The sequence below is a fragment of the Sorex araneus genome, chromosome X (assembly GCF_027595985.1).
Source record: "Sorex araneus isolate mSorAra2 chromosome X, mSorAra2.pri, whole genome shotgun sequence".
NCBI lineage: Eukaryota > Metazoa > Chordata > Mammalia > Eulipotyphla > Soricidae > Sorex > Sorex araneus.
The window spans coordinates 51,054,595-51,187,807 of record NC_073313.1 but is presented as its reverse complement, the minus strand read 5'-3'; the positions used below and the strand labels follow the sequence as shown (position 1 = coordinate 51,187,807).

The following is a 133,213-nucleotide window of genomic DNA, read 5'->3' as shown; positions in this document are numbered from 1 at the left end:
ATATATATCTACATAGACAGGGCTTTTCATCCCCCAAAAGCCAAATACACATTCTTCTCCATGGGACATTCTCCAAGATGCTGGGCCACAAAGCATACCTCCAAGAAGAAATTATATCAACTATCTTTTCAGACCATGATGCATTGAAAATATAAGTTAATCACACACAGAAATGGAGAATAAAGCAAATAAAACACTTAGAAATTAAACAACTCACTACTGGGTTAGAAAGGAAATCAAGGAAAAAAATCAAAAGATTCCTAGAAACATATGAGAATGAGGACAGGATCTACCAGAACTTGTGGGAAACCACTAAAGCAGCGTTAAGAAGAAAGTCTATAGTGCCAAAAGCGTTTATCAGAAGGCAGAAAGGGTCCACATAAACAACTTGACTTCAAAGATCTTGTTAAAAAAGACACCAGGGAAAGGAGCCCAAACCAAATAGGAAGAAAGAAATAATAAAACTTAGAATAGAAATTAATGAACTGGAATCCAAAAAAAAAAAGATCTAAAAGAACAATGAAATCAGGAGCTAGCTCTTTGAAAAACTAAACAAGATTGATAAACAAAGAAAGAGAATGAGAAAACCCAAATAAACCAAATCAAAAAGGGAAGAGAGAACAACACAACAGAAACTACAGAAATTCAAAGATTATGTTGAGAATCTGTTTGCTATGAAACAAGGTTTGTTCCAAACTTAGAGAAATGGATAAATTCCTGGATACTTATAACCCCCATAGCTGAACCAGGGAGATTTGGAATATCTGAACAGACCTAACAATATGAAGGAAATGGAAATGGTAATGAAAAATCTTCCCCCAAACAAAACCCCAGGCCAAGATAGATTCAATAGTGAATTAAAGAGGACCTACTGTCAATACGTTTCTGTCTTTTCCAGGAAATTGAAGAAAAAGAAACACTCCCTAATAGTTTCTATGAAGCAAATATTACCTTGATACAAAGGCAGAGACATCACAAAAAAGAAAATTACAGGCCGATATCCCCAATGAACACAGATGCAAAGATCCTCAACAAAACACTAGAAAACAGTATCCAATGACTCATCATAAATATCACATGCCATGACCAAGTAGGATTCATCCCGGGGATGCAAGGATGGTTTAACACTTTCAAGACAATCAATATAATACACCATATCAATAAAACATAAAATCCATATAATCCAAAGATAAAAACCATATAATCATACCAATAGCTACAGAAAAAGAATTTGACAAGATCCAGCACCTGTTCATGATGAAAACTCTCAACAGAATGGTAGTTGAAGGAACTTTCCTCAATATAGCCAAAGCCATCTACCACAATCCTATGGCAAGCATTATTCTAAATGGGGATAAACTAAAAGCCTTCCCTCTGAGATCAGGAACAAGACAAGGATGCCCACTCTTGCCAATTTTGTTCAATATAGTACTGGAAATACTTTCCATAGCAGTAAGGGATGAAAAAGATAATGGTATCCAGATGGTAAAGGATGACATGATACTATACTTAAAAAATCCTAAGGACTGTACAAATAAGCTTCTAGAAACAATAGGCTTATACAGTACAGTGGCAGGTTACAAAATCAATACCTGAAAGTCCATGACTTTCCTATATACAAAAAAATGAAAGAGAAAAAAGAGATATTAAAAAGACAATCCTGTTCACAGTCATGCATCAGAAAATCAAGTAACTTGGAATCAGCTTAACTAAAGAGGTGAAGGACATGTAGAAAGAAAACTACAAACCACTACTTCAAGAATTACAAGAGGGAGCAGGGGGAGGGGCATGGGCTCCAGGGTGATGTGCCAAGCAAGCAGCCACAGTGAACTGGAAAACCCCTCTCAGGTAAGGTGCCCACATGAACCCCTAGGAGAGAGGGACCCCAGCTGTTTTAGAAGTGCACAGGAAACAGAACTCTAACTCAGGACTGGCACAAACACAAGGCCCCTCCCCTACAGGTACAGTGGCAGTAGGGGATATAGCCTCCTGTGTGGCTTACCGAGCAGGCAACCACAATCAACTTAAAGACCTCTCCTCGGATAAGGTGCACAGGTAGAACTCTAAGCCAGCTCCAGCACCAGTGTACGGCCCCTCATTCACAGGTGTAGCCATCAGTAGGGGCTAGGCCTCTAGCATGGTGTGCCAAGCAAGCAGCCACAGAAAACTGGAAGACCCCTCCTAGGCTAAGATGCCCACATAAGTACCTAGGCTAGAGGGTATTCCTACACTTTTAAAAGTGCACTGGATGGGCTGGAGCAATAGTACAGTGGGTAGGGTGTTTGCCTTGCACGCGGCTGACCGGGGTTCGATTCCCAGCATCCAATATAGTCCCCCAAGCACCGCCAGGAGTGATTCCTGAGTGAAGAGCCAGGAGTCAGCCCTGAGCATCACCGCGTGTGACCCAAAAAGCCAAAAAAAGTGCACTGAAAATAGAACTCTAGGGCTGGAGCGATAGCACAGCAGGTAGGATGTTTGCCTTGCACGCAGCCGACCCGGGTTCGATTTCCAGCATCCCATATGGTCCCCTGAGCACCGCCAGGAGTAATTCCTGAGTGCAAAGCCAGGAGTAACCCTTGTGCATAGCCAGGTGTGACCCCCCCAAAAAAAAAACCCAAAAAATAAAAGAAAGAAAGGAAGTAGAACTCTAAATAAGGACCAGCAACAACATGAGCCCACAGATATATCAGTTGCAGGAGGTGTCACCTCTGGTTCACCATACCCAGCATGTAGCCCAGTGAAATGGAAGACCCCTTTTCAACTAAGGTGCCCGTATGAGCACCTAGGTGAGAGGGGACTCCTGTAGTTTTAGAAGTGTGCTGAAAGTAGAACTCTAATAGAGGACCAGCACCAACTCGGGGTCTTCCCCAACATGTACAGCAGTGCAAGGGGCCAGTCCTCTAGTGAGGCTTGTGGAGCAAGCAGCCACAGTAAACTGAAGACCCCTCCTTGTTTAAGGTGTTTACATGAGCATCTAGTCGAGAAGGGACTCATGTGGTTTTAGATCACTGGAAGTAGAACTCTAAACCAGGACCAGCACCGAAGAACAGCCCTTCCACAGGTACAGCGATCTGGGGCAGTATGCCAAGCAAGCAGACACAGTGAACTAGAAGATCCCTCCTCGGCTAAGGTGCCCACAAGAGCACCTAGGCAACAGGTGACTCTTGAGGTTTTAGAAGTATTCAGGAAGTAGAAATCTAACCCAGGAGCAGCACCAACGAGGGTATTCTCTCTCACAGGTACAACTGTGGAAGGAGGTGAGGACTCTGGATCTACGTGCAGAGCAAGGAGCCACAGTGAACTGGAAGACCCTCCCTCGGACAAGGTGCCCACATGAGCACCTAGACTAGAGGAGACTCCTGTATATTTAGAAGTGTGCTGGTAGTAGAACTCTAACCGAGGATAAGCACCAACGTGACACCCCCCTCCCACAGTTACAGCAGGTGTGCAGGGGCATCACCTTTGGGTGAGAGTGACCAGCAAGCAGCCATAGTGCACTGGAAGACCCTCTTTGGCTAAGGTGTCCATATGAATACTTAGGCAAGAGGGGAGTCCTGAGGTTTTAGAAGTTTAAAAGTTCTCCTGAAGTAGAACTCTAACCCAGTACCAGCATCAATGTGGGGCCCTATCCACAGGTACAAAAGTAGCAGAGGAGTGGCCTTCCCTTACCTGCCAAACAAAGCAGCCGCAGTGAACTGGAAGACACCTCCTCAGCTAAGGTGCTTACATGATCACCTAGGCGAAAGGAGACTCCTGTTGTTTTAGAATGAGTCAGAAGTAGAATTCTAACCCAGGGCAGGACGAACTGGGACCACTGCCCCACAGGCACAGCAGTTAATGTGGGATGGGACTCCAGGATGGTGTGGCAAGCAAGAACCCACAGAAAACTGGAAGACCCCTCCTCCACTAAGGTGCCCACATGAGCACCCAAGCAAGATGGGACTCCTGCGCTTTTAGAAGTTTATCGGAAGTATGTCTTTAATCCAGGACCACAACCAATACAAGGACCCGCACCCCAGGTACAGCTGTGGCGGGGAGCATCGCCTCCTGGGCAGTAGGCCCAGCAAGTAGCTACAGTGGACTAGAAGACCCCTCCTCATCTAAAGTGCCCACATGAGCACCTAGGCAAGAGGGAACTCTGGTCGTTTTAGAATTGCACCAGAATAGAACTCTAACTCAGGACCAGCACCAACAGGGGCCTCCTCTCCCACAGGTACAGCAATAGAGAGGGTGAGGCCTCCAGGGCAGAGTGCAGAACAAGCAGCCATGGTGAATTGGAAGAACCTTCCTAAGCTCAGGTGCCCAAATGAGCACCGCACCGAGGTGAGAGGCAACTCCTGAGCTTTTAGAAGTGTCCCAGAAGTAGAACTCTAACCAGAACCAACACCAACGCGAGACCCCCCCCACATACACACAGATACAGTGTGGGTGGGGGCATCACCTCTCGGTCAGCATGCCCTGCAAGCAGCCACAGTGAACTGGAACTCTTCGGCTAAGGTGCCCATATGAGCACCTAGGCAAGAGGGAACACTGGCGGTTTTAGAAGTGCACTGGAAGTAGAACTCTAAGCTGAACCAGCATCAACCTGGGTCCCTCCCCCACAGGTACTGATGCAGCAGGGGGTGTGGTCTTCAGGGCAGCATACCAACAAAGCAGCTACAGTGAACTGAAAACCTCACCTCAGCTAAAGTGTCCACATGAGCACCTAGGCTAAAGGGGTCTCCTGGGGTTTTAGGAGTGCATCAGAAGTAGAACTCTAACCCAATACCACAACCAATGTGAACCCCCAGCCCCAAAGGTACAGCACTTGCAGGTGGCATCACCTCTGGGGCAATGGGCCGAGGAAGCAGCCACAGTGAACTGGAAGACTCCTCCTCAGCTAAGGTGCCTATATGAGCATCTAGGCGAGAGGGGACTCCTGCAGTTTAAGAAGTGCTCCAGACATAGAACTCTTACTCAATACAAGCACCGATTCAGGGCCCTCCCCAACAGGTACAGCTGGTGGCATGACTTTCAGGGCAGCATGCAAAGTAAGCCATCACAATGAACTAGAAGACCCCATCCCATCTAACTTGCCCATATGAGCACTTAGACCAAAAGGGACTCCTGCATTTTTAGAAGTGCATCAGATTTAGAACTCTAACCCAGGATTGCAAACAATGTGAGGCCCCCACCCCACAAGTACAGCAGCGGTGGGGAGCAATGCATCAAGGCCAATGGGCCGAGCAAGCAGCCACAGTGAACTATAAAACACCTCCTCAGCTAAGGTGCCCACTTGAGCACCTAGGTGAGAGGGGACTCCTGCAGCTTTAGAAGTGCACTGTAACTAGAACTCTAACCAAGGACCAGCACCAACTGGGATGCCTCCCCCACAGTTAGAGCAGTGAAGGACAGTGAGGCTCCTGGGTGGCATGCAGAGCATGCAGCCACAGTGAACTGGAAGACCCCTTATCGGATACGGTGCCCAATGAGCACCTAGGCGAGATGGAACTCCTGCTGTTTTAAAAGGTGCAGGAAGTAGAACTCTAACCCAGGACCAGCACCAACACAGGAACTCTCCCCCACAGGTACATCAGCAGCGGGGACCACGGATTCCATGGTGGCATTCCAAGCAAGCAGCCACAGTGACTAGAAGACCCTCCTCAGCTAAGGTGCCTGATGAGGGCCTGGGCAAGAAGGAACTCCTGTGATTTTAGAAGGGCGGCAGAAGTAGAACTACCCAGGACTAGCACCAATGTGAAGCCCCTGTCCCACAGGTATTGCGGCTTCTGGGGGCATTGCCTCTGTGGCAATGAACCAAGTAAGCAGTCACAGTGAACTGGAAGACCCTTCTTCCATTAAGTTGCCCATATGAGCACCTATCAAGAGGCGACTCCTGCATTTTTAGAAGTGCGAGGAAGTAGAACTCTAACCATGGAACAGCACCAACGCAAGCCCCACCCCCTCCACAGGTACAGTGGAGGCAGGGGGACGTAGCCACTTTGTCAGTGTGCCCAGCAAGCAGCTACAGTGAACTGGAAGACCCCACCTCAGCTAAGGTGCCTACACAAGCACATAAGTGAGAGGGCACTCCTGCGGTTTTAGAAGTGAGCTGGAATTAGACCTCTAACCCAGGATTGGCATCAATGCGGGGGCCCTCCCTCCCCACCAACAGGTACCGCGCCGGCAGGGCCATGGCCTACGGGACATTGACTTGTATGGTACAGAGGCTGCAGGGCACATGTCTTTCAGGTCAGTAAGGCGAACAGAGACCTACAGTGAACTGAAAGATCCCTACTTTCTTAAGGTGCCCACATGAGCACCTAGGCGAGAGGGGACTCCTGTGGGTTTAGAAGTGCAATGGAAGTAGAATGCTAAGCCAGCACGGGCGTCAACACAAGGCCCCTCCATAAAGGTAGAGCAGTGGCAGGAGATGTAGACTCTAGGGCAGCATGCTGAATAAGTAGCCAGAGTGAACTGAAGACCCCTCCTTGGCAAAGGTGCCGAAATGAACACCTAGGTGGGGAGAACTCCTGAGGTTTTAGAAGTGTACAACTCTAATCCAGTACTTACACCAAGCTGGGTCCTTCCCCTACAGGTACAATGGTGGCAGTGGATGTGGCCTTTGCTGTGGGTGCCAAGCAAGAAGCCAAAGTAAACTGAAAGACCCCTCCTCTGCTAAGGTGCCCACATGGGCACCTAGGTGAGAGAGAACTCATGTGATTTTAGAATAGCCCCAGAAGTAGAACTCTATCCAACACTGACAACAATTCAGGGCCCCTCCCCCACAGGTACACCAATGACAGGGGTCATGGCCTTCAAGGCAGTGTGCCAAGTCAGCAACCTCAGTGAACTAGAAGACCTCTCCTGTGCTATGGTGCCCACATGAGCACCTAGATGAGAGTGGACTCCTGCGGTTTTAGAAGTTCAGCGTTAGTAGAACTCTAACCCAGTCCCACACAATGCGGGACCCCTCCACTACAGGCACAACAACCGGTAAGGTGCATGGCCTCCAGGGCATTGTGTGGAGCAAGCCTCCACAGTGAACTGGGAGAGGACACCCAACTAAAGTGTCTACATGAGCACATAGACCAAAGGTGACTCCTGTGGTTTCCGAAATTGAGCAAGCAGCTACAGTGAACTAGAAGACCTCTCCTCAACTAAGGTTCCCACATAAGTAAACTTCTACAGAAAGGCTGAGGTTTGCTTCTACCAACTTCTTACCAACAAAAGGAGCCCAAACCAAGTAAGGGGAAAGAAATAGTAAAAATTAGAGCAGAAGTCAAGGACCTGAATTCCCCCCAAAAGAGGTCCAAAAGATCAATGAAACCAAGAGCTGGTTCTTTTAAAAAATAAACAAAATAGATAAATCACTGGCAAGACTCACAATGAAAGAGGAAGAGAGAACCCTAATGAACCAATTCAGAAATGAAAAGAGGGAAAACACAATAGAAACCAAAGAAATTTTAAAGATCATCAGAGATATGGTCCCTCGAGCACTGCCAGGAGTAATTCTTGAGTGCATAAGCCAGGCATAATTCCTGTGCAACGCCGGTGTGACCCCAAAAAATAAAATTAAAAAAATGGGCAGCTGCATGTCAAAAATTTAACTCATACCTTATATAATCACATGCACAAAAGCCAGATAAAAATGGATTAAAGACCTCAACATCAGACTTGAATCCATAAGCTACTTGGAAGAAAATGTAGGCAACCCCTCCATGACATTGATGCTAAAGACATCTGCAAAGATGAAACACTACTGATCAAGCAAGTGGAAGCAAAGATAAACAAATGCAACTACATTAAACTAAGAAACTACTGCACCTGATAAGAAATAGTGACAAAGATACAAAGACAGTCCACGGAATGGGAAAAATTATTTTTGCAATACCCAGCTGATAAGGGATTAATACCCAAGATATATAAGACACTGGCAAAACTTTACAAGTAAATACATCCAACCGCATTAAAGTGTGGAGAAGAAATGAACAGAAACTTCCTCAAAGAATCAACTCAAATGGCCAAAATGATCCACATCACTAAAGAGGGAGTAAGGAAGAAAAGACCAAAGTAACAGATGAAGGAAGTAGAAAGGGAAGAAGGTAAGGAGGGAAAGAGAATGAAGGAAGGAGAGTAGGAAACCAGGATGGCAAAGGAGAAGAGAGTGGAGTAGAGAGAGTGAAGGGGGAAAGAGGGGCTAAAAGGAAGGATAGTTGAAAATAAGGAAGGAATATGCTTGGGCCAAGCCTCACCCATGAGTGAGTCTGCAGAAAAACCAGGTATGCAGTATGCAGGACTTTGTGACTGAAAAATATGGGTTCAACAGAACTGGGGATGGGGATCCTCTGTCTGTGTCCCCCTGCTTCCAGCAACTCAGCAGTCATGCCCAAAATCGACCTCTGGCTGGCGCCAGATAACCTCATCATTGGCCACGATCCAGAGTTGCATGTTCTCTCTTGGAAGGGAGCATAAGGTGACACCATAACCATAGCGCTGGACCCCGTGCTAGGCTCTTTCATTGAGGGTGCCTCAGAGAAAGCGCAGGTGAGACCCCTCCCAGCCATAAGGGACTCAGCCCCAGAATCTGAAAACCTCCAGAACTCAACTGCCACCATGTTCACGGCCACTCTCCATATGCTCAAGCTGAGCCCCACACACAAATGAATCTATTCTTGGACCACACAGTCACATTTCCGGCCATGTGACACTTCTTACCACACACCACCATACTCTAAGAGTACGGCACCACATTTGATGAGGTTCAAAGTAGGAGACAACCAATTTTAGAGGGAAATATTTCTTTTTTACATATATATATAAGGACTCTCAGGGTACAATTAATTATATGCCACCAGAAGCAATCAGAGATATGCCTTCTTCAAGAGAGAATGGGAAATCCAAATCAAAGGTACTTTAAGGTTATTTATATACCATCTATAGTAGGAATTAAACTTTTTTAAAAATTGCTCTATTTCCAGGGGGTAGAGTGAGGGTTGAGCAGTACATGTTGTTCCAGGGATGTAGCCCTTACACAAGTGCTCTGTCTTTTGTGCTAAGATCTTGCCTTCCTAAGTAGATTATAATGGAGTTACCCCTTATTGATGTAAAAATGTTATTAATATTATATTCTTATTAATATTATACTCTCGGGCTGGAGCGATAGCACAGCAGGTAGGGTGTTTGCCTTGCATGCAGCTTACCCAGGTTCAATTCCTCCGTCCCTCTCGGAGAACCTGGCAAGACAGCATCACGCTCGCACAGCAAAGCCTGGTAAGCCACCCATGGAGTATTCGATATGCCAAAAACAGTAACAAGTCTCACAATGGAAACATTATTGGTGTCTGCTCAAGCAAATTGATGAGCAACGGGATGACAGTGATACAGTGATACAGTGATACATACATACATATAAATATGTGTGTACATATATATATATATGTTAGCACACAAGGCTTAACCTCTAACAAGTTAGTGATAACTTATAGAAGGGTTTAATGGCACCTGGGTGAAATACAACAATCTTCACACTCTTTTCTCTAAGGAAACTTTTTTGTAGCATTTTCAGTGTTTTTTTCACAACAAACCATACAAATCATATCATTTTGTTTCTGCATTGGTGTTCAGGATGGAAACATCTGAAATATGCTGGTGAGAAGATGTAATGGTGGTGGGAGTGGTGTTTGAATATTAGCACTGTAGCACTGTCATCCCGTTGTTCATCGATTTGGTCAAGCGGGCACCAGTAATTTGTCCATTGTGAGACTTGCTGCTACTGTTTTTGGCATATCAAATATGCCACGGGTAGCTTGCCAGGCTCTGCCATGCGGGTGAGATACTCTTGGTAGCTTGCCGGGCTCTCCGAGAGGGACAGAGAAATTGAACCCGGATCGGCCACCTGTAAGGCAAATGCCCAATCTGCTGTGCTATCGTTCCAGTCCATACATTATTCTTTTTTCTTTTTTAAAAAAAGTATTTATTCCCTTTGGACCCTGCTGCGGAGCGAGCATGATGGAAGAGCCCAAGGAAGCGCCCTTGGACTCCAAGCAGCCCACTGACCTAATTCCGGCACGGGATCGGAGACCCCACGACGGGCTGAAACAGTGGGAACCGGGCATCCCCCAATTCTTTTAACCTCTCTCTCTCAACCCCTTCCTCCCGAGCACAGCGCAGGGTTCGCGGCTTTCTGAGGGCAAAATGGAGACGCCGAGCCTCTCTCTAGGTTTCTCCATCTTATGAGCACCATAAAAGGGTAAAAGTTTGTAGTGATGTTATTACTGGTTGTACTTTCCCTGGACTTTATACAGAAACCCAAAACCGCGCGGCCGCGGCAGCAGCCGAGCAACCTAATGTCATCTTAGCATCAGCAATATGTAATGGTTCCTTTTTAATGGGTCAGACTTTTGTGGGAGATCCTAACAAGAATAGTAAGTCTGTTGCTGAAATATTGAAGGCAATCAAAGTGGTAGCCATCTCTCTAGACTGAACTAAGCTATATCCCCACACTGGCTGAGAAAAAATTTTCTTCTTTCTCGGGAAGAAACGCGGCGTGTCGTCAACCATAGTGTGATGTCCATTAAGCAAACAGACCTGGTGGCGTGGGAATGGGATATAAGGGGAAAAATTATGTACATGGAACAGTGGGACGCTGGTGGAATCTCGAGCCGGAGCCGATACCAGCGCAAGACCTTCGGTTCCAGAAACTGCTTTGCAGACACTCTACTAGTCTATCAACTAAGCCAGAGCCCCACGCCTGCTGATGACGGGAAACAACCATCCTTTTCGGTTTTTTTCCCTTTGTCAGGCAGCGTGGCGATTACTAAACAGGCGTGAACTCGGTGGCGATTACTAAACAGGCGTGAACTCGGTGGCACGGGGCAAGGGGGAAAAAGAAAAGTTATGTAACAAACAGCGGAACTTAATATCTCTATATTCTTAGCAATGGAGAACTATCAAATGCCTCCTTGGCAATAGGACTGTCTTTTTCTTTTTTGGGGGAAACCCCAACAACGGTAGTGAGTTGTGTGTTGAAACATGGAATGTAATCGAGATAAAGCGTAAACGAAGTGAAACTTATCACTTACAAGGGTGGGGACTGGGGAGGTGGGAGGGAGCGGCAGGTATACTGGGGGGGTTGGTGATGGAAGATGGGCACTGGTGAAGGGAAGGGTGTTTGAGTATTGTATAACTGACATAATCCTGAGAACTATGTAACCCTCCACATGGTGATTCAATAAAATTAAAAAAAAAAAGTATTTATTGTTTAATTAGTGAATCACCGTGAGGGTACAGTTACAGATGTACACATTTTTGTGCTTGTGTTTCCCTCATACAATGTTCGAGAACCCATCCCTCCACTAGTGTCCATTTTCCACCACTAATGAACCCAGTATCCCTCCCACCCCCCAATCCCATGCCCTCACACCGCACCCCGTCTCTGTGGCAGGGTATTCCCTTTTGTTCTCTCTCTCCAATTGGGTGTTGTGGTTTGCAATAGGGGTATTGAGTGGCCATCCTGTTCAGTCTCTAGTCTACTTTCAGGATGCATCACCCTTCCTGCGCGTGGTCTCCAACCACATTTTACTTGGTGTTCTCGTCCCTTCTCTATCTGAGCTGCCTTTTCCCCAGAATGTGAGGCCAGCTTCCAAGCCATGGAGCCAACCTCCTGGTACTTATTTCTACTATCCTTGGGTGCTAATCGACTATACTTTTTTGCTTCTCCGGGATATATTCCCAGCAGTGGTATTGCTGGGTCAAATGGGAGCTCGATTTCTAATTTTTTGAGAAGCATCCATATTGTTTTCCAAAAGGCTGAACCAGTCGGCATTCCCACCAGCAATGTAGAAGGGTCCTTTTTTCCCCCCAAATCCTCTCCAACAGCGGTTGTTTTTGTTCTTTTGGATATGTGCCAGTCTCTGTGGTGTGAGGTGGTATCTCATGGTTGTTTTGATCTACATCTCCCTGACGATTAGTGATGTAGAGCACTTTTTCATATGCCTTTTGGCCATTCGTATCTCTTCCTTGGGAAAGTTTCTGTTCATTTCTTCGCCCCATTTTCTGATGGGGTTGGATGTTTTCTTCTTGTAGAGTTCAACCAGTGCCTTATATACCCTTGATATCAACCCCTTATCTGATGGGTATTAGATGAATATCCTTTCCCATTCTGTAGATTGTCTTTGTATTCTGGTCACTGTATCTTTTGCGGTGCAGAATATTGAATATTAAATGTAATCAAATATTGTAAACTACTTTATAAAATAAAAAAATTTAAAAAGAGCACATGGAAGAGATGAAGGGAGGGACATTTGGAAAGAAGAGGAAGAAAAGAAAATAAAGAAGCGATAGGAATAATTAAGGGTAGAACAAAGGAAGGGATAAAAAGGGAAAGAAAGAAAGAAAGAAAGAAAGAAAGAAAGAAAGAAAGAAAGAAAGAAAGAAAGAGAGAGAGAGAGAGAGAGAAAGAAAGAAAGAAAGAAAGAAAGAAAGAAAGAAAGAAAGAAAGAAAGAAAGAAAGAAAGAAAGAAAGAAAGAAAGAAAGAAAGAAAGAAAGAAAGGAAGGAAGGAAGGAAGGAAGGAAGGAAGGAAGAAAGAAAGAAAGAAAGAAAGAAAGAAAGAAAGAAAGAAAGAAAGAAAGAAAGAAAGAAAGAAAGAAAGAAAGAAAGAAAGAAAGAAAGAAAGAAAGAAGGAAGGAAGGAAGGAAGGAAGGAAGGAAGGAAGGAAGGAAGGAAGGAAGGAAGGAAGGAAGGAAGGAAGGAAGGAAGGAAGGTAAGATTTGGGAGTGAGGGAAGGAAGAAAAAAAATAAAGAGTAATAGTGGTAGAGATGGAGGAAGGGAGGGTTGGAAATGGAGAAGAAGGAAAGAGAATGAATCAGGGCGGCATAGAATTAAAGGAAGCACAGAGGAAGGAAGGGATGATGAAAGGAAGGAGAGAAGGAAAAAAGGAAAGAAGGAAGGAAGGAGAGAAGGAAAAAAGGAAAGAAGGAAGGAAGGAGAGAAGAAATGAAGGAAGGAAGGAGAAATGGAGTGAAGAACGGAAACAAAGTGGGAGAGAAAAAAGATGGAATAAAGAAGGAATGATTGAAGGAAGGTAGAAAAGAGAGAGGGAGTGAGGAAGAAACAACAGTGGGTGTTAGAGAGGGAAGGAAGGAAAGAGGGAAGGAAGGAAAGAGGGGACAAAGAAAAGAAGGGGAGGTGAGGGAAGGGAAGGAGAGGGGAGAGGGGCCAGGGGAGGGGAGAGGAACTGCATGTTCCCCATCACAAGTCACTGTGTGTCAGTGGGTTTGGGGCTAGTGGTGTTGTCAATTAATAGCTTCTGGAGTCAGTGGTCTGGACTGGGATTAAGGCTCTGCCTCTTTCTCTTTTACCCTGTACCTCTCAGCTTTTCCACGTCCCCTTTTCCTCCACCTGAGGGAGCAAATGCTTTACAAACTTTACTTATTATGACACCAAGAAATTCTACTGGGGACTTTGGAGAGATAAGAAGCCCAAGGAATCTTCTATCAGAACAACTGTGCAGGCTCCAAGGCAAACTCCTCTTTGGGAAATTTATCTTTGTCTTATCATCATCATCATCATCATCATCATCCTGTTGATCATCGAATTTCTTGAGCGGTCTCAGTAACGTCTCCATTTGTCCTAGCCCTGAGATTTCAGAAGCCTCTCCTTACTCACCCTTCCCAACGTTGGGGCATTGGAGGATCCCTCAGGGTCAGGGGAATGAGACCCAGCATTGTTACTGGTTTTGGCATATGAATATACCATGGGGAGGGGCTGGAGCGATAGTACAGCGGGTAGGGCGTTTGCCTTGCACGCGGCCGACCCGGGTTCGATTCCCAGCATCCCATATGGTCCCCTGAGCACCGCCAGGGGTAATCCCTGAGTGTAGAGCCAGGAGTGATCCCTGTGCATCGCTGGATGTGACCCAAAAAGAAAAAAAAACACCATGGGGAGTTTGCAAGACTCTTCCACGTGGGCAGGAAGCTCTTGATAGCTTGCCAGGTTCTCCCAGAGGGAGAAGTAGGATATAAGATGTCTTCCGGAAGCTTGGTTTTAAGTCTCTGGATGTTGGCCGTTGGTGGGATTACACGGCACACGAGGGCAGTCCCTGGGTGTGACCGCCTAGCTACTGGAAAATAGGAAATCTGGGCGGAAGAGGCCCAGTTCTGATCCAAGCCGGCTTGGAGGTCTCAGCCCGGGTCCCACACACCTGGGTTCCTCTGCCAGTACCTTCATGCGGAGGCTCGTCCAAACATGTGGATTGGGGCCTTGAGCATGGCTGTGGCTAGGTTCCGGTGCTCTTCAGCTGAGGGAGCTCTGCACAGGGCAGGGAGGGAAGCTGGAGCCCACCCCCTCCGAAGAGCCCCGGGGAAGACAGCCAGGCGCTTGGGCAAGAGACTCTCCGACTCTCATTTGATAATCTTTTCATGATCTCCTCTGTTTTAGAGAACAGGGAACCATTTGTTTGTTTGGTTGGTTTGGTTTGTTTGTTTTTGGGCCACATCCAGTGATACTCGGAGCTTACTCCTTACTCTGCACTCAGGGCTCATTCTGAGGGGATTCAGGGTAACAATAATGGGATATCAGGGATTGAAACTGGGTCAGCTGTGTACAAGGCAAACACCTTAACCCACTGTACTATTACTCTGACCCAAAAGAAATTGGAGCCATTTTAAAATAGAGGAAGCTGGGGGACAGACAGAATTGAGGGGCAGCAACTTGGACACCTGCATCTATGGCAGGTTCCATCTGCCACCGTGGCCTTGGAGTTCTAGGGTCCAAGGCACAGGAGAACCGGGCTGCTGGGGATGGGGTTGGCTGGAGGAATAATCCAGCAAGTAGGCTGCATTCTTTACATGCAGTCAACCTCAGTTTGATCCCTGACACCACAAAGGGTCCCCTGAACCCTGCCAGGAGTGTTTCCTGAGTATTGAGCCTTGAGTATGCCCTGAGTACTGCTGGATGTGGCCTACTCCCCCACTCCTAAAAAATAAAAAGTTACAGGTGTTAGGGTTGGTTCTAAAAAATAAAAAGTTACAGGTGTTAGGGTTGGTTCATCGGGTGCTGTTAATAACAGGACATTGTCCTGGATTGCCCAGTGATGGATGCACAAGGCTCCATCAAAAGTAGGAGAGAGAGGCCGGAAAGATAACACAGAAGGTAAGGCACTTGCCTTGCATGCAGCTGACCAGGTTTGATTCCCAGCATCCCATATGGTTCCCCAAATCCCACCAGGAGTGACCCCTGAGTACAGAACCAGGAGTGATCCCCAAGCAATGTTGAGTGTGTCCCCAAAGCAAACAAAAATAAGTGGGGGAGGGAGGTGGAAGGGATGCCAGTCAAGAGCTCAAAAGAAGTAGCTTTCTTTGCATGAAGAAGGGCCCATTCCAGGTGCTGTGGGGACCATGTGGTGTCAGAGAAGGAACCTAGGAGGCCCTACTAGATACATGCGCACCCTAGACCTTTGAGCTATCTCCTTGGATCCCAAGCAGCTTCCTTTAAATTTGGAGGATGAAGCGTCCCCCAGTACAGCAGGTAAGGCATATGGTTTGCATGTGGTTGACCTGGGTTTGATCCTAGGCACCCCGTATGATCTGAGCATCACCAGTATCCCTGAATACAGAGCCAGGACTAAGCCAGGAGTAAGCCCTGAATAAGCCCTGTGTGTGGTTCACGCAACAAAAAAAAAGAAAGAAAAGAAAAGAAAATGGATATAAGGCCAGGGATATAGTGCAAGGAGTAAGATTTGCTTTACTTGCAGCTGACCCCCAGTTCAATCCCCAGGACTGAATAGTTTCCTGCCCCATCCTCCAGCACCGTGGAATGTCATCTCAAGTCCTCTCAAAATGTGCAGCTCTGATATCTATAAGAAACCCATGTCTGGGGACCCAAGAGACAGTACAATGGGTAGTGTTCTTGCCTTGCACACGGCCAACTCAGGTTTGATCCGTGGCATCAAATCTGGTCCCCCAGAATTGCAAGGAGTGCAGAGCCAGGAGTAAACCCTGAGCATCATCAGGTGTGGCCCCAAAAGAAAAAAATATCTAGGAGCTAGTAGGCAGAACCATGTGTACTGAGATCTTCCACTTGTACTCCTTTTAAGAGTTTTCCATTGGGCAGTGGGGCAGAGTGGCGGTGGGCATAGAGTTCAATGGACTAGAGTGCATGCTCTGCATGCAGGAGTCCCTAGTTCAATCCCCTGACCACTGAGCCAGGAGTAGCCCCTGAGCACTGCCTTGTGGGATCCCCAAACAAAAATGGGAAAAAATGCATAAAATCTGTCAGTTACCCACAGAGTTTGTGGATCTTGATCTCTTTTCTGTAATTAACATCTGCTACTACACATCAGATGCTTTCAGATTCATATTGCAGAGAAGGATCTGTCCACAGAAATTTTGTGGAAAAGGTGAAAATGGTATTGTTGCTGCTTTTTTCCCCCTACACAGCTGGTCCTCAGAGCTGTAAAGGGGTAGAAAACCACATCTGTCAATGACTGCTTTGTTCTTCTATTTTGGTATACAACATTAGTGATCACTATTAAGCCTCATTAAAATGGCTGATGAGGACTGGAGAGAGAACACAGGGTTTGAGGCACTTGCTTGGCATGTAGTGCTCCCTTGTTCAATCTCCAGCACCGCAGTTGATCCCCTGAGCCCTCTCAGAGCAAGACACCACTACCAGGTAGGAGCCAAAAATCCTTAAAAAATTAAATAATTCCTAAAATAAGGGACCAGAGACCTAGCATAAGGATTAAGGCACTTGCCATTCATACACCTGACACCACTTTGATCACTGGCACTGTGAAGGGTCCCTATGTCCTTCCAGGAGTTATCCGGTGCTCAGACTTGTCTCTGTTCTCAAGAATCACTCCTGTGGGGCTTTGGGGAACCAGATGTAATGCCAAGAATAAAATCAGAATCAGCCACATGCAACGCAAGCACTTTATTACTGTACAATTTCTCAGGTCCCCAATCTTGATGTCTATGCTGGAAAGAATGCAGTAATCATGAAAAGCACATATGCGCAAGACATTATAATGAAGCTTATGGATAGGTTGTTATTTGAGAAGTGAATAGTATTTAAGACAGCTGTTAAATGAGTGTTACTTTAAAGAGTTTCTGCAAAAATATTTGTGGTACAGGAAAAATCAATTTAAAAAATGTACCACGAGGCCCAGAGATGAACCGAGAGCCGCGGCACGAGAAGCAGAGCCTCCGCGCCTATTGACTGTGATCCTGAGGTCTCCTAACCCATTTTGGCACCAGAGCGGATGCTTGAGCCATGCATTTTGACTGTGAACTGAGCTACAACCTTGTGCAGCCCGGGGAGGGATTTTTTTTCCCTCTCCACCCCATTTTTCTGAGCGAAAATGGCGGCAGCGGCAGCAGCCACGCAGTGAGAGCCACCCTCTAAGTCCAGGAGGTAGGACTTTCTTTAGTGACGTAGCCTGTAGGTGGTCCTGGGAGGGGGGGTGTTCCCGGCGCGCCTTCCGCCCAGAGATGAACCGAGAGCCGCGGCACGAGAAGCAGAGCCTCCGCACCTATTGACTGTGATCCTGAGGTCTCCTAACCCATTTTGGCACCAGAGCGGATGCTTGAGCCATGCATTTTGACTGTGAACTGAGCTACAACCTTGTGCAGCCCGGGGAGGGATTTTTTTCCCTCTCCACTCCATTTTTCTGAGCAAAAATGGCGGCAGCGGCAGCAGCCACGCGGTGAGAGCCACCCTCTAAGACCCCTCCACCAGGAGGTAGGACTTTCTTTAGTGACGTAGCCTGTAGGTGGTCCTGGGAGGGGGGGTGTTCCCAGCGCGCCTTCCGCCCAGAGATGAACCGAGAGCCGCGGCACGAGAAGCAGAGCCTCCCGCCCACTGACTGTGATCCTGAGGTCTCCTAACCCATTTTGGCACCAGAGCGGATTCTTGCAGCCATCCATTTTGACTGTGAACTGAGCTAAAATATTAGAAACCCAAAACCTCGCGGCTATCGCGGCCGCACGGACTCAAAGTCTTCACTCTTACCAATGAAGAAAAATTATTAGATGATGCCTATTCGGCAGGCCTGATTGTTGGGGAAAATTTCCAATCAATAATAGTGAGTTCTGTATGAAAATATGAAATGTACTCAATATATATAGAGAATAATGGGAATATCATTAGCTACTTAGATGGGGGGTGGGGTGGGAGGGGGGTGTATTGGGGTTCTTGGTGGTGGAACGGGTGCACTGGTGAAGGGATGGTGGTTTAATCAGTATTTGACTGTGACTTAAACCTGAAAGCTTTGTATTTTTTTCTTGTTTTCACGGTGGTTCAATAAAATATTTCTTTAAAAAAAATAAAAAAACAAAAAATGTACCACGAGAATCAAAATGAAAGCAACAAAAAGGTAATATTATATGTTTTTGAAAGATCTAATTTTTTTGTATGTATCCCTATACCTACTTTTATTTATTTATTTATTTATTTATTTATTTATTTATTTTTTTATTTTGCTTTTTGGGTCACACCCAGTGATGCTTGTGGTACAGGATATTTGTGGTACAGGAAATATTTGTGGTACAGGAAATATTTGTGGTACAGGAAAAATCAATTTAAAAAATGTACCACGAGGCCCAGAGATGAACCGAGAGCCGCGGCACGAGAAGCAGAGCCTCCGCGCCTATTGACTGTGATCCTGAGGTCTCCTAACCCATTTTGGCACCAGAGCGGATGCTTGAGCCATGCATTTTGACTGTGAACTGAGCTACAACCTTGTGCAGCCCGGGGAGGGATTTTTTTTCCCTCTCCACCCCATTTTTCTGAGCGAAAATGGCGGCAGCGGCAGCAGCCACGCAGTGAGAGCCACCCTGGGTTACTCCTGGCTTTGCACTCAGGAATCACACCTGGCAGTGCTCGGGGGACCATATGCGATGCTGGGGATCGAACTCGGGTTGGCCGCATGCAAGGCAAACACCCTACCCGCTAAATATCTAATTTTTAAATGAATGGATAAAAGACCAGCTAGTAGGCTAAATATTGAAAATTCATATTCATTCTTGGAAAAGTCATATTCATTCTAGGAAAAATCAGAAACTAGAGTTTGATTCTGGATTTTGTTCTAATATTGACCAAAAAAGGGCTGTGACATATCAGATTAAATGGCATTCCACTAAAATTGTTTATGAAAACCTGTTAAGTGCTAAAAAAAATTGCGATACACTTAGTGTGTGGGAACTTGCTCTTAAATATATGGTATATATAGTAAAGGTGGGGAAATAAATTTTAAAAATTTAACTGAGAGGGGCTGGAAAAATAGGACAGTGGATAAGGTGCTTGGCTTTCAGGCTACAATCTCAGGTTTAATCCCAGCACCATATAGGGTCCCTGGAACACCACCAGGAGTGATCCCTGAGCATAGAGCCAGAAGTAAGCTCTGAACACTAGCGGGTCTCAGATGCTGTGGTCCAAAAAACAATAACAAAAATACTGTACATGTAGCGTCCAGACAAACAGAGTTTATATAATTTTATTCTCATCTGAAGAGAATGAGAGTACCGTTGGTCTTAAATTGTTCCAGTCTGCAATACACGGATTAAGCAGATGAATCATCTATTTCTGCATTGTTATTATCTATGTTCTAAAAGGACAAAAATTAATGGGGCTAGAATGATGGTACAGCGGGCAGGGCTCTACCTTGCACTCAGATGACCTGGGTTTCATCCACAGCCAGATGTGACTCAAAAACAAAACCAGAAAATAATTGCTAATGGTTGTTATTTATATATTCATTTGTTATTCAATATGACAATATTAATATTATCACATTACAATATATTGTAATGTATGTTTATATCATATTATAAATATTGTAAAAGGTTATGATAACATAATCATAATAATTATATAATAAAGCAACTCCAGCAGTCAATAATTGGCAGCAATGGTAGCATCAGAAATTGGGTTATTGTTATTGTTGTCAAAATTTTATATGACACTTTAGTTCAGCATGTCCAACAATGCTGAGCTCTATTAATGAGTCACCAGATGGTGAGAAGCACAAATAGCAGGGCCAGTTTCAACATGTTCAAAAGTAACAAGGAATATTGTCTGCCATGGAGGCAGTGGGAGAGTGGGAAAGGTGGGGGTATATTGGCGATATTGGTGGTGAGGAATGTGCACTGGTGGAAGGATGGGTGTTTGATCATTGTGCGATTGTAACATAGACATGAAAGCTTGTAACTATATCTCACGGTGAATCAATAAATTTTTTATAAAAAGTAATAAGGAGCCTGGAGCGATAGCACAGCAGGAAGGGCACTTGTTTTGCATGTGGCCAACCCAGGTTCAATCCCTGGCACCTCATATAGTCCCCGGGGGCCCTACCAGGAGTGATCCTTAGGCACAGAGCCAGGAGTAAGCCATGAGCACCACCAGTGTGTCTCAAAAATTAAACCAAAAAAGTAACAAGCCCAAAAACAAGACAGCCATCCCCTCTCTCTAGTGCTCCTTGAATTTCCACCATAGACAGAAAGGTACATGCACACTAGGATACGGAGCACTTTCTAGCAGAAAGGATCCTCCTGTACACACATCCTAGTTTCAAACAAAGGTATCTACAAAAGATAGCGGCAAATGTAAAGATTGAAAAATAGATGGACTGGGGGCAGGGGCTAGAGAAACATCTCTCTGGATTGAGCTCTTGCCTTGCATGCAAGAGGCCTGGGTTTGATCCCTGATACCATATGGTCCCCTAAGCATGGAAGGGAGTTAGTACAGAGCTGGGAGTAGCCCTTGAGTACTGCCAGGTGTAGCCCCCAAAGCAGATTAGATAAGTCATTCATATACAGATCAGAGGCCTGGGGATGGTTTCAAGGACTACTTCTCATGCCTTGAATATAGCAGCATAGGTTGTATCCCCATGAATCACATGCCACCCTGAGCATGTCTATGGGTGCTCCCCCAAGGTAGATCAGAGAGAGGTTGGAAGAGGCATAAAAAGTGGAGCCAACGGATGAAGATGGAAGACTTTCAATACTTTGATGGTGGGTGTGATGTGACAACCGACCTTTGAAGAGGTGTGAAAAAGTGCAAATAAAGTATAGGCAATTGTGTGAGTTAATATAGGACAAAATCCAATGAATGCCAGCAGAAAAAGACTTCCAGCTTGACCGTTTGGCCTAACCACTGTCAACTGCGACACAACCAGCCTAGAAGTCAAAGTCCTTCCCTAGAGGGATTCTTGGACTAGTCGTCCACCCAGGAGATGTTGTACACGAGTTGATTACCTACATCACCTTTGCTCACATTCAAAATCCTTCAAAAGGAGGAGCTGGGGAGATAGTGCAAGGGGTAAGCCCCTTGCCTTGCATGCACACAGCTGACCTCAGTTTAATCCCCAGGACTGCATATGATCTCCTGAGCACCACGGGGAGTGATCTCTGAGTGCAGAGCCAGGAGTAAGGTTGTGGCCCAACCACCCACCCACGCTCCAACTACCATCAAAAAAAACTTTCAAAAAGAAAATTTGAGGGGATTATGCAAAGTGAAATAAGTCAGAAGGCAAAAGATAAGCATTCCGTAGTTTCAACACTCTGTAGGCAATGCAAGGATATCAGATCAATGAAGCAATAAAAGAAAAAAAATGAAACTGTGGACTTTGGCCACAGAACTTGGATTTCCTGCAAAGAAGAGGTTGTGAGCAAAGAAACGAATTGGGAGGGAGTGTAAACATTTGCTGGTAGAAAAATGAATAACTAAAGTAAACAAACAATAACCTTCAGAGGAGTCAGGTAGGGGCCAGAGTTCCTGCCTGCTTAAGGTCCTGCATGCTCAAGGTCCCCAAGTACCAAAATACGTGGCCCAAACAGCCCTGCTTTCAACCATCCAGCCTAGTTGACCAAATGTTGCCAGACATGGCCTCTGAGGATCCTGAACACTGCTTGGGAAGCCCCCTAGAATCAAAAAGCAGGGGCCATGATCCTAGAGGCATACAAACCAATTTCAGAACCCAGCAGTTTCTGGCAGAAATCACTCTGAACTTAATTACTAAAATACCAGAAATCCAAAATCATATATTCTTCATTATCAGCAATAGAAAACAAATTATCAAATGATGCCTTTTCGGCAGGTCTGATGGTTGGCGGGAAATTCCAAATAATAATAGTGGGTTTTCTGCCCAAACATTGAATGTAATCAAAGTAAAGAGAGAGTAAAGTGAAAATCATCTGCCATATAGGCAGGGTGGGGGATGGGATGGGGGTTATACTGGGGTTCTTGGTGGTGGATCACGTGCACTGGTGAAGGGATGGGTGTTTGATCATTGTATGACTGAGACTTAAACCTGAAAGCCTTATAACTGTTTCACGGTAATTCAATAAAAAATTTTTAATCACCCTGTTAGTTTAAACTACAGTAAAAATGGGCCTTAAAACAGGAAAGAAACATAATGCTGTCATATGTGGAAATAGAGCCTTTGTTTTATTCAATTTGTTGAATGAATTAATTATTTACATTTATTTTGTGTGTTTCAGCAACACCCAGCAGTGCTCTGGATCTAAATTCTGGTTCTGGCTCAGGAGTGACCCCTGACATTTATCCACAGATAGAACTATGATAGTGTTTTTAAAGTGATACGTACATGATAACGAATTAGGATGGGCCCTAACACAACCTGTATCTTTATTAGAAGAGAGGGGTAGGTCAGGAGAATGACCTTGTCAGGGCGGTGAGAAGGCAGCGGCCAACTTCCGGGGGCGGGGGTTGGGGAGTTAGAGGACTGTTGGGCCACACCCAGCGTTGCTCAGTGCTTATTCCTGGCACTGTGGCCGTATATTATGACAGGGATTTAATCCAGGTGGACTGGTGGACTGTAAGCAAGGCAAGTGACTTACCCTTGCACTATCTTTTCGGCCCCCATTTTTTAATGAAGACATCTTTTTTTCTTTTTCAGGCACTATAGTTCACAAGCCTATAAATGCAGGCTTTCATGCATACAACATTCTGACACCACATGTGCCACCAGAGTGTTCTCTTTCCCCCCACTATTGTCCCAGTCTCGCCCCCAACATCCCCAAGTATACACACTAAATCCCCCTCTCCCCTGATAAACTTCTTACTGAAGACCAGATCTCAGCTTTTATTGCCTCTGGGCATTAGTTATTCCTTTATTCTATTTATCCCACATATGAGAAAGATTATTCTGAGTCAGTTCCTCTTTTCCTGACTAACTTCACTCACCATGATACTCTCCAGATCCATCCACGCAGTGGCTAATTGTGTGACTTCATTTTTTTCTTAAAATCAAATAGTTTATATTGTTAAAGTAGTTTATATTGTTGGTCCCCGACATCCCATATGGCCGCCCCCACACCACTAGGAGTAATTCCTGAATACAGAGCCAGGAGTAACCCTGTGCATCACTGGGTGTGACCCAAAAAGAAAAATAATCACAATAATAATTTTTAAAATATATAACAGAAATTATAGGACTGTGGAGATAGCTTCAAAGGCTGGTGCAGAGACTTTGCATATGGGAGCCCATGTTCAATCCCTCACACCAGATGGTACCTCAAGCAAAAACGGGGAAAAAACTCAAAAAATGAAACAAAAATATAGCCCTGCTCACAGCTTGATCTTGACTTTCCAGTCTCTAGACCTGTGAGAAAATAACTCAAATTTTAAATCACCCAATCTGTCGTGGTCTGTTATAGCAGCCTGAGCTGACTAATAAACTGGCATTATCTGCTACTTTGATTCAAAGAAGCAACTTCTGTTTAATAATAATAATTTAAAATGTTTTATGTTCTGGGAGTACATATTTGTTGCTTTTATTTTAGTTTTGGTGCCAGAGCCTCACATGTGCAAGGCAAATGCTCTACAGTCCCAACCTAAAAGAGCAGATTTCATTCCTCAAAGATTCTTCATCGGGGTTGGAGCAATAGCACAGCCGGTAGGGCATTTGCCTTGCACACGGCTGACTGGGATTCGATTCCCAGCTCCCATAATGTCCCCTGAGCACCGCCAGGAGTTAATTCCTGAAGGCATGAGCAAGGAGTAACCTCTGTGCATCGCTTGGTGTGACCCAGAAAGCCAAACATAAAGATACTTCATCTTCTTCTTTGTCTGGGGGCCACACTTACAGGTGCTCGGGGTTTACTCATAGTTCTGAGTGCAGGGATCACTCCAGCCCCAAAGATACTTCACTTTTACTGTCTCATTGACCACTCTCTCAACAAACCTATGAACTCATGACAGATCGGATGGTGCTTATAACTATTTAGTTTGTTTGGGGTACACCTGATAGTGCTCAGGAGTTTCTCCTGGCTCTCTGCTCAAGAATCACTCCTAGCGAGCAAGGGAACCATATGGGATGTTAGGAATTCAACCCTGGTCAGCCACGTACAAGGAAAGTGCCTTACCTCCTGTACTACCTCTCCATCCCCTGTGAATATTTGAAGGAAAACCTGGGGTACATGGAGAACACACAGCTTGACAAAAGTGCTGTAGTTAAAATATTGATCTCTCAGCTCTAGTCCCGAACATCACAGAAGATCAGGAAGATGTGGCTATTTCTGACTAACACATCGTCCATCAAATTCCACTTTTCTCCTAGAAGGTTCTCAATGAATTTTGTGAGATTGTTTTTGTGATATATCGTTTTGCTCTGATCTATCAGCCATCCCCTAACTTCAGAAGATGTTTGATAAGTAACAATAAGCACTGAAGACTTAGGTTGAAAGTTGCTAAGGTTCATTTTCTGGCTATAAAACCAAACTGAATCCTTCGTAGGTCTTCCCATTTACTCAAGATTATATAATTTTGTGACTTTTGGAAATATTCCAGGGCTGGGACATTTTCCAGGCTAGGGCATGTTAGAAGCATCCTCCCTTCCATTTGCTTTTTCCTCTATTAACAGTATGCCATTTATTTATTTATTCTTTTTGGCTTGGGGACCACATCTAGCCAGGCTCAAAGGTGGCTCCCAGTGGAACTCAGAAAGGCAAAAATTGCCAGGGATCAAACCTGGGGTTCCTGCATGCAAAGGCTATGCTTAGCCCTTTGAGCATCTCCTCAGCCAAACATGGCATTCCTTTAGGCAATATTTCCACCTGGTCTGGGTGTGTTGCTCTCACTCTGTGTGTGTCTAGACCTTTGAATTTTTCTGTGACCCAGAATAGAACGGTGAGTTCTTGGTCCAGATTTGCAATGACTGTCCCAGAGGGTGGGGGCCTCTGAACCATTTGGAAGCCTGTGTTTTCCTGTGTAGGAGGTATGGGAGTATTTTTGGCCTTATTTCCCAGCATGGGAGGTCCCCTGAGGTGTTTTGGTGTCACAGAAAAGTTCAGAGTCATCTGTGGTGGGGGACTGTGAGCTTAATAAGTGTGGGTGCGTGACACACGTGTTTGGTGGTCAAGAACTGCCACCCCAGCATCCCCAGCAGAGAGACAAAGAGACAGAGAGCCACAGATTGACAGTAAAATGGCCTGTTTAATGCAGAGATGTTAACACTTTTATGGAACTTCTGAAAGGGTTTGAGGTATAGGACTGCACGTAGGTGTGATTGATCATTTACAGAGGTAAAACATTTCAGCGAAGGCAATTATCTTGGGGAGATTAACTCAAGGAGACGCTCTGCCTCCCAGGGACATCTATATTGCTTTTATCTTTCCCTTTAATTGTACATATTAAACAATTAAGTTTACTTCTTATTAATACTTGTAGTTATTTGAATAAGCAGAGCAAGAGATACAGATTGCAAAACTTAGTTCTCTGAGATCTGAGAGCAAGCAAAGCTTTTACCGTAAATCCCAGACTGCGTAGCTTGTCTTTTAAGTCATAAAAACTTGTGTCAATACCATGAACTTCTGCTTTCTAGACTGTTCCATTTCAATGCCAGGGTAGCTTCACCACTTGCCCTGGGTCCATCCCAGTCCCATGACAAGACCTCCCTTTTGGGATGTTAGGAACTACAGCATCCGAAGCCTGATTCAAGTAATTAAGGATACCCAAGAGTAGATATATTTCAGACCCAATTGTGAATTTCAAAAGAAAAAGGCATGGGCATGCAGGTCGCGAGCGTTCAGTGGCCAAGAGCCGCCTTCCCAGGCCGGATGATGGTGATGGATGGAAGAAGGACCAGGGAAACAGAGAAACACGGAAACTTGGCCCCAAACTGGTCTGTGGTCAGTTAATTCCTCTCTCCTCCCCAGCATAGTCCAATCTTTCCCTTTACTGCACAATCATAGTTATAGTTTTGGCCCTAGTCCCAGTCATCATAGTTCCATCATTCTAGTCTCCTCATAGACTTCAAAGTCCTCTCCTTCGTTATAACCTTCCTAGTCTTGTCATATTCTAGTTGTAGTCTCATAGTCCTCTACTTCTAGTCATCGTCGTCATCTAGTCATCCTTCTATTCTTCAAAGTCCCAAAGTCTCCAAAGTCTCAGTTCTCATCTTCTTTCTAGTCATCGACTTTCTAGCCCCTCTTACCCCTTACAGCATAGTTATACAGAAATCATGAAGGGTGGGGATACACAAAGGTGGGATTGAACATTATCATAACAACAAGCAGATGTAAAGCCACTCCTTCCGGAGATTAACTCAAGTTGAAAATCTCATCTGAGGGTTCAGCACCCCAGATTACTAGGAGATCCACTCGAGGGCAGGATTCCATCTAGAGTGTATTGCTTTCTCCTTTCCTCAGCTAGTGATCTATTTATTTATTCATTTATTGGGGGGGTTGGGTCACACCTGACAATGCTCAGGGCTGACTCCTGGCTCTACACTCAGGAATCACTCCTGGCGGTGCTCAGGGGACCATATGGGATGCTGGGAATCGAACCCGTGTCGGCTGCGTGCAAAGCAAATGCCCTACCCGCTGTACTATCACTCCAGCCCCACTAGTGATCTATTTAAACAATCATAGTAAATTTACTTCTAATAATATTTCTAGTCATTTTATATGAACACTGTAAGAGATATATTAAGCTTAAAGGTTGGCTTTTCCTGGAGACATCTCACTATATATTCCAGACCACACACAGTCCTCAGACCAGGTTAGTCTTTCCTAACCCCAGAAGGGTCCTTATTCAGTTATTTCTTTTTGAGTCATGACAGAGTTTGTTCCATTATTGTGCTCTTAATTTATTATACTTATAGCGCTTAGCTTGTCTCCTTTCAATGCCAGGGTAGCTTACAGCTTGCCCCAGGTCCATCGGTTCCCTTTGTTGGGGCCCTGCTTTTGGAATGCTAGGAACTAAGGGAAACTGAGGCTTAAGTCAGATAAATATGGATGCCCAGAATTAAATATTATTTTGGAGTCAATTAACTCCCATATTACAAAGCATAGCATGAACTCTCTTCCTGTGTCTATACAAAAAAAGACATTGGTAAGTAAGCCATGCAAATGACATAAAGGAAAAAGAAAACAATATAGGATTTTTAGTGCCTGATGGAATTGGGTGTGCCTCAGGGGCACTATTATGGGAGTAGCTCAATGAACCTTAAGCTCCCTGTGGGAGGAGCAAGGACAACCCAATGTTATCCAACAGTCAATCAACTACCAAACATTAGGAGCTTAGCATTAAAGGTCTTTCTGTGTTTAATCAAAGAACATTGCTCTATAGTAAAATGTGAAAAAGCTATAGGGGAAATATAAAAACAAGTAATTCACTACAAATAGTAAGTCCAGAGTTTGTTTCTCAAAAAACTAGAAATTGAGCTCCCATTTGACCCAGCAATACCACTTCTGGGAATATATCCTGGGGGCCCAAAAACACACAGCAGAAACACCATCTGCATTTCTATATTCATTGCAGCATTATTCACCATAGCCAGAACTGGAAACAACCTGAGTGCCCAAGAACAGATGAATGGATAAAGAAACTATGGCACATCTACACAATAGAAAACTATACAGCTGTTAGGAAAAGTGAAGTCATGAAATTTACATATAAATGGATGAAAATGGAGACTATTATGCTGAATGGAATGAATCAGAAGAAGGACAGATATAGAATGACTGCATTCATTTGTGGTATATAAATATATATAGTAGAAGATAAATATCCATGACCAGGATAAACAGGGGTTAGGAGGACTGGTCAGTGGTTGGAACTAACCACAAGTGTGTGGGGGGCTGAGGGTAGGTAAGATAGATAAGATACCAGTATGACAATAATAGCTGGGAATTATCATACTGGACAAAATCTGAGGACCTGAGGGTTAAAAGTAGGTGAAGGGATATTATTGATAACATTTCAATATCAATATTACAAAGCACAATGCCCAATAGGAGAGAGATAGAATCATCTGCCATAGAAAAGTGCCTGCCAAGCCATAATGTCCCAAAGTAGAGAGAGTATGGGGAATATTGTCTGCCATAGAGGCATGGGGAGGGTGGGAAAGGGGGGGTATACCCGAGATATTGGTGGTGGGGAATGTGCACTGGTGGAGGGATGGGTGTTTGATCATTGTGAGATTGTAACCCGAACATGAAAGTTTGTAACTACCTCACGGTGATTCAATAAAATTAAAAAATTAAATAAAAAAAAGAAAAGTGCCTGCCATAGAGGCAGGTAGGGGGTGGGGGAGTGGGGGGTGATGGGAGTGAACCTGGGGATACTGGTGCTGGGAAATGTACAGTGGTGGAGGGATGGGTGTTGGAATACTATATGATTGAAATTCAATCATGAACAGCTATATAAGGGTCTATCTCACGATGATTCAATAAAAAAGTTTAAAATTTTTCTTTTTAATTTTTAAAAGTCCACAGTTACCAAAATGTTTTGTCTTATAACTAACAAAGACTGACTTAGGGAATTGTGACAGTGAGAGGTAAAACATAAAGGGGAGGTTAAAGATAAACTCAGGGGATTTAAGCTTCTCTGAGGGGAGGTAAAGGAGCACTTCACTATTGAAACCTAACACACTTAGGGTTAGTATCCAACAGGGGATGAGAAATAACCTTGTCATGTTCTGTGCATCCTCAAAGCTTTTCCTACCCTTAGTATAGAGGGCAAGTTTGGTAGGCTGTTCTGTGCCTATAGGGGTGAGGTCTTTGAGTTCTGTGCTGTTTTATGTGGTGAAGTCCGGAGTCAACTGAGGTGGCAAGGTCACTTCCACAGCTGATACCCCAAGGTACAATACAAGTCACCTCAATTCATTTACCTCTTTTGTTGTTGTTGTTGCTGTTGTTTTGGGCCACTCCTGGCTACGCTCAGGGCTTACACCTGGCTCTGAGTGTAAGCTCAGGAATCACTCCTCGCCTCGAAGGCTAAGGGGACAATATGGGGTACCAGAAATAGAATCCTGGTCAGCCATATAAAAGGCATGCAACCTGCTGTCTCTCCAGCCCCCCTTTACTTCTGTCTTACCCTGATATGTTTGCTCTTTTTAAAAGACATTTAGACAAAATTTAAAAGACAAAACATATTTAGACGTGGAATTGAAGGTGAAAAGAGCCATTTACTCCATACCCTTTTTAATTTTGTTTTGGGGCACACCTGGTGATGCTTGACGCTTACTCCTGGCTCTGTGCTCAGGGATCACTTCTGCCCGTGCTCAGGGTACCATAAAGAGTGCTGGGGATTGAACCGGGGGGAACAGTTGCATGAAAGGTAAGCATCATGTCCTCCATACAATCTCTCCAAATCCTCAATAAACTCTTTTAAGCCTCTACTGTGTGCAAGGCTGAATAAAAATTATTTAATTATTTATTCCCCTTCCCTTTCCTTTTTGTTCTGGTAGCACATTTGTTTGTGGCACAGCAGAGCTCACATCCTTAGTTGGCAGGCTCAAAATAGGCATGTGGGATCAGCCAGGGTAAAATTCCAGGTCTCACACTTGCAAGGCAGGTGCTCTAGCCCGGAGTCATCTCCACTTCTCCAGGAATGCAGGTTGTTGTTTTGTTGTTTAGTTTTAGTTTTTGGACCATAGCCAGAGGTGTTGAGGGCTACAATTAGCTGAGTACCATGGAGCTGAGCATTAACTCTGAGCTCCAGTCCTCTGAAAGATCTGGTCTGCAATAGCTCAGTTTTAAGCAATGCAGAAAAGGAGTGGTGCAGGTGGAAGTCGAAATCCACATACATCTGGGTGGTACTATTATTTTAGGCGGGAACAGTGTTAATATTTGCGGGGAGAGGGCTAGAGCAATAGCACAGCGGGTAGGGCGTTTGCCTTGCACGCGGCCGACCCGGGTTCTAATCCCAGCATCCCATATGGTCCCCTGAGCACCGCCAGGGGTAATTCCTGAGTAAAGAGCCAGGAGTAACCCCTGTGCATCGCCGGGTGTGACCCAAAAACCAAAAAAAAATATTTGCGGGGAGAGACTCCCAATCAGTCCTCAGGGCGCCAGAAACCACTTGGATACTAGATAGTCCCAGCTGACCCCCAAACAACAAAAATGCATTCGCGAGCCAAGGAGATAGTTCAATGTGTAGCGCCTTGCAAGCGGTTGACCCAGGTTCAAACTCTGGTAGCAGGAGGTTGGTTAACGCCGCAATGCTATGCTCTCAACGAGCCTTGTCATATGGGGACTGAATCAGTGCACAGAGGCGACGTGTTCGGCAGATGGGGGTGGAATGTGGAATGAGACGTGAAGGAGGCTAGCTGTGTTGGGGTGAATTAAAGATAACGATTTCTAACGCACTCATAGGTGAAAAGTCCGCGAGGGGTGGAAAAGAAAGAGTTAATGTCGAGTCAGGGAAGCTTCAGCGCAGCCAAGCTTGGAAACAGTACACTTACAACTTCCGGGAAGTACCATTGTGTGTAGCGGGAGAGGGTATGTTTTGGAAGACACCACTTTAAGTGCGGAGGAGAAAAAGGCACTCACTCCCTTAGTGAACCTCCGCCCCTACCCATAGACACTTTCGTGAAGTCCTGCCTCGGTTGGCTCACCGGAGTGAATGACAGCGGGTGAAAGGCCACTGAACAGTGATTGGCTCCGGAATGAGCAGGGCGGGATCCAGTACTGCCCTCATCTCCGATTGGACATCGCGAGAGAGTCAACCTCTTCCTATGCACAGAGGTTGTCCGGAATCCGGGTCCTTAGACTCTGTGCTGCCATTGGAGCTTTTTAACGCAGAGTTTTGACGCAGAGTTTTGACGCAGAATTTTGACGCAGAGTTTTAACGCAGGCGCACTGACTCCTGCTTTGGCGCTGGGAGTGCAGAGGCAGGGCTCTGTATACTGAAGATTGTAGGTTCGAGTCCCATGCGGGAACTTCAGGTTGAGCACCTGTAAAAGAATATGGCATTAATGACTAACACAGAATGTGTTGGGTAACCTTTTTTACATTCTCTTCTACCTAGTCTCTTTTGTTTTTTTTAGGTTTTTGGGTCACACCTGGAGATGCACAGGGGTTACTCCTGGCTCTGCACTCAGGAATTACTCTTGGCGGTGCTCAGGGGACCATATGGGATGCTGGGATTTGAACCCGGGTCGGCCGCGTGCAAGGCAAACGCCCTACCCGCTGTGCTATCACTCCAGCCCCCTACCTAGTCTCTTTTTATAACAGTGATCACTGCGTCCTATTATGTTGATTTCAGGATACTCTAACCGTTCACAATAGCTGTGAGAAAAATTCTTCTCCAGAGTTACTGAAGTCAGTATTTCAGGCTACTTATAGGTTGGAGTTCTGCAGAGAAGTTCAAGGCGGTATCACCATCCTCCAAACCATTCTCTCCTCTCCTCCCTGCCCAACCCCCAGAACATGAATTGGATGACCTCCAGGCCTCTCAGGATCTGATCTGACCTAGGGGAGTTTGAGAGTGGGAAAAGGTAGCAAGTGGGCCATAAATGACTAAAGATAGATTCATAGCTGGTGTGTGGCAATTGAAAAAGGAATTTTGAAGGGGAAGTCTTAAAGAAGTAAATTTATTTACACCGGAATTTTAAGCCTCAGGTTGGGGAAGTATTTGATGGGGTGCAGGTAAAGTAGGAGAAACTGGGTCTCGTGGCCATCTGGTCAGAAGGAAGTTGTTATGGGTAGTGGAGGACAATGTTCAAGATGTGAGGTGATATACTTGTTTGGGGATCTGTGTTCAGGATATGGCATGTGTGAACTGTCCACCTAAGACTGAGGGCTATTTTGGGTGGGCACTATATCACAGGGCTTTAAGTCATCCAGGTATTTCTGTTTCTCTCCCATGGTATGAAGTCTCTAAGCTTTTGGGGGGGTCTTCGTCCAAAATTTGTGGGTATTTTATTGTTAATAATTAACTTCATTTCAAACATTTATTTCTTTGAGTTTGCAACCAATTTAGGGAGGCACAGGCGCCCATGTGGTTGCAGGGATCAAATCTGGGCTTCCTGCATTCTTGGGCTCCAGTCATTTAAGGTACATCCCTGGCCCTTTTATTTTTATTTATAAAAATTTCTCTGACTACTAGAAGTAATTCATATTGTATCCTGAGCTTGTTGTTGGTAAGATGTATTAAAATTTAGAAAGTCCTTATTTCTTTAGGGGAGGTGGTATTTGGGCTAGATCCAGATTGCTGAGGGGTAACTCCTGGCTCTGCACTCAGGAATTACTCCTGGTGGTTCTTGGAGGACCATATAGGGTCCGGGGGATTGAACCTGGGTCAAACACGTACAAGGCATGCGCCCTACCCACCACTGTGCTCTTCTGGCCCCTAGAGATTCCATCTTAATTTAGATTAAGAAATTTCTTCTTAGTCCTTTGACCTTGAAACCTTAAATATTGTTTGTTAATTTTTTTTATTGTTCTGGAGGCCACACAGTCCACTGCCTTGATGCTCTGTGGGAGGATTATGCCTCTGGGGTCCAACCAGGGCTCTAAACATGCAAGGCCTGTGCTCTATCACTTGAGGCACAACCCCAGTCCTTTAAATTTTTTTTCAATATTTGGGGCTGGAGCTATAATAGAGCAGGTAGGGTGTTTGCCTTGCACATGGCCGACCCAGGTTCCATCTCTGTCATCCCATATGGCCCCCTGAGCACTGCCAGCAGCAATTCCTGAGTGCAGAGCTAGGAGTAACCCCTGAGCATTGCCAGGTGTGACCCCCCAAAAAGAAATTTTTTTTAATTTTTAAAATTTAAAATATTTCTTTGAAAAATGTCATAGGTATTCTAATAGGGGTCACATTAAATTTGTATAGTTCTTTGGGCAGTATTGCCATTTTGATAATGTTAATTCTCCTTATCCATGAGCAGGGGATGTGTCTCCATTTCCTAGTGTCCTCTTTGATTTCTTGAAATAGTGTTTTGTAATTTTCCTTGTACAGGTCCTTCACCTCTTTGGTTAAACTGATTCCAAAGTACTTGATTTTCTGAGGTACTATTGGGAACGGGATTGTTTTTTAATGTCTCTTTCTTTTCTTTCATTATTTGTATATAAGAAAGCCATGGACTTTTGGGTGTTGATTTTGTAGCCTGCCACTTTACTATATAGACCTATTGTTTCTAAGTGCTTTTCTGTAGAGTCTTTAGGGTTTTCTAAGTATTCCATCTTATCATCTGCAAATAGTGATAGCTTGACCTCTTCCTTTCCTATCTGTATGCCCTTGATATCTTTTTCTTGTCTAACTGCTATGGCCAGAACTTCCAGTACTATATTGAATAGGAGTGGCAAAAGTGGGCAACCTTGTCTTGTGCCTGATCTTAGAGGGAAGGCTTTTAGTTTTTCCCCATTGAGAATGATACTTCCTGTGGGCTTGTGGTAGATGGCTTTGACTATATTGAGGAAAGTTCCTTCGATGCCCATTTTGATGAGAGTTTTCATCATAAATGGGTGCTGGATCTTGCCAAATGCTTTCTCTGCATCTAATGATATGATCATATGGTTTTATTGTTTCTTTTATTGATATAATGAATTATGTTCATTGACTTGTGAATGTTAAAACCATTCTTGCATCCCTGGGATGAATCCTACTTGGTCATGGTGTATAATCTTCTTGATGAGTCGTTGGATTCTATTTGCTAATATTTTGTTGAGGATCTTTGTGTCTGTGTTCATTAGGGATATTGGTCTGTAATTCTCTTTCTTTGTGGTATCTATCTGCTTTTGGTATCAAGGTGATATTTGCTTCATAGAAACTGTTTGAAAGTGTTTTTGATACTTCAATTTCATGTAAAAGCTTAAAGAGGATTGGGAGTATGGGTGGCATCACCTTCCCCAACTTCAAACTGTACTACAAAGAAGTAGTAATTAAAACAGCATGGTTTGGGGCTAGAAACAGACCTACAGACCAATGGAACAGAGGTGAATATCCTGTCACAGACCCCCAAATATATGGACACTTAATCTCTGACAAAGGAGCAAGAAATGTGAAGTGGAACAAGAAAAGCCTCTTCAACAAGTGGTGCTGGTATAACTGGATAGCTACCTGCAAAAAATATTAACTCTGACCTCTATCTAATGCCAGGCACAAAAGTAGATCAAAATGGATGAAAGACCTGAATATCAGACATGATTTTATAAAGTACATAGAGTGTGTATATCAAAAGATCTGGCAGATGATAACTTAATAGGTTGGAGCATATGCTTTGTGTGTGAGACCCTGAGTTCAATCCCCAACACACCATGGTCCTTTGAGCACTGAGCAGGGAGTGGTGGCCCCTGAGCACCACCAGATATAGCTCCAAATTAAACAATAACAACAAAAAATGTACCTCAAACTGAGTTCTTTATACAACAGATATGGACTGTGTCACAGTTCCAGAGACTGCAAGTCCGAAGGGTGGGTAGGTGGTTATGGCAACAGCCAGGTTGTTTCCTGCCTCTGTCCTGCCTTCTGTGGCCTTTGATGTTTCCATTTCTTTGATGTTCCTTGGCTTTCACAGTATCATCCCAGTATCTGCCTTCATCTTTGTGAGTTTTTCTCTTTCCCTGGGTCTATGCCCAAATAACCCCCCCCTTTTAGGGGGTCACACTTGGTGGGACGTGGAGACCACTCCTAGCTAGGCCCTGCACTGTGGTGCTTGGGGGTCACCAGGGCTGCCCCCAGGAGTGCTAGTGAGAATAGTGTGCCAGGAAGAAAACTCAGGGTCTTGCATATGCTAAGCATGTGTGCACATTTAACCACATCCCTGATCACTCATACTGAATTAGGGCCCCCCCAACGAATTTTAACCACCTCTTACATCTGCAATGTCCCTCTTCCCCAAAAGGACACATTCTGGGGGCTGGAGCAAGAGTCTGGCAGGTAGGGAAATTTCCTTGAATACAGCTAACCTGGGTTCGTTCCCTTCCACCGCATAGGGTGCCTTTAACCCTGATAGTAGTGATTCCAAAGCACAGAGCCAGGAGTTATCCCTGAGCACTGCAGGGTATGGCCCCAAAACAAAAAAGGACACATTCTGAGTGTATGAATTGCTGGGGCAAATAGTTCAATCCACAAATGATGTCAAGTTTGTGAAAGAAAATAAGAGAGGGAGAAGCCCCCTAACATTCAGAAGCTGCCCCTTGGCATCACAATTAAGCCGGGCTGCCCTCCTATTAGATATATACAGTCTCACAGAAAACTACCTCACCCAAGGATACTCAAGGCCAGGACTAAATGAGCTAATCAATCCATAAAATGAGACAAAGCAAAGGTACTTTATAATTTTATGTAAACATAGGGCTGGAACAATAGTACAGCAGGTAAGGCAATCACCTTGCATGCAATTGACCCAGGTTTGACATCCCCAGCACCCCCTAGAGTCTCCCAAGCCCCATCAAGAGCGATCTCTGAGCACAGAACCATTAGTAAGCCCTTAGGATAGCTGGGTGCAGCCCAAAACCAAAATAATATATACATAAACAGGTTGCCACTGGTGCTGCAATTTATGTTAATTAAATCCCATTCAAGTGGGAGCCACCCAGGGTATGCACCAGCATCAACATGTTAAGTATAGACAGAAATAAGGCCAGTGGACTACCCACAAGATAACTAGACACCCTGTTCTTGGTTAAAATGAGTGACTGTTGGGGGCTGCAGGTAGGGCATTTGCCTTGCATGCATCCGACCCGAGTTTGATTCCCAGCATCCCATATGATCCCTTGAGCACTGCCAGGAGTAATTCCTGAGTGCAAAGCCAGGAGTAACCCTTGCACATCGCTGGGTGTGACCCAAAAAGCCAAAAACAAAAACAAAAACAATAAAATGAGTGACTGTTATTTCGTTGACAACCATACCCTGCCTCTAGATAACATTGATTGAGACTGTAGCACTGTCATCCCGTTGTTCATCGATTTGCTTGAGTGGGCACCAGTAACGTCTCCATTGTGAGACTTGTTGTTACTGTTTTTGGCATATCGAATACACCATGGGTAGCTTGCCAGGCTCTGCCGTGCAGGCGGGATACTCTCAGTAGCTTGCCGGGCTCTCAGAGAGATGGAGGAATTGAACCCAAGTCGGCTGCATGCAAGGCAAACACCCTACCCACTGTGCTATCACTCTGGTCCATTGACTGAGACATCCCAGAAAATTACCCTCACAGGGCTGGGGAGATAGTATAGGCATTAAGACACTTGCCTTGAATCTGACCAACCCCGGTTCAATTCCTGGTACCCATAGGGTTCTCCAAGCACCTCCAGGGGTGACCCCTGAGTACAGAGTCAAGAGTAAGCCCAGGTGTGACTCTCTCCAAAATAAAAGAAAAAAATGAACAAACCTCTCCAGACCTCCTGATAGCATCCAATATATTGTGAGTCCACAGTTCCTTCGACCCTCCCACAAACTGCTTCATAGATGCCCAGAAACCCAGTTCTTTCCAGCACCTTATCACTAATAGGTTCCGGTTCCCCAGGTGTCTCAATGTGTAGTGAATAATAAACCCAACCCATTCAATAACACCAATGTTCCTGGGGCCTACACCGGGTGTGGCAAAAATAAAGAAGCCTCTGTTCTTTCTTAAGACCCTATCAGGTACCAGGGATCTAACTGGAGTCTTTGGGATGCAAGAGAAGTGCCTACCCCTTATGCTTTCTCTCAAGCCCAGGATTGTTTTTGCCCAAAGGCAGATTCTGAGGTCTGGAGAAAAGTTCTAAGGGAAGGTTGTAGGCCTTGGCGAGGCAAAGGAATCCCAAGAGAAATTAAAAATCATTTGAGGGGCTGGTTCAATAGTACAGCGGGTAGGGCATTTGCTGCAGCTCGGCGACATTTGCAGCTACAGACTCGTATGTGAGTTTGCCTTTACTTGTGTATGTTTAAGTCTGCTCATGGGTGGATTTCCCAGGGTAGGCGGTTCTCACATCTATTGCTGAGTGTATGTTCCCTGAGTAAGTAGTCCCTTATCTGTTTGTCTTCCAAAATTTAGATGGAAGGCCTATCCATAGTCTTTCCAGAGCCCTGTGGATAGTTGGAGGTCTTTCGTCTTGGGGCTATAATTTCCAGGCATTCGATCACTATTGTGTTTGTAACTGTCTGCCTGAGAATTTTAAGGACCCCAGTCATTTCTTCATAGACATTCCAGTTGTGAGATCTTTTGAGTTGTTTGTAGATGTAATAGTTTTCCCTCCCTCCCTCTCTCCCTTCATTTCTTCCTTCCCTCCTTTTTTCTCCACAGCTGGCAGTGCTCAGGGCTACTCCTGGCTCTGTGCTCAAGGGTCACTCTTGTCTGAAGAAACTATCAATAAACTAATATATTTAATAATATTAGTAATATGCCATAAATATCATTATATAATACCTCATTATAGAATGTGTAATATAATTATGCAAATAATTCTGTAAGTATTAAATGTGTGATTTTATATGTAAATATATGTGATTTATATATTAAATGTGTTTATATAATGTAAATTATTAATCTGTTAATATAATGTATATATTTATATGTACAAAATATATCAATATGTGGTGCCAGATATAGAACCTGGGTCAGCTAAGTGCAAACTAAGTGCCTACCTGCTATCCTAGCTCTCTGACCCTTCTTTTCTTTAAAGTTTTGTCTTATATGTGCCTCCCAAAATAATATATTAAGTTTTGCATATTTTTTAACTTAGAGTAATGGAACCAGAACATGTCGATTCTTCAGTCTCTGTGTGAGGTCACTGGTGGCTTTGGGCAGATAGGCCCTGGCATTTGAGGTCTGTGATCTGCTTCTCACTATAATCTCCCTGCAGGGAATGTATCTTTCATGGGTGTATGTTGAAATGGAAGCTCTCTATTATGTCTGTGGCTCCCTGACTCTAGATGTCAGTTTTCTTAGTTGTTTGTGGATGGACACGTCCATGTGTGAGATCTGAAAGATCTTTTGGCAGGGGAGAAAACTGTCTGATGATGTGTGGTTTCTGAATGGAGTATAGGTAGATGAACCAGGGTTTGAGTTTTCTGATCAATTTGAGGGTATATTTCCAACATTTCTGGTCTGTTTGTGGGTTTATGTCTCCAAGAAGGAAGTCTCCTGTCTTTAAATGTGAGTTCTCTGAGCATATGTGGAGTATTCATCTAGTATGGGAGATCTTTTTCTTTTCTTTCTTCTTTCATTTTTTGCCCTACCTCTGGATCTGTCCTTTGGAGTTGCTACTGGTGGTGCTCAGGGGACAATGAGCCATGATAGGCATGATTTTTTTTGGTTTTTGGGTCACACCCGGCGATGCACAAGGGTTACTCCTGGCTCATGCACTCAGAAATTACTCCTGACAGTGCTCGGGGGACCATATGGGATGCTGGGAATCGAACCCGGGTCGGCCGCGTGCAAGGCAAATGCCCTACCCGCTGTGCTATCACTCCAGCCCAATAGGCATGATTTAGATGTGTTCAGTCCATTGAGTTCTCTTTCTCTAACCCAGTATGTGACATCTTTTAGGTCATTATGGGTCACAATCCAGATTAATGGATGTTTGATGTGCTTTGGTAGAATTTCTGTTGTTAATGAGCTTTTTTTTTCTTTTTGGGTCACACCGGCAATGCACAGGGGTTACTCCTGGCTCATGCACTCAGGAATTACTCCTAGCAGTGCTCAGGGGACCATATGGGATGCTGGGAATTGAACCCGGGTCCACTGTGTGCAAGCCAACACCCTACCCACTGTGGTATCACTCCTGTCCCAGCTTTCTGCTTTCTATAGTGGTGTATACAACAGAATGGACGGTGTCAATCTTTTTTATAGGCATCGTGATTTGCACTATTGATAATGGCAGTATTTCATGCAAAAAACATAGCATACCACACCCTCCACCAGAGTGTCTTGGGATGTGGAGAGATGATAAAGTGGGTAAGGGGGTTGCCTTTGCATATGCCAAGCCAGATTCAATTCCGCTTCTATATGGTATCATTTTTTTTTTGGTATTTAAAAGTCTTTGTTTTTCCTTACAAATATAAGAATTTGGCACTTCTCTTCAAATCTTGTTTTATTTGGGAAACATTTTAGCACTTGGAGTTTACTTCTGTGTATGCTATAAGAAACACTTCAATTAAAATATTGACAAATTTATATGGGTGAAAGAAGATCAGAAATTTTCACAACAAGATCTACAAGTCAATGAGAGACCATGAGCAGGCAATTCAGAATGAAAATAAAATCAATAAGCCCTGCAAAAGGCCATCGTGCTGACTAGAAGAGCATGCCATCTCCTAGTTGGTTACTAAAGACTGTAAGATGCAAGGCTGTGATGTATGGGATTGGGGGGCACCCAGTAGTGCTCAAGGCTTAATCCTGCTCTGTGCTTAGGGATCACTCCTGGCCAGGGATCAAACTTTGGTCAGGCATGTGCAAGACAAGTGCCCTACCTCTGTACTACCTGTACAGAAAGAAAATTAAATCTCCATATAAAAATTTAGTAAGCAAAAGCAGAAATCTGTCAGCTGCATATAACTTGCCACTGGAGATTTCCTTTGTTGAGGAAGCTGCTTTTGTTCTAACCAAACTTGGGGTCACAAAGTGTCAATGTGGAACATATAGTGTGCCCCAGTTTGTCTCTGAAGACAACTATACCAGTATATAGCTCCTGACCTCGCACTCAGCTGACTTGGGTTCAATTACAGGTACCCAATATGGTCCCCTGAGCCCCACCAGGACTGATCCCTAACCACAGAGGCAGGGATGAGCCCTCAGCACAGCCAGTTGTGACCGCCCCTATAAAACAATAACCCAACCCAGCACTCAAGGCTAGCAGGTAAGCTGGATTTCAGCCAAGACCATCCTCGGGACTCATGTGCTAATCCTGATGCATCTTTCTCCAAAACCCTGAGTCACCGAAAAAAGCATGGGCCCCCAACAAGTGTTTGTTCAGTATTGATTTAAGGGTGTGGCTGAGCCATCATCTCTCAGTCCTTCTCTTCCTGTGGTACTCTGCAGTTCGAGGGTGTCAGTTTCCCTCTACCATGTCCCAGTGTTCTCCCCATGCCGCTGCCCCTCCCCCACCAAAGTGTCCTTCCCTCCATGCCTCCCTACAGTGATAAACTTCCTATTAAAGACCAGTTCTACTGGTGGAGGGAAGTTGGCATGGTGTTGGGATTGGTGTTGAAATAGGAATAAAGTGTAAAGTAATGAAGTACAAAAAAAATCCAAGAGACAAAAATTGAGTGCTGAAAGTAGTAGTTGGCACTACAATAGTATTTCATATATTCAGTAGTACTTCATTACTTGACACTTTATTCCAGTTTCACAACTATCAATAACTTGTAAATCACAATTCTTTAAATTTCAGGGGCTGAAGCAATAGCACAGAGGGTAAATTTTTTCAAACTTATTTTTAAAAACAGTTCTCAGTTTCTGTTGCCCTTGGTAGGCCACCTCTAACCTGTTTGGAAGTATATCCCTGAAAACCAGCTCTCTGTTCTTCTTGTTTTTTTTTTCTGTTTTGCTTTTTTTTTTTCCTTTTTGGGTCATACCCGGTGATGAACAGGGGTTACTCCTGGCTCTGCACTCAGGAAATACCCCTGGCTCAGGGGACCATATGGGATGCTGGGAATCGAACCCGGATCAGCCACATGCAAGGCAAATGCCCTACCTGCTGTGTTATTGCTCCAGCCCCTGTTTTGCTTTGTTTTGGGGCCACAGCCAGTGGTGCTCAGGGCTTACTCCTGGCTCTTTGCTCAGAAATCACTCCTGGTGGGGCTGGAGCAATAGCACAGCGGGTAGGGCGTTTGCCTTGCACGCGGCCGACCCGGGTTCTAATCCCAGCATCCCATATGGTCCCCTGAGCACCGCCAGGGGTAATTCCTGAGTGAAGAGCCAGGAGTAACCCCTGTGCATCGCCGGGTGTGACCCAAAAACAAAAACAAAAAAAAGAAATCACTCCTGGTGGTAATCAGAAATCATTCCATGTAGGATGCCAGAGATTGAACCTGGGTCAGCTATGTGCAAGGCCCCATCAGCTGTACTATCATGCTAGCATCCATTAGATTTTTTTTTAATCACCATGAAATACACAATTACAAAGTTATTCATGGTTGGGTTTCAGTCATGCAATGTTTCAACACATTCCCTTAACCATGGATATTTCCAACTACCAAGGTCCCCAGTTTTCCTCCCACCACTGACCCCACCCCCCAATCAGCCTGCCTCTATGGCAGGGACTTTTCTTCTTTCTCTCTTTCTTGCTCTCCTTTTCTCTTTCCTTTTGGGCACTATGGTTTGAAATACAGGAACTGAAATGTTGTCATGTTTGTCTCTTTACCTACTTTCAGCACTCAGTTCTTGGCTCTGGATCTTTATTTTGGGGGTGGGGGTTGTACTTCATTACTGGCACTTTATTCCTATTTCTGATTTCTGAATTGAAAACTTGATTTTAATGATTTTCCACAGAATAAATACAGAACCACAAACAAGAATAGGGCACACTAGTAGAGGGTGCAGAGAAGTACATAACCTATAACCAAAAGGATGATGTGCAAATAATTTAGGAAATGCTTAGATTCAAAAGTTTAAGTGCACCCCATCAGAAAATGGGGCAAAGAAATGAATAGAAACTTTCCCAAGGAAGAGATACAAATGGCCAAAAGGCACATGAAAAAGTGCTCTACATCACTAATCATCAGGGAGATGCAGATCAAAACAGCCATGAGATACCACCTCACACCACAGAGACTGGCACACATCCAAAAAAATAAAAGCAATCGCTGTTGGAGAGGATGTGGGGAGACAGGGACACTTCTACACTGCTGGTAGGAATGCCGACTGGTTCAGCCCTTCTGGAAAACAATATGGATGCTTCTCAGAAAATTAGAAATTGAGCTCCCATTTAACCCAGCAATATCACTACAGGGAATATACTCCTGAGAAGCAAAAAAGTATAGTCGAAATGACATCTGCACCTATATGTTCATCGCAGCACTGTTTACAATTACCAGAATCTGGAAAAAACCTGAGTGCCTGAGAACAGATGACTGGTTAAAGAAACTCTGGTACATCTATACAATGAAATATTACGCAGCCGTTAGGGAAAAAATGAAGTCATGAACTTTGCATATAAGTGGATCAACATGGAAAGTATCATGCTAAGTGAAATGAGTCAGAAAGAGAGACAGACATAGAAAGATTGCACTCATCTGTGGAATATAAAACAACAGAATGGGACACTAACACCCAAGAATGGTAGAAATAAGGACCAGGAGGTTGGCTCCATGGCTTGGAAGCTGGCCTCACATGCTGGGGAAAAAGGCAGCTCAGATAGAGAAGGGAACACCAAGTAAAATGTGGTTGGAGATCCCGCCCAGGAAGGGAGATGTGTGCTGAAAGTAGACTAGAGACTGAACACAATGGCCACTCAATACCCCTATTGCAAACCACAACACCTAATTGGAGAGAGAGAGATCAAAAGGGAGTACCCTGCCACAGAGGCAGGGTGGGTTGAGGGGGGATGGAATTAGGGGGGGAAGGATACTGGGTTTATTGGTGATGGAGAACGGACACTGGTGGAGGGATGTATTTCTGAACATTGTATGAGGGAAAAACAAGTTCTAACATGTGTGAATCTGTATCTGTACCTTCATGGTTATTCACTAATTAAAGAATAAAATTAATTTTAAAAAAGTTTAAGTGCAAAAAATAAGGTTAATTATTTCTGCTTGATCATTTTTTTTTTCTTTTTGGGTCACACCTGGCAATGCTCAGGGGTTCCTCCTGGCTCTTCACTCAGGAATTACTCCTTGTGGTGTTCAGGGGACCATATGGGATGCTAGGAATCGAACCCGGGTTGGCCGCGTGCAAGGCAAACGGTCTCCCCGCTGTGCTGTCGCTCCAACCCCGATCATTTCTTTTTTAAATAGTTTTAACAATTATGTTTACTTTGGAAGTAATGCAAATATAGAAAGTAATGTAAAATATAAATAATTATTGTTGAACAAATGTTGACTTAATTATTTTAACTGAATCACCATGAGGTACACAATTACAAAGTTGTTCATGATTAGGATTCAGTTGTACAATGATCCAACACCCATCCCTTCAACAGTGTACATTCCCCACCACCAATATTCTCAGTTTCTCTCCTGCCACTCTCTTTCTCTTCCCCCCTCTTTGAGCTTTATGGTTTGCAATGCAGGTACTGAGAGGTTATCATGTTTGTCCTTTTATCTACTTTCAGCACTCAGTTCTTGTCCAGAGTGTTCATTTCCAACTATCATTATCATAGTGGTTCATTCTCTATCCAACTGCCCTCCCCATACACACACTTGTGGCAAGCTTCCAACCATGGACCAGGCCTCCAGGCCCTTGTTTCTAGTGTCCTTGGGTATTAAATGTCTCATACTATGCTTTTATATCCCATAAATGAGTGCAGTCATTCAATATCTGTCCCTCTTACTCATTTCACTCAGCATGATACTCTTCATTTATAAGTAAATTTCATTACTTTATTCTTCCCAGTTGCTGCATAGTATTCCATTGTGTAGATGTACATAATTTCTTTTTTCAGTCATCTGTTCTCAGGCATTTGGTTTCTTTCCAGATTCTGGCTATTGTTAATAGTGCTGCAATGAACATAGAAGTGCAAATGATGTTTCTACCATGTGTTTTTGGACCACGATGGTATATTACCAGAATGGTATTGCTGGTTCATATGGAAGCCCAATTTCTAGTTTTTTGTGGAATGTCCTTATTGTTTTCCAAAACACTAGGCCAGTTAGCATTCTCACCAACAATAAATGAGAGCCCCACATCCACACCAGCACCGGTTGCTCTTATTCTTTTTGATGTGTGCCAGTCTCTGTGGTGTGAGATATCTCATTGTTGTTATGACTTGCATCTCCATGATTATTAGTGATGTAGAGCGTTTTTCATGTCCTTTTTGGCCATTTGTATTTCTTTGAGGAAGTTTCTGTTCATTTCTTCTTCCCATTTTTTTATGGGGTTGGATATTTTTTGGTAAAGCTCTACAAGTGCCTTATATATCTTTGATATTAACCTCTTAAATAGGTATTGGGTAAATAATTTTCTCATCCCTTTGGACCTTTATTATAAGTGCATAGTGCAAACCCTTGGGTCCATGAGAAATTTCTGTTTCATTTTCCTAGTAGATGAGGACAATAACTTGAATATTATCATAATTTGGAGGATTTGAGAATTGATTTGTTGTCAGGTATCTATCCATCTCAGTTTATGAGAGCTTTGAGGATGTATGTCACAAAATGTCAGGTTTCCTTACTTATTCTGGGTGTATTTCCTGCATATAGCATCTTTCTTTGGGGTGGGGGCATACCCAATGGTATTCAAAGATTCCTCAGCAGTTCTTCAGGGACCTTGCAGTGTAGGGGACTGAACCCAGACCTCTTACGTGCAAAGTATGTATTCCATTTGAGCTATCTCTCCACCCACTGCATAGAAGGTCCTAATTTTTGGTAACATATTGCAAGATTTTAAGTCAGTGATCTCTTTTTTGGTTTCATTTTCTCATCTGAAGCGTCTGATCTGTTGATGATTGGAGATCACGGTATATATGCATGTCTGATCACTATGTAGGCTTATAAATGGGGTGAAACCCACTCAGTTCACTAGTGTTGAGTCTGATTGTTTGTGGGCATTTGTCTAAGTAGGTGCTTCTCTTTGCAATTTCTGTGTATGTCTCAGGGTTAGAGGTATGCTCTGTTTGGTGCCATTTCTCAGGATGTGGGGAATCCCAATTTCTTCAGGGGTATACATTCCATCATATCAAATCCCTATTTTCTTTGGGGGCTGTATGTTTTCAGAAGAAGAGTTCTCATGTGTTTGTGAGATTAATGTCAAATGATTGGAGACTGAGCATTTGGTAGGGCATATATACCAAAATGTGTATCTCTCTCGGTTTTTTGTTTTATTTTGTTTTTGTTTAGGGGAGGGCACATCTGGCTGTGCTCAGGGGTTATTCCTGGCTCTTTTCTCAGGGATAACTCCTGGGAGTACTTGAGATACCGTATGGAGTGTCAGGGATCAGACCTCAGTCAATCACATGCAAGGCAAACACCCTGCCCACAGTACTGTCTCTCTGGCCTTCTCTGTTCTTTTTAGAATATAAGTTAGAAAATGGGAGGCATCTTATCTGTTTGGCAACAGAAGACTCAGAAGGGGAGTGTTGGGGACGGGCCTGGGCACCCCCTGCCTCTGTCCCTGTAAACAGGGACTGGGTGAGGAGGGGGCCTAGGCACCCCCTGCCTTAGTTCCTGTAAACAGGAATGAGTATGGAGAAACGTGGCATGGGGACGAGTCATCCCCTGACAGCTGACCTTGACAGGCAGCCGAAGGGCCACCATGCTCTGGCGGCCAGCCTGGAAAGGGGGTCGAAGGGCCACCATGCTCTGGCAGCTGGACTCAAGAGGAGGCTGAAGGGAGGATTGGCTCGCATCTGCCATGGCCATGCTCAAGGCCACATCTGCTTTCCCATGTTTCTCAAGGCTGAGAGAAGGAACCGAAAAACAAGTAAGATTGGCAAAAATAAAGATGCTCTCACCACTTAATAATGTTTATGCCACTTATGTAACCTGCTGATTATTGCTAAAGGAAGACTATGTAAACCTGCTTGGATTTCAATAAACTTGCTGTATGCCGTATATTGCATGCAGTCCTCCCTAGCCCACTCAACTCTCATTCCCTCTCTCCGGCTGAGGTTCAAGTTGGCCGCGCGGGCCGCAGCAGGGGAGGTCTCTGAGCTGTTTATGCAGGTCTAACTCTGACAGTTGGGTATCCGCACCCACAATCCTAATCGCTGAACCCTATGATGAGGTTCATTTCCACGGGAAAGGGAACATTGCAAATATGATGAAGTCATACATCCCCAGACAAGGCAGTGCTCCTGTATGATCCATGCAGGCCCCGGTGAGTGCGCACACCTTTTTCTTAAGTAAAACATGAAAAACTTGTAGGCCAAACTATTTGGGGGTGTATGAGGGAGATGGTAAGTGATTTGATTTGAGCGACTGGTCCTAGCATCTGAGATCTCTGAACCAGTAAGTTATGTATATTTAGGGTATAAAGATGCTGAGTATTTTTTTTTAAGTTTTGTTTGGGGGCTACACCCAGCAATGCTCAGGGTTTACTCCTGACTCTGTGCTCTTGAATCACCCCTGACAGAGCTCGGGTATGTGGTGCCAGGGATTGAACCCAGGTCAGCTTCATACAAGGCAAGCACCCTACCCTCTGTACGATCTTTCCAGCTCAGATGCTGATAATTTTGTGGATGGATTTGCCTTTCTTTGAAATCCTTCATGTGTCAGAATGATCACTTTCATATCCAGTGCAGCACCATTGGGAAGGACGAGTAAAGGGAGGCTTCTAAAATCCCAGGGCTAGGGCGAATGGAGACGTTACTGAGACCACTTGAGAAAATCAACAATCAACGGGATGATGATGATGATGATAATGATGATGATGATAATTATTATGATGATAATGATGATGATGATATATATGCAGGACATAAGGAAACATAGTAGGGGAATATCAAATGCCCAGAGGCAATAGAAATGAAGAACCAGAGAACTGGACTTCAGTAGGAAACTTGGCACTGGAATGGGGTAGGACAGTAAAGGGAGCACTCGCAAAGGGAAGTTGTCACTCTGGAGGAAGAAAGTAGGTAAAGTGTTATGTGTGAAACCTTACGAGTAGCAGTGTTGTAAACCACAGTACCTAAACAAAAAAAAATAATGTGACTGCCAGGTGGGAGGACCACCGGGGATATGTGGGGGAGGGAAGTCGACACTGATAGACTGGTGTTGAAACATTGTATGCCCGAAACTCAGTCATGAGGAACTTTGTAGATCATGTTATCTCATTGAGAAAATACTTACAAATGAAAAAATTAAAAACCCTGCATGTTTCTAGGTTTAAGTTCCTGGATGTGAGCATTCCCAGTCTGTTTGTTTGTCTCTGTGCTGGGATGAAGCTTGTGGTATGTTCGCTGGTAAGTCAAGCAGAGTATGAGCAGGTTTGAGCACCCAGGATGGACATTCCTTCATCTGTTTGGGAGTACAACTTGCCGAATATTTTCACGGATAAAATGGTGAATGGACAAGGGCTCAAAGTCTGATATATTTGAGGGAGTTTCCTGGTTTGTGAGTTCTCCGATCTACTTCTTCATGTATATCCTATGGTGTGAGGTTTTTGGCTTTTTGTTTGTTTTTCTTTGGGGCCACATCCAGTGGTGCTCAGGGCTTACTCCTGGCTCTGCTCCGGGGATCTCTCCTGGTAGGGTTTGAGGGACTAAATGGGGAGCTGAGGATTGAACCAGGGTTAGTCACATGAAAGGCACACACCTTACCTACAGTCCTATCGCTGTGGCCCCAGGTATGAAGTTTTTGATATTTCGTGGATGTACATCCCAAAGAATGTTCAGGGTTACTCCTGGATCTGTACTCAGGAATCACTCCTGATGGGGCTCAAGGGACACTATACAGTGCTGGGGATCTAACCCGGGTCAGCTGCACAAGTCAAGTGCCTTTTCCCTGTACTATCTCTCTGGCTTGTCAAATGTTTGCTGTCTTATGGGGATATTTGCAACCATTTCCAATCTGTCTGCTGACTTACATGTCATGATGTGCAGTTTTTATCTGATAAGATGCATATATACATAGAGGTAAGGTGTTTTCTCCTTTTTTCAGTTTTTGTGCCACACCAAACAAAATTCAAGAGTTACTCCTGATTCTGTGCTCAGGTATAACTACTGGTGGTGCTCAGGTGCCAATATGTGATGCCAGAGATTGAGCCCTGGTTAGCCATATGGCAAGGCAAACACCATGCCCACTGCACTATTTCTTCAGCCCCACTTTCTCCGTTTTTTGGGGGAGAGGGAGCTCTTAAGTAGTGCTGAGAAGACCTGGGGGCCACTCACAATGATTCCAGCCCCTGGATCGTGCAGCATTGGGTGCAGTGATGTGCTGCTCAGAAGCAGTGTTATTAAGGACAACCTGAGCAACACCTGGCAGTGCACAGGGTGCCATGTAGTGCTACAAATTTAACTTGGGGCTCTGCACAAGCAAGGCATATGCCTCTGACCCCTGAGCTATCTCCCTGGCCCCCAAAGTGTGAGATTTCTGAATTAATTGTGGGTGCCTGTTTCGGGTTGTGAGTGAGCCTGTTCTCTGTCTGTGGGTGCAAGTGTCTGGGCAAGTGCTTGCTGCTCTCTCTGGCCTTGCATGTGCCTCGGGGAGTGTCTCTGTGGGCATACGTGCCAGGATTCCTTATGTACTTAAGATGACTCATATGCTTAAGTTTGTACGCCCCAAGATTTCAGATGTCTGTATTCACCCGGATGCATCTGCCAGCATGTGAAGTCTGTAGCCTGGATGCTGGTTCTTGTTGAAGGATTGGAAACTTCTTTGTATTGTGTGGAAGGAAAGTGCTCAGGGCTTCTTTCTGGGTCTTCACTCAGGGATCACTCCTGGCAGAGCTCATATGCAGTGCCAGGATGGAATCTGAGTTGACTGTTTTAATTACATATCATGTAGGAGGGTGTCCCTCCCTCCCTCCCTCCCACCCTCCCTCCCTCCCTCCCTCCCTCCCTCCATCCTTCCCTCCCTCCCTCCCTCTCTTTCTCGCTCCCTCCCACCCTCCCTCCCTCCTCCTTCCTTCCTTCCTTCCTTCCTTCCTTCCTTCCTTCCTTCCTTCCTTCCTTCCTTCCTTCCTTCCTTCCTTCCTTCCTTCCTTCCTTCCTTCCTTCCTTCATTTTTGGCCCACACTCAGATATGTTCAGGGCTTACTCATGGTTCTGTACTCAGGAATTATTCCTGGTGGTACTCAGTGGACCATATATTATGCTGGGGATCGAATCCAGGTCTGGTGTATGCAAGACAAGCACTTTACTATCTCTGAACTATATCTCTGGCCCTAGCGGCTTCCTTACTGAGCAGCCAGTGCTACCTAAGAAGCTTTGATGACAAAGTGTCCCTGAAAAATCAAACTTGCAGAGATAGAAATCTGAGTTCAGTGTCCAAATATATACTACACAGGAAGTAGACAGATAATACTGCAGACAGGGTGCTTGCCTTGCACACAGTCAACCCAGGTTCGATCCCTGGTATCACATAGGGTTCCAGACACAAGTCCAACCAGGAGTGACCTCTGGGTGCAGTACAGGAGTAATCCTTCTGCACCACCAGATAAGGCTCAAACCAAATAACAAACAAGAAAGAAAAAAAAAACACTAAACGTAGGTGCTGGAGAGATAGTATAGCAGGTAGGGTGCTTGACTAGGGTTTGATTTCCCAGCACCACAAGAATCCCTTGAGCCTGCCAGAGTGATCCTTGAACACAGAACCAGGAGTAAGCCCAGTGCAATGTGTAGTGTGGCCCCAAAATCAACAACGAAAAACTACCTGTGTGTTTTTCAGTTATTGTTTTGGGGCACAACCAGCTGTGCTCAGGAATAACTCCTGGCCTTACACTCAGGTGTAAAAAACATCTGCCAGGGGGTGACCGGGGGAAGAGCCCCGGCAGCTCTCCATGTCGGGTTCAGGGGTTCGGTCCCAGCCGCTCGCCCAGCTGGAGCGGCCCGGGGCCATGGGGCAGACGGAGGAGGAAACGAGGGCCAAGCCAGTTGACTGATGAGTTGCCATTTATTCCATTCTCTCCATGCGCCTCTTCCTTCCTAGCTCCTCACTCCTCCATCCTGCTCTCTCGATCCTCCTTCACTCTGGACTCTCCTACTTCACTAGTCTCTCCCCCTACTAGTCTCTCTTCACCTTGCCCTCTAGGCTACACACAGTCAGGTAGCAAAATCAATATAAGAAAGCCCTTCCTGAGGGTCAGGCATTCCAAAGCCCTTCCTAACTGCCAGCAGGCAAAATACCTCTTAAGGTTTTTCTCCTTTCCCTAGTCCAAGAACTTATTCACATCTTAATACTAGTTATTTTTGCATGGACATAGCAAGATATACATTGAGGCTTGCAAGGCAGCTCTCCTGGCAACATCTTGCCACAGGCTCAGACTGCAGCACTCAGGCCAGAGTAATAATTCCTAACCCTAGCAGGGTCCGAATATAGTTATCGTTTTTTGGATCATGACAGCATTTGTCCATGACCAAGCTCTTAACTTATAGTTAAGCATTAGGTGCTTTGACCAGGCCCATCTCGATGCCAGGGTAGCACACAACTCACAGCTTGCCCTGGGTCTGTCTAGTCCCTCGTTGGGACCCTGCTTTTGGGAGTGCTAGAAGTAAGGGCAGCTGAGGCTTAGGTCAAGAGAACAGATGCCCAGGAGGAAAATATCGTGCAGTCAAATGACTCCTAGGTTACAAAAGCATAGCATTTGCTATGTCCATGCAAAAGGACATAGCTCTGAATAAACTATGCAAAGGACTCAAGGATAAGAGAAAAACAATATTTACAAGTGAACAGAACACTAAGAAAGAAGTTACAAATAAACACAGAGGAAAGGGAGCACTGTGATGGGAAAAACCCAATAAACCTAAACTACTTGAGGCTATGTTATCCTATACTCAGGGGTCACTCTGGCAGGCTCAGAGGATGCACTGAAGTGCTGGGGATTAAATACTAGCCCATCATGTGCAAGACAATTGCAGTCTCCACTTTAATCTCTCCCGCACCTGACTTGTGGCCTCTGGTGTATTTTGGGTTGCATGTCTTCAATCAGGTGTTTGATCTGTGTGTGCATGTGTGTATCTGAGTGTGTCATCTCCTCAGCTGTGCTATGAAAGCTTGTGGTGTGTACTAGTTGTAGTGAAATGCCCTACCATGTGAGGTCCTTGACTGGTTTGTGTTACATGTCAGAGCAAGTGGACTTCTTTATGTTTTGTGTCTGACAGTCAGAGAGCTGGTCTGTTTGGGGCCTCCTAGAATGTGGGTGCCTGCTCTCTTTGTGGGTATCTATCCCAGCATGTCACATCCCTTTTCTCTTGGGTGTGTCTGTTCCTGAGTTATCTGAAGTCTTTGTGGCATGAATGCCAGAGTGTGGGAATACTCTCAGCATTATTGGGGTATGTCCCCTAACCTGGACTTCTCTCCTTTTCTGCAGGGATATCCTAGCATGGTAGGCATCTGATCTCTTGGGTGGTATTTAATTCCACACGAGTTATCTTGGGACATTTCTTTATGCATAGCCTGGGATGGGAGGGTTCTCATTGTGCAAGGAAAGTCAAAGAACGCATCTCCAAATGAGGCCTCCCTACCCCGGCCTGGAATTTGTGAGTCTGTGGTCTGATCTGGATAAAAAGGAGCTTTGCAGATCTCTGATGGGCTTTATGTGGGATTTTTTTCTTTTTGGGTCACACCCGGCAATGCTCATGGGTTACTCCTGGCTCTGCACTCAGGAATTACTCCTGGCGGTGCTCAGGGGACAATATGGGATGTTGGGAATCGAACCTGGGTCGGCCGCGTGCAAGGCAAACACCCTACCTGCTGTGCTATTGCTCCAGCCCCTTTATGTGGGATTTTTGAGATGGCTCACTAATCAAAAAGATGTTTCTCTGAAGGAAATAAAACCTGCATTATATGGTGCTGGAGCAATATCACAACAGGACGGCACTTACTTTCCACACAGACAACCTGGGTTTGATTCCTGGCACCCCATACAATCCCCCGAGCCTGCCAAGAGTGATCCCTGAGCACATAGCAGGAGTAATCCCTGAGCACAAATGAGTGTACCACCCCCCAAAAAAGCTATGCAGCATCAGAAAAAACTAAGTGACTGCTTGTAGAGATGAAGTAGGCCATTGGTTGGCAGAAGCCCTACGGTCAGAGAGAGATGAGAAGCCAAAGTACCTGAAGCCCCTGGGTGCTGTACCAAGATTTGTATTAGCTGGATGTATTCTCCATCATATGTAGTGTCTGAACTCTCAGATTCGTTCGCTTTGTATGCTGCAAGGTCTCTGGGCCAGCAGTGTGTGTGTATGATGTTAAATTGAGGTCTCTTGTGTAGTTTTGTGTCTAGGCAGGGAAGGCTCTGATCTTGATCACTGGATGTTCCCCTTTATGTGGGTGACAATGTCTCTGTCTCTGGGTACATATGAAGTATTGAGGGAGCTAATTTCTTGGTGGATAACAAAGGATGTATAGTCACTGAGGTGTTTGTGGGTGTCTTTTGTTTGGTGTCTTTTGTTTGGTTTTGTGGGTGTCTTTGGTTTTGTTTGGAAGCCATATGCTCTCTCCTGAAGGGGCACAGCTGACATACAGGGTACTTGGAATAGAACAAGGGTTGGCCACTTCCAAAGCAATAGCCTTACTCCTTGTACTGTCTCTTGGACCTCCCCAGGAGGGAAGTTTTTAGTTTGCATTTGTGTGTTCCAAGTACATGTCTTTCTCCACTTTGTGTGTGTGTGTACACATGCTGGGGTGGGAGGAGGTAGGTCTCAGATCTGTTTGCAGCTATCTTCCAGGGTTTGGGTTGTAGATAAGTCTATAGTTGTGTCTCAGGATGTCATCTGTATTCTCTTTGTGGGTGTGGTGCCCAGATGTAAGGCCTCATCTCTGTTGTTGTATATTTTGGGATGTAAGTTTGTGAATGATTTGTGGCTGTGTTTTGTGGGATCTTATACCTGTTATCAGCACATGAATGTGGATATGAAGGTTCTGATAGTTTCTTGAGCACATTTCCCAGCATGCAATCTCTGTGACCACTGTGCGTCCCAGTATGTGATATCTCTAATCTCTTCTTGTATATCATCAAGAATATGAGGCCTCTTGGGAATCAGACCAATAATACAGTGGCTAACGCACTTGCCTTGTATGTGGCCAACCCAGGTTTGATCACTGGCATTCCATATGGTCCAATGAGGTCCCTCCAGGAATGATTCCTGAATGCAGAGCCAGGAGTAAACCCTGCGCATTGCTGGATGTGTCCTCCCAAAAACTAATTTGAGGTCTCTGTGTTGAGGGCATGCCTTACTCATCAGACTCTAGGTTTGATCCTAGGCATTGCATGGCCCCATAGGCACCGATGTTTGTCCCCAACCCAATGTAGTTGAGTCTCATTTCTTTCTTTGGTAGGTTGGGCCACATCTGAATATGCTCAGGGATTAATCCTTGTTATGTGCTCAGAGATCATTCCTGCTTGTGTTTGGGACCTTAAGTAGTGCAGGGATCAAGCACTACTACCCAAGTTAGCTGTGCACAAGGCAAGTTTAACCTCTTTCCAGTGTCTCTGGTCCCTGATTTCTTTCTTGTTCTTTGTTCCAGAATGTGAAATCCTGGTCTGTTTATGGGTATCTGTCTCTTAGAGTGTGCTCCCTGACCTGTGGGTATTGAGGCCAGGATTTGAGGTTGTTGATCTCTGTGCATGTATTTCCCAGAATTGGAGGGTGTACTACCCTAATATGTAGCTCTGTTGTTTTAGTTTAGAGTCACACCTGCCAGTGTTCAGCACTTACTCCTAATTGCACTCAGCGATCACTTCTGGCCAGGTTAGTGGGACTATGTGGGGTACTGGGGATCGAACCTGGGTCAGCTATATGCAAAGTAAGCACCCTACTCACTGGACCATGTCTCCAACCCCTGCAACTTTTTCTCCCTCAATAGGCATATCATGGAGGGGCCTTTTTGGAGATAGATATCACATGTCAGCATCACCAATAGTTTATGATGTGTCTCTGTGGTGTGGTGGAGGGATATATGTCCTTTTTGAGTTTAAGACCCTGGCCCAGAGGCCTTCTGACTAGTTCTGTGGGTTAAGTCTAAGTCTAAGACCTGCCTGCATGTCTATGTCCTCCTATGTCCTGGTATAGGAAGTCCCTGATCTGTGTGAGGGGCCATGTCCCAAGAAGTGTGATTCTTGTTTGTTTGGGGGGCCACACCCAGTAGTGCTCAGGGCTTACTCCTAGCTCTGCATTAAGGGTTCACTCCTGGCAGCACTTGGGGGACCAGGTGGGGCGCCAGATATCAAACCCAGGTTGGCCACATGCAAGGCAAGCACCCGGTTCACTATACTATCTCTCTAGGCCCAGGAAGTCAGACTCTTCAGTGGGTGCACATCAACACTTGTGCTCTCTGCACAAGTTCCTGTGGGTGCCAGAGGGGAGGGCCTGTTCTTGTGTCTGTCGATTAGGTGCACTCTGGGGTCTGTTTGGGCTTCTCTGATTCAGATGCTTGGTTCTCCTGGATCTTTTCAGCATGTGAGGGAACCCTAGGGAGGTCTTGTTTTCTGTCTGTGGATGTGAGTCCCTGGCCTCCTTGTGTGTGCAAGTCCTTTGTCCCATCTGGGTTGTTTCATGAATAGTACTCAGATCTTGGGGCCAGTACACAGGCAGGACTGTACACAGGTTATGCAACCAACCTGGCACTCTGTATAGTCTCTGGAGCACCTCTAGGAGTGATCCCTTAGCACAGAGCCAGGAGCAAGCCCTGAGTACTGCTGGGTGTGGCCCAAAAACAGAAAAAAAAATCAGAAGGCTTGGATCTGTCTGGAGGTAGATATCAGCATGGGAGGTGTCTAGTAGTTTTCTGTGCTTCTGTCCTGGGAACTTGGTCTGGGATCTATTTGTGTGCCCATACCCCTAGATGTAATGTCTCTGAAATATCTGTGGGCATGTGTCTGGCTTGTGTTTTTTTTAATCTTCTAGTGACTATGTCACAGGATGTGAGGTTTGTTCTTTGGGAGTATGTTATTTCCTCAAATTTTGAGTCTCTGAACTGTTTTGTGCTGGTCCCAGGGGTTTTGTGAGGTCCCTAATCTGTTGGGTTTTTTTAGGGGAAAAGGGATTAATACTAGGCCTTGAGGCCTGAGTTACTTGATGTTGCTTATAGCACAGAAATTTTATGGATTATATTTTGATGTCTGTACCTAAGGCTCAGAGGAGTTATGCATCCTGGATTCAAAAGTTCTACGCCATTTCAAGTCTACATTCCAAAGGAGAATTCTCTGAGTTGTTGCAATGACCATTTCTCTAATGTGGGGTCTTTAAGCTCTGTCCTAGAATGTATAGCCCCTGGCTCTTCGGTTTGGGAGTTTCTTGACCTATTGGAGAAATATTTTCAGACACTAAATCTATTCCTTATGAAGGTGTTCACCTTACAGTGGACCTGACTCATTGCAGGTCTGTTTCAGAGTCAGGGTCCCTGAGATTTTTTTTAAATTTGCATTTCAGCCACATTCAGCAGTGCTCAGTGCTTAACTCCTGTCTCTGTAATCAAGGATCAGCCCTAGCAGGACCAGGGGAACTTTATGGGGTGTCAGGAATCCAACCCAGTTCTGCCAAGTGCAAGGCAAGTACCCTGCATCCTGTAGTTTTTGTCCGGTCGCTTTTTTTGTTTTTGTGTATTTCCAAAGGTGAGGGAGTTCTTCCTAGGGAGCTTGGAGAACTGGGAGTTATTTGTGATTCTGTCCATATCTAGGGTCTCTAAGGTATATAGGTGGGGGGCAGGATGTATTCAGGTGCTTATGCCTGAGATGTGGGGGAAGGGGATGCTGTCATGGGATGTCAAGCTTGTTAATTCAAGGCATCTGGAGGTTTTAGTTTTTGTTTATTTGGGGCCACACTTGGCTCTGCATTTAGGAATTAATCTTGGCAGTGCTCAGGGGACCACATGGGATGCCAAGGATCAAAACCAGATTGGTTACATGCAAGGCAAGCATACTACTCACTATACAATCGCTCCAGCCCCTGGAGGTATGTTTAGAGGGTAAGGATTCTACTTTGGATGTAAGCTAAGGATAAGCAGTGTCTCAGCTGGGCGGGGTATGGGGCTCTAAGTGATCTCTGTGTAATCTCAGAGTTACCTGGAGTCAGTGGCAGAGGACATGATGTTTCTAAGTGGGCGGTGGGTGTGGGTGCAGATTTTTAGGTTTCTGTGCACGCTTATGGGGCTGGGTTGAAGCTGCTGTGCTATTTGCAGGAAAATCTATATTCAGGCCAGACGCATCAGCACTGAACAGGGGTCTTTGTCACAGGACTGAGGTGTGGGAGCTGGCTTTGGGTGTGTGTTCCAATTAATGTGATGCAACATCCTGTTCAGTGGGCAGTTAGTGGATCCGCCCAGAACCCTGGAGAGTGTAAGGGTTCAGCATGGCCTGATTTATTTATTTATTTATTTATTTATTTATTTATTGGTCACATCTGGCAATGCACAGGGGTTTCTCCTGGCTTTGAACTCAGGAATTACTCCTGGCAGTGCTTAGGGGACCATATTGGATGCTGGGAATCAAACCCAGGTCATCTGCATGCAAGGCAAACGCCCTACCCAATGTATTATCGCTCCAGCCCCCAGCATGGCCTGATGGCTCTTGGGGAGTTCTTAGAGAAATTGCTGGGTCCTGATTTCCTACCATGAAGTCAGGACTTCATGGGTATCTGTGACCTTTCAGATATCTGAGCTCTCTTGAGTGCCAGAGTTACAAGTGTTTGAGGCATTGGGTCATCTGAGGGGGGGGGGGGTCCTGACTCAACCCTACAGGACTGTCTCACAGGCTTAAAGTCCCTGGAGTTGAATATCTTCCAAGGGTAGGAGTCTCTGAACATGTCAGAGTCTGCTTTGGGCCTGTGAAATCTAGACGCTTCTTTTTTGTTTTTTGGGGTCACACCTGGGTATGACCTGGCAGTGCAGAGGAGCCCATGAGATACCCAGATCAATTCCAAGTCAACCGAAAGCAAAACAAGCATAATACACACTGTACTATGACACCAGCACCCCAAATCTAGAAGTTCTTTGGGGCCTGTATGGCAGACTTGAGCATGAACTGGGTATGGCACTCTTCTAGAGCAAACGTCTCTAGGATTGTCCCTGTCACTGTCATCCCATTGCTCATTGATTTGTTCGAGCGGGCACCAGTAATGTCTCTCATTGAGACTTATTGTTACTGCTTTTGGCATATCCAATATGCACGGGTAGCTTGCCAGGCTCTGCCGAGCAGGCTCGATACTCTCGGTAGCTTGCCAGGCTCTCTGAGAGGGGTGGAGGAATCGAACTGGGGTCGGTCGTGTGAAAGGTGAACGCCCAGCCGCTGTGCTATCGATTCTCAGCCTTTTGGCTAAGATCAAGTGTAGTCTCTAGGATATTAAGTGTATTTTTTTTCTTTTTACTAGTGGTGCCAGATGCTCTACCAGTGAGCCACATCCCTATTCCCTAGACCTTGTTTGTCCAGGATGATTGAGAAATGTTTGGGGATCTGAGTGCAAAATATGTGGTCTGGGGATCTATACTGTCTGGCTTCTAAGTGCAGTGTCTGGCTGTTTGAGCAGTCTGCTATGTCAGGGATGTGAATCCTCAGCTGTTTTTATTTATTTATTTATTTATTTTTCATTTAGGTCACACCTGGCAATGCCCAGGGGTCACTCCTGGCTCTGCACTCAGGAATTACTCTTGGCAGTGTTTGGGGAACTCTATGGGATGTTGAAGATGGAATCAGGGGTGACCACATGAATTCTGAAGCTGGAATTCAGGTTGACTGCATGCCCTTCCTTTCCAATATGCTATCTCTCCTGCCCTAGCTTTCCTTTTGTGAGGGGCAAAAGACACACCTGGCATATTCAGGTTTTACTCCTGTCTCTGTACCCAGGGTCATTCCTAGGGGGCCCAGGGGATCTTATAGGGTTCTGGGGATTGAACCCAGGTCAATTTGTGTGAGGCAAACACTACCCGCTGTACTCTCTCCTGCCCATTTCTTTTTGTTGGGGGGCACACCAGCAGGCCGAGGGGGTCACATAGGGTGCTGGGGATTAAACCTGGATTGGCCACATGTAAAGCAGGCATCTTACTCAATATACTTTCTAGTCCCCTCAGCTGTTTTTTTTTTTGTTTTTGGAGTGAGGTGGGGGGTGCCTTGGGAAATGAGGACATGAAGTCTTCCAGCAGTCTGGGAGTAGGTGAGCAAGATGTGAGGCTCTGAAGAGTTTGGAGAGCAGGAGACCAGCTTGTGAGGTCTGAGAAACATCTGTGCCTCTTTATCGCAGAAGGGAAAAGATTGCAGAATCTTGTGGGGGTCAGGGTGCCACAGTCTCAAGCAACACTGGAGCTCAACACTGAGCTCCTATAACCCACTGTTTTAGGGAAACAGCCTGGGAGTTATCAGGGGTCCGAGTCCAGGTATGAGCTGAGCTGCATGGAGAGGCATACCCAGTGCTATGAAACCTCTGACAGTAGGGGTTATTTGTATGAGGTCTCTAAAAGATTTGGGGAAAGTATTTGAATATCTTCTGTGGAGGAAGGGCTGCATCCAGCCATGTTCAGGGCTTACTCTTGGCTCTGCACCTCAGGGATCTCTCCTGGCACAACTTAGGGGACGAAATATGGTGCCAGGATTGAACCCAAGTCAGTGGCATGCAAGGAAAGCACCTACACAATGTACTACCTCTCCATCCCCATATTTGGGGAAAATATTTGGGGTGTCTTGTCTCACAGCCCATGAGACAACTGAAGAAAAACACAGAACTCACATATATTCATATCAAGGGTTGAAAATAAGTCTGAGGGCCTTAAGGATCAGTGAGGAAGTTCGCGAGTTGCATGCACAATGACCGAGGTTTGATCCCCAGCAACGCAAAAACAAAAAAAAAGGTACAGACCCTGTATCTTGTTTCATACCCTGGTACATACAGGTTCAAATTCTCTAAGGACAGGGAAATCCAGCTAGGCTTGCTTCACATTTCTGACTCCACTAGACTTTTCTCTTTTGAATTATTAGTTTTATCTTTTTAAAATTAAATCTTCACTACATTTGCTTCTCTGATTCTGTTCATGGCATAAGATCATCATTTGCCAATTTAGATAGCAATGAGCTTAGTTTGCTTTTCTTGTGCCATATGAAAATTGAAGTATGATGAATATGCTTTTTTTTGCTTTGTAGGTCACACCTGGAGATGCTGAGGGGTTACTCCTGGCTCTGCACTCAGGAATTACTCAGGGGACTATATGGTATGCTGGGAATTGAACCTAGGTCAGCTGCATACAAGGCAAATGCCCTACCCACTGTACTATAACTCCGGCTTCTTTGGATTTTATTTTTTGCTGAACACACTTATTTGCAGTAAAAAAAGTTATATTGATACTGGCGCAAGTGACACAGCATGGGTAAGTGTTGGAATCGGACAGCTGAGGTATGGGAAAGCTCCAAGCCTCACATTCCCAGTCCTGGCCTTTAAGCCTGGCCCCCAGCCCTGGGTCATCAGCCTTTACACTTCATTTTGTTCAGACAACAACTCAGTTTTATTGATAGCCACCCCCAAGTCGGGGAGGGCCAAAGGAGATAAAACAAGAGAACCCATATTCATCCATGCCTGATCAGTCTGGGAGCAGGGGGCAAAGACACACGAACACACACACACATACACAAAACACACGCACAAATCTGGCGTGTGGTGGCAGGTCACACAGTCTTACAGAGGGAATACTCTGGACACAGGTAATCATGAAGGCTTCCTGGAGAAGACCTCGAGGAAAAAAGCAAGGGGCAAGGCAGCCATCAGTGCCTTCACCTTCTGGATTCTGATGGGGAGATAACTTTCAAGACCAGTGGGCCCAAGGGAGCACACAAGGCAGGGGTCTAGAGCTGGCGACCAGTGGGGGTTTCCCTCTCACCTCCCAAACCCCACTGGGTAACCCTACCCCTATTTCTGGCCTGTACTTTGCTTTCTGCCTAATGGGACCTCTCTCCTGGGATCCACTTCCAGTTTCCAAGGCTTCCCTGAGATGTGGACCAGGGGTTCTGCCCGGTGCCTGACACCACACAAATGTACATTTTTTGTACTAAGTGCTATATCCAGCCATCCTAGGTCTTGGGCCAGCTGAGTAGTCCCAGCAGTTTTCACATCCCAATGCAGGGGTCCCAGCACCCTCTGAGTTCCTGAGAACCTTTGGCACCTGCCCTGGTGTTACTTGTCAGCAGGCCACACAAGCACCCTCCTCCCTTCAATGGCCCGGGGACAGCCATCTCTCAGGTGCACAGGCCTGAAAGAGGGAACCTCTGGCTCTGAGGCCAACACTAGCCAGCATGCGAGAGCACAAACAAAAACAGCCACTTAAGTCTTCTCATTTTCACCAGCACACAGATTTGCAGGCGGTAAAAGCAGTCGGGCTAGGGACACTGGCTAGGATGTCAAGCAGCCCTGGGGCTGCTCTCCCAACACACTCCGGGCTCTAGGAAGAGGCCTGTAGCTGACCCCCTCAGACTCTAGACCAAAACAGGTGTAAAACCAAACAATTTTCTGGTAGGAACTGGACTGGGGTTCACACCCTACACTGCCTTCACACCCCGTGAATACGAACTGCTGAAGAAACTGGTGTTGGGGAAATAAACAACACATCACGGCTGAAGGTTTGAGCAGGGATTTGTAAGTGCAACCCACCCATGGGCTGGGATAGGAGAGGGGCCTCCTTGGAATCAGTCTTCACCAAGAGCCCTGGTAGGTGGGGCAGGCAGAAGCCCTGGGAGTCATTCCTTGGACAGGAGGCAGCAGTGGGATGGGGGAGGTCGTGGATGGGGCACTGCAGGCCCACACCGTCCATCTTGCTTTAGATGTCAAGGAGCTAAAAGAGGTATTTGCGGCAGGATTCAGTCCCACACTTGCATTCAATACGGACCCGCTTCTTGGGGGAGCCAGGAAGCCCAGCCAGGCCAAAGTTGGAGTCCATGCGAGTACTCTCCATATCCACGGGATCTACTGTAGAGTCACAGTCAAGGAAGGGATAAATTAGGAGGTTTGGAGGAATCAACCCACTGCCCTCACCCCAAGAGACCCAGGGACCTCAGGGTGGGGAGGGAGGGCGCTGGGGACCAGTCTGCATTTGAATCAGGATGAGGGCTGTGGGTTGGGAGCACTGGAGGAGTATTCCAGTATTAGGAAGCTGGCCAGGTAGGGGCTGGCGAAGGGACTGCTAGGAAAGTAGGAGTCAGGAATGAAGGGGTCATGTAGGGCTTCTGGAGAGGGACCTGAACTCTTCTGACAAGATGTCTGCCCCCAATCCCCATCCGAGTGCCTTAGGACTCGCTCATTTTATCAAGAAGAGGCTGCAGATCACAGGGTGGCCTAAGTGTCTGAATGGGGAGGGTTGGGAGAGCAGGGGAACCTCAGATAAGACTGGAATCAGGAACAGGGTCTGCATTCTGTAGCCAAACACCCTTTACTGGGAGTCTGAGCAGCCTCTCGAGGCTGGGAATGAACTGCACCCCTCTCTCCTAGGGCCTAGAGGGGAGACCAATCAGTGCCAACCACTTCAGGCTCCCTGAGGTGGGGGCCTCACATCCCAGAGTCCCCTGCAATCCTGGCCTTTGCCCGCACCTTGCATGTTGTAATCAAATGTGAGCTCCTCGCCCGCCCGGATGGTTCTAGTGGCAAAGAAAGCGATGCGGGGCAGACGCTCGTCAAGGTTGTCGATGAAGACGTTGTACACCTGGAGGTTGGGATCACACTGGGCAAGAGAGAATAGCAGGTGTGTGAGGAGAGGCCCCATTGGCCCCACCCAACCCCCACCCACCAGCAGGGTACCCACACTGTGGTTGACAAAGTGGGAGACGTTGCCATAGTAGGCGGCATCCACGGTGTACACGTCCTCCACATAGTCCAGGTCAAAGAGGTAGGTGGCGCCCTGGCGGTCGTAGATCTGGCCCCGCCGTTCTGCCTCTTCTGAGGTAATGATCTGGTGAGAGGGGCCGTGAAGCAGGGGTAGGGAGGCAGAGATTGGCTAAGAAGGCTCTGGATCCCCAGCCTGGCCACCCCACACACACATAACCAAGAGGTGAACATACATGAACAGAGAGGATGGTAGTCCTGCCCACGAGAGGGTCTGTCTCCCACTCGAGAGTCTGTCTCCCACTCCTCCGTGTGGGCATGGTAGATGAAGGTCAGCCCTGAGGCATGAGTGCCTGAGGTACCGCAAGACAGCATAAGAGGAGACACAGCACAGATAGGGCAAGCAAGGGCTGCAGAGAGCAGCACAAGGTGGGTAAAGCACTTGACTTGCATGCGGCCCACCCCAGTTCTATCCCTGAGATTCACCAGAGCCATGAGTGATTGCTGAGCACTACCCCCTATGTGGTCCCCAAACCAAACACATACAGAGGCCAGGCAAGACAGTGAGGACAAAAGAACAAGACTGTCCTGGAACATTGAATGAATGGCATAGTGACTCAAAAAAACACACACGAGGCAGTACAGCACATATCCACACGGAAACCTGGGTCTGGAGAGAAGGCCAAGCACCCTGAGACAGAGAGGGGAACAAAGAGGTCTGAGGCCCTAACTTCAAGAAGGATGGCAGCTCTCCCTCAGCCCAGACGCCATACAGTGCCAAGTACTGTGGGTGAAGAGGCTGTACCTCCTCAACAGGGGCCACACCAGGTGTCAAAATGAGAAGCTGAGCTCCCCCTCATCTGAGCCCAAATTGGTTCTTGTCTTCCAAATGTGCTGATGAATTTCCTACAAACTCCACAACCTAAACATCTCCCTGTCTCTTTCCCACTCCCTGGGGCCAAGCTTAGCAGGCAAGACCTTCTCTGGGTACTGGTCACCGTTGGTACCCAAGACTTGTTCTTCACCCCGGGCTTCCTTTCTGCATCCCCTTGGCAAATGCCAGCACACAGTGACACACAATCAACTACCCTTTTATTCTGCTTGTTTGCCTAGCAACTTGAGCCTTGGTGCCAGCAGCAGTTCCCACAAGCCTCTCGACATGCTCTAGCCCCATCCCTCTCCACATCAGGAACCTGCTTCCTCTCTCCATGCAAGACAAATGCCCTCCCTGCTATCACTCTGGCCCCTCTCCCTTAAACAAGTGACCATAGTTTGTTTGCTGCTGCCACCAACAGGCTTCACTACTAACATTTCATTGAGCCAGGACAGCCCCATCAATGTCCTCTCTGCCTCCTCCCGGCCCTAGTCCCCCTCACCACAGCCTCTAGTCCATGCCACATGTGAACAAATGAATGCCTATATAATACCAAGAGTGATGCTTGAACTACTCCTCATTCTGGTATGGGGGTGGGGGCATACGAGGCGGTGCTCAGGATTGCTCCTGGTTCCCTGCTCAAGAATCGTGCTGGGGGGGGGGCTGGACTGATAGCACAGCGGGTAGGGCGTTTGCCTTGCACACGGCCGACCCGGGTTCGATTCCCAGCATCCCATATGGTTCCCTGAGCACCGCCAGGGGTAATTCCTGAGTGCAGAGCCAGGAATGACTCCTGTGCATCGCCGGGTGTGACCCAAAAAGCAAAAAAAAAAAAAAAAAAGAATGGTGCTGGGGATTGAACACAAGCATTCCACCCTCTATACTACCTCTTTGGCTCTGGAAGTTCTTAAGGAACCTGGCTCCCCTACCTGCTTTTTTGTTAGGAGGTCATACCAGGTAGTACTCAGGGCTTACTCCTGGCTTTGAGCTCAAAAGTCATTCCTGGAGGGCTCAGGGGATCATATGTGGTGCTGGGGATAGAACCCAGGTCAGCTGTGTACAAGGCAAATACCCTATCCACCGTACCATTTCTCCCCCTCCTGCTTCTTTTTTTGTCTGATGATTCATCCAGTTAACTCTTAGGTTTGGTGCCACACCCAGTGAGACTCATGGCTTGCTTCTAGTTCCAGAGATCTAGTACTCAAAGATCATTCCTGAAAGGGCTCAGGGGACTTTAAGGGGTGGCAGGGATCTAACCCAGGTACACCTGTGCAAAGCTGTGCCTGCTGTGCTATCTCTCTGACACTTCATCCAATAGATTTTTTTGTCTTTGAGCTTTGGGGCCACACTCAACATTCTGGGGAGGGGGGCTGCTCCCAGCCCAGTGCTGGGAGAATTCCCATGGTGCAGGCATGGCAGCGGGCTACAGGGTGTCGAAGATGGAATCCAGACCTCCTGCTTGCAAAGTTTTCTTAGCTCAGTGACCCCCATGCAGGGAGTTTTAGGAGTCCCATCCTGGGCCAAGAATTCACAGGGCCACAGTTCTGCTGAGAGAGCCAGGGACCAGGTAGGCTTCTTCCTTAAGGGGTTTACTGGTTGAGAGAATCCCAGGGCCCAGTCCCAATGTTCCTGGGTCACAGTCTGGTGACAGAGGTAAACTCGCTTGGGTTTACGGGTGGTGGAGAATGGGCACTGGTGAAGGGATGGGTTCCAAACTTTGTATGAGGGAAGTATAAGCACAAAAGTGTATAAATCTGTAACTGTACCCTCACGGTGATTCTCTAATTAAAAATAAATAAATTTAAAAAAAAATAAACTAAAAAAAAAAGAGGTAAACTCGCTCAGACTCCAACAGGGGGGCCGGGGGGGGGAGACACTCATTGGGAACAAGGGCAAGAGGTGCCACAACCAAAGGCAGCTGCAGAGCACAGCAAGGCAACAGCCCCAGGCTGCAAAGTCAGGGTGCTCCTGAGCAGCATCATAGGAGCCTCAGCTGCACTGGGAGGCATTTTGGGAAAGTCAGCCTCCCAGCACCTTCCAGCTATCACAGGCCTGGCGCCACTCCATTACTTGCCTTTGCAGCTTTCCTGGCCTGATTCCCCCAGACTCCCAAACCCTACCTAATCCCACCTCTGCCTCCCAGGGCTCATGCAGAAGCCCAGGATCAAAGGGCAGCCCCTCCTGAACTCAGCCACGCTGGGTGGTGTCTGAGCCGGCTTGGTAGCACCTCCCTCACCCAAAGGGAATGCCCCCACAAGCTACCTTCTAGTCTCCATCTTGCAGATCTGCCCCTACCTGCTCCTCAGTCTCCCCAGGAGTGAATCACGCACTAAGCCCTCCAGGCACAAACGGCTCCTTCAGAGCCCCACTCCAGACAGGCTTGTCCACCCAGAACCTGAGGGAGAAAAGCACTGTTTCCGCGCCCCCAGCAGCATCCCAGAATGCTTGGGAGAAACTCAATGAGGTTGAAGAGGGCAGCTTGGAAAGGGTTGGGGGAAGGGAGAGAGGGTGGGGGCAGCCAAGAACCAAAAACATCAGAGCTGAGTGCTGCTCTGCCTGCTCTGGGATCTAGAATGTTCTCTCCCAAGCACAGCTGTCATATACTCCCAGGGGAAGTGCCTATTGATTCACACTCCTCCCCAGGGCCTTGATGTGTCACATCTGTAGAGTGGGGCATTAGTTATCACCATCAGGAATGCAAAGGTATCTGCTTTGTTTTTTTGTCTGGGCCACACCCAGTGGTGCTCAGGGGCTACTCCTGGTGGGCTTAGGGGACCATATGTGATGCCAAAGATCAAATCCAATTACCCATGTGCAAGGCACACACCCTATCCACTATAATATCACTCTAGCCCTGGCCCATCTGTTTTATTTAAGAGGGTAAGCTCCCCCACCCCCACCCTGCTATCCTGAGCTGAAGAAAATATGGTTCTTGTGATAATCCACCCCATGCCACTATTTTAGTTGTCCCTAAAAACACTGCCTCATATTACCTGCCATTGTTTAATTAACCAATTCAGTCCCCACCTTCATTGAGGAGCTGTGCAGACAAGAGGGAGATGTGGTGGAGATATCCTGCAGGGACAGAGGGTGGTTGCCACTCTGCTCCCAAGAAGGCACCATCCCTGTAGAGGGGGGCAGACGGTAGAAGGGCAGTGTGTGGACCAGGGACACAGTGCACGCCCTAGTGACAGAACACCAGGTAGGGGCTGCTACACAGCCCAACACAAGTCAGCTCCTCTTCCCACAATGGTGTTTATGATTATTCACAAAAAGGAGAAAGAGACTATAAATAGGCCGCGTCAGGTAAGGTCCGGATTCTGCAGCCAAAGAGAGGAGTTACAGAAAACTACAGTCACCTGAGCAGCCTGGGACTTTCTGAATTAGGGACTACAGTGGCGAACAGTTCTTGGATCAAGTCGTGGTGTGGACTGGATACTGAGCAAATACTTCCTTCAGGCGCCTCTCCTTCACTAACTCAGTTAACTCATGGCAAAAAGGATGGAAGTGGGTGCTTTCTTTGCCCCCAATTTACAGGTCAGGAAACTGAGGCCCAAAGACATCAAGTGACAGGTGAGTGGTAGAACAGAGATGTGGACTTGTGCTGTCACTCTCCAGGTTCCACTTAGTCCACTGCCATGTCAGCGGAGAAGCAGAAAAGATGAGTTTGGATCTGGCGGTGTTTGGAAGTTTATGGTACCACAAGGTGTTTCCATAAGTCTCAGTGTGTTGGGGTGGGGCTGGAAGTCACTGAATGTGACAGGAGGGAGCCCAGAAATAACTCTAAAAGAATATATGGGGGCTAGAGAGATAGTACAGGGTTAAGGCACTTGCCAGCACATGGCTGACCCCAGTTTGATCCCAGGCACCACATTAGACTCCCAAGCCCCACCAGGAGCATCCCTGAGCACAGAACCAGGAGTAAGCCCTGAGCACTACCAAGAGTGGCTCAAATTATCCCAAAAGAGAGCATATGGACGGTGAGGGCAAAGAGGAAAAGGTAGGATCCTTAGAATCCCTGATGGTTACAGTGAGTCACAGTAAGAACACAGAAGCAAAGTAGAGAGAAGTGGACAGAGGGGCTTTGGAGTACCTCTGGTTGACATACTCTCCCTGATCCATGCCATCAAAAGCTTTCCCTCAAGATGATCACAGGGGATTGCTATCTGCTCTGGGGTTGTTCAAGGACTGCTGAGGCTCCTATAGGCTCTGGACACCTCCTCCAGACTAGTGAGTCCCCCAAGCCTCTTAATATCAACACTTCCTCCATAGCGTCAGAGCACTGTAGATATGGGCACTTCCAGGAGAGCAGGTGTAAAGACCTGCTCTCCTTCAGCTAGTCAAAGTGCCCCTGCTCTAAGGACATTCCTTTCCCCTGACAGACAGGGCTGTAGGTGTGGGCACTTCTGCAGACTGTCGTGTGGGGACGCTAGAATGTGGGGGACTCATTTACTTCCTCCCACTCACACTGCAGATTGTCAGAATGTCCAGCCTTGAGAAGGTCAGGAAGCCTTTGGGGGTGTGGACCCCTCCTTCCTCTACCCTATTTGTGTTTCCATGTTTGGCCATTCCTTTGCCAGAGCAGCAAGAATATCTGGAATGTTGGGGTTCCCTCAACTAGAGGAGTCCAGCCTGCATTTGCTTGTCTGTAGGAGAAGCTCTTAAAATCGTGTCACAAGTAGTGTGGACATGTCTGCTGTGACCCTCTGAGCCCTTTCTGTCCCTTCACAAACCTATCACATCCCTAAGACATGTGGGAATATGGGGCTGGAGCGATCGCATAGCAGCAAGTACATTTACCTTGCACATAGCCAACCCGGGTTCAATCCCCAGCATCCCATATGGTCCCCCAGGCTGGCTAGGAGTGATTCCTGAGTGCAAAGCCAGGAATAATACCTGAGCACTGCTGGGTGTAGCCCCAAAACAAACAAAAATAGACCTGTGGGGGTGGAAGCATGCTGGGGTGTCCTGTGGCCAAGAATACTCAGAGATTTGAATGGTACTACTTAAAGCTGCTAAACAACCCCCAGGGGATGAGCTGGTCCTAAAGAACCAAGAACTGCACCCCACAACAGACTCAGAACATGACTCCAGCTATTGCAGACACCCACTAGTTACTCCTGCGACTCTTTTCATTCACTGCCTAGGTACACAGCTAAAGCTCATTTCCCAGATGCCTGTGGAGCCAGGCCAGTGACTTGATGCCAGGCAGTTGGCATGTGTGGAAGTGCTGGCCCATTAGGAACTTACCCTTCTCCCCCAGACTCGCTGCATGCCGGGCAATAATTAAGATCAGAGGAGGCCTAGGTGGCCCACAAATGGCGAAAAAGGGGAAAGAGCCTGAGGGCATGCCACCAAGGGAAAAAAACTCCACCGCAGCCCTGCTGCATGGCTTTAGGGGCCAACGGGATTTTAATGTGTTAAGACCTGGGGGCTGTGTGCTTAGGCGCCCACCTGCCAAACACACCCAACCTTGCTTTACTCTGCAGCAGTCCAGAGGAGGGGAGCCAACCTCTATGGGATGCGTTGGACTTGCTACCCCAGACTGTGTTCTTTTGGCGCAGCCTAGGAAATGCTACTATTCCCCAAAGACACAGCTCAGTATATGCAGGACCTTTGTGTGTGAGAGAGGCAGGCTGTGCCTTTACAGGAAACACAAGACTGTCCAGACAGAACAGAGTGCCCAGCCACCATGTAGAAATGCTACCTAGTGTGCACACCCAAGTCTTCTGTTCCAGATATACTTAAGAAGTCAACATAGCAGGCCAGACAGACAGTACTATGGGCAGGACCCTTGCTTACACATGACTGATCCAATTAGATCCCCGATACCCCATAGCCCTGAGCCCTGTCAGCAGTGATTCCTGAGTGCAGAGACAGGAGTAAGTCCTGAACACTGCCAGGTGTGGCCCCAAAACCAAAAACAGAGAACAAGAAGGCAATGCCATCTGGAAGCATTTCCGTGTACCTCTGACAACTGCCATGGGGCTGCCTACTGTACCCCCTGCCAGCATGTAGCATGTCTGTATCACCTCTAGGTTAACCCCCCTCTCCCCTCAGAAAAAGCAGGGGATGCTGTTGCCACACAGTAGGGAAGCTGAGCACACACAGTGGAATCACATGGAAGAAAGAGCCACAGATGCAAGCCTGCACACGCACACACATGTACACACACGGCCTGTCTCCCTACCTCTCCCACATACTCCATGACGAAGCTGTTCTTACGGATCTTCTCCAGGGTACGGACACCCCAGCCGCGCCCATCGTCTGTGCGGAAGATGCAGAGGTCATAGCGGATGCCCTTCTGCACCACGCGGTTGGGGCAGTCATAGCCGCAGCGGCAGCGCGAGTTGCACTCGTAGATGGGCAGCCCAGCTCGCAGGCGAACTTGGCCCTGGTCATTGTAAGCAAACTTGTGCAAGGATGCCCCAGGGCAGCAGCCTCCAACTGGCTCCCACAGACAGTCTTGGCACTCGCAGCCGACGGCCACCTGATTAAGAGTGATGCCTTCGCCCACCCGGTATTCATTGATGTACACGAAGGCTCGAGGTGGACCATCCAGGTCCACTTCGTTCTCTACGGTGATGCGTCCCAGGTGGCTGCGCTTGGCGTTGAGCTCCTGCTCCCAACGCTGGAGTGCCTGCCTCTGCTTGGCCTTCTGCACCAGGTAGCTGGACAAGGTGGGGTCAAGGTGCCGAGGCGGCTTGGAGCGACGATGGCGGCGGAGCAGCTCCGATTCTAAGTCCTTGTGGAACTGCTTCAGAATACGCACGCACTTGAGATTCTGCCGAGGCTCCCAGGTATTTTCCGAGTCTGGATAGCCACGCCATTTTACTAAATAATATTCCTGTTCCTGTGAAGGGGACAGGGAGGGGAAAACCATAAAAGGTGATATTTCCATCTCAAAGGCTCTGGCCAATACCCAAACCACTCCCTCCTCTGCTCTAGAATGACCACACAGTGAGCCAAAAGCCTATGCTGGGGCTGGGAGATGGCCCCAAGGGCAGGCATCTTACTTTTGCATGCAGTACTGGGTTTGATCCCAGGCTCCGCAGAATTGCAAGCACACCTCCAGAAGTGCACCCCCCACCAATCAAAAAAAAAAGAGAGAGATACATAGGTTCCAGTGAGAACCACTAGGCTCAAAATCTGCTTTCCCCTTACTTTGGCTTAATCTTCACTTTTTGGGGTCGTTTTGTTTTTCAGGGTTTTTTTAAAGGGGGGTGGACTTCCCAAACAGTGACCAGGAGGTCCAGGGGCTCCTCCTGGTGATTCTTAGCTAGCTGTGCTGGTAGGTGACTATAGGGGCCTGTGTTGACATGGGCAGTGCTTGGGGGACCTCCAGGGCTGCACCTGGCAATGCTCAGGGGCCCGTGGAGATGCTGGATTGCACCAGGCTGACTGCAGCCCTGTACTAGCTCTCTGAGCCCTAGATTCCAACTTCATGTTCAAGCCTGATCCTTCCTCCTCCCTCTTCCCCATTATCAGCTCCATCCTTCCAGTGCTGGCCCCAAAGGTTTCCTAGACTCCTTTTTCTCACATGCCCACATCCACCTTCAGACGCCATTCTGATCTGCCCATTTCCTCACTACCCTCATTGTCACTGCTCCAGAAAACCCCACAACAGCCTCCTTGCGGGTCCCCCTGCAATGGGCCTTGCCCACAGCCTGTTTATTTACCACAAAACAGCCAGATAGGCCTGGCCTGGCATCCTAAAGCCAGGATTTAACTGCAGTTTTTCTCTATGTCTGGGTAGGAATCCTGAATCTACCACTCCTTCACTGTATGGCCTCTGGCAGACAAGCTATTTAACTTTGGGGGTTAAGGAGAATGGGGCTGTTTCTTTCCCTGGATATTAGTTTTTTAACTTTAATTTAAAAAAAATCTATTGAATCACCGTGAAATAGACCCTTACAACCAGATATTTAAAAAGCAACATTTCTCTAAGCTTTCATTATGGAGCAGGCACTGCTTGTTCTCAGCAGCCTGTATCATGACTTATTTAATCTTTACGACTCTGTATGACAGAGAGAAGACCAATCCCACCCCCATTTCACAGATAAGGAAAACGGAGGTACTAAGAACTGGGGCAAGTGTCCTGGAGTTATACAGCCAGGAATGGAAGCCAAGCATACTGGCCCCAGTCTGTTCCCTTCACTGCCCTGCAATATCTTTTCTGACAATAATAACGATTCCCAGTGTGGCGGGTGGTGGGAAATGAAATGAGTTCCCCCAAAGGAAGGATGTGCCTGGCACAGTGGCAGGGCTCAATAACCATTAACTAGCAGCATGTCCACACCTGAGCTCAATCTCTGAATCTCTGCCACTGGTTTGTGTTCCTGAGAAGATGGAAAGAAGAGATTTCTTAGGGGATTAATTCTAGACTCCTGAACCTTTTGGGCCACTTACCCACCTTTCCAAATGAGAATGCTAAGAGAACCTCCTAATCAGGTTTTCCAGATCAGAGGAGAAAATGCTTCTGGAAACCAGACTGGAGCAGGAGGAGGCAGAGAGAACAGGAAGCCAACTTCTTGAGAAGCTCCCCCCAAGGCCATGGACCACTTCCCCCACTACCCCCCTCCCAGACTCATTATACTCCCAGACTCACTCGGATCTTCTTGTAATCACACAGGTACTCGACTTCAAAATCACAGAGGTTCCTCTTAGAGATGCCAAGCTCGGGGCAGGAGAGCTTGGCCAGGCGGCACAGATCCTGGAGCTGATTCCATGAAGACTTGCAGCACACGCTACAGCCTAGGACATGGCCACCAGGAAAAATGATTACAGGGCGGATTGGTGGGCCAGGGAGCCAAGGGGACCCCAAAGCCTCCAGGGAGCTTCCCAAGGACTGCCCTAGTGTCCCAGAAATTTTTCATCCAAAGGCTTTCACAAATCTTTAAGTCCTTCCCAGCCAGTAGGATGTTTGCCTTGCACACATCTGACACAATTTCAATCCCCAGCACCCCAGAGGGGTCCCCAAGACTACCAGTAGTGATCCCAGAGGGCAGAGCCAGTAGTAAGCCTCCTGAGCATCGCTGGCTATGCCCAAAAAGCAAAAAAAAGTGTGCCAGTTCCTTTAACTCCAGAGCTCTATGTCATCATCTACCACTGAAGCAGCTCACGTCCGAAAGTGGGTTTATCTGCTGTGTGGCTAGCAAAAAATCTGCTCCCAAAGCTGCCAACTCCTTTTCCATAGAATTCCTAAAGCTGTGCACAAGTCTTGAGTTAGGACCTAATCACCTTTGTCTCTATTTGACAAAAGAATGTGAACACCACTCTCCACCATCTAAATAGGGTACACTACCCTAAGGAGATGGGTGGGAATGGGAGTCAAACTTCCAGGGGGCCCAAGGAAGGTATAACTGGAAAGACGAGTCCCACAGTCCCTTATCTCGAACTCCTGAGGCCAGATGTGATTTGGAATTCAATTTGTTTTGGATCTCACAAGTGCAGTTCTGGATGCATCCCACACTGTTGCCTAACAACCCCCATGTGGTCAAGGGCATCAAGGCCTAATCAAACACATTATGAAAGTTACATCTGAATTTGTACATTCTGTGAGCGAAATAAAGGTATAATAGAGTGGCGGAGAGACAGCACATGGGATAAGGCCACTTGACTTGCACACAGCTGAGCCCCAGTTCAGAGCCTTGGCCCTTCAGGAATCACTGCCCAGCCCAGAGTCAAAGAACAGCCCCTCAGCACAGCTGGGTGTGGCCCCCCAAACAAAACCAGAACAAAGAGAGTGCCACTGAAAGTCCCACCTGCTAAGGATCAAACATTTTCCACACACATTTTTTTTTTTAAAAAAAGACTTCAAAGCCAATGCTCGAAATCAACAAGCTCTAGAAGCCATTTTCTCCCATCACCTCTCAAACCCCACGTGACAAATGCCATCTTTGCCTCAGATTATCTTTTGAAAATGTTCAACAGTTGCTCCAACTGCAAATTAATTCAACATAAGCCAACTTCAACTCTTGAGAAATAAATAACATTGGCTGTCAAGCTTTACCAGATTCTTCCAGGGGCATTTCCTCCCTTCACGCTGGCCCAGGGGCTGCTCGCCCGAGATCACACTGTTTTTTTTTTTTTAAGCCCTTTCCCCAAGAGAAGATTTTTCTCTTCTTTTCAGGCCCTTTAATTTACACGTGAAACACCCCACACACACACACACAAACACTCCACACACACACACAAACACTCCACACACAAACACTCCACACACATACACACACACCCCTCCCCCAAAACAGCCAAGTAATATGGCTCCACACTGACCGCCTCACAGGTCTCCCTCCCCCCCCCCGTGGACCCCGGCCTCCGGGCTGCTCTCCTCACCCAGGAAGCCCCCCTGAACCGTTGTGAGAAACGCACCCCTGTCCCCCATCACACAGGGGAAGTCGGACTCTCCCAGGACGGCACCTTCCTTCTCCCTCTTCTTGGGGGCGTCCTCTAGCGCCAGCCCTTCCTTCCACAGGCTGAAGGCACAGATCTCCTCCCCCGAAGAGGACCCCGTACCCCCACTCTAAAAGAAGGTCCGTCCCCTTCCCTTCCCTCCCCTTCCGGCGTCTCGCGTGGACACCAAGAGGGTAACGGTCACCGGCGGCGGCCAATTTTCCCGCGCGCGGGTGAGGCCCTCCCGACAAGCCCCCGCGCGTGCGCGCATCCTCCAGTCGCGATCTGAGTCGCGCGCCCCCTTCTTGTGTCCCCATTTCCCCTCAGCCCCGCCGCAGCCGGAGCCGAGCGCCCCTTCCCCTCAGCCCCGCCCAGCCCCGAGCGCCGGGCCCGCGCGGCCCGAGCCCCATGCTTTCGGCGCCGGCTTGCCGGCTCCCGGCTCCGCGAGCCCAGACGCCGGGACGCCAAGCCCGCGCCGCCCAGCCCTCCCGCCCACCCGGCTCGGCCAGCGGCCCCGTACCGCTGCCGCCACTGCTTCACCTTTTAAATTTTCCGCCATCTTTCTCCACAGCTAACGACATTCGGGCCTAACCGGCCTCGCGAGAAAAGAGCTCGCGCGGGCGTGGCCGAGACCGCACAGCCCATTGGATGGAACCGCCGCGAGCAGCAGCGGCGCGGACCAATGAGCACGCTGTTACCGGACTCCGCCCTGCCTCCGCGCCGGCCAGCTTCCGCCGCTCTGTCACTCACGCTGGCAGCCTATTGCGTTGTCAGCCTGCCAGGCGCGGGGGAGGGGGCCGCTCTCCGTCGTGTCAGACCCTCAATTAGCTCGTCAGTCAGCCCGTCACCACATTCTAACTCCGAGTAGGCCTTGGCCCCCGGCTCGCACCGTCGCTGCGTGCGGCTGCTCCGCCGGCTGACTTCAGCAGAGGCTAGGAGGGCGTCACGTGCCCTTTTTTCCGGCTTTTTGGCTCACACCCGGCAGTGCTCAAGGGTTACTCCCGGCTCTGCACTCAAAAAATTCACTCAGAAATTACTCCTGGCCGTGCTCGGGGGACCGTACGGCATGCCAGGGATCGAACCCGGGGATCGAACTCAATCCGGGGCAGGGTGCAAGGCTAACGTCCTACCCACTGTATGATTGCTCAGGCCTGGCAGCAAGTCTTAAAGTCAGATCCACAGCCCCAATTCATTGTCATTCAGTCAGTGGCACATCCATTCATGGCCTGAATCCAGCTGTGAATCCCTTCGGACAGACACTTTCAGTCAGACAACCCGTCATTCCTCTTCTACTATTCCCCCTCCGCATTTTCAGTCTAGCAGCGCATTTATTGACCCTGGCACTGAGAGGAACCTCGCGTTAGCTGCGAGGAAGCTTAGCTCCGTTCCATGAGCTCCAGCAACCACCCAGACCCTCCACCACCCAGGCCCAGACTGGCTGTCATCATCCTCACCTAATCCCAGCCTCTTTAGGTAGGCTCGTTCTCAGCTGGTTCACTTTCCTCAGGTTCACCTCCCCTTCAGCCCAAGATCCAACAGTTATATCACAGAGCAAAATTCACAGCAACTAAGCAACTTAACCTCCACGTCACCTGTCATTATAAAGGATTGGCAGTCTGACATTTCTCACCAGGGGATGCCTAGCAAGGGAGCTAACACAGAGTCCACAGATCAGTATTTGGGCCCCCTTCGGAGTCATGATTCTTTCTTTTTTTTTTTTTTTTGCTTTTTGGGTCACACCTGGCGATGCACAGGGGTTATTCTTGGCTCTGCACTCAGGAATCACTCCTGGCGGTGCTCAGGGGACCATATGGGATGCTGGGAATCAAACCCGGGTTGGCTGCGTGCAAGGCAAACGCCCTACCTGCTGTGCTATCACTCCAGCCCCTGGAGTCATGATTCTTGAGGCGAGGTTTTTTTCGGGGGGTGGGGGCGCACCCAGTAATGCACAGGGGTTTACTCCTGACTCTGCACTTAGGGATCACTCCTGGGCAGAGCTCAAAGAACCATATGGAATGCTGGGGATCAAATCCAGATCGGCTGCCTGCAATGCAAGAGCCCTACCCAGTGTAACTATCTCCCTAGCCCCTCGGAGGCTGTGATTCTAACCCTGGAAGAAGAAAGCCAAGCTGACCTTTCAGTTGCTCAACTGGCCTGTGACTTTTTCAGTCTGCCCCTCAGCACATTTTCAGTAGCTACCCCTTCCCAGCAGCTGAGCACACAGGACAAGCAGGCTGTGGTTGCCTCAGAGCATCACCAGATAAAATTGCTCATTTTCCCTTTCAGTGAGGTTAAAATACCCTCAGGATAGCCCTTCTTAACACCCCACCAGGGAATGTCCAGACACCCCCTTGGGCTAGGTGTGACTCCTATTAAGTGAGTCCAACTGCATCCCTCAACATCAACCAGGCTCAGGAGGCTGCTTCTCTTCTTCAACCCCATCAGACCATCAACACCAGCCAATCCCTGGTGGGCAGTAATTCAGTTTGATATTTAGCACCTCACAGCATCAGGAAACCACATTGTCAGTTCCTCAAATTGCCCTTCTCCCTGTTGGGCTTTGAGTTATGCAGTCAACCAAACGGTTATAGGATTAAGCAAAGAGTTCTTTGCTTTGCCTGCCAGCCCAGCTGTGCAGGGTGGAGGGGTGGCTGAGGTTCCACTAACCCATGCTTTACATGAGTGGCACAGTGAACAGTATAAGCCATGCACCATGTAGATCAAACCCAAGTCAGTCTACATGCCTGACAAGCACTTTATCACTGGTATTATCTCTCCAGCTCATTACCCTCTTTGGAAAGAGGCAGGAAGGACACTGAGCATCCACAAATCCCAGAGGAGCTGTGAGGCTCCACAGAGGTGCACGCATGCTCCTGGTGACAGAAAATTGTGTCTACTTGGAAGAGATGCTTCCTTGTCTCTAAAGGTTTTCATGAAGCTCTGATTTCAAAGGAACAAGTGAATTTTGCACCAAACCCACAGTAAATGTAAAACCTCCCTCCCACACTCACAGGCCCAGAGCAAATGTCATTGCAGAAAGATATTTGGATTGGACGAGGAAGATATTGATATGGTGACATCACATCCTAAAGGAAAACAAAATCCTAGAGGGCCATCTCGCTGCCCAAAGCCATAGGAACTTGAACAAGTCTGAACTTCTTTTCAAAAAAGTTTGGAGGCTGGGACTGACAGTACAGTGGGTAGAGTGCTTGATTTGCACATGGCTGACCTTGGTTTGATCCCCAGCACCACATCTGGTCCCCCAAGTCATACTAGGAGTGACTCTTGAATACAGAGCCAGGAGTTAGCCCCAAGCACAGCAGGGTGTGAGCCAAAAAAAAGGAGGAGGAGGAAGAGGAGTAGGAGGATGAAGAAAAGGGGGAGGAAGAGGAGTAGAGAAATGGAAAGAAAGGTAGCGTGAGAAAGTGTTATAGACAGATTACATGCATGCTGTAGAGGCAGGGAAAAAAGGGGAGAGGGAACACTAAGAAAGTTTGCTATAAAAAGTAAATTGGACTCTTGTGTTGAATAAAGAGCAGAGGGTTCTTGAGACAAAAGAATTTCTTTTTTTGGCTTTTTGGGTCACACCCTGCGATGCTCAGGGATTACTCCTGGTTCTGCACTCAGGAATTACTCCTAGCATTGCTCAGGGGAACATAAGAGACAAAGGAACCTTTAAAATTCTAACCCAGAGAAACTTGCAATTAGCAACTTCTTTTTTTTCTTCTCTGTTTATTTTTTATTTATTTTTCTTTTGGGGGGTAATTTTAGCAACTTCTGAATGCAATCCAAAGATCTAAAAGGACTGGGGGAGAGGACAAGAGCAAAGAACAACATGTGCAAAAAACATCACCTGCTTCTCTTTACCTGCTAAGCCCCTGCGAGTCAGTGGAAACAAGAGCAACAAAAACAGGCTCCAGAATTCCTCTGACCACCCATTTCTCCTTGGATGGCCTGCTCTATGAATATTCTGCTTTCGAAATATACATGGCAGGGGGACAGGGAATCCTGAGCATTATACCCCTTTTCCCATAATGAAACCAACTCTGTGGGCCAAAAATTAGTTGCACGGGTGAAATTCCAGGATAACTGGGTGTGGGGGACCGGGGGTAGGCCGCAACAAGCCTGCTCACAACTATATAGCACTAGCACAGAAAAACCTGCTCATAAAAACAAGGTTTGCACAAACCACACAAAGACCCGATTTTGGCTCTGGGGTTAACTAAGAAATTGTTTAAGACATGTGATCATTGTATGGCTTTGCTCCAGGCACAGTATAATTTCTCAGTTTTGGGGTGAATTAGGAGAGGGAGCCTGAGGGATTTTCAGCTTTACTCTAAAAGTGATTTCTCCCCAGAAGCCAAAGGAGTTTTCTGTTGTTGTAGTTCTCTCTTCTATGTCCTCTTTTTTGAGGAGAGAAGAAAAGTCAGCTGTGTACCCTATCCAGTTTCATCTGTGGAACCTATCTATCTTCCCAACATCATGGAGGTATCCCAGCCCTCTCCTGGGGTGCTGGCAGAGGCTTGTTCTTCCAAGATGCAATATAGCTGGATCCATGCATTTCTGAGCAAGATGAAATCCCCACAGTTGTCAGGTGGCTAACAGAGTTCTCTCTCATCCATGGCTTAAATACCCAAACTGGTCCTTTTCTCACTGCCCTGCAACTCAAATTCTTAATTTTCTTTCTTTTGGGGGGCGGCAGGGGACAGTACTCTGTGCTGTCCTGGCTCTGTGCTCAGGGATCATTCCTGACAGGGCTCTGGAGACCATATGGGGTGCCAGAGATAGGACCTTGGCCAATCACATGCCAGGCAAGTGACTTACCTACTGTACTATCACTCTAACCCTCAATTTTTTAATTTTGGAAATCCATCTAATGGATTTGATTCATGTTGAAAGATGAGTGTTAAAAGATGAAACCTGATATGTGCCTTATTTACATGTTAGGATGCCAAGTTGACTCACATTTAAGTATGGTTGCTGCTTTTCATTTAAAATTTTTTTTTAGGTTTGGGGGCCACACTGGAGATGCTCAGGACTTACTCCCAGATCTGTGCTCAGGAATCACTCCTGGTGGTTCTCAGGGGACCCTATGTGATTACAAACATCAAACTGGGATCCACAGTGTACAAGGCAAGTATTATATTCTCTGTTCTATCTTTCCTAAACCAATGATTTAAATATGGCTAAATTTTCAGGTACTTCTCTAAAGATAAGCAATTTTTCTTTCTAGAAAATTATTGTTTTCAGGGACAGAGTGATAATACAATGAATAGGTCACTTGCCTTTTGCACAGCTGGCCCGGGTTTGATCCCTAGCATCCAATATGGTCCTCTGAATACTGCCAAGACTGATCCCTGAATGAAGAGCCAGAAGTCAGTCCTGAGCACTACTGGTGTGACCCAAAACTAAGACATATTTTTTTTCAACTCCTGAAAGAAAACATTTAAAAGTGTGTATCTTAGAGATTATGGTGTTGAGGGACTACATGGGGTGGCAGGGATCAAACCCAGGTTGACTATGTGCATGACAAATGCATAACAAAATACCTTGCTGTGTCTTCAGCCCCCATAGTCAAGTATATTAGCCCAAATCTTTGCCTTTTCTAGCTGGTGCTTCTGGGAATTCAATAGTTATGTAATAAAAGGATTTTTCCAGGACAGTGTCTACTGAAAGGGTCTCAGGGCCCTGTATCTCTAGAATTTCAGGGAAAGTGCAACAGGGGGTATGATAAAATAACCCCATTCTAGACTCAGAGCTTACCCCCAGATCTGACCAATATGGTATGACAAGTGAAAAATAATGAACAAATGAAGGAGAATTTGAGACTCCCTCAGACAGTGTCCATGGACAGGGAAATTCACTGGTGGAAAAGCTAACCCCCACTCCTCACAATGCTGCCCTCCAAACTCCAGCTACCACCACCACCTCCCTTGCTTCTTCTCTCTCCTAACTCACACCCTTGCCCTGCACGATGCAGGTATTTTCCCGATGCTCTTGCAGGTGGAGGAAGCCTAGACTTACCCTCTCAGGTTGTCCCTCGTTTCTGTCTCTCTCTTCCAACTCTCAAGGTCAGATGGGGTCTAAGGAGGTTCCTCAGGGGTAGAGCTCATGCATCACATGTGAGAAGTACCTAGCTCATCCCTAGCATCAATTTTTTGGGGGGTGGATTTCAGGGTGGTGGTGCTCAGGGCTTTCTCCTGGCTCTGCCCTCAGGGATCATTCTTGACAGGACTTGAGGGGCATTATGGAGTGCTGGGGCTAGGACCCAGGTCTGCAGCATGCAAGGCAAATGCCCTACCTACTGTACTATTGTTTCAGTGGGGGTGGTTTGGGCCACAGTCAGAGCTGCTGAGGACTTATTCCTGGCTCTACACTCTGGGTTCACTTCTGGTGGGCTCAGGAGACCATATGGGGTCTGTGTGCAAGGCAAGTACCCTATCATTCTGGCCCCTAGTACCAATTTTTTTAAATTAATAAGGGGGGCTGGATTAATAATACAGCAAGTAGGGCACTTGCCTTGCATGTGACAGACCTGGCATCTCTGGCATCCTGTATTATCCCCCGAGCACCCCTGGGTGTGGCCAAAAAATTAATAAGGATAGGAAATTTGGGATCTTGAATCCACTGGATTTCAGAAATGGAAAGTTTGATTCTAGATTTCCATATGAAAAGTTTCAAATCATGGGCCAGAGAGATAGCTCAATGGTCTATATGTATGCTTTGAATGGAGGAGACATAGGTTCAATCCCTAGCACCACATGATTCTCCCAAGCAAACTCTGACCACTTAAGATTTCGTGACCCTGAAGAGCCCTAGTAATCCCCAGCACCACGGGTCAACGTACCACCAAATCTTCGGACTTTCACATTGAACAGATGACCCATTTAGCAGAAATTCCCAGGAGGGATCCCTGGGCCTCACTTTGAGATCCCTTTAAGACAAGAAGTAAATGAATGAATAACTTTCCCACTCACTCACTAACCTAGCTTCAAGCCAACCTTCTCCCATCTCAGGGCCTTTGCAGTAGTTATTTCCTCTGCCTAGAAATACCCTTTCCCCCAATATTTACCTGACTGTTTTCTTTCTCCTTAAGATGCAATTGTCACCTCCTCCAAATGGCTTTCCTTGATTGCTCCATCAGAATATTGCTTTTTTCCTCAGCACTTTGTAGAATATAGCTCTTATTTCTATCTGTTCCCTTGTTTCTTATCTATGTCTTTCTGCAGACTGTCAGCCCCACATGGACAGGAATTGTTTGTTTGTTTGCTTATTTGTTTGTTAAACACTTTTATCCACTGTCCCTATATTTGAACCTGACAGTGTTTGGAGAAAGATAAAAGGACAAGGGGCTGAAGCAATAGTACAGAGGTTAGGGTGTTTGCCTTTCATGCAGCCCACCCAGGTTCAGTCCCCAGCACCCCATATGGTGCAGAAGGAAGGAAGGACAGAAGGAAGGAAGGAAGGAAGGAAGGAAGGAAGGAAGGAAGGAAGGAAGGAAGGAAGGAAGGAAGGAAGGAAGGAAGGAAGGAAGGAAGGAAGGAAGGAAGGAAGGAAGGAAGGAGAGACACAGGCTAAATGCTGAGGGAACAAATAATGTGTAAGGAGGAATAGATGAATCAAAGGGATTTGGGAGGAAAGGGACTTTAATTCCCATATTTGGAATATAAACATAGACTTACAGAAACAAAATGCAGGTTTTTTATTTTTGTTTAAAAATCCTTGAGGCCAGAGAGATAGTACAGGGATTAAGACCTTGTCTTACATGTGGCCCACCCCATTTCAATCACTGGCACCACATATATTCCCATGAGCACCACCAGGAGTCACTCCTGAGAACAGAGCTAGGAATAAGCCCAGAGCACTGTTGGGTGTGGCCTAAGCCCCTCTCCCACCCATTAAAAATCCTTGAGAAATCCTAAAAATTCCTGAGAAATTTCATAGAAAAGGGGGCCCAGGTATTTCTGGGAGGGGTGGAGGAAGCTAGCCGAGAATAGCATTGGAGGGGTTGATGGGAAAAGATTAGGACTACAGATCCTGGAAGCAAGAATGAAGGGCAACTAGAAACAGCTGCCCAGGACAGTGGGGGTGTCCAGGGGAGTGAGCGCAGAAAAAAGCTGGGGAGGCTGACTCAGTCATCCCATTCATCATCATCATCATCATCACCGGCCTGGTCTTCTCCTTCATCTAGAGAGAGAGAGAGAAAGAGAGAGACTTAGGATGGGTGGAAAGGTTTTGAGGTAGGATTGGGGAATAAGGGTAGAAGGGTTCCTGGGGGCGGGGGGGTGGTTCCTAAGGTCTGAGAAGCTGGGACTCAAGGCCCTGAATCTAGAAAAGCAGATCTGAGGCCCATTCTGTTACATGAGGAAGGGATACCTTCAGAGGAAGGAGAGTTGGGGGTTTCATATTGGGGACAAGGTATGGATTAGTAGTTGGAATCTCACTTCTCGTTGGAGCAGAGTAAATATTATTGAGAAAAATGTGCTCATTTGGGGGCTGAAGCGATAATACAGTGGGGGCTGGAGCTATAGTACAAGGGCGCTTGCCTTGCAAACAGCTGCCCAGGTTTGATCTCTGGTACTCCATATGCTAAGCAGGAGTGATCCCTGAGTGCAGGACTAGAAATAAGCCCTAAGCATAGCTAGGAATGCCCTCCCCAAATGTGTTAATTTGGGATACTGTTACAAAGGGGTTAATGTTAACAGGCTTCTCACTTACCATGGTGATTTTAAGTATGATTGGCAAAGGTAAATTAGAATATTATTGTTTCATAGTGTGATCACGCTAATATTGGTTTTGGGCTGTTTTTAGGATGCCAGGGAGGGAACCCATGGCTTTCTACATGCCAAGCATGTGCTCTACCACTGAACTATATCTCTGACCCTAATATCATATTGCTGATATATATATATATATACATATATATAGGGGTATTCTCAAAAGGTGAGTCTTGTTATCATATTATTCTGTAACAGGTTCATGTTAATCTTATGGACACACTCTCTGATGTGATATTATTGTCTGTTAATTATACCATTATACTAGAATTACACAATAGTATAGGTAATAATTATATCATCACATAATTGACTGAAGTTAACATTATCCTCATATAATTGTCCTATTTAAACAACATTGTTGACACATAAAGAGGCTAATGTTAACATTATTATAAAACATCTGGGTCAGGGGTTGGAACAAATAGCACAGCAGGTAGGGAATTTGCCTTTCATGCGACCAACTCGAGTTCAATTCTCAACAGTCTATCTGGTCCCCTGAGCCCACCAGGAGTGATCTTTGATGACAGAGCTAGGAGTAAACCCTGAGAGTCTCCAGGTATGGTCCCAAAATAAACAAAAAGAAAAGGGAGTCAGAAGCGATAGTACAGCAGGTAGGTGCATGCCTTGTATGCCGCCGACATGAGTTCTATCCCCAACACCCCATATGGTTCTCTGAACACTGCTAGGAGTTATCCCTGAGCACAAAGCAAGGAATAAACCCTGAACACAGTCAGGGATGGCAAATAAACAAACAAAAATGCCTGGGTTGGGGCCAATGTGGAGAGTACTTAAGCAACTAAGCACATGCTTTGTGTGCAAAAGGCCTGGGCTTGATGCCCAGCTCTATATGGGCCCTCAAGCACCACCAGGAATGATTCCCAAGCATCGAGCCAGGAGGAGCCCTCCTGAGCACACCCCCACCCTGCACCAAAAGACTAATTATATCATTGCATGAGTGATTGTTAATCTACTGTGTTTGGTTGTGGGGATGGGGCCTTGGGCCACACCCAGTGGTACACAGGACTTACTTCTGGCTCTGTGCTCAGTAATCACTTCTGGTGGGGCACAGGGGACCATATAGCAATGGAATGGCAATGGAATCTGGGTTGACCATATGCAAAATAAGTGCTCTACACACTGTACTATCTCTCCAGCCCCATTAATGTAATTTAATAATGGAATTAGATTTAATATTATTGCCAAACATGGCTTTTCTGGGGGATGTTGGGTTTTTGCATCAGGCAGGCATGGCAGTCTTCAGGGACTATTCCTAGCTCTGTGCTCAAGAGTCACTCCTGGCAGTGCTTGGGGATCCTATGTGGTGCCAGCGATCAAACCAGGATTGGCTGGATGTAAGGAAAGAGCCTTAACCTTTGTACTATCTCTTCTCCCAGGTATTTTTCCATAATATAGTGGGCTAATGTTAATACGACTCACCACAACTGATGAATGTTAATATTGCAGCCATTAATGTTACTATCAATATAGTCAAATCTCAAGGCTATTATGTTCTTGTTATGTAATGACAACATGAATGGGATCATAGGAGCCTGGTTCAAGATGCCAGTTAATACTCTCAACCTAGGAAGGGCTATGGCTACCCTTAATGATGATTCTCTTGGTGTTCTTTTAAAGATTATTTATAACATTTATTTATGGGGGTTTTGTGACCGTACCCAGCAGTACTCAGGGTTTACTGCTGGCTCTGTGCGCTAGGATCACTCCTAGTCAGGCTCAGGGGACCCTATGGGGTGCTATGGGTCGAGCTGAGACCAGCAGATACAAGGCAAATGCCTTACCCTTGTCCTATCTGGCACATTGGGTTTACTTGTAAGCAGCCACTAGACGTGGGAACTGGGTCACTACTCTGGCAGGAGTGACTATAAATGGGGTGGTTTGGGAGGGGGGACTCACCCGAAGAGTGGATGGCTTTGCTTCTCTTCTGCATCACATGCATCAGTGCCCCCACTAGCCCCTCAGAGCTCTGAGGTGGGGGTGCCAGTGCTGAATTCTCTGGGGCTCCAGGAGTCTACAAGCGAGCAAAGGGGGGTGGCACGGAGAGTTCAGGATCTGTCTGTGAAAGTTTACCCTGCTCTTTCATTCTTCTTGCTTCTCCCACAAGAATTCCCCCTCCCAATCCTATCACTGAACCCCACAAGCCTGGGCTCCCCTTTATTGACTGGGTCTTTTAATATCTGAACTGGCACAACACACTCCTGTGTCCCTGACCCCACAACACATTGGATGGAACCTTTCTCACCTTGTTCAGCTGAATTCCTTGCCGGATTTGATCCAAAAGGGCCCCCCGGCCTCCTCCACTAGGAGCCAGGCCCCCCACGGACCCGAGAGTGGGAGGGGGTGGTGGAGGGATAGGTCCATCCCCAAGGCAAGGTGGTGGTGGAGGTGGAGGAGGTGGTGGCGTTGACAGCAGTGAACTCCCAGTCATAGAGGGGGGAGGTGGGGGAGGGGGTACAGAGCGTCCAGTGGATGGAGGAGGTGGAGGTGGAGGGCCTCCTCGGCCCAGGGGTGGGGGTACCCGGGGTGTTGGTGGTGGTGGGGCCCCTCCTGAAGGAACAGGGGGCAGTGGACCAGACCGACCCTTGCTAGTTCCCATAGTAGGGGGACGTGGGGGCTGGTTTCCTCCTCGGGATGGTGGTGGGGGTGGTGGGAGTGGCTCTGAAATAAAGAAATAACACAAAGAAATTATTCCTCTTTTCTCCAAGGCCTCAATTATGCTCATCTGTAAAATGGATACTCCAGCAGTTCAACTCCTGATTTAAGCCATATAGGGTTCCCATCAGGACTGACAGTAGCATGTGTCTTCGAAGTCAGCTGCCAGGTTTAGAATAGAGGGGGTATCCCAAAGCAGGGAGGGCTCACCATGGCGCCTCATCTCCTGCCGCACTGCCTCCAGCCCACCCTGGTCCTCAATGAAGTCATAGATCAGTTTGGAGGTCTCTGCATCGGTGAGCTGGGCCTCACTAATTCCTGCCCTGGAGAACAGGCTCCGCAGATCTGGGTCTAGGTTATTCACCTGTTAAGGAAGGAAATGGCCAAGGCAAGGATGGGGACATAAGGGGAGGAAGGAACAAGCATGGATTATCCTTGAGTGCACACCAAAGAGGAATGTGAGAGGGATGTGGGAAGGGTGAGTAGGCAAATGAGTGGGATTCAAGGGAATTTGAAGGTACTCACATCAAATCCATTCTGGGGATCCCATCCTACATGGCTGACATGTCTGGGGGAAGTGAGGAGACCCATTAAAATCCACCTTTATCTCTACCCAGTTAAGCCTTCTTGCCCTCCCCTTCTCAAGGGCCCAAGGGAGGGCAATTAATGCATCATATGTGATTCAATGGGCCAATAAGTGAGCATAGCCATAATGAAATTAGAATGGGGCCTCAATTGGTGGTGCCTCACTCTCCACATATCATGTCCACCTAGACTTTCACATTTACTTGTTGGTGATCACTCACTGATCTAGAAAACCTTTCCCTATTTATCTGCCACCTTGTCCATGGCTCATCAGCCTACAGATATATAGCCACCACCATCTACCCACTCAATTCTCATTCACCTGCCCAATATCTTTACTCATGTGTTCACCAATCTGTCCTCACATATATATCAATCCACCTATCATCTATCTATGTGCCCATCTTGCCATCCATCTACTAATTTTTCTAATTCAACCACATACATCTGTTTATCTAGTTAACTGTCCATTGTCTTACTATCTGGTCAGCTAGCCATCCTTGTCCACCTTGTCTGTGGTCTATTAACCTACATATCCATCTAGTCATACATCCATCTACTTACCACCATCTACCTACCCATTTCTCATTCACCTATCTATCCATTGATTCATTCCTTCTCCAGCCCACTTATTCTTCTATTCATCTGGCCCACCAGCCTACACTAGGGTGAGGTAAGTGAGAAAGTGAGAAAACTAGGGTACAAAATATTTTTTTGCTTCTGAATTTGTTTTTTTAATTTTATTTTAATGAATCACTGTGAGATACAGTTACAGACTTACAAACTTTCATGATTACATTTCAGTCATACAATGTTCAAGTATCCATACAAAATTTAAAGAAGCACTTACTCTTAAGAGTAGTGACTTGTAGTTGCATGACCCTGAAAATAACAGCCTCATAAAATTCTGTAACCTTGATTCCTCACTTTTCTCCCTCCAGTCTACCCATCATCTTCTCATATACCCACCTCGTCCTTTCATACACTTGGTTTTTCTCCTGGACATCTGTTTATCTCCCCAACCACCACCAAGGCCCTGGCATCTGTGGGTGCACTGGGGGGAGGTTCTTACTTGAATCCACTGGGTGCACCAATATCAGCCTTGCTTATCTTCTTCTTCCCAGAGCGTTTTTTATCAGAGGGTCCAGGCCCAGGTGCTGGGAGCCCACGGTACCGTGAACTTGTGATGTCTGGATTTTGGATATCCACTGTCGCTAGTCCCAGGGCCACTGGGCCAGCTGGTGAGCCTGTTGAGAAACTACAGTGGCTGAACCATTCCACATACCTACCAATTAAAATTGAGGATCCTGAGTCAGAGGACTACTGGAATCAGGATTTGTGTTGGATGGTTAGGGAGGGAGTAGTAAGAGGAAGGATTCAAGCAGGATTTATGGAGAATCCTGCAAACTGCAAACCAGTCAGACATTCACTAATATGTATCTTTTTATCTTTGTCATTTTTTATGAGGGAGTCATACCCAGTGGTGGCCAATGGTTACTCCCATCTCAGTGCCCAGGGACTGCTCCTGACAGTGTTTCAGGGACAGTACCTGGGATGGTACACAAGGCCTCCAGTATGCAAAGCCTGTGCTCATCCTTCTGAGCTCATTCTCTCAACTAACTACATTAGCCACCAGTGTACTTATGTGTTCACTCACGCTTATCACTTTAGTATTGACTTTTTCATTCACTAGTCCATTGACTAATTGTATGTGTATGGGGGAGGAACAACACCTAAAAGTGTTCAGGGAATACTCCTGGAAGTGCCAGGGAATCCTATGCAGTGCCTGGTATCGATCTGGATAAGCAGTGTGTAGAGTGTCTTCACTCCTGTGTGATCTTTTTAGTCTAATCTGTTAAATTATTCATCCTCTCCATCATTTAATTATTGCTTTATTCACTGACTGAAATTTTGTGTCATTCACTTATTCACTACACAGTTCCTTCACTTACTTGTTTATTAATTCAATCATTTGTTTATACATGTACCCATTTTCCTGTGTATCTGTATACCTACCTTTATATCTCCATCTCCATATCCATCTACATTTTTACTTCCATAAATTTCCTCCCAGTTTACCATGTATCCTTCCCAATTCACCCATTCACCCACACATTGATTGATCAATTGATCCATCCATTTGCCCGCCCGCCCATTCATCCATCCACCCAACCATCCTTCCATCCCTCCAACCATCCATCCATCCACCTAACCACCCATCATTCCTTCAAGACAGCCACTCACTGATACACACATCTGTCCATTCATCCACCTGCCACTCCTCCACCCACCCACTCACCTATCCATCGATCCACCCACCCACCCACCCATGCACATATCCACACACATCCACTCATCCATGCACCCATCAATCCAGCCATTCAGCCATCCAGCCATTCCTCATTATCTACCCAGAGACACAGGGAAGAATGAGCACTCACCCCCTTGGCCTCCACCCGGGTGCGGGGGCAGGGGTGGGAGCCCTCCTCTTCTCTCTGGGAAGGTGAAGAAGTAGACAGCTCTTACAGCCCTGCCACAGGCTCAAGAGCATGGCCTTACTACCCAATCTACTTCTGGACGACTCACCTTCAGTGGCTGGGGCTGGTGGTGGTGGGAGCTGGCGTCTGTCTATAGTGAGACAGGAGGGAGTTATGGGAAAACAGAACCATGAGAAGGGTTTTTCCAGCTCCCCACACTTTCCCTCATCTCTGATCAACCTCCTTTCCTCCCTCCACTCCAGTCCAGGCTCTCTCACCTCCACTTTGCCTCTGATTCCTTTTTTGGATCTTCTCCTGCACCAGGGCCTGGAAGGCCTGAGCCTCTCCCTCGTCTGCAAAGTTCAGCCCTGCTTGGCAGTCCTATACAAGCCTTGACGTCAACATTTTCTAGGCCCCCAATTTTCCCCATTTCCTCCTCCAAACCCACCTTAGGCCCAGGGGTCAGGTCATCACTTACATCCCCAGCGAAGGTGTGGAAGAAGGGGGTCGGGGTAGAGTAGATCAGCTGGGAATACAGCTCCTGTTGCCAGAGCAGTCGACCAGCCTAGAGAGGGACAGGGTCAGGGACACATGGACACTGAGATGTGTCCTGGAGGTGGTAGGCCTCGTTCTCTGAGCACAGAGTAAAGTGGCCAGAATCGGGCACCCCTGAATCTGTTTTAGAGACTGGCTTCAGCATCAGAGAGTGGTGGGTGGAGTCTAAAAGTAAGATTTGAATGTTTGGAGGTCATGCACTGCTGTGAGTGATTGGATTTAGGGTTTAGGGACTGAACCCTATGGAGTTGGAGGCTTGGTTTTGAGATTTTCAGACTCTAGGAAGCGGAGTCCATACATTAACTCTACCACACACACTCCCGTCATGGGGGCCTTCATTTAGACATGTACAGTTCCGATATTAGGGAACTTGGAATGAAATTTGAGATTCAAACTTAGGCACAGCAGTTTGGGGCGGTTTCAGGCAAGATATGTGCAGTTTGATGTTCATGGAATACAGTTTGGGCTCAGAAATGTGGCTAATATTTAATGACTACAGGATCTTGATGGGGTTAGGCTGGACCCATGGGTATGGGCTTAGAAGATAAATTTAGGGGCCAGGGATATGGCTCAGTGGTAGAGCCTTGCATGTGTATAGCCTTGAGTTCCATCCCTAGTGCCACCACAACAACAAAAAATTATTTTCTCCACAACCGGAGAGATAGTACAGTGGAGGGCTGGAGCAATAGCACAGCAGATAGGGCATTTGCCTTGCATGCAGCTGACCCGGATTCAACTCCCAGCATCCCATATGGTCCCCAAGCACTGTCAGGAGTAATTTCTGAGTGCATGAGCCAGGAGTAACCCCTGAGCATTGCCAGGTGTGATGCAAAAAGTAAAAAAAGAGATAGTGCAGTGGGTAAGGTGCTTTTTTTGCATGAGCCCAACCCGGGTTTGATCTCTGCTATCCTGTATCCTTGAGCACTGCCAGAAGTAATTTCTGAGCAGAGCCAGGAGTGATCCTTGAGCACTGCCAGGTGTAAACCATAGACTAAAAAAAATCCCAGAATGGGGGTTGGGACCACACTCAATGGTTCTCAGGGCTTATTCCTGGTTCTGTGGTCAAGGATCACTCATGGCAGAGCTCAAGGGACCCTATAGTATGCTGGGGATGGCCATATGGCCATAGGCAACCGTCCTACCTCCTACACTATTTCTCCAGCCTCAAGTTTGGTATTTATGCCAGTAGAATTCAGTTGGGTATTTATGGTATAGAGATTTGGTTTAGGAACTATCTCATTATTTGGGGTATTCAGGAGTTTTAATAAAAGAACCCTATGGTCCACAGCGTGGGCTTAAATGAACACATATTTGGAGTCTGGGATTCAGTGGCATATTCAGGTTTGGGGTTTGTGAAACAGATTTCCAACCTCAGAGTTCAGCAAACATCTGGGGTTCAGAAATTTTGATGGGGGATAACTAGGGTCCAGAATTTTAGTTTACAGCAGATTTGAGGTTCAAGTGAAAATATATGATGCTCAAGACCAGCAATGTAGCTCTGTAGCAGAGCATATGCCTTTCATGTGTGATGTCCTAGGTTCAATACCAGGTACTGCTAGCTCCCCGCCCCCACAAATTGGTCATTTGTTTGGAGTTTATGGAGCAAATTAGGCTTTGGAGGAATACTACAATAACTGGGGATTTAGAGATCTTTGTTTAGTTGGGGTATTTTGGAGGGTGTGGGAGGGTATACCCAGAAATTCTCAGTAGTTACTCCTGGCTCTGCACTCAGGAATTACTCTTGGAGGTGCTCAGGGGACCACATGGGATGCCAGGGATCAAACCCAGGTCAGCTGCATGCAAGAAGGCAGGCACCCTCCGTGCTGTACTATCACCTCTGCTCTGGATTTCAAGATCTTGACATAGATATTATGACATCAGTCACTGACAACTCAGAAAGGCTAAGAATTGGATATCTGGGTGAGGTCTTTGGTGCTGGGGTTCAGAGGGTCTCTGATCACTCTGAAGTTTGGGGGCCTATTATGCACAGGAATTTGGGTTTGTGGGTTGAAAACTGGTTTGCATGTCCTGTTGGAGGGGGTTATTCTTACCTGAAGTCCGTAAAGACGAATGAAATAGGATTTCTGGGGGTTATCCTTCACAAAACACACAGCCCCACAATGCTCCTTGGTCCAGTGGTCGGCTCCAGGGGGCAGTGCCAGGTACAGCTGAACAACTGCCGTGGCCAATGTCTGGGAAGGGAGAACAGGATTCAGTGGAATCCAATCAGAGGGCCTGGGGGCCAGACCTAGACCTCCATGCACACTGCTATCAGGGGCCTGGAGCAGCAGCGCCCGAGGAAACAGAGAAACATGTAGGGAGGTCTTCCTGAAGTCAGTGAGCAGGGTAGAAGCGGGTTCTGAGCGAGATGATAGGGAGGGAATGGGGAAGGGAGGGAGAAAGAAAAACGAGAAGAATGGGGAAGAAGAGGAGGAGGGAGAGGAGGCAGAGGAAGGAAGAAGAGAGACGAGGGGGCCAGCGGAGGCCCCAGCTCACCCAGCATTTCCGTCCAAGCATCTCGAAGATTCGCTGATTCTCGTGGTCCTGGAGGAGGGTGGAAGGAATGTTTTGTTGAACACCTGGTCCTCCGCGGCCCCCAGGCCGACTTCCCACAGGGACCCCACTCATGGTGCCTTCTGCTCTTGTTTCTCGGCTAGTCTCTGGGTGCAGGGTAAGAAGAGGAACTTCCGCAGTGAGCTGGGGAACAGGAAGTGCACAAAACCGCAAGGGAAACAAGTTCTGTAGGGGCCCCTCACTGGGCCTGGTCTCTTCCCTAGAACAGGCTGGGACCCTCCTCCATCAGACTGGAGCCCTGCTTGCTTGGATGCATCTTTTGGACCAGCTCCTATCCGCTTCCTCCTTTCTTACGCTCTGGGGCCCATCTTCCTTGAAGTGGCCCCAACTGCCCTCCCTGATTGGCTGTCAGGCCTCGAATCAGCAGAGGCTACTGTGGTATAGCTCTAAGGCCCACTTCCGTGGGAGTGGTCACTGTTCTGGCCTGCTTCCTCCCTAAAGCATCCAGTCAGCTTGGGCCACAAGGCACATCCCCATCCCGAAGGGTAATTGATTTTTCTCTTTTTGTTTTTTGGGTCACACCCAGCATTCTCAGGGATTACTCTGGCTCTGCACTCAGGAATTACTCCTGTTAGTGCTTGGGGGGACCATATGGGATACCGGGGATTGAACCCAGGTTGGCTGCTTACAAGGCAAATACACTCCCTGCTGTACAATCACTCTGGCCCCTGAAGGGTAATTGGGTTGAAACTTTTTCTCTAATTATTGGGCAGCATCTGGGATCCCAGTCCTCTCCGAAGACCCCACAACAGTGAGTACTAGGCATCCTTCCTCATTTCTTTTTTTTTCAGTTTTTGAGCCATACCCAGCAATGCTCAGAGCTTACTCCTGGTTCTGTGCTCAAGGATTACTCTTGATGGGACTGGAGAGGGGATCAAATGGGGGTGGGCTGGCGATACAAGACAAGTGCCTTAAACTCCTTAAGCATGATACTATCTCTTGTTCAGCCCCTCCTTCCTCATTTCTTACCTCCCTGTAGGTTCCTCCCTGTAGCTCCCACAAAACTTTTGGAGAATGTTTGATGCCTAAGTAATAGCTGAAGCCAGAGAGATAGTTCCATAGGTAGGGCATTTACCTTGCACGAGGCTAACCCAGGTTTGATCCCTGGTATCATATATGGTCTCTGAGCACCTCCAGGAGTGGCCCTGAATGCAGAGCGAGGAGTAAGCCCTGAGCACTGCCAGATGTGGCCAAAAAGAAACAATAAATAAATAAAAGGTGAGCTCATTATTAGTGACTTTTGAATATTTTGTCTCTTTTTCTTTTTACTTAGCTGATTTGGGGCCACACCTCGTGGTGTTCAGGGTATACTTCATGTGCAGTGATAGAGTGCCACTCCCAGTGGGGACTATACAATGCCTGGGATGGAACCCGGGCCTCCTGCATACAAAGCAGGCTCTCCAGGCCTTTGGGTAATTTCCCCATTCCCCTGAACTCTGGTTAACTTCCTATGAGTATATGTGGGTTAAGGTGTTTGCCTTGCACGTAGCCAACCCCAGTTTGACCCCTGGCACCACAAAAGGTCTTTTTAGTATTACAGAAGTGATCCCTTTGGGCACAGTCAATAGTAGTCCTGAGTACCACCAGGCATGGGCCAACCCCCACACTACCTCCCTGCAAGCATGTCATTTTCAGAGACTTTCTTTTTCCCACATTGACATTCTCTTTTTGTTGTGGTAGAGGGGGGTTGGTAGGGACAGGGAAGCACACTGATGTTGCTCAGAGCTTACTCCTGGCTATGTTCTCAGGGATCAATCCTAGTAAGGCTCACTCCATATGTGGTTAAGGAATTGAAGCTAGGTCAGCCACATGCAAGGCAAGCTCCCTTCCTGCTATATTATTGCTCTGGTCGAACATGCTAATTTTATCCAACATTCAAATAGCACTGAATATGAGACACATGAGAAAATGCTCTACATCACTAATCATGAGGGAGATGCAGATCAAAACAACAATGAGATATCATTTCACACCACAGAAACTGGCCCATATCCAAAAGAACAAAAGCAACCAATGTTGGCATGGATGTGGGGAGAAAGGGACCCTCCTTCACTGCTGGTGAGAATGCCGACTGGTTCAGCCCTTTTGGAAAAACAATATGGACGATTCTAAAAAAATTAGAAATTGAGCTCCCATTTGACCCAGCAATACCACTCCTGGGAATATATCCCGGAGAGGCAAAAAGGTATAGTATAAATGACATCTGCATTTCTATGTTCATTGCAGCACTGTTTACAATAGCCAAAATCTGGAAAAAAACGGAGTGCCCAAAAACAGATGACTGGTTAAAGAAACTTTGGTACATCTACACAATGGAATACTATGCAGCTGTTAGTAAAGATGAAGTCATGAAATTTGCGTATAAGTGGATCAACATGGAATGTATCATGTTAAGTGAAATGATTCAGAAAGAGAGAGACAGACATAGAAAGATTGCACTCATCTGTGGAATATAAAATAACAGAGTGGGAGACTAACACCCAAGAGTAGTAAAGATAAGGACCAGGAGGTCTGCCCCACAGCTTGGAAACTGGCCTTATATGCTGGGGGAAAAGGCAGATCAGATAGAGAAGGGAACACCAAGTAGAATATGTTGGGAGGACCCATTCAGGTTGGAAGATGCGAACAAAGTAGACTATAGACCGAACATGAAGGCAACTCAATACCTCTATTGCAAACTACAACACTCAAAAAGAAAGAGAACAAGAGGGAATGCCCTGCCATAGAAGCAGGGTGGGGTGGTGGGGGATGGGGTGGGGTGGGGGTGGTGAGAGCGATACTGGGATCATTGGTGGAGGAGAATGGGCACTGGTGGAGGGATGGGTAAACAATCACTGTATGAGTGAAATGAAAACACAAAAGTTCATAAGTTTGTAACTATACATCACAGTGATTCTCTAATAAAAAATTAAAAAAAAAAACAAATAGCACTGAATGTGTGTGCCAGGCACTATTCTGGCCTCTTCATAAATACTGACTCCCCTAGAGCCACAAACAGCCTGTGGGATACGCACTATGGCCATTGCCCATTGACGTAGGGAACCTGCGTGTTCAGTGGTTCAATGACTAATTTTTCTACTAGCTCCCATTTCACAAAGGGTGAGCTCAACTAGCAGTCATGGGCTGGCACAAACACTTTTCAGCATTGTGTTCCTGCTGCCTCTTACGTCAGTCTGTCTTTTGAGAGCTGTCTCCAAGGTTCTTCATTTTCTCTTTCTTTTTCTATTTTTTTCTTTTTGGGCCACAACCAGCAGTGCTGAGGCTTTATTCCTGCCTCTGGACTCGGATCACTCCTGGCTGGCTTGGGGGACCATAAGAGGTCACAAGGGGGTCAAACCCAGGTATGCCATGTGCAAGGCAAACACCCCACCCACTATACTATCACTCCTGCTCCATCTTCATGGATGTAGAGCTTAGCTTCTTTTTTTCCCATTTTAACATCATGGACAAATTTCAATGCTCTTTGTGGGTCTGTGACAACTGATCTGAGTTCCTGTGGATTGGCACAGGTAAGGCAGGTAAGAAAACAGGTAGGTAACAAGGTCAGAAGGAGGGAGAAAAAGGAGGGTTAGCTTCTTTTTTCTTTTTTGTGGGAGAAGCCATATGAGGCATTCAGGGGCTACTACAGGCGTGCTGCTAGAGTGGAAGTCGCCCTGTGCAGTGCACAGAGAACCACGTGGTACCAGAGATTGAACCCAAAGCATCCACTTGTCGTTTTGAGCCATTTCTCTTGCATAGCCTAACTTCTGAAAGTCATGAAATTTGCTGCAACCATGGGTTGCAGCCTCATTGCTTAACTGAATATGTAGTCACACAAAAAATATCGACAGCATTAAAAGATTTCTCCATGCACAAGGACCCAAACTGAATTCCAAATCTACCATGTAATAAAGCCGTGGTGTTTCTGGCAGCGTTACCCAAGGCTGCTTATCTCTGGAGAAAGTGGGGAGGGGTTGCAGGTATGTTATATAAGTTTCACAACCTATGTTGCATACCCGCAAGGCTTAAAAAGGAGAGGTGGCAACCTCAAGATGGGATTTTAAGACTTTTTCAGTCAATCAGAAAGTGCCTGGGGAGGTTTAGGACTGATGAGAGTCTGTGATGATACAGTACAGACCTGATGAGTCACCAACAATGAGACATCTCACCATCTCAAGGCAATCGTTAAACCTCACCTGGGTTCCACTTGCTCTGCCCAGAGCAGAGTAGGAAATGATTCCTGCTACCCAATTTCTCGGGGCGGGGGTGGGGGGAGGAACCCAGACTGCAGTAAGGAATTGCTCTTTGCAGGAAAGAAAACAAAATCCTAAATTTCTGCCCAGGTCTCCTCAGACATACCTTCCCTCCCAGAAAATGAATAATAAAGTAAATAGTTTTATTTAGAAATAAGAAGGAAGGAAAGAGAAAGACTAAAGCGTTCACGAGAAAAACACAGGCTTCTCCAGAGGGGATTGCTGAAAAACGCATCTCAGATGAAGATGGGGGCTGCATCCCCCCTCCCTTCCCTCATTGAAGCAGAGAAGCTTCTAGATTGCCTTTGCAGAGATGATTTTATAGGTTTTGTTCCACATACCCCCACGCAGAGCTTTCTGTGGAGGTCATAGTGTTCGTTGCTATGGTGTTGTCAAGGGAAAGAGCTCAGATCTTTGAGTGTCCACCTGCGTGTCCTTATTGCAACCCTTTGTTCCTGCTGGAGCTTCTCTCCGGAAGGCGGGGGGTGGGGTGGGGGATCCAGCCTTCTCTGGGCTGCCACAGGCGCCATTTCAAGTCTTATGAGACCTCAGTTCCTGAGTCCACAAAGTGGGGCTGCTTTAGGGTGAGACAGGATAACCCTCTTTGAATCCACCTTGTTTTGTGTTTTCTTTCCCATTGATGAATTAATTAATTAATTGCCAGGGTGGTGAGAACCTTATCTATCTGCTTCCTTGAAATTCCGAGTATCACACAGTCCTCAGAACATTGGTGGGAATGACCCGCAATCACCAAGCCAGGAGTAGCCTCCTGAACACTGCCAGGGGTGTCCTAGCCCCCGCCAAAATAAGAACCTATGCTCTAGAGAACCCTGTTGTTGTTGTTGTTGTTTTTAATTTGGGGGCCACACCTGATGGTGTTCAGGGCTTACTCCTGACTCTGCATTTAAGGATCCCTCCAGGGAGGTGCTTGGGGGACGATAAGGGATGTGGGAGAGTGAACTGCAGTTGGCCATGTGCAAGGTACCCTGCTTGCTGTACTATCTGGCCTCTAGAGAATCCTGCCGAATCCTACTGGACAATGAGTTTATTTGGTCTTCTGGGCCGTTTCTGGCCAAATGCTCTTTGGAGCTCACAGCTGCCTTCCGCCCCCACCCCCACCCCCAGACCCTACGCGGGTCAGGAGGGGAGTCTGGAGTTTACAGGGTGTGTGTTTCAGACTGTTTGTTTCCCCAAAGAAACACTTGCCCAGTTCCCACTCCTCCCTGTTTCCCATTTGGGGGGCAGGGATGAAACTCCACAGCAAACGGACAGCAACTTGGGACATAAAGGAGCAGAACTGAGGTGTGACTGTTCCTTCTTGGGTGTCTGAAGGGGAAAGGCTCATATTGAGGGGAACCCACAAGACCCCACAAGACACCAGCACAGCAACCCAGACTGGCGAGTTCAAAGCTTCTCTCTAAGCGGAGGTTCAAAACCCCTTCTGCAGCCATAGCTCCAAACGCCTTCTCTTTACCCTCCCAGCTCACCAGGGGAATTAATGCATGCCTCCAGACCTGGGATCCCCTTTCCAGCCTATTCAACAGGTCACATCCCTGCTTCTTTCTCACAGGACAAAGGCCCACATTTTATGTGTGCCCCACTCCACAACTTAATTCCCACAGCAGCCACCAACTAGACCAATGAGTCTGCCCCACCGAACAAGTGTAAAAAGGGCCAGGGAGATAGCTCAAGGAGCCACACACACAGGCTTTGCATGAGGGAGCCCCAGGTTTGAGCGCCAGCACTATGTGGTACGCTGAACACCACCAAGAGTAGCCCAGCACCAAACCAAGGAGGAGCACCTGAGCATTGCCGGATGTGACCCCAAAACCAGAAACAAAAAAAGAACACGTAAAAAAGCTTGAAAACCACTAGTCTGCAGCAGTGCTATTAACAGCTGGCCCATAGGTCACAAGGGGTGGGGACCTTTCAAGTTGACAAATATTTATTGAGGGAACAGATGAACAAGGGATGAATGTGAGATTTCATCTCAAATGTTGGTGTCCTTTCCTGATCTTATATTTATTAACTCTGTGAATTGCACATCCACAGACACACACACAGACACACAGACACACACACACACACATGTACGTCTTGCTGTTTCCTCCGTTGTACCAAAGAGGACACAGAGGCCCAGAGCAGTTTAGCTCATTTGCCTAAGGACACGTAGCTTGAGAGTGTGTGAAGTTTATGTGAGAAATGACTCCTAAAGTGTTAAGCCTCGCTTGCAATTCAATATAAAAGTCTTGTCCCTGCATCCCCAGGGATGCAGGGCTGTGGCTCAGTGGGAGACACTTGCCTTGCAGGTGTGAGGTCATCCCTAGGTTCCAGCCCAATGTCTAACTGGGGACAGAACTCAATGGCTTGAGCACTGGTTTAGTATGTAGGAGGCCTAACCCAGGTTAGATCCCCACTAGTTAATTCTGGCAACACATTGGCTATAATTGCTCCCAGCTACTCCTGAGCACAGAGCTGGGAGTAACCGCTAAGCACCACTGGGTGTGGCACAAACATAAAAAAAAATCACTTCTCAGGGATCTAATTCAGCAAAAGAACACTTGTCTTGCAAGTATGAGAACCTGGGTTCAAAATTTAACATTTCAGTTTTTTTTTGTTCTTGGTGTTTGTTTATTTGTTTGTTTGGGGTTATACCCCGTGGTGCTCAGGATTTACTCCTAAATTTGCACTCATAGATTACTCCTTGCAGGGCTCAGGGGATTAATTATATGGGACGCCAGGGATCAAACCTGGGTCGGCCATGAACAAGGCAAGTATCTTACCGCAGTTATATATCACTATCACTCCAACCCCAGTTAGCACTTCAGTTTAAAAACAAAACAAAAACATTCCTGGATCACTCCTCAAGCCCTTTTTCTCCGTTGAACATGTATCTCTCTTGCTCAACTCTGTGTCTCTTTAACAGCTTTTTTTCTAATCTGGAGAAGCCCATGTTTCTCTTAAACCCGTATTTTTTCTTTCTTTTCTGTCATATCTTTCTAAGCAAGTTTTGTTCAATGAAAAAATGGCATGGGGGGCTGAAGTGATAGCACAGCGGGTAGGGCATTTGCCTTGCACGCAGCAGACCCAGGTTCAATTCCCAGCACCCCATATGGTCCCCTGAGCACCACCAGGGGTAATTCCTGAGTGCAGAGCCAGGAGTGACCCCTGTGCATTGCCAGGTGTGACCCAAAAAGCAAAAAAAAAATGTCATTGGGGCCGAAGCAAGAGCCAGCGGGTACTCCTGGCTCCGCACTCAGGAATTACTCCTGGCGGTGATCAGGGAACCATAAGGGATGCTGGGACTCGAACCCAGGTCAGCAGCATGGAAGGCAAATGCCCTACCTGCTGTGCTATCGCTCCAGCTCCTGCACCATTTCTTCTTTTTTTTTCCTTTTTGGGTCACACCTGGCGATGCACAGGGGTCACTCCTGGCTCTGCACTCAGGAATTACCCCCTGGCGGTGCTCAGGGAACCATAAGGGATGCTGGGACTCAAACCCGGGTTGGCTGCGTGCAAGGCAGACACACTACCCGCGGTGCTATTTCTCCAGTCCCTCCTGCACCATTTCTTGAGTTCTGTTTTGGAGTCTGACATAGAAGTGCTCATCAGGGGTTGCTCCCACCCCTGGCAGTGGTTGGGGGTGCGTGTGGATTGGACTTAGACTCTCCTATGTAAAGCATGCACTTCGGTCTTTGAGCCATCTCTCTGGCCCCTTTTTATGGTGCTTACACACAGCTGGCTGTGATGAAGCCAGGAACTACTTCAGGGACCAGGGACTGTAAACAGCAGAGCTACCTCACCCAAGCTTAGCACCTGTGACAAACAGAGATCTGACTCATGATGAATATGCTGGCAAGGTTGGCGCTCCAAGGACTATTCCTGGGAGAAGGAAAAAGTCATTATTTCAGAGTTCCATAGCTGCCCTGATGAAAAAAGAAGTCAGAACAGAGCAGTTTGCTTCTTACCTCTTAAACACAGACATTTTTGGTTAATCCCCTTTGGCCAATCAGAGGTTTGCAATAGAGAAGAAATTTGCATTTGAAGCAAATTAAGAAGAGAAAGTATTTATCTTTGGGTGCTTCTTGGTAATCTCCAACAGACCTTGAGGCATTTGAGTTAGGATGTATTCAAGGTATGAGCATATGCAAGCCTTGAGATAAGAATTTACTATTCATAAAATATATTAAAAGAATATCTCAGCGCTAGGATTAAAAACTGACAATTTAGCAGAGTAGCTTCACAAGCTATTGGAGTTGTAAACGTGTGTGTTTCCACAATCAAAGGAAAAGTTTTCTCCCCCCCACCCGTTTTGTGATCAAACTAGCTGAGCTGTGGGGAGGGGGGAGCGGTGACAATGTGGTGTTCCAACTGAGGCTCCTACAATCTCCCCAAACCACATGCAAAATTTCCCTTTTCACGGGAGAAGAAAGCTTTGGCCAGAACTCACCTCTGCCTAGTTAAAATGTTGTGGTTTTGGTTTTGGAGTCACACTCAGCATTGCTCAGGGCTACTCCTGGCTCTGCACTCAAGGATCATTCATTCCTGGTGGGGCTCAGGGAACTATGTGGGGTTCCCAGAATGAAACCTGGGTCTGGTGCATCCAAGATTTCCCCCACTGTACTATCTCTCTAGCTGGTAAAAATGTTTTTATTCTACATCCAGCACCACCGCATGTTGCTGAGTGCAACACGATACTGGGATCCTCATGCAGATGTGCTGGAGCGCGGTAGATCTCTGTTCTTCCGTGATTTCCAGGTTCCTGAATATATGCAAGAACGAAAAAAACTGAATAATAAAGATGTTCAGACTCAGAGTTGGGAGATCAATGAACTCAAAGTTCATTGGAAAGTAGAAGAGAAAAGAAAAGAAGCTCCCCAGGAGGGAAGGAATTAAGTATAGGACTAAATTAACCATGGCTCTTTTTGTGGGATTTTTATAGGAAAACCGCATCTTTGTGTTACAGGGAATGCAGGGGAGTTAAAGATAAAGGTTTTCCTGTAGACCCTTTTAAATGAAAATTGGGCTCTTGGCAAATGTTACAAAGGATGCAAGGATCTAAGAGATCTTTGTCTGACCATTTGCCTTAGGTATTTCCCATTATCTTAGCCTCCCACTGTGAGCCTAAACTCGGGGAAAGAATTTTATGATGGACAATAGTTAACTTTTGTTAAGTTTATCAGAAAAAGCCCAGGAATTTGCAGAAAGTCAAAAAACTGCTCACAACAGCTGGCAAGGGTAAACTGAGGCCTATTCCTTCATGCCTAAGCTCAAATGTGCACTCTCCAGTGTGACCAAGTATGCTAGCACAGCACTCCAGTGGGCACCTCCCACTAACCTCTGCACCTCCACTGCAAGTGCCAAAATTGAAACTAAATTGGGGAAACCCATGCCCAAACATTTGCTCTCTGCCTCCACATTCTTTGTCCTGATCTCAGACTTGTTCCCTTTAAATCTATATGGCAGGTGTGTGTGTTGGGTTGTGGGGTGGCTCAGGCTAAGCCTCCGCTACATTTTCTGGAGACATTTATGATAGGTTTTTTTGCCACTGAGGGGGTTGTTGGGGGGCGGGGTGTCCCAAGTTGTACTCACAGGTTGTGAAGACTAGGCCCATCCAATACTCAGACAATAGAGTACCTGCGGAGCCAGGACCTCCAGGTCACCCGGGCTGTGCGGGAGGGGGTGGGGGGAGAGGGGTCAGGGCCACACCTGGAGGTGATTCAGGGGCCACCAGAGCCAGACTCTGCAGTGCTTGGTGACCATGTGTTGGTGGCAATCAAACCCAGGTCAGTCACAGGCCCCTGCTGGTGATTTTTTAAAAAAATTGTGTTTGTTTTTGGGCCACACTGGTCGTGCTCAGGGTTTACTACTGGCTTGTGTTTAGAGATCACTTCTTACAGGGCTTGGGGGACCCTATGTTGGGGACCCTATTGGTGCCGGGGATCAAGTCAGGGTCAGCAATGGGCAATACAAGCATCCTACCCACTGTACTATTGCTCTGGTCCCTGGTGGTGATTTTTTTTTTTGGAGCCACACCCATTGCTGTTCAGGGGTTAACTCCTGACTCTGCACTCAAGAATCACTCCTGCCAGTGCTTGGGGACCATATGGGGTATCCGGGATCGAACCTTTCTCCTCCCCACAGCTCCCTGTGCAAGGCAAGTGGCCTACCCTCTACAGTCTCTCCAGCGGCCTCTGCTGGTGATTGAATTTTTTTATTGAGTCACCGTGAGCTACAGTTACAAAGCTTTCATGTTTGAGTTTCAGTTATACAACGATCAAACACCCATCACTCCACCAGTATATATTTTCTACCACTAATGTCCCCAGTATCCCTTCCCACCCCTCCCCATGCCTCTGTGGCAGACAATTTTCTTCTTACTCTCTACTTTGGGACATTATGGTTTGCAATACAGATTCTGAGAGGCCATCATGTTTAGTCCTTAATCTATTTTCAGCACACATCTCCCATCCTGAACCATCCCTCCAAGTCATTGACTTAGTGATCCCTTCTCTATTCCAGCTGCCTTCTCCCGAAGCTCACGAGGCAGGATTCCAACCATAGAGCAATCTTCCTGGCCCTTGTCTCTATTGTCCTTGGGTGTTAGCCTCATAGTATGATGTTTTTTAAATGAAAGTGTCACACAGCCAAAAAAAATTTTTGAGTGAAAATTATAGTGAGTGGTTGGTTACCAGGGGTAAAGGGAAGGTTGGGGAGAACCGGTTGGGAAGAGACATCATTATTTTTCATGTTAGGTATTGAAACCTCACAAATTCAAGGCAAGTGAGCCACATTCCCAGCCCCATATAATGTGTGGCACTGGAAATTTGGTACAATGACATGTATACACACATCAAGGTATATTCCAGAAATACTGCAGACAAATGATAAATCAATACAATTACGTATTCAAAAATTCAATTTTGGGGCCAGGGAGATGGCTCAAAGGGCTGCACACACGTATTTGTAGGCTGGAGTCTCAGGTTCCTGTGCTGTTCTATCCCCCCAGGAGCAGACAGATTTAAAATAATACATATTCTTTTTTTTTTTGCTTTTTGGGTCACACCCAGCGATGCTCAGGGGTTACTCCTGGCTTTGCACTCAGGAATTACTCCTGGCGGTGCTTGGGGGACCATATGGGATGCTGGGGATCGAACCTGGGTCGGCTGCGTGCAAGGCAAACGCCCTACCTGCTGTGCTATCGCTCCAGCCCTAAAAATATATTTCTTAAATATAGAATATATTTAAAAGTACATATTCTTGGGGCCAGGGTAATAATACAGTGGGTAGGGTGCTTGCTTTGCATTCTGCAAACCCGGGTTCCATCCCAGACATCCCATAAGGTCCCCTGTGCACCACCAGTAGTAATTCCTGAGTGCAGAACCAGGAGTAATCCCTGAGTAATGCCAGGTATAGCCCAAAAACAAACAAAAAAAGAAACATTAGGGATAGCCTTTCATGAGGCAAACTCCACTTTCAATCTATAATACTGATTCTCTTGAGCACTGACAGGGGTTATCTCTGAGCACAGAGCAAGAAGTAAGCCTTATGCATTGCCTGAAGTGGCCTCAAAACAAACAAAATGAATGGCAAAGTGGGGTGGGGGTGAAGATATAATACAGAGCATAGATTGCTTGCATTACACACAACTGATCCAGATTTTATCTTCAGCACCAAAAATATTTTCAAAAAGAACAGCAAAGTGGGGCTGGAGATAAGGTCAAAGGGCTGAGCTCAGACTTTGTATTCAAGAAGTTTAGGTTCAATCCATAACAGTGTAAAGCAAGGACTGAAAGGGAGGAACAAGAAGTTTAGTTTTTTTAGAAGTTAATTTTTTTCAACTGATTTAACTATGTCTTTCCATAAGTACACTGAACTTCCTGCAAGTTCAGAGTAAAACCATCATGGATTGCAAACAGGAATAATGGGCTAGGGTCCTAAGAGGATATGATTAAAGATGACTGATTGCTTTTTGTACACTGGTTACCACTTTTTCTTGCTTCTGTAAAAATGCTTGCTTTGCTGCACTTAGCCTGAACTTACCAGGAACCAGGATGTGGACCCTGGTGGGTAAAACAATTTTTGCAGGTGCTTACGAAAGTGTTCAGGGCACCAGGATTCTATCTGTACTCCAATGCCAAGGTGACTTTAAGATCCCAAGAGGAGTCAGACTGGATGAGCACCTGATTGCTACCCATCCATATTTGAGTTCCTGTCTGTTCTCCAGTGCATGCTTGCTGTTGTGGCCACTTCTTAATTTGAGATTCTCAGTCACTGCAGACTTCCCTATGGACTGTTCTAGCCTTTTCCCCCTGAGAGACCCATGGAGAAAAGTGACCAAAATCTTCAAATGTCAAGTTATATTTTGGTAACTGTACCTGGTGGTTCTGACCTGGCCGAGATAATGGTGCTGAGGTGGTCCAGCAGCCTCTGTGCCTGTTCCCTCCCAGGGGCTGCTGCCTGGTGAGTTATCAGCACCACTTTCTCTCAGGCTGTTTGTTGAAAGGCTGTTAGCCATGAACCTATAGTCAGGTAAGAAAATGTTAATTGTTAAATTGGAAAAGCTGAAAATGCCCCACTGTTTTGGATTTATAATGATTTTGTTATAATTTAGCTTTGCCAGCATAATACAAAAGGAGCTATTTCCTGACGTGTTTGGAGAGGTTTCTGGGGGTGGAGGAACGCAATTTATTCTCAATAGGCCTACAGAGCCAAGTTTGTCCTGAAGACAGTTCTGTCGTCTTCTCCCACCTCGGTTATTCCCCTGGGTCAGAGAAACAGCAAATTGATCGCTCGAGCATGTATGCATGTGTGTATGTGTATGTGTTTGTAGAAAATTTTCTGAGTGTGGAAATTATAAAGATTCAAGTGCTTTTTTTTTTTTTTTACTGTGCTGGACCTTGAGAAAACGGCAAGATTTCTAAACTAAATAATGAGCAAAAAAAAAGAGAGAGAAGTTGGGGCTGGAGCAATAGCACAGCGGGTAGGGCGTTTGCCTTGCACGCGGCTGACCCGGGTTCGATTTCCAGCATCCCATATGGTCCCCTGAGCACTGCCAGGGTGCCAGGGGTAATTCCTGAGTTCAGAGCCAGGAGTAACCCCTGTGCATCGCCAGGTATGACCCAAAAACCAAAAAAAAAAGAAAGAGAGAAATTAATGTTCTCAATCCAAAAATTTTTTTTACTTTTTTATTCTATTCTGAATGTTAATTTTATTATTTTATTATTATTATTTCCCCTTTTTTGATTCACCATGAGATACAGTTAAGAAGATTTCATAGGGGCTGGAGTGATAGCACAGCAGGTAGGACATTTGCCATGCACGTGGCCAACACAGGTTCAATTCCCAGCATCCCATATGGTTCCCTGAGCACCGCCACGAGTGATTCCTGAGTACATGAGCCAGGAGTAACCCCTGTGCATCGCCGGCTGTGACCCAAAAAGAAAAAAAAAGATTTCATGTTTGAACTTCAATCGTACAATCATCAAACACCCATCCCGGGGGCTAGAGCGATAGCACAGCGGGTAGAGCGTTTGCCTTGCACGTGGCCGACCCGGGTTCGATTCCCAGCATCCCATATGGTCCCCCAGCACTGCCAGGAGTGATTCCTGAATGCAGAGCCAGGAGTAACCCCTGTGCGCTGCTGGGTGTGACCCAAAAGGCAAAAAAAAAACAAACAAAAACACCCATCCCTTCACCAGTGCACATTTTCCACCACCAAAAATCCCCAGTATTCCCCCCCACACACACACGTTCCCATTCCAACCCTTCCCCTGCCTGTGTGGCAGACAATTTCCCCCATACTCTCTACTTTGGTTACATTGACTATTTCAACACCAGTTTCACCACCACACAAACCTGCCAAAAAGTCAATGCTAGACATTTTGGTTTGTATTGCTTGTTATGGATAGAATATAATATCCAGGAAATTCTGTGTTGTTCTCTTCCAGGAGCTTTAGTTTATAGTCTCTGGGTCTTGGCCGTTGATGAGATTACATGGTGCCAGAGGCAGTTTGTGGGTGTGACTGCCAAGCTTCTGGAAAACTGGGGATCTGTGGGGAGGAGGGCCAGTCCCGATCCAAGCGGGCTTGGAGATCTCCGTCACGGGTTCCCGCTTATCTGGGTTTTCCTGCTGGTCCACTCTCTGGTGAGCTTCATCCTGTCTTGATTGAGGCTCATCCCCTCTTGGGTGAGGCTCATCCAAGCATGTGGAGAGTGGCTTTGGGCATGATGATGATTGGGTTCTGGAGGTTTTCGGCTGCCGGAGTTCTGTTTGGAGCAGGGAGGGAAGCTCAACCCACCCCTCTCTGAGGTGCTCCATTAAAGACAGCCTGGCACGGGATCAGAACATTCTTCCATGCTCTTTTCCGGGAGTTTTAGTTTATTGTCCCTGGGTCTTGGCCGTTGATGAGATTACATGGCACCAGGGACAGTTTGTGGATGTGACTGCCAAGCTACTGGAAAAACGGGGGACCTGGGGGGAGGAGGCCCAGTCCTAAGCCAAGCGGACCTGGAGCTCTCAGTCACGGATTTCTGTCTAACTCCATGCTACAGACCCTAACTGTGTTTTGAGCTCATATGGCTGAGCTGGAGGTGGTTTGTGGGTGTGTCTCCCACATACCTAACTTTTGGCCATTTAATTTCTTTCTTTTTTTTTTTTTTGGTTTTTGGGTCATACCCGGCGATGCTCAGGAGTTACTCCTGGCTCATGGACTCAGGAATTACTCCTGGCGGTTCTCGGGACCATATGAGATGCTGGGATTCGAACCCGGGTCGGCCGCGTGCAAGACAAACGCCCTACCCGCTGTGCTATTGCTCCAGCCCCCTTGGCCATTTAATTTCTTGGTAAACTTGGCCCCAAGTTATTGGGGTCTGGACAAAGGCACAGCATCAATTTTGGGGTATCTAGATGTCTGAAGGCACCATCAGGCTGCTGATGTACTCGCCCAACAGGTACAGGTTGACCTGCTGGTGGCACAATACCCCCCTCGATCCAAATTCTTATTGGAAAAAAGTTAAATAATCCCTAACACCAGAAGTTGTCTTGAGCTTCGGAACCTGTATTTTTTAGGAAGGGCTGCGGAGCTGGAGCCAAAAATCAGAAGCTCTGTGAAAAACTTGCAGTTTTCTATGAGAAGCTAGGCTACTTCTTTACATAACAGAGGCACAGGAGTTATCAAAATTAATTCAAACAAAACTTCTCTCATGCTTTCATAAATATTGGCAGCTCAACTGTTCTCTTACGTTGGTAGGTAAAAAATTTAGTACAAAGTGCTTCTTTCTATATCTAAAAACATATGTCTATGGTGTTCCTGCATGGAATTGTTAATTGTTATCTGACAGAGAATTTGTGCTTTGAAATAACTGAAATGATTGTGGTGAAATTAAAAGAAAAGAGAGAAAAAAAAGTATGTTTGTATTGATTGGCAGTTTCCAAGATTCAAGCTCCATTTGTCTCCCGTCCTGGAAGGAGCTTCTAGCCCCCTCCCCAAATTTATTGTCTGTCTGTTAAAGAGCGAGCCAATAACAGACTGGAAGGAAAAAAAAGGAAACTTTTTTAAAATATGTGGTAAATAACTGTTGCCAGTCTTTTTGGGCTATGTTGTTAATTATGTGTTTTAACCCTGTAATATCTCTGTCCTAGTCCTAAAAACCAATGTTATAAGGATTAAATTCTTAAAATCAAATATTTCTGATTAATTATTAATGTGGAGTAAGCTTCCTTGCCAAATGTAGTATATTCAGATATTTACTTTGTCATGTTAACTGAATACTATTTTGTGGTCAAACCTGTGTGAGACATAATCAAACTGTAAAGAAAAGCTTGGGAATGGTGAAAATTACCAATTTGTGTTATAGATTTTAAAATTAGGAAGATACTATGTTAAGGGATAAAGTTTCTAAATGCTTATGAATAGAAATTGAAAGTATCAGGAAAGTTAATTATGTGTGAATGCATTATAAAAGAAATTTAAGATTTAAAATATTTTGACAAAAGATTTTTACTTCAAGGGAAAACTGGTCTCTAATGAAAGAAAAAAGGGAACCACTTTAAAGTCTTGTCCCTTTTCTCTAAAGCAATTCAAAAATTGCTTTAAAGGAACACACTTAAAGTATATATAAGACTATCTGAGCTGTGTACTGAAGGTGAAGCAAAATGCATATGAATGGAAATTTTGTTCTGCTGGATATAAGGGATTTAAAGAACTAGAATTTAAATAGAGAATGGTAAGAAATAGCTTTCTGAAAGGTAGAATAAGTTGAAAGAGCTTAGTAAGTTAAGAAGCTGTGTATATGATGGGGCTGGAGAGATAGCACAGCGGTAGGGCGTTTGCCTTGCACGCGGCCGACCCGGGTTCTAATCCCAGCACCCCATATGGTCCCCTGAGCACCGCCAGGGATAATTCCTGAGTGAAGAGCCAGGAGTAACCCCTGTGCATCGCTGGGTGTGACCCAAAAACAACAACAAAAAAAAAGAAGCTGTGTATATGAAATGAAGCCAGATAAAAGAGGCAATTATAGAACACATTAAATGATTGTTCTAGGAAAATTCTGATTACATGTGTGGTTAAATAATGTTTTATAATAACATGTGGAAGTTTTGTGAAAGTTTATAAACTCTTTGTCTTAGAGTTAATTACCTGAAATAATGTAAGAGTTTGAATCATGATATAAGTGAAGTTTTGCTTTCCTCTCTCTTTACACCTTTTTTATATTTCGCTTTTGTGACAATATCTTGTTTGGCATAAGCACAGGAAGACAGACAAGGTTTGTCTTTGTAAAAAGTAATTTGGGAGTTAATTAACTCCAAAGTTCAAGTGCTGCAGTGGATCTTGAAAATCTTGGGCATCCATCATGTTAACTTGACTTAAGTTGCTTTGAGTGGCCTTAATTTCTAACAGAAGGTGAGTCCCAGCGCGGGCCTTGGATGGACCTAGGCAAAATTTATGCTACCCTAGCTTTAATATGAGATGGCCTAAGGGTCCACAAGAATTCAAACTAGTCAAGAGCACAGACATGGAACAGACTCTGACACCAAGGAAAAGCAACTGACCAGGATCCTACCTAGCAAGTTGGGAAAAGTTAAAGAAAACCTGGCCTGAGGTCTGTAGTCTAGGGGGTGTGATGAGATATACTCAGGAAAAGCCACCCTGCTCTACCCTTTACCCCTGAGGCTAGAGAGTTAAGTTTTTAGGAATCTGTATTTCTTACTGTGTTTATAAAAAATGACTGGCAATATTCATCAGAAGTAAACTTAACCCTTGATTGTGATTATTAATAGTTTGCTGGTAAAGGGGGAGAGAAAACTATATTTCAGTAACTTGTAGTCTGTAAAAATTAGATTTAAGATTTACAGGGATGATTGCATAATTCTGTTTTAATAGGTTTGATTTATAATAATCCCTACAGATCATTTTAATGAAATTTGGTTTGCTGATGGCAGCAGCCTCATTCATGAGGGGGAGCCGGAGGCTCAATGGATAAGTAGTAGTCACTGACCTACAGATGGTGGTTCTGTCTGGCCTCCTGAAGGTCAGCTTGCAGTCAGAGCCAGTTTGGACTCACCAACCCTCTCCATCTCGGGTGGAACCTAGAGAAGAGAAGCCTTCCATCCTTCTCCAGTCACACCTGGAACCTGGCTGGTTTATACCCAGCAGAAGCCTGAGGAAATCTTCGTAAGTAACCCATTATTTCTTGTCCTGGATTGCTAAAATTAACTCTAACTGTTCCTTATGCACTCCTGTCCCTTAGAAACTAAGGAGGAGCCCCTCTAGGTATCTGTAACCTCAACTTAGCCATCTATTTATAAGCAGAGGAGAGCAAGCCAGCCCACTACTGCCCAGATGTTTTAGATGAAGTGTTTTCCTCCTGCCCAGACTTGAAGATTGCACCTCTCTGAAATCAGACATATGAACAGCAGCTGTCATTTGAATGATGGACAGTACTAAATGGGCTATGCAGTTACTACTCATGAGGAGAAAGTGATGGAGTCTGGATCATTCCCCAGATAGCCACCCACATGCCAAGCCAGCATCTCTCCCTGAGTAGTGGACTGTTCTATGAACACCAAAGACAGAAGGAAGGCTTGGTGTCCATCAGCCCCACCAGAAGTGAACTGCAGCTGATACACCTGAGATGTGCACCCATGATGTTATGGCTCTGCATCCCAGTGGCCCTAATTCTGGCCACAGAACTGGGGGCCATCACACTTGAACATTTAGGGACTGGGGAGAATAGATGGCATGGGGCCTATTTTATTTTGGCATGGTAATTTTTCTTATATGTATCAAAAGCTTGCTCTGATAATGCTGGTGCTGTAGTGCTGTTCTGCCAAAGAGAGACAAGAGAAGAGCTCATAGAGGGGAAAAAGAGGTGAAAACATTCCATGGCTAAGAGCCATACAAGAAAAGCTGTGCCTCTGTTTATTCCCTTATTAATCGAGTTGGGAGAAGCTGGACCGACTGCAGTAGGCACTGTGGTCCTTGTTAAGGAAATGTAGACTTAAAGGCTCTGAAAAAGCAAATACTGTGATCTTAAAGAAATAGAAATATCAATTAGCAGATTAGGGGAATCATTGGAATCCCTAGTTGAAGTTACAAAACAGGAGCTAGATTTGCTTTCCTTGAGAGAGGGAGGCCTGTGCACGGCTTTTGGAGATACCTGCTGTTTCTATGCCAACCATTCGGGGTAATTAGTAATAGTCTTGCATAGATTGGCAAGCGCCTCGAAGACTGACAGGAAGTCAAGCTGCTGGTGCTGAGACCCCGTTACCAACCCATATTCCCTGTATATTAGGAGGAATCAATGATCTGATTCATAAGTAACAAAAACCAGTGGGGAATGAAGAAAAAATTGTTTCAGCAATCCTTCTCATAGTCCCCAGGGTTAATTACTTTGATTTCAGCCGTGGCCAACCCCTCCTACTCGTCCTTTTACCTTTGCTCGTGGGCCCTTGCATTGTGAACTGTGTGGCTCATACATCTCCAAACGGGTGCAGGCAGTTAAGATCATGTCGTTTTGCACCCAGTATTAATTAAGCCCCAGAAGAAGAAATGTCAATGATTTTACACGAGTAAGAAAAAACAGTGGGGGATGTAAAGGGGAGACTGAAAAGGAGGAACAAGAAGTTTATTTTTTAGTTTATTTTTCAGCTGATTTAACTATGTCATTCCACAAGTACACTGAACTTACTGCAAGAGCCCAAAAGCCCATCACGGATTGCAAACAGAACAATGGACTGGGGTTCCTAAAGGGATATGCTTAAAGATGACTATTTGCTTTATGTACATCTGCTCTAACCACTTTTTCTTGCTTCTTTAATAATACTTGCTTTGCTGTGCTTGCTTGAACTTACCAGGAGCTAGGATGTGGACTCTGGTGGGCAAAACAAGTTTTGTTTTGTGCTTACAAAACTGTTCGGGAGGGGGCCGGAGCGATAGCACAGCGGGTAGGGCATTTGTCTTGCACGCGGCCGACCCGGGTTCGATCCCCGGCATCCCATATGGTCCCCCAAGCACTGCCAGGAGCAATTCCTGAGTGCAAAGCCAGGAGTAACCCCTGAGCATCGCTGGGTATGACCCAAAAAGCAAAAAAAAAAAAACTTTCCGGGGCACCAGGAAGAGGTTTTCCTAATAAAAGGCCAGTGCTTCTGCTGTGAGGCTGCTGCTCTTGCCCAGCAGGACAACCCGCCAGCTGGTGTCAATAAAGACTCCTCCAAATTATAATTGTTGGTCTCTGATGGTCTTTTGATCACGATCCTACAACAATACCACATGGTCCCCTATGCATCACACAGAGCTAGCCCTGAGCACAGAATCAAGAGTTGCCCTGTTCCCAGGATGTGGAAACCCCCAACCCACCCTTAAAAACAATATAATGGCTCAGTGATTAGAAGCACAGTTTCTCTAGCATCACAGTCTGGTTCTGGCATATGTTTAATGTCTATGTAATGTCTGTCAACCTCCTACTGCCTTGCTTCTCTAATCCATTTAGTGTCAAAAATACTAACAGTGAAGATTATTGTGGTTTTGCTTGTTTGGTTTTGAGGCCATGCCCGGAGGTTCTCAGGCTTTCTCATGGCTCTGCACTCAGGGGGCCCTCAAAGCAGGTCTCAAGGGATCATACAGAGTGCTAGGAGTTGAACCCTGGTCAGCAGTGTGCAAGGCAAGCACCCTCCCCACTGTATTAGCTCTCAGATCTTTGAAAGTTATAATGAAGACTAAGTGAGATCATTCAGGTGGACTGACAAAGATGGATTTTAACAATCTATAATGATACATTGTGGATATTACTATTATATGAAATAATCAAGTAACTCCCAGAAAGGCACTGCCATCCCTTCTGCCTAGTATTCTCTGCTTAGCCATCTTAACTTCGTCCACCAACTTTCAGCTCCCATCGCACTTTCTTTGACTTTCCTCTACAGCAAAGAACATTTCAAAAATCCATTCTGGGGGCTGTAGCGATAGCACAGTGGGTAGGGTGTTTGCCTTGCACGCGGCCAACCCTGGTTCGATTCCCAGCATCCCATATAGTCCCCTGAGCACCGCCAGGAGTAATTACTGAGTGCAAAGTCAGGAGTAACCTCTGTGCATCACCAGGTGTGACCCCAAAAGCAAAAAAGAGAAAATAAAAGAAATCCATTCTGTATGCCCAGCCAGATACCTCCAGAACTGTTACAAACTCCTAGAGCCCTGTCTCCATCCCCACCAACCGTAGAAGTCCCCATCCATTGCTTGCTTCCGGTTCTACTCTCCCTAATTGCAGAATATTTCACTGTACCAACCAGCTCTCTCCTTACCTTTTACATGTGGCTGCTCACCTCAGACCAGTCGGATACCCAAAGGTCCCTTTCTTGTTTCTACAGGGCCATCACTCGTAGTCACTAATAACTCTCCTTAGATGGGCACTCCCAGCACCCCAATATGTGACATTAATTGTCCACCCCCAATCTCCATTCCTAAGTGAGCTGAGTGTTACAAGTCCTGTGTGCCTGAGAATGTTGGGAGTGTTCACTTCCCAGTCCTGTCTACAGGGCTGCCCACACCCTTGACTGCATAATCCCATGAACATTAAGGCCACAGCCTGGCAAAGAGCAAAGTGGGCATAGGAAAACACAAAATGGAAGAGTCTGACCAGTATCATACCACCGGGCATGGGGAGGCCTTCTTGCAACATAGCATTTGGGGGGGGGGCGGTTTCAGGGATGGGGTTGGAGAATAAGACAGCTGCCTCATCCCAGAATGCAGATGGGCCTCGCAAACCTGCCTGTCCCAAGGTCCTCGTGCTTTCTTCGACTCTCACGCACCTGGAGGTGCCAGACTCGGCCTTTCTTACATCCACCATCTATCTTAAGCAAATTCATCCTTATGTTTAAAGCAGCTGTCAAACGCCCAAAGCTGTTATTGGTGGAGAAAGGGAAGTGGAGGAGCAGGGCAAGGGCTACTGTGGACTTTGATTAGTTGTTCATCAAATTTTGACTTTGGCTCTTCTTTCAAGGTACTTGGGTCTTGGAGAGTAATCGAGTCCCGCCTGTACTTTGAGCTCCTGATTACCATTGGCAACAAATTCAGAGCATGCCCAATGGATGCCACACCAGTGCTGTGATGTGGCTTTGGGAGTGTCATATAATAGGTTCGAATACAGCCTCAGAGCATCAGATTGTACATCTACATAAAAGGGGCCAAAGGTATCACATTCAAGCAGTGGTGCCTACTGTACTGGGCGACCCACACGTAAACTCTGCAACAACCCAGGATAGGTTTTGTAAACGGGCTCAGTGGTTCCTCCATCTTTTATTCTTTAGTTTGCACCAGACAAACAACACTCTTTGGGTTTATGTTTTAGGAAAACTCTCAAAAGTCACTTTAATAAAATTAAATTGTACCACAGTGTGATGATTGATATGGGTTATCTGGCTGTCACATATCAGAATGGACATCTCATGGTCTTTTTTTTTGCTTTTTGGGTCACACCCAGTAATCCTTAGGGGTTACTCCTGGCTCTGCACTCAGAATTACTCCTGGCGGTGCTTGGGGGACCATATGGGATGCTGGGGATTGAATCCGGGTTGGCCGCATGCAAGGCCAACGCCCTACCCGCTGTACTATCGCTCCAGCCCCAGTTATAGTCTTTGGATTTAATTATTCAAATTATTACTTTTGCTCCTGACAAAACAGGTACAAAAGCAACAGCATTTAAAAGCACCAATGAATGGGAGGAGTGACAGAAGAATGGATAAGGAGCTAGACTTACATTCAGCATACCCAGGTTCAATCCCTACCACCCCACATGGGTCCTCTGAGCACTGCCAGGAATGATTCCTGAGTGCAGAGCCAGAAGTAACACCTGATCATCGCTAGGTGTACCCACTAAATAAATAAATAAATAAATAAATAAATAAATAAATAAATAAATAAATAAATAAGTAAATAAATGCACCAATGGGGTCCCGGAGGGTAGAACAGGGCTTGCCTTGTAATGAAACAATAGCAGGTTATGTCTCTGTCACCACATATGGTCTCCAGAGCACCTCCAGGGATCACTCCTGAACCCCAAATCAGGAACAGTCTCTGAGTACTGTGTGTCATCCAACTCCCTACACTAAATAAACACAGGTTACATTATACCTTTGTAGACTTGTAAATTAAATGCATCTTATCACTAACATTAACCCTAATTTTGATTTGAATTACAGGCAACTTGAAGGGGTAAAGGGTGGGTATTTTTGGTCTACCAGATGTGGAAAAATGCAATTGTGTGTTTACAATTTAGTGATCACTGGCGATTTCAGTAGACTGGGTGCTAAATATGTACATATGGATAGTATTAGCCTTGCTTGTGTGAATGATACAAGTTGACCAAGAATTTATTGAGAGGAGAAGATTGGTCAAAACTTGGCAGTGTTCAGGGCTTATCCTGACTCATTGTTCAGGGGTCACTCCTGGAGGTGCTCAGTATTCCATAGGAGGCACCAGGTATCAAACCAGGCTTAGGCCCATGAAGAGCAAGCACCTGAACTCCTGTATCTTCTCACCTCTCAAATCAGGAAATCTAAATTCTTACTTACTTAGGGCTGGGGAGATAACTCAAAGATCTGATGCATATGCTTTGCATGTAGAAATGAACCCATGCATACCCTGGGTTCAGGCCCTGGGTATGTCCCCCTGAGTGTTGTCAGGTGTGCCCCATAAAAGTTTATTTTTTAATGCATCGACCTTATTTCAAAACTGAAGCAAAATATTTTTAAAGTTATTTTTCACTTCTTGGAATGGGGAGATAGTAAAAAGGTAAGGCATGTGCTATTGTGTTATATCCCCAACACCACAATCACAACTGAGCCCCACCAGAAGTTATCCCTGAGCTCAGAGCCAAGAGTAAGGCCTGAGCAATAAACATATACACATATACACACATGCACATATGCATGGTATCTTTCACTTCTTGATTTTCTTTGTTACTGTAAGACCTTTTATCAATGTTTGAAAATATTCAGGTAACTGGGTATGAAGGTGAGGCAGGGTGGATCAGCATAGTGGGGGCATTCCAGGCTTCAAGGATTATAAAAGAAGGAAAAAATTATAGTTCAACGCTTTTTTCTCATTAATGAATAATAGTCTTATCAAAAATAGATGTGATCTTCATGTAAATTTTGAATTATTGAAGAGTTCTAGCAATATGAGCTATTTAACAATGAGGCCAGGGATAAAACAGAATTGCTCCTCATCCATAATGTTCAGAACATCTGGTGATATCTTTGAACACCATACTGGTTTGGGTTTCATGAAGAGTCTAAATAGATGCCAGCCTTTGCTGCAGCTAAGGCCAGGTCACATCTGAGCCTAGTCCCAAAGATTTATTTTTCCAGAAGAAATAAAGTATATGCTGGAATCAGAACAAGTAAGTAGGGGCCAAAGAGAGCTCAACAAGCTGAGAGCGAGTGCTCTGCATGTGAGAGGCCCAGGTTCAGTCTCCAATACCATATGGTATTTAAGCCCCACCAAGAGTGATCCCTGATCACAGAATCAGGAGTAGGTACTGAGCACCACCAGATGTTCACACTCCCAAAAAAAATCAAAAGCAAGTAAATGGGGCTGAAGTTCAGTGGCACTTGCTTTGTACACAGGTGATCTGGATTTGATCCTTGGCACCTCATATGGTCCCCAAACCCCACCAGGACTCCCTGATCACAGAGCCAGAAGTAGCTCCTGAGCACTGCTGGGTATGCCTCCCCTCAAAAAGATAACCTCAAAAAACAAGCAGATGGAGTTGAACAGCTTGTAACTGATGTAGCTGAAGAGACAGTACAGCAGGTAGGGCACTTTCCTTGCACACAGCTGACCCAGTTTTGATTCCCAGTATTCCATATGGTTCCCTGGACACTACCAGGATTAGTTCTTGGGTGCAGACCTGGGAGTAATCCCTAAGAATTACCAAGTGAGACCCCCAAAAAACCATCTTGTTACTTAGAATTAAATTTTTGAGTAGAATGTATGCAGAGATGGCATCACACTGGTCTGTATGCTCCAAAAATCCATTTTGGTGCTCTGATGTAATTGCCTTTGGAGATCAGGCCTTTAAGGAGGCAATGAAAGCCCAGTGAGGTAAAGTGTGGGGCTCTAATACTAGAGGATTGTGTCCTCAAAGAAGAGGAAGTGGGGCTGGAGCTATAGCACAGTGGTTAGGCCGTTTGCCTTGCACGTGGCCAACCCGGGTTCAATTCCCAGCATCCCATATGGTCCCCTGAGCACTACCAGGGGTAATTCCTGAGTGCAGAGCCAGGAGTGACCCCTGTGCATCGCCAGGTGTGACCCAATGTAGCACTGTAGCACTGTCCTCCTGTTGTTCGATTTGCTTGAGCGGGCACCAGTAACATCTCCATTGTGAGACTTGTTACTGTTTTTGGTATATAGAATACACCACAGGGAGCTTTCCAGACTCTGCCATGTGGGCGGAATACTCTCAGTAGCTTTCTGGGCTCTCCAAGAAGGATGGAGGAATCGAACCTGTGTCGGCTGTGTGAAAGGCAAACAAACGCCCTACCTACTGTGCTATCGCTCCAGTCGGGTGTGACACCCCTGCAAAAACAGAAGTGACAATCGCTGCCATGCTCCCTACTGGACCCCACTGCTAAGATGAGCCTCATCCAGAAATTAATTTTTGAAAAACAGGTATGTGGGGGTTTTTTTGTATGCGGGTTTTGTGACTCCAGCTTTCATGGGGTTAGAGATGGGCGACTTCCCCCCATCTCCCTGTAATTCCAGAAGCCCAGCAGTCACAAACACCTCCCAAAGCTGCCAGTCAGTTAAGATTTTAACTTCAACTGTATCACCCCATTAAAAATTTTGGACATCCTGGAGTGTGTGCCTGAGATTTTGGCCATGCAACATCTCAAACTCTAGAACACTGATAAACCAGGAGTAAGTAGCTCACTAGATTGGATGGGATGCAATGTAGAAAGCAACCAATCTCAATTAACAAAATATAAACACAGAAGGCTTAACCTGTAAGATTTGAGTAATCTTTTTTTGTTTGTTTTTGGGTCACACCCGGCGATGCACAGGGGTTACCTCCTGGCTCTGCACTCACGAGTCACTCCTGACGGTGCTCAGGGGACCATATGGAACGCTGGGAATCAAACCCAGGTCGGCCGCGTGCAAGGCAAACGACCTACCCGCTGTGCTATTGCTCCAGCCCTGAGTAATCTCTTAAAGGCTAAGTCTCTTAAACTTAAAGGCTCCATGATGAGATACAATAATCTTCACTAACTTTCTTCTAAGGAAATATTCTTTGCTCAATCTTTTAGCAAAATTATTTATAACAAGCAATTTAAAATAAAATTATTGAGGGCCTGCTATGGGGGCAGACTCAAGGGGTGGTTGAGAAAATTGGAAATAATGATAGTGGGAGGTGCAATGGTGGTGGGATTGGTGTTGGAATAGTAAATGTCTGTAACTAAACCAATGACTTAACAAAGTTATTTTAAAATAAAGAAGAGGGGGCTAGAGCCATAGTACAGCAGGTAGGGTGTTTGCCTTGCAAGCAGCCAACCCGGGTTCAATTTCCAGCATCCCATACGGCCCCCTGAGCACCACCAGGAGTAATTACTGAGTGCAAACCCAGGAATAACCCCTGTGCATCACCAGGTGTGACCCAAAAGGCAAAAAAAAAAACAAAAACGAAGAGGAAGTGAAGGCTGGAGAGATTGTTCAAAGGGCTGAGCTCTGCATGCATGCATTCCAGATTGGGTGCCTGGTACCTAATGGTTCTCTGAACATTGCCAGGAGTGATCACCAAACATCAAGGCGATAGAAACTTCTGAGCATCACCAAGTGTGAGCCAAAATATTTTTTAAAGCAGCAACAAGTGACACCAAGGACAAGCACCTGCAGAGAAATGGGCATGTGATGCCACCATGCAAAGATGGCCACCTGCAAGCCAGGGAGCGAGACCTCAGGAAAAACCAATCCTGTCAACACCCTGCCTTGGATTCTCAGTTGCTGGGACTAGGAGAAAGTCCACTGCTGGTGTATCAGCCACGCAGTCCATGGTGTCTCATCACAGCAGCCCTAGTACATGAACCTGGATTCCCACCCAAATTCTTCCTGTATGCACCTGGCAATGTGACTTGGCATCTTTTCTATATAGAAGCAGGATCTCTTCCCCTACATCGATAGTTACTCATCTCTTCCATCAAAGTGAACCTGACAAAATTCTCCCAAGGCTAACTTTACTTGTGTGGACAAAAAAACAATCTTCTTTGATAGACCAGGAAATTCCCACAAGGAGACAGAGGAAACACTAGCCCCAAGACTGGAAGCTCTGGAAGGACAGGCCTCAGAGATGCCTCCAGATCCACGTCAGGCTGTCTTATCCATGGCAACTTGGAGGGAAGAGGATGAGTTCCCTTCCCCACCCCAACAGAGCCTCAGCAGCTGAAAAAATCCAGAACTGAACTGCCGCCATGCTCAAGGCCACTCTCCACAGACTCGGACGAGCCTCATCCATGAATGAATCTGCTGTATAATCGTATTTTAAATTTTAGAATTTTTGGAGCACATGGCCGTGCTACTTCTCATACTCTACACCACTGATGTGTCAAGAGTAGCACACCACATTTGATGGGCTTTAAAGTAGAAAGCAACCAATCTCATGGGGGGAAAAAGGTTGAGCACACAAGGCTCAACTTTTTTTTTTAAGTTTTTTTTTAATTAATTTATTTTTAATTAGAGAATCACCGTGAGGGTACAGTTACAGATTTATACACTTTTGTGCTTATACTTCCCTCATACAAAGTTCGGGAACCCATCCCTTCACCAGTGCTCATTCTCCACCACCCGTAAACCCAGCGTCCCTCCCACCCTCCCCAATCCCATCTCCCCCCCACCCCACCCTGCCACTGTGGCAGGGCATTCCCTTCTGTTCTCTCTCTCTATTTAGCTTCTACGTCCCGGCCCGCAATAAAGGTGTTGAGTGGCCTCTGTGCTCAGTCTCTAGCCCTCATTCAGCCCGCAACTCCCTTCCCCCACATGGCACAAGGCTCAACTTTTAACAAATATGTTAGTAATCTCTTATACAAGGGCTTAATGGATCCAGGATGAAATACAACAATCTTCACAGACTTTCCTCTAAGAAAACTTTATTGGACCATTTTAAACAGATTATTCATAACAATCAATACAAAATCAAATATTTCGGTTCTGTTTTGGGGGGCACGATTTGGGATTTGGGGAGGAAACATTCGAAATATGGACGTAGGAAGGTGCAATGGTGGTGGGATTGGTGTTTGAATATTAAATATAATGAATTATTATGAACAACTTTATAAAAATAAAATTAAATTTAAAAAATAAACAAATAAAAAGACTGGAAGCCCAGTACAGGGGTTAGGGTACTTGCGTTGCATGTGGCCAACCTAAATTTAATCCCAGGCACTCCACAGGCTCCCAAGAGTACTTCCAGGAGTGATCTTTAAGCACTGAGCCAGAAATAAACCTACTATTTACACCTCCTGGTGTGCCTCACCTCCAAAATTACTGAGAGCCCTAGTATGACTCTCAACACCTGTCTACTTTGATTCTCTATTTTCAGTCTGTAACCTCTGTTGTCTTTGAAATTGTGGTAATAACTACAAAAATATGAGCTAGAGAGACAGGACAGAGGGTAGGCTGATCAGGGCTCAATCTCGGGCAACACATATGGTTCTCCAAGTACCACTAGAAGTGATCCTTGAGCACAAAACCAGAAGTAAACCCTAAGCACTGCCAGGTGTGGACCAAAAACCAAAATTATAGTAATGATAATAATAATAACAACAACAACAACAACAACAATTACTGAAAAACGGGGTGGGGATAAGGCTCAGCAGTAGATAGTCCATGCTTACTTTGTGTCAGAACCTGGGCTTGACTCCCTAACATTGAGGAAATAAAATAGAATGGCTACTGAAATTAATAAGGAGGCCAGGTAGACACAGTACAGGAGGTGGGGTGCTTGCTTTGAATTCTGCAACCCTTGGTTAGAATCCCCAGCATTGCACATAGTCCCATGGCCACACTCCATGGTCCTTAGGGCTATGAGGGCCATGGAGTGTGACCCAACCCTCCCCAGAAGGAAGGAGGGCGAAAAAATAGAAAAATGTCTTAAAACACCTGCCTTACAACCTGAATTAAAATTCCTGGTGTAACCACATGCACCAAGAATTGGCCTGACACGTCAACTGTTTGTTTCTGGCTACACAGTAGTAGTAGTCTCCAAAATATTTTTTAGAGTAATTGCCAAAAATTACATTTCAAAAAATTTTTGGAGCAATCTCCAAAAATAGAAATAGAACTACCATATAACCCAGTGATACAACTTCTTGGCATCTATCCCCAAAATAAAACAGGATTCAGAGAGATGGTACAGCCCACGTACTGGTTTGCATCTTTCTTGCTTCCACATGGTGGAGAGGGAAAGGCAGATTGAGAACCAGAGACACAGAGACCCAGACACAAAGCCATACAGCGAGAGAGGCTCTCGTGTCACCCCAATTTAAGAGCACACAGACATTCAGTCCATAGCAGGATGGAAAAGCTGCAAATTGAGGGATTTCCCATCTGTTGGCTTGGGTTTTTTGTTTTGTTTTGTTTTGCTTTGTTTTTTCGCTTTTGGGGATACTTCTGGGGTGCTCAGGGCTTGGTCCTGGCTCTGCAATCTGGGATCACTCCAGGCAGGCTCAGGGGACCATCTGGGGTGCCAATGATGGAACACGGGTCGACCATATGCAAGGTAACACCCTACCCACTGTACTATCGCTCTGGCCCCAAGGCTTTCTCTTTATTGAGAAGCAGGAGCTGCAGTTACTTGGCAGGACTGAGGGATTAAATCTGAAGGAGTGGGACTTTAAGGGAAAAGAAAAGGTTTGTGGCAGTGGTTTAAGGGGGCATACAAAAGGAGGGAACCCCTGAGATCCCTAGGGTTAGGGAAGTGACCCACAAAGCCCAGGGTAGACAGACCGAGTTTCAGCACTCGCTCTCTCCCTCCCTTCCTCCTCCCTTCAACTGAAACTTCAAATGAGTCTCCTAAAACCATTTTCCCAACTGAAAATCCTGACTGCAAGAGCAAGTACTTTGCTGTATAAAAGACAATTTCAAGAGAAGGAGTAGAACGCAAGCAATTAAGCCCATTGCACTCTCTGCCCCATGGGGCCTGGTGTGCAATAACTGCAGACAGCAAGCAGTCTCCTCAGTAGTGTCTGCAGCCTGTGGCTTGTATGGGCTATTCCAAGGAACTTTGGAGACAGTCCTTTGTAATGGACATTCCTATCTGCTTCCATGCTGGGGTTCACTAAAATAGCCTATAATCTCACGCTCCAAACAGTATGCTGGTGGTGGTGATGTGGAAGGGGTGCTTTGGAAAGGTCTAGGTCATGGTAGCCAGGGTCTTACATTAGCCAAGTCATCATTTCATCCATCCACACCAAATTGTAGAACAGGGAGCACATGCTTGAGGTGTGAAATTCACTCTGTGCCAGGTGAATTTCAAGTTGCTGGACCCCTAGGAGATCCACATGAACAACAGTGGGGCTTTACCAAGTTTAATGCGGACAAATTTGCAGGCATGGCTGGAAATTGGCTCATCCCAGATAGCTGTGGGGTCAAATGCATCCCAAATTGTGGGCTGTACTCCTAAGAGCCTTGGAGCTGGCCCCAAGTCTCTGCTCCCCATCCCAACTTTCACCATACTATCCCACTCTACCACAGTAAATCCTGCTTGTTTTTAAAAATATTTTTTTATTTAATTAAAGAACTGTGATTTACAAAGTTACTGGTAGTTGCGTTTTAGGCATATAATATTTCAACACCAATACCACCACCATTGTCAACTTCCTTCCACCAGTGTTCCCATACTCTATACCCCTGAACTTTATAAATCCCGCTTCTTTTAAAAATTGGAGGAGGAAAAAAAAATGGAGGAGGAGGCGCATATGCTGCCCAAGTCCATGTGCTGCTTGCGCCCACGTGGCCGAGCACATGTGGTGCCTGAGCACATGTGTTGCCCGCATCTCCCCTCTTGAGATGTGTACTTTTATGCTTTCATGTCTAATGCTGTGATCTGTGTAGGGGCTCTCCCCACCCTTAGAGAAGCCCATGTTCTCTCTTGAGTGTGTTGCTCTCTCTCTCTCTCTCTCTCTCTCTCTCTCTCTCTCTCTCTCTCACTTTCCCCCCCTCCACACCTTCAAAAAACCCTGCAAATAAAATCTTTTACTTCAAAAAATAGGAGGAGGAGAAAACAGTGGAAAAATATTTGCTATGAAAATTCTATGAAACATTTGAGAGCCAGAGAGATAGTAGAGTGGATGACATGCTTGCCTTGCACATCCCATATGTTCTCCTGAGCCCTCCAGGAGTAATTAATTCCTTAGTCCAGAGCCAGGAGTAACCGCTGAGCACTGCTGGATGTGGCTCAAAAAATAAAAGACACATTTGAAATGCTTTTTTTGTGGGGGGGAGGCACACCAAGAAATTCTGGGGATTGATTTTGTCTAGGGACCACGAAAAGACAGGAACTAAATCTGGTGCTCTCATATGCAAAGCAGGAATTCCAATTCCACCCAAAGACACATTTGAGAAAGGACTGTTAAACCTAAACTCACAAAAAGTCTTTTTTTTAGGATAAAAGTTTGTTTCCCTGGCATGCCATATGGTCCCCCAAATACTGCCAGGAGTAATCCCTGAGTGTATAGACAGAAATAATCCCGAGCATTGCCAGGTGGGTAACCCAAAGATGTGAGGTGGGGTGGGATGGGGGAAATGATCCTTACCACAAGACCTGTTCATCATCCTCCTGGGTATATAGTCAAAGATCATGCAAACTCATGTCCACACAAAAGCCTGCTCAGGGATGTTTATAGCAGCCTTGTTCCTAATTGCCCCAACTGGGAAAAAGCCAAGACATCCTTCAGGAAGTGAATGGGTAGATTATTGGCAGTTCCTGCAGACAATGGTATGAGCAAGAAGGAAAAGAGCTCTTGAGCTATGCAAAGATGCGGAGGAAACTTCCATGCAGAGGATTCTGTGAAAGGAGCGGATCTGAACAAGCTATTTACTAAATAGTTCCCACTGTGGGACATTCTGAAAAAGAAAAAAAAGCAAAACTCTGGAGAAAATCAAAAAAGCTGTTGTTGCTAGGGGAGAAGAGAGGAGGGGAGAGGGACCAAATACAAGGGCCACAGAGTGTTCTCAGAGCAGTGTAAACATTCTGCAGGACACTGGTAGGGGTACTTGTCATGATATTTTTGTCCAAATGCATTGAATGAACACCACCAAGATTGAACCCCGATATCAACTGCAGACTTGGGGTGATAATCACATGCCAATGCTTCAGGTTTGTTATCAACAGGACTCTGTGATGGGGAATGATGATAGTGGGAGAGGAGAAAGTAGGGGTGTGAGGAAGGGAATCCTAGGGGTATATGGGAACTTGACACTACTTTTGGTTTGGGGCCACAACCAGCTGGCTCCTGGCTCTGTGCTCAGGGATCACTCGTAAGCACAGAGGGACCCTGTGCAGTGCATAGGGTTAAACCCAAGTCAGTTGAGTGCAAGACAAGACCCTAGCCACTCTACCATTGCTCCAGCCCCATTTTTGGCAGGTGTGTGTGTGGGGGAGGTACTTTACACTGTTCCATGTTACTATGGGCCTAAAACGCCTATAATAGAAAAATCCTGTTTTTTTAATATATATATATATATATATATATAAACTCCAAACAATTTCACCACTGATTCACTGATTTAGGCATGCCTGCACTGCACAATTATAAACAAGGCGATGATTACCATGGGTCAGAAAGACCTGATTCAGGGTCACCCGCTCCCTCAGAAAACTGTCTGAACAGCAAGCCAGGGAGCATTAATCAAGCCACCCAAAAAGAAAAACACCGCCCTCGTTTTCTTTGAAAAAAAAAAAAACAGGAGTTAATGACTACGAAAAAAAGTCCCTACTTTTTTCTCTTCGGCATTGATTTCCAGCGGAGAGGAGCAATTCCTACATTGTCTTGGGAGAGCATTTGTTTGACACCACTGATTCCAGTGGAGGGTTTCGGCCCCTTTCAGCTTTCTGCATGGGAAAGAGCCCAGCAACAAAGATTCCTCAACTCCTGCTGTGCTGTGCTTCTCCGCCTTGTGTTCAATCACTGGCTTTCTAATAGGGCACAAATGGGGAGCACTCCTGCTGTTCCCTCTGCTCTCGCAGCTCCCCCTTTCTTCCAGCTGCTTTCCCTTCAGGGCTCCTCCAGCACCCGCTATTTCCCCCTGAGCCCTCTGCTCTTCTCTGCTCCCAGACCGGCGACCCCACCTTTCACCCCACTGGCAGAGAGCACAATTGAATGTTTCTGAACCGGAGCTAATGCTATGTTGCTTCAAACCGCCTCTGTTCTCTCCTTTCACAGAACGGCGCCTAAAGAGCAGCCCCCTGGCCAAGCTTGGGTTAAACGGTGAACCTGACGCCACCCCGTGGTGAAATGAATAACCAGCTGCAAAGTTCACATCCCGAGGGGAAATGTTTTGTCATCTTGCTAAGTAGCCATCTTTTTTGGGTTTGGTTTTGTTTGTTTGGGGAGCACAAGCAGCGGGTGTTCAGGGTTACTCCTGGCTCTGCACCCAGGAATCACTCCTAGCGGTGTTCGGGGACCCTCTGGGATGGCTACATGCAAGGGAAACGCTCTACCTGCTGTACTATGACTCCAGCCCCTAGTCATTTTTCCCTTTGGTTTTTGAACCACACTCGGGTATGCTCAGTGCTTATTCCTTCCTGGCTGTGCTCAGGGATCACTCCTGGCTGTTCTGAGGATGCCATATGGGCTGGCGGTAACAGAACCCTGGTCAGCTGCATGGAAAGCAAGTACTTTGCCCTGTGTACTATCTTCCCAGCACCTGTTTTTATGTTCTTGGTTCATAGCCATCTGTGCTCAGGGTAACTCCTGGCTCTATTCAGAGATCATTCCTGGTGAGGCTACAGGACCATATGGCATTCCGGGGATAGCACCTGGGTCAGCCACATGAGAGGCAAGAATCTTAACCACTATATTATCTCTCCAGCCCCAAGCCATCTTTTTTGTTGTTGTTTGGTGGTTGTTTGTTTTCATTGGGGTTTTTTATTCTTGTTTGGGGCCACACCATGGTGTTCAGAGCTTACTCCTGCTTTGTGTGTAGGAATCACACAAAGCCACCCATCAGGATGATGGGGCTGGGAGACCATAAAAGGTGCTGGGGGTAGAATCAGGGTTGGCCACGTGCAAGACCAGCACCTTAGTACTGTCTTACCTATTGTATGGCCTGTCCAGCCCCTTTCTATAACAAACAGTTCATATGATAAGGGGGCTGACAGATAGTAGAAGATCCTCCAATGCTGTCCATATTGATAAACTTTTTCAAATTATAGTTTAGGTGATAGGTTTACAATAGTGTTTAGGTTTCTGACACTGTGTATAAAATCACTGTCCACCAGAGCCACTGACATGCCCACCGCCACTTGCATGTTACATATACCATTTAACAGTTAAAAACAGTGATGACAGAATAATAGAGTGTGGAAAGTTGAGCCAGTAGAGTCATATTTAATTCATGCCATAAGAATGTTGTCTGTTTTTTTTTTTTTGGTTTTTCGGCCACACCTGGAAACGCTCAGGGTTTACTCCTGGCTTGGTGTTCAGGAATTACTCATGGCGGTGCTCCTGGGACCATATGGGATGCCGGGATCAAAATCAGATCAGTCGTGTGCAAGACAAACACTCCCTACTCACTGTATTATTGCTCCGATTCATGCTGTAAGATTTACTTCTATCACAAGCCCTCCTGCCACTTTCTTCCTTCATACCTTTTGAGAATTTTTTTCCTGTTTTTTTTGGGGGGGTGGATGTTTTTGTTTGGGGGCCACATCTGGTAGTGCTCAGGGCTTATTCCTGTCTGTGCTCAGAGATCACACTTAGCAGGGCTCAGGGAACAATATGTGGTGCAGAAGATCAAACCTGGGTTGGCTGTGTGCAAGAAACCCCTGGTTTGGGGTTTCTTTCAGGGATCACTCTTGGTGACGCTGGGGTGGCAGGTATCAAACCTGGGAAGGTCGCATGCAAGGCAAGTGCCCTATCTGTTTTACTATTGCTCCAACCCCAGATGTGTGTTTTTTATAAAAGTATCACACAGCCTCTGTTCCCCAAGTTTGTGTATAGACTAAGTTATTTTAAATATTACAAGCTTTTTTATTCTGATTTTTTTTTGTTTTTGGACCACATCCAGTGGTGGTCAGGCCTTACTGCTGACTCTGAGCACATTAATCACTCCTGGTGAGCTAAGAGGACCATATGGGATGCTGGAGATCAAACCTAAGTCGGCTACATGCAAAGCGAGTGCCCTACTCACTGTACTATCTCTCCAGCCTCAGAGAAATCATTTTGTGGCCCTCAAAACACAAGCAGAAAAAAAAAACAAGACTGTTGACCCAGGGCTTTTGGTTCTCCATATTCTTTTCTTTTTTTTTTTAGATTTTTTGGTTTTTTGGGGGGGCACATCAGGCAATGCTCAGGGCTTACTCCTCTCTCTGTGCTCAAAGATCACTTCTGGAAGTATTTAGGGGATTGAACCCAATTTGGCTGTGTGCAAGGAAAATGCCCTACCTACACTGTAGTATCATTCCAGCTCCTCCATTTTTTTTGTTGTTTCTTTGTTTGGAGGTTAAAACAGGCCATGCTCAGAGGCTACTCCCAGCTCTGTGCTCAGGGCTCACTCCTGACAGTGATCGGAGGAACCATGCAATGCTGGGGATTGAATCCTGGCCTCCTACCAGCAAAGCCTGTGCTGAGCCCTTTGAGCCATTTCTCTGACCCCTGGGTTCTCCACATTATTCACATAATGCTCTGACCCTGGCATAATATTTTTCTGCTTCTTTGAAAAATATGCTTGCTTTCCCTCGTTTATATCACTAGACAAGAGAGTCATCCATGATAACAATAAGTATCCCCTGTACAGAAACACATTTTCAAGTGAAGATATTTTGTGTCTGGAGCAACACTACAGCAGGTAGAGTGCTTGCCTTGCATGCAGTGGACCTGGGTTGATCCCCAGCATCATATATGGTCCCCTGAATCCCCTAGGAGTGATCCCTGAACACCGAGAAGCCCTGAGCACTGCTGTGCGTGCACACACACACCAAAAAATGAAGATTATTTTCTCCATTTTACAGAGTATGGAGGCTCCAAATGATTTAGCACGATCAGCTTTTTTAAACAGAAATTGGTTGTTTCAACAGCTAACATAGAAATTAGTCACCCAGGTAGAGTGCTTGCCTTGCATGCAGTGGACCTCGATAGCTCTTATGGTTTAGTCTGAAATTAGATAATATAAAATTCAATGAGTTTACTCTAAATAGGTTCCCTTGGGATCAGAACGATAGTACACCTGGTAGGGCATTCGTCTTCCATGTGGCTGACCCAGGTTTGATTCCTGACACCCTATATGGTCCCCAGAGCTCACCAGATATGACCTCTGAGTGCAGAGTCAGCAGTAATTCCTGAGCACAGCTGGGTGTGAACCCAAGACAAAAATAAATATATAAATAAATAGGTTCCCTTTTCTGCAGTGTCGTAAACTTTGGGATAAGGCAACATGACTTCCCTTTTTGGAGGTTGCAGGGGGGTAGATCACACTAGCCACAGTCAAAGGTTATCCCCAGTTTTGTGCTCTGGGATCACTCCTAGAGGGCTCAGGAGACCCTATGCAGTGCGAGGACTCAAACTTAAGTTGACAGCATGCAAGGCAAGCACTCTATCTACTGTACTCTTTAACTCCTGTTCTTGATTTTTTCATATGGTGATAATGCTTTATGTTTTGTCTCTAGATTGCTTATATTCACGACAACATGCAAAGGTTTTATTTTACAGTGCTGGACATCAAACCAAGGTCAGCTTTATGCAAGGCAAGCATTTTAACTCCTGTATGATCTCTACAGTCCTAGGACTTTCCTTTAAATCTTTAAAAATTCCAGCTGTACTTGGAAACTGTCCTCACATGCTGGGGGAAAAGGCAGCTGAGATAGAGAAGGGAACACCAAGTAGAGGATGTTGGGAGGACCCACTCGGGTTGAAAGATGTGTGCCAAAAGTAGACTATAGACTGAACATGATGGCCACTCAATACCTCTATTGCAAACTACAACACCCAAAAGGAGAGAGAACAAAAGGGAATGCAATGCTGCAGAGGCAGGGTCCGGTGGTGGGGGTTGGGGTGGGGGTGGTGGGAGGGATACTGGGAACATTGGTGGAGGAGAATGGGCACTGATAGAGAGATGTAAACTAAATGCAAACATGAAAGTTCATAAGTTTGTAACTACCTCACGGTGATTCACTAAAAAAATTTTTTTCAAAATATTCCAGCTGTAGATGATGGAGAAATAGTGCCGTGGATAGGGCGTTTGTTTCGAATGCAGTCAACCGCATTCAATTCCCAGCACCCCACATACTCACCTGAGCCCCACAAGGAGTGATCTCTGAGCACAGAGCCAGCGGTAATCCTTGAGCCACCTCCCAGGCCTCTCCAGCTGAGAAACAGAGAGACGGGAACCACAGATTTGATGGTCCATGGGCACTTAATTCAGAACCGAATAGCATACTTTAGAACATCTTAGGAGGTTTGAGGAATAGGACTGCAGATAGGTGTGATTGATCATTTACAAAGGTAAAGCATTTTGATGGAGGCAATTCTTTTGGAGGGATTAACTCAAGGAGACATTCAATCTGAGACTATGCTGAGAAATTCGCTCAGGCATTGCTTTTCTCCTTCCTTTACTGCTATTACATATTAAACAGTCACGTTAAGTTTACTTATTAATATTTGCAGTTATTTGGATAGACACAATAAGAAATATAGATTGTAAAACTTAGTTCTCTGGGTTCTGGGGGCTAAGCCAGCTGGGCTTTTTCTATAAATCTCAGATTAAGTTCTCAGGCCGGTTTAGATTTTCTTACATCATGGGGTCCTGTCCTTTAGGTCATTACAGCTTGTATCAAGACCATACTTAATGATTTCTAGATTCTCCCCTATTGAAGCTGGGGTAGCTTTGTTGCTTGCCCTGGATTCAGGAGTGACCCTTGAGCATAGAGTCAGGAGTAAGACCTGAACACTTCCAGGTGTGGTCCCCAAAATGAAACAAGACAAAAAATAAATAATAGTGAAGCCAAATATAACTAGGAAATAGAGAAATGGATTTCACATTTATTTTTTTCTTTTATTTGAGGGACACACCCAGCAATGCTTACTCCTGGATCTGTACTAAGAAATAACTCCTGCAGGGCTCAGGGGACCATATGGAATGCCAGGGATCGAACCCAAGTCAGCCACGCGAAAGGCAAGTGTCATATCTGCTGTACTATTGCTCCAGCCCCATACTCATGCATTTCTGCTGGGAATATAGTGTTAGAGTCATCCTGGAAGATGGTTTGTGGGGTCTTTTTGGTTTGTTTTGTTTGGGGCCACATGTAGTGGTGCCCAGTGCTCTAACCAATTTGAGTCATCTCCCTGATCCCGTTTTTCAAGGTCTTAAGTTTACTATGACTTGCTCTTCAAGTGTTCTCCCTTGAACACTTATCTTGCTTGCCTGTCTCCGCCTTACTTGATTGCCCTTTGAAGTTCATGTTCTCTCTTGAAGACATACTTCCTCTCTTCCTCTCCCCCACCATCTTTCTAAGTAAGTTTCAATAAAAACTATCTTGCTTCAAAATCAGAAAAATAAAAGTAAACGGGCTGGAGCAAGATTGGGGAGGGAATCTGTCCTGCACACGTCCAATCTGGGATTCAATGCCCAGCATCCCATATTATTACGTGAGCACTTCCAGGAGTAATTCCTGAATGCAGAACCAGGAGTAACCCCTGAGTATTGCCATAGGTGCCCCCCTCCAAAATAAAAATGAAGTTTTAGTGTACAGTTAATAACTTAGCAATTTTTAGCTTGGGGTCACACTGATGGTGCTTAAGGCTTACTCCTGGCTGTGGCTCTGGACTCAGGGGTCACTCTTGTCAGGGATCAGGGAACCATATGGAGTGCCAGGGATCGAACCCAGGTAAGCCACATCCAAAGCAAGCTCCCTACCTGCTCTACTAACTTATCATTTTTTTCCAGGCTGTGGCCGAAGAGATAGCTGAAGGGGCTGAGCACATGCTGTGCAAGCAGGAAAGGGGTAGTGGATGGCAGCAAGCACCAAGCACAGACCTGAGGCCTGGTGTGGCCCCAACATTTCAAAAAAAATGAAGGAAACAAAAGAAAACATATTCCAGGATCCTGAGAAATAGTACATCAGGTAGGGCTAAAATTAAAAAATACTTTAATTTAAAAATATTTTAAGGGCCAGAGAGATAGGCAATTGCTTTATATGAGTCTTACCCAGGTTTGATCCCTAGCACCCCCCACGGCTTCCCCCAAGCCTGGTCAGGAGTAATCCCTGAGCAGATCCAGGAGTAAGCCTTGAGCACTGCAGGGTGTTGTCCGCCCCCACCCCCCAAAACCCACAAATACATAGAACTTAACAAGGCTGTAACCATGCTACCTAAACTGTAATAACAACACTAATGATAGTTTTTTTAAAAGCCACTAGAGGGCGCAGGGGAAGAGGCTCTAGCGGTAAAGTACATGCCTTGATAAGGAAGAACGCGGCACAGTTGGAAGAGAAACTGCAGATAGCACAAGAAAAAAAAGCTGCTGTCCAAAAGCTATTATTGTCCAAATTATAAGTCAATCAAATTTTTAAAAACTGTATGTGTGGGTGATGGGAATTCGGCTAAGACTGGATTTGATCCAGAGCACTGCATGTTCCCCAGCATTATCAGGAGAAACCCACAAACACTGAGTCATATTTAGCTCCTGAGCTCTGCCAGGCATGACCCCAAAGCAACAAAAAATCAACCAACCTACCCCTGCTATACATGTCTACATACGAACATGAAAACTTAGAAAAAATATCGAAAGGACAGAAATGAAAGGACAGAAATGACGGGCTGAAGAGGTTGTGTAGCACATAAGATGCTTGCCTTGCACATGCCCAATCCAGATTTGAGACCTGGCATCCCATGGTCCCATCAGCCCCATAGGGAGTGATCCCTAAGTGAAGAGCCAGGAGTAAGCCCCGAGAAACCCTGAGTATGGCTCAAAAAGCAAAAAACAGGAAATTACAGAAATGAGAATTATGAGCCAGAAATATGGCACAGCAGGTGCTTGTCTTACACAGAACTGACATGAGTTAGGACTCTGATATTGAATAGGTTCCCCTGAGCACTGCTAGCAGTGATACCTGAGCAGAGCCAGGAGCAAGCTTTGAGCACAGCCAGGTGTGGCACACAAACACACACACACACACACACACACACAGAGAAAGGATAAGAAATGAGGCTAAGGCTGTTGGGTTCAAGTTTGCCATTTATCTCTACAAGGTATTTTCTTTTGTTTCTCTGTTTCCTTCCCTTTTTGATATATTCTCGTGTTCAAAAGTCAGTCACACACTTGGTTACTGGAATCACAAAGTCTTCATTTATGCAAGACAGGAACTCTACCATTGACTGAACCACATCCTCCAAACCAAAGGAGTTTCTTCTTTTCTGAAAAAAGTTCTGAACAGCTGGATGACTGCTCTGTGATAAGAGAAAACACTATTTTTGAAATGACCGTAAAGGAAAGAGGAAGCAGGGCCAAAGAGGAGATAGCTCTGGGGGCTGAGTTCATGTTTTGCATGCTGGAGGTTGTGGTAAGATCACCAGCACCGTGGTCATCTGAGCACCATGGGGCGCAACTCCCCATCAATAAGTTGGGAGTCCCCCCCATAGTATAGCAGGGTGTGCCCTCCAAACAAATGGAAAGGAAATGAAGTCTATGTAATTGCATAGGGAAGGGCTCTCCTTCCAAAGCAACTATAAAACCACACAGAACCAGAAGAAGGTCCTGCAGATAGCTCAGTATCTGCTTTGCAAGCTCGAGGCTTCTAGCTGGACCCTAAGCACCACCTTACATTCCACTCTGATGAGCATCACAATCAAATATGTCCTGCGCTTGAACATCGAAATCACCATAGCAGGGGCTGGAGCAATAGCACAGCGGGTAAGGCGTTTGTCTTGCACGCGGTCGACCCGGGTTCGATTCCCAGCATCCCATATGGTCCCCTGAGCACTGCCAGGAGTGATTCCTGAGCGCAGAGCCAGGAGTAATCCCTGTGTATCGCCGGGTGTGACCCAAAAAGCAAAAAAAAAAAAAAAAAGAAATCACCATAGCAAAAAGGGAAGAGAACTGGAGCTGGAGAGAAAGCCTAGTGGATAGGGAGCTTGCGTTGCCTGCAGCCAATACAGGTTCAATTCCTATCCTCCTGAATGGTGCCCCCAACACTGCCAAGAGTCATTCCTGAGTGCAGAGCCAGGTATAGCCCCTGAGCATTGCTGGGTGTGGCTTAAAAACAACAAGAAAATAATAATAGGGAATCGGATCATTAAAACACATACACACATCCTAGAAAAATGGTCTTTTTCTTCTGGCTGGAGCACAAGCGAGCAAAAGCAAAGTCACAAGTTTCCCCATTTAGTCTCCCACTCAGAAAACTTGGCCTGGCGCACTGGTCTTCAGAATTCACTGGAGGGCTTGGTAAAACATAACAGCAAGGTAGTATCTACTAAGGCTGAGGACAGAGGTTTGGCCTTTTTCAGCAATTCCGCAATTTCTCACACACATCTCACTTTTGAGAACTCTGGTCTGGGTCTGGAAAAGGAGAACACGGGAGGGGCTGTAGCAATAGTATGGTGAGAAAGGGCTTGCTTGCCCATACCCGACCCAGGATCGATCCCCGGTACCCCGTATGGTCTCCTGAGTACTGCCAGGATTAATTCCTGAGCACAGAGCAAGGAGTAAGCTGTGAGCACTACTGTGTGTGGCCCAAAAACCAAAAAAAGAAAAAGAAAAATCATCTGAGCCTGGGAGGGTGCCTGAGCATCACCCGGACACTCCCTCTCAGATCTCCAGACTTGCGAGCTTAAGATGCCTCCCTCCAGGGCTGTAGTTTCCAGCACCTCTTGAAAATCTGGGAAAATTGTACGCATCTAATGGAAGGAAGTCTACTAGCGCTGAAAGAGGAAGCCTCAGTTCCCCCTTGATAGCTGCCGTGAGCATGTGAGCAGTGCCCTTTTAGCTGTCCCCTAACCTACATTTCTTTACTTGGTTTGGGGCCACACCTGGCAGTGCTCCATGCTTACTCCTGCCTCTGTGCTCAGGGATCACTCCTAGCAGGGCTCCAGAAATGCTATGGGGTGCCAGGGATGGGGGTATGCCCCTGGCAAGGCATGCTTAAGCCCATCCCATCCTACATTTTTCACATTCTTGCACATTCCCAGGTTCTTTTCTGGGAATTAACAGTTCCCCAAGATCATACCACTTTTTTTTTGCTTTTGCTTTTTTTTTTTTGGGGGGGGGAATCACACCTGGTGATGCACAGGGGTTACTTCTGGCCAGGGGACCATAGGGGATGCTGGGAATCTAACCCGGTGGGGCACGTGCAAGGCAAACGCTAAATCCGCTGTGCTATCGCTCCAGCCCCTCCCCAAGATCATAGATTCTGCCTCAGACCTTAAGATCACCTGAGACTACATGATAATGGGCAATACCCAAGGCAAAAGGTGAACTAGGCCAAAAAAATGCCCGAAACCAGCCAGACCGCTCTGTAAAACCTTTGCACTCATTTTTAACATTTTTGTCACTGAACAAGTAACACAAAGACCCAGTTTTCCCATAAACCCCCCACAAAATGAGCCATACTTAATCCTAAAATCCTCCCGGGCTGGTTTTTTTTTCCTTCTCTTTTCCAATCAACT

General features: G+C 46.2%; 2 protein-coding genes, 1 non-coding gene and 1 pseudogene across 6 annotated transcripts; 2 read left to right on the top strand and 2 right to left on the bottom strand.

Annotated features, from left to right (window-relative positions):
* Positions 1-57,203: 57,203 nt before the first annotated feature.
* LOC129400302 (U2 spliceosomal RNA) lies at positions 57,204-57,314 on the top strand (annotated as a pseudogene).
* Positions 57,315-59,379: 2,065 nt separating this feature from the next.
* SUV39H1 (SUV39H1 histone lysine methyltransferase) lies at positions 59,380-73,829 on the bottom strand. 3 transcript variants are annotated; one of them, XM_055121578.1, is made up of 6 exons: positions 73,510-73,829; positions 71,183-71,328; positions 68,765-69,427; positions 61,681-61,827; positions 61,470-61,599; positions 59,380-60,848 (listed from the first exon to the last, which is right to left on the bottom strand). In XM_055121578.1, the coding sequence occupies exons 1-6, from the start codon at positions 73,526-73,528 to the stop codon at positions 60,718-60,720; spliced, it is 1,236 nt and encodes a 411-aa protein (XP_054977553.1). In that variant the 5' UTR covers positions 73,529-73,829; the 3' UTR covers positions 59,380-60,717. The 3 variants fall into 3 exon arrangements, with proteins under 3 accessions (XP_054977553.1, XP_004612928.1, XP_054977554.1); XM_004612871.3 differs by having other exon boundaries at positions 59,380-60,851; positions 73,510-73,827; XM_055121579.1 differs by lacking the exon at positions 73,510-73,829 and adding an exon at positions 72,949-73,082 and having other exon boundaries at positions 59,380-60,851.
* A 6,846-nt stretch (positions 73,830-80,675) lies between these two features.
* WAS (WASP actin nucleation promoting factor) lies at positions 80,676-127,911 on the bottom strand. Of its 2 annotated transcripts, none has more exons than XM_055123474.1 (13): positions 127,843-127,911; positions 90,533-90,733; positions 90,088-90,228; positions 87,960-88,046; positions 87,760-87,862; positions 87,591-87,632; positions 87,446-87,499; positions 86,077-86,251; positions 84,945-84,987; positions 84,630-84,783; positions 84,010-84,425; positions 83,664-83,778; positions 80,676-81,156 (listed from the first exon to the last, which is right to left on the bottom strand). In XM_055123474.1, exons 2-13 carry the CDS (start codon positions 90,662-90,664, stop codon positions 81,101-81,103), a joined length of 1,518 nt encoding a protein of 505 aa, XP_054979449.1. In that variant the 5' UTR covers positions 90,665-90,733; positions 127,843-127,911; the 3' UTR covers positions 80,676-81,100. The 2 variants fall into 2 exon arrangements, with proteins under 2 accessions (XP_054979449.1, XP_004612929.1); XM_004612872.2 differs by lacking the exon at positions 127,843-127,911 and adding an exon at positions 103,221-103,353.
* On the top strand, positions 120,490-120,627 carry LOC129400624 (small nucleolar RNA SNORA70). Its single transcript, XR_008627823.1, has one exon. It is a non-coding gene; the product is annotated as a small nucleolar RNA SNORA70 (small nucleolar RNA).
* Positions 127,912-133,213: the final 5,302 nt, after the last annotated feature.

Excerpts from the sequence above, each read along its gene's own strand:
- SUV39H1 (XM_004612871.3), bottom strand. Across the intron at positions 61,828-68,764 it reads TCATGGAGTATGTGGGAGAG|ATCATTACCTCAGAAGAGGC; the intron begins GTAGGGAGACAG and ends CCCTCTCACCAG. Across the intron at positions 61,600-61,680 it reads CCCACTTTGTCAACCACAGT|TGTGATCCCAACCTCCAGGT; the intron begins GTGGGTACCCTG and ends TCTCTTGCCCAG.
- WAS (XM_055123474.1), bottom strand. The coding sequence starts at position 90,664 with ATGAGTGGGGTCCCTGTGGGAAGTCGGCCTGGGGGCCGCGGAGGACCA. Across the intron at positions 84,988-86,076 it reads GGTGCACCCAGTGGATTCAA|ACATGTCAGCCATGTAGGAT; the intron begins GTAAGAACCTCC and ends CACTTCCCCCAG. Across the intron at positions 83,779-84,009 it reads AAGGAATTCAGCTGAACAAG|ACTCCTGGAGCCCCAGAGAA; the intron begins GTGAGAAAGGTT and ends GCTCGCTTGTAG.